Here is a 140,049-nt window from a genome sequence, read left to right on the forward strand (position 1 = left end):
TATCACTCCCTCTTACGCTGGCTCCTGGGCTGGCGGTGTATCCCTTGGGCTGAGGACAGTGCACACCTAGTGAGTAATGACCGGAGTCGGCTGGCAGCCCTATATGAGCGCGCTGGAGCCCGGGCGCAGGGGACGGAGCCCGCCGCGGAGGGGAGCCTCTGACAAAACCATGCTGCTGTTTACCTTGGTCGCTTCTACAAATACGGGGTGCTGCATGCAGATACTAATACATCGTTCGTAGAAAAGGCAGGTTGCTCACCACAGAGGTCTGGCTACCAGGATGGAGGCCTGAGCGCAGGGCCCTCCTGAAGGGAGAGCTGCCAGATCCTCTTCCCACGGTGCCCGAGAAGTACCCACGGTCACACTCCGCCCCAGCCGTCCCCGGCTCCGTACGGCCACTTCCACAGCGCAAACTGCCACGCTGCATCCTGCGTGTGCCCAGCATTCACAGCTACTGATCATACTGATACAAAGTCGGATGCTTAGGTGCCTTGGGCTACTTGGTATTTTATACAGAAGCCAGATAAAGATCCAAGACCACAGTGATAGTAACTAATACGAATTGAGCACTTAGTATTGGCCAGAATTTTTTTCAGAGTTTTATATCTAGTGACTCCTACACTCTTTGAAACCACCCCAGGAGTTATGATCCGTGTCCGCTTCACACATTAGGAAACGGAGGCACAGAGAGGTTAAGTAACTTGCCCAAGATTACACAGTGGTTAAGTGGCAGAACCAGAATTTGAGCCCAGGCCGTCTTGCTGGAGGATCCCAGCCCCTAGCCACAAGCCTCGGCTACCGTGTCAAATGGAGAGACTGGGACATCATCTTTTCTAAACGTTCAGCTCCCTGTTGTGGACGAGCATACTCTAAAGTGAGATGCAACACTTTGCACGTAGTGAGAATTAAATTATTTGCTGATTAGATCTCTCTCTTTATCTGGGTAAGAAAAACCAGCCAGATCGCAAAGCTAGAGGGAGCGTAGAGAAGTGGCTTAGGGATATGTATCTTTATAATGTCCGGTACAAAAGGAGTCAATTAACAAAAAACCGGGGCTGAAGGGCCACGTGACGTCTGAGGCAGCCAGTGTCGGGGCTGAGGGCATCGCCCCAGCGCGGGGCCTCACGGAATCACGATGCCGCCTCACTGCTCAGCTCGTCTCTGCTCGGGAGGAGCAGTGCTCGTAGGAAAATCCACGCAGAAATGGAAGCTCTCTCATTTTTAACTCCCTCAGCTTACTTTTAAAAATTTCAGGGACACCTGGGTGGCTCAGTCGGTGAAGCGTCTGCCTTCGGCTCAGGTCATGATCCCGGGGTCCTGGGATCGAGCCCCGCATCGGGCTCCCTGCTCGGCGGGAAGCCTGCTTCTCCCTCTCCCTCTGCCTGCCTGCCACTCCCCCTGCTTGTGCTCTCTCTGTCAAATAAATAAAATCTTAAAAATAAATAAATCAAAAAATAGAAACTTCAAATCTACAGAATAACCCATATAGACTTCACTAGATTCACCGATTTTGGTATATTTGCTCTACCTACCTACCTATCATCTATTGATCAACTGACCGATTGTTGTGTGGAGACATCATGTTTTCCCCGAAATTCTTCAGAATGCATTTTCTGAGAAGGATGGCCTCTTCACATCACACACTCAATGGTCATCATGCTTGGGGAGCTGGACATTGAAGCTACCCAGCATCAGACGCTACATTCAGGTCTCCCCAACTGCCCAAGAACATCTTTCACAGGTGGCTTTTCTTTTTTTTTCCCTGCTTGGGGTTCAGGCAAGGTTTCTACATTGCTTTTGTTGTTAATAATAAAATCTGACACTTTCAGAAACAAAACTTTAAAAAAAATTTTTTTTAATTTTGGATAGATCAGAGAAAGACAATTATATGATTCTATTCATACACGGAATCTAAGAAACAAAACAGATGAACATAGGGGAAGGGAAAGGAAAATAAAATAAGATGAAACCGAGAGGGAGACAAACCATGAGCGACTCTTAACTCTAGAAGACAAACTGAGGGTTGCTGGACGGGAGGTGGGTGGGGGGATGGGGTAACTGGGGGATTGGCATTAAGGAGGGCACATGATGTGATGAGCACTGGGTATTATATGCAACTGATGAATCACTGAACTCTATCTCTGAAACTAATAAAAAAAATATAATTTTGGTTAGAAATCTGCTCTCCAAAGAATTGTTTCCAGCCTTCATAGAAGGAATATACTGAACACCCTGGGAATTCTTCTGAAGATTCGGTGAGCATTGTGAATATGAATCCCAGCCCTGTGCTACATGTACTAATATGAGAAACGGCTTTAGGTGGCCTCAGGTCTACTTTTATAGGTTTTCACTCTTTCTGTAACCGGTCCATTTTTTCTGCAAACAACCCGCTTTTGGTCGTGCTTGCCACTATCTCTGGTGTGCAGAGGCCCAGAGAAGCATTTGGGCATTTGAGAATTGCAAGCGGGCACTCAAGGGGTGGGAGGTAGGTGAGGGGGGCGTGTTAGCTGTTAGTGGTCAGTCTGGGGCTCTTGGGGATTGAGCAAAGACCTGAATGCTGAAAAGATGGTGGTGGAGAACCCCAAGAGAGCATTCCAAGGTAGAGCGAATCTGTGCAAACGACCTCGAGGACATGTTTGAGGGACAGAAGGCTGGAGGGAGGCGGGGGTCCCACAGCTGGGTGGGGTATGAGCAGGGTAAAGGTGAGATGATCAAGAGCGGTGTGGGAGGCTGGGGTGCAGACCTACTGTTAAGTGCCACTGGGAAGTCACTGCAGAAGGTTAGGGAGGGCGGACCCATGAGCCCTAGCAGCACGACATGCTCAGCATGCCCCCTCTGCACCTGCTCAACCTTCCACCCTACAGCAGGGCCCCTTCAATGGGTCCTTACTTATTAACCAATTCATACAAGTACGCCTGGCTGTTGAATAAATTCCTGCTCATGGGCCTGCCTGGCCCAAGGCTCTATGCATTTAGAATTCCCATATTAACAAATGGCCCAGATGGGGGCTATACCAAATTATTCTCCCACCAGGAAAAGATGAGAAAGATGAGACAGCTTGTTTTCTATAGTCTCTTCAAAATAATGCTATTAAGCTTAAAAAAAAAAAAAAAAAAAAAAAAACTTTGCTAATGTAACAGGTAAAGACAATTGCACTCCAATTTTGCCTTTTCTCTCATGATGGTATAGTTGAATAGCCTTGCTTATGCTTAAGAACCATTGTATTTTCCTGACTGGGATGTCCATTTTTCTATGGGGTTCTTTATCTTTTTCCTATTGATTCCTAGGAGCTTCCTATGTATGAGGAAAATGAGTCCTTTCTGATACCAATTTCAAATCACTTCCCACCAGTTCATCCCCTCTTGGACTTTACTGGTGGAGCTTTCTGCCAAGCAGAACAAAGAAGACAGTCTTACTGCCCTGCACTGGAGACTAAAAGACCCCTCTAGCCCCTTCTATTTGTGACATTCTGGGGCCACAGGTACATTCCATGCAGGGGGTCAAGAGGCCACGCAGGCCGCTAGGACCTGGGAGTCGGGAGGGGGCAGAAACAGCTCCAGGGAGCAGTCTGGCCTTCAAAGCTACCCTGACCGGGTGGTGCTTTTCCCGAACTTTCCACGTAGCAGCATCGCACTGGTCAAGGTGTGGATTTCAGGAGCCCACTGTGCCGGGCCCGGATGCCCGCCCCTCTCGACTTCCGAGCTTGCTGGGGCAGAGTAAGCGCTCCCATGCGTGTTCCCTGAGTGGATTTGGAGGACCGCGACACCCCATCCGCTGCGTTCAGAAGTAACTATGATCTGGCAGCAAATCTCAGACTGCTTTTAAAGAAAAATTTGACTCTTCCACACGCCCCCCCCCCAAGGAAATTAAGGCTCCAGCAACCACCAGAAGAGACTTAAAGGGGTCCCGGGGCTGCTAACGCCTGTCGCTTCCAGGGTCCCAAGACCGGACACGCGTCCGAGGAAGGGACAGCAGAACCAGCCCCGCTTCTCCCAGGCCGGTCCGGATCCACAGCTCGCCGCTCTCCCGTCTACACCGCCCGCTTTCCGACAACCCGATCCACATCACCCGCTCCCGGTTCCACATCACCCACTCCCGGTCTACACTGCCCGCTCCCTGCCGCTCTCTGTCCACGTCGCCCTTGCCCTCCGCACCCCCAACCACGCCTCGCCGCTCTCCTGTCCGTGCCGCCAGCTCCGGGGTCCGCAGCACCCGCTCTCCCACTCCCCCTTTCGCGCGGCCCGCTTTCCCACTCCCTGTCCACACCGCCTGCGACCTGCTTGCTGCAGGTCCACGCCGCCCGCTCCCGGGTCCACACCACCCGCTCTCCCACTCCCCGGTCCGCGAGGCCTTTCTCACTCCCCGTCCACACTGCCTGCGACCTGCTTGCTGCTGTGGATCCACGCCGCCCGCGCCTCGCCGCTGCCCGTGCACGCCGCCCGCTCCCGGGCCCACACCACCCGCTGTCCCACTCCCCGGTTCGCGCGGTCCGCTTTCCCGCTACCCGTCCACACCGCCCGCGACCTGCTCGCTGCTGTTGGTCCACGCCGTCCGCGCCCCGCCGCTCCCAGTCCGCGCCGCCCGCGCCGGCGCCTCTCCCCCGCGGACTACAACTCCCACAATGCCCCGCCACCGCCCCCCGGCTTCCGGTGCTGCGCAGTTTCCGGAGCGGATCGCAACCCGGAGTCCGGATCCGAGCCCGCTCTGCACATTCCACAGGCAGGTAAAGCCCGGGGCCCCGCGCCCGCCGCCGCCCCCGCGCGCCGCCCCGGCCCGGCCCGGCCCGCGCCCGCGCCCCGCGCCCCGCGCCCGGCCCGCCGCCCCGGCCCCGCCCGCCCGCCGCCCGCCCCGGTCCAGCCGCCATGCCGACTGTTCTTTGTTACATTCGCCGGCTGCGGGCTCCGTGGGCGATCGGAGTCAAAACCCGGCTGGATTTCCCGGAGCCGCTCCGGGATCGCCCTGCGCGCCGCCCGCCCGCCGCCCCGCGGCCCGCGCGCTCCGGGCCCGCGGGGCCGCCCGCCGCCCACCGCCCGGCCAGCGCGGGGCCGCGGGGCCGCGGGGCCGCGCTCGCCCGTGGGTGCGGCGCGGGGGCTCCTCCGCCCCCGGCCCCAGCCCGCGGTCCCCGCCCCCGGGCGCCTCCGCCGCCGACGGCCCGGCGTGATGTCACCGTCCCCCGTCGTCGGGCATGGCCCCCGGGGGAGCTCGGGGAGGGTCCCTGACCTCCGTCCCGGCGGTTAGGAAGGCGGACCCGGCAGTCCGGGCGATGGGGCTCCCTAGCCCCCCCCGCAGGGCACCCCGCCCCCCCTTTTCTGTAAACCCTTGGGCGGCCGAAGGGAAGGGAGTGAAGTCCGTGGACAGGTGACATGGGGTGGGCGGCTGTGCCGGGAAGGGGCTCCCCGGCCGGCCGCACAGGTGAGGCCCGGCCCGGCGGGCCCGACGGGCAGGTGGAGGCGCTGGCCATGTGGCCCCTGGCGAGAGGGACAGGTGTGCGCGGTGAGGGTCGGGTTTGGAAGACAAGAGTAAACTCATTATGGAAAATCGACCTACTTGATAGTTACAGTTATGGGTTCACCTTTATTAAGCTTTTAAAGTAGGGGATGGGATTTTTCCCCCCGGAAATGCTCAGAAATTGCCCCGAACCCCCCCTTCCCCCAAGGGTAAGTTAAAATGGTAGAGACAAGCGTGACATCAGAGACAGACGGACCCGTGTATGTATTTAAGGCTGCCAACACAAAACCACCTTTGCTTAAGCCACTTTCATAAAATCCGGATTCACCAGATAAATTCAGAGAACCCAGCTTGGTTCCCCAAGGTGTTTTTGAGGATGAAAAGTAAGGAAGCGTCTGGTTTTGTGATAAGCCTTAAAAGGCAATGAGGAGAGAACTGTGCCAGAGGGTGCAAGGAGGTAGATGCTGTGGTGACAAGTGAGGCACCCCAACCCCAGGACAGCACACAGTGATACTTTGTTTCAGAACTGCACCTGCTCCCATTGTCCACGTTTTCACTGCTCCACGCAGCTTCCCCGAATTTCCTTGACCATTGCTGCCTTAAGGTGAATGGTTAAGATGTGGAGCTATAGTTTGGATTTTGAAAGGGAAAACCAGCAAAATTTCTCCTTTATAGAGTTTTTCCTGTTGACATCTTTGATTTATACTTTCGCAAAAAAAAGAGTTCCCAACAGAGGATATAACGTTATATTCTATTTTGGAAGCAGAAAGGACGGTTATTTTTTTCCCAGAAGACAAATAAATGAATTAAAAAATCAACCCCAATTACAAGGCTAATACATTTCCTTGGAGTAATTATAGTTGAGAAAGAACTCTGTTTGCCTCAGATAAACCTCTCATTATCATTCTTTTGATATCATTATCTGGGGAGAAAGCCAGGAAAAGAACTCTCCTCCCATTTTGCAGACTTAAGGGAGATTTAGGGTACGTTTCTGATACACGTGATTTCAGAGGGTAAGTTTGTTAGGCAGCGACTTCCGTGCTTTCTCGGTCTCTTTGTCACACTTGTAAGGGGGTAGTACCCGCCCAGCTCACCTCAGACAGCTCATGCTGTGCATTTTCATCCCTGTGGCCATTCGTTCCACGAATATTTATTCGGTGTGGGCCTATCATGTGCTGGGTACTGCAGAGAACAGGAGAGAAGACCCTGTTTCTTGGATCTGATGTGCTGGAGGGAGGGAGGGAGGGAGGCATTGACCAGAAACAGCAGAACTCGGTTAGGTGGCCCGTGGCTAGAGCATGTAGAGGACAGGAGCAGGTGGAGGCCGGGGCGTGGGTAGGGGGGACACACAGGCAGTCTGAGCAGGGGATACTTGGGCTGAGATCAGTGCTGTGAGGCGCTCCTGGAGGCCTGAGGACAGAGTGTCACGGGCAGGGGAGTGGCAGGTGCAGAGGACTGGTGTGGAATAAGCTCACCCAGGGGTGAGCAAGGCAGTGTGAACGAGGGGAGAAAGCACAGGAGGGCCACACAGGCTGTGCACCCTTCAGAGTGTATCCTGAGTGCCCAGTGGATGCCACGTAGGGCTTTGGGCAGGGGTGGGACAAGATCTGTGTCTTTTTAGAGATGACCCCGTGCTTGCCACGTGGGGAATCCGGGCCTGACAAGATTCCATGATAAACAGGGTGGAGGCAGGAGGCAAAGGAGGAACCAGGACCAAGTGTATTTCTAGAGCCAGGAGGCCTTGCTGCAGGTTTGGTTGGGAAATGTGTGGTGGTTAACTGGAGGTGCCATTTACGGAGGTGCAGGTGACGGGTGGGTGGCAACCGGGGAGGAGGGGATGGTGACCGGGGGAATCAGGGCCCTGCAAACAGTGGCGTCTTCAAACCGCCCCTCTGGGGTGGGAGAAACCCTTGCTCGGGGCCTAGAGTCTGGGTCCTCGACTTCCCTCTACACGCTGATCCTGAGGAAGGGCCCTTCCTCTTGGGGTCCATGAGAGAGCAACCCCCATCCCCAGTCTGGGGGTGGGCCAGGGCCCTGGGGTGCAGAAACCTCAGGATCCAACAGATACGTGGGTGTCAGGGGAGTGGCTTCACTGTGAGTAAGAGACCTCAGGCTTTCGGTGGATGGAAGGCATCCTGACGCCGGTGGAGGAGGTGGGGACCCATGGGCGGTCACGGTGGTCGGTGATGCATGGCCGCGGGGGACACTGTGGTGACAGAGCTGCTCACTCCCGGTTACTCGTCTGCGGAACCAGGCTCCCTGCACTCGCAGTGACAGAAACAGAGTAGGAACAGATTTGCATGTGTGTCCGTGACAGGTGGACCGGCTGGGGAAAGGCCTCTCTGCCTCATCAAGCATGGTCTCTATGTCAGATGACTGTTTATCGAAACGTGTGCTGTCATTTTGTTCGGATCGGTGGGGTTCCAGTTATTGCAGTGCTAGCTCAACCCTGAAGAAATGATCCCATGCTCTGGTCATAGAAAATCAAGACTGATTTGATTTATGTGCATAAACCGTGAGCCTATTTGCAGGGTGGGCAGTAGCGTCATCTCAGGCGGGAACATGGAGCAGTGGGGTTAGGGTCCGCAGGGAGGGAGGTGGAGACCCCAAAGACGGGCCGAGAACTTCCTGACAGTTGAGGGAGAGCTCGTGCCTGTGCTCCCTAAACAGATGGCAGTAGCTCTCACACCGATGCTTGATTCCAACAGACACGTTTAGAAGAGTGACCTAACAGTTTTATTTTAAGAAGCCAATATTTATAATATGCTGGAAATTATGTCCCTTGCAGCTGTTAAAACTAGGGACGAGCAGCTTAAGCTGTCAGCTCCCATGCAGGGAAGGTCAGCAAAGAGGTCGGCAGTGCTTGCAGCCAGGCATCAGGTGGGGTCAGGGACCGAGGGCTGGACTGGGGACACGGGCATGGGAGGCGACGTGGGGGCAGGTGCTGGGTCCAGAGGGAGAGAGGACCCAGGGGCAGCCTGGGTTACCCCCCACCACCGCCAGAGGTGGCTTTGGGCAGGAGACAGGAAGGGAGGGGAGCTTAGGAAGGCGCCCCCAGAGAGACTAAGGAAGACTAGGACTTTGCAGAGGGAGGGCGTGAGGGCTCCCTGCAGAGTGCCTCCCCCCTCTGGGTGCCTAGCGCTGATGGAGGGCTGGCTCATCAAGATGGAAGGCGACGTGGCTGATGGGTGCACCTGGGTGGAGCCATGGGGGCAAGTCCTCCCGTTCAAGACGGGGAGGTCAAGAAGCCAACAGAGTTCTTCCCGGGAGTTTTGCAATAGAAAGAAACAGAAATGGGGCTTTAGAGCCATGGGGGAGGTGATGTAAGGAAAACATTTTTGTTTGTTTTAATGAGTGAGCTCTAGTTGAGGCCAGTGTGAACATTGCAGGGCTGTAACTTGCTGCTGAGGAGGGTGCAGGTGGCCTTGGGTCTCCCAGGGGAAAGTGGGCGTGGCGGGCCCGTGTGGGGCAGGACAGGTGTGGCCAGGAGGGGCCATTTGGATGAGGTCCTCAAGATTGGATAGGAGTTTGACAGATGGAGGGAGAGAGTTTCTGTAACAGGAAACAAGAAGAAGGGGTCATGGAGGCTGCAAGCTGGCCATGGATAATTTGGGGTGTTGAGGAACCCTTGGAATGGTGCAGGGGGCACCTCCAGGTCACAGTGGGGGCCTTGCTTAGGCCTCTCATCCTCAAAAAGTCCACAGAAATCCAACTTTGGACCCTCCCCAAGCCTTCCTGAGCCTGCGGGGTCGTAGTTCCACAAAGTCACATAAAATTGAAACTTGGATTTCTCAGAGATGATGCCTTTTTTTGCCTGGTCTGGGCCGTGGGTTACTGGCTTCATTTGGCTCGTTTTTGGTGTTTAGCATGCTCCGTGTCTCCAGCTTACAGCTGTGAGCCTTGATGGATTGCAGGTATCCGCAGAACGCAGCTGTCCAACAGCCTTCGGCCCTCCATGCGGCTGGAGGCACACTCTTCGCGAGTCGGGCATCCTTACGTCATGAGCCGCGCAGGGATGATGCTCGGGATGATGGGTCAGGACTGTCACTTCCCACTCGCGCTCTGGGGAGGAGAGCCTGTACCCGCAGGACAAGCAGTCTTAGAGAAGGAGTGGTCCACACGTTTCGCCTTGTGTAAGGCTAAAAATGAATGTGCTAATCAGTTATAGTATGTTTGCCTTTGATTGTGACGCAAAACATAGGTGTGATTTTAGCACCGCGTCAGTCCAGAGATTGACCGCGTCCTTGCTCTGAGCCGGCCGCTTCCGTCCTGTTAATTGATTCTGTGTTCTCAGTCTCCGCTTGTCTCTCGGGGCCCCTCTCCCTGGCACGCCTGACTTCCCTGGACTCTGTCCTGCGCCACTTCGCGTTCTGTCCACGGAGCTCCCCCACCTTCTGCTGAGGACCCCTGAGGGTCTTTTCCCCCTCAGCCTAGTTTGAAGATGTCAGCCTCCCGTATGGAAACATGTGTGCCCCCAAAGACAGCTGTCAGGTGGGGCTCTGATCGGCGCAAGGAAGGCCGTACTTCCTTGGTTTGCGTTTTTAGGGAGGCAGAGTGGAGACCTCTCTCTCCCTTCATTGCTCAGAAATCCTCTTAAAGAACCGGACGTGCACGTCAGAGATATAGACGTTGTCTCTGATGAAGCGAAGGGGTTCAGGAAAAGAAAACAGGAGAAACTATAAAAGAAGTAACACAAGAAAATCTGCAGGCCGTGGGGGGCCCCCCACCAGCGCCCAGCCCCGAAGCAGGCTGCGACATGTGAGGGCAGTGGAGTGAGACGGAAGGTCTGAAAGCTTCTGGGGGTAGAGGCCGGCCGGCGGGCCCGGTGTCAGCCCTCCCCTGCGACGCTGGACGCGGGAGGACTGTGGCGTCCTGCCTCCCCAGTCTGAGTGAACACGACCGTGGGCCCCGCAAACCAGCTGTCGTCGGAGACGCGAATGAAGACGTCTGCAAACACGGCAAGTCTTCTCCAAAGATGTGGCTCCCAGGCACCCGTCCGAGGAAACCACCGGGAAGCGTGCTCCCAGATTGAGAGAGTGAACCCGAGGGTGGAGGCAAGGGTGCTCAGGAGTCCGGAGCTGCTCACCAGCCGAGTCCGGGCGCGGGGGAAGCACACCCCCAGCCCCAGCCTGTGTCTGGCCTCCAGGGCAGGCTTGGGAGCGCGGTGGGCCCCCTGCACGCAGCATGGGCTTGACCCCGGGGCAGACAGACCGACAGACCGAGGAGGAGCGGTTGCAGGACGCAGGGAGACACAGCCGTGGGCACCTGGCCCCAGCGCTGCCGCCTCCACGAGCAGCAGTGTCTGCACACGCACGCACGCCGTGAAACCGCCGCGTGGCACAGGCCACACGCAACGCGGTCTACACGCGGATGGTACGACGTGGTCTGCACACCAACACGCACAACAAGGTCTGCGCACAACACGGGGCCTACACAGACAGCAGCACAGGACCTACGTGAAACAGTACACCAAATCTACACACAAACGACGTGACCGACACAGAACGACACAACAGAATCTAACATACACGTGCAGCAACAAAGTGCATACAAATAATAAGAACCCAGACAGTAGGAAAAAATAAATCATTACCTTTAAACAGGTCATATTAGAAATGTGTTAAGAATAAATTTGTTTGAGGGCGCCTGGGTGGCTCAGTCGGTTAAGCGTCTGCCTTCAGCTCAGGTCATGATCCCAGGGTCCTGGGATCGAGCCCCGCATCGGGCTCCCTGCTCGGCGGGAAGCCTGCTTCTCCCTCTCCCACTCCCCCTGCTTGTGTTCCCTCTCTCGCTGTGTCTCTCTCTGTCAAATAAATAAATAAAATCTTTAAAATAAATAAATAAATAAATAAATTTATTTGAGAAGCAGTTAATAGTATTTTCAGAGTCATGATATTACATACACTGACGTAACCAAAGCGATGTTGGGGCAGCTGGGAACGGGAGAGGGTAGGCAAGCTCCCTGTTCATCGGCCACTGTGAGAACTAAGGGTGCAGCCCCCAGAGGTGAGCCGTCAGGGGCCTCAGCGGAAGCCCGTTCTTTCCAGACGTGGAAGCAGATGTAGAAGGACAGACTGCAGAGAGGCCCCCCTGGGAGACGGGATAGGAAGCCAGGGTGGTGGAGGGGCTGCCTTTTGGCTTCCTCAGTGCATGTATGGTTTGTAGCCGCTCACCTTTGTTTTTTTTAAAGATTTATTTATTCGAGAGAAAGAGCAAGCGAGCAGGGGGCGGGGTGGGGGAGAGAATGTCTAGCAGATTCCGGCTGAGCACGGAGCCCGACACCGGGCTCAATCCCACGACCCTGAGATCATGACCTGAGCCGAAATCAAGAGTCAGACACCGACTGACTCCACCACCGAGGCGCCCTGTAGCTATTCACTTTAATAGAGGGCAAGTGACCTAGGAGCAGAAAGAGAAAAAGGTGGGAGTAGGAGGTCCTGCTGCTCTGTCATCCAAGGACCCTGCCCTGAGAGGTGACTTGAGCTGGACTGGGGACAGTTTTCATCCTGCGGGTCACGTGGGTATGTGGCACGCCCCCCAGGGGCCCTCCTGTCCCCACATCCCAGGTCCCAGGTCTGGAAACATGGTACCAGCCGGGGAGCAGGGGCCATCCTGAAGTTTGCAAGCTGCTGACGTGGTCCTGTGTGGTCACAGCAGAGGCCCGTGTTCCGAGTCCATCCCATTCAGGCTTCCCACGTCTGCTCTCAAGAGCTGCTATCAGCCTGCGGGGTCTGGAGCGGGGACCAGTGGGGTGGATGAAGTGGTTCTTGGAAATTAGTCTCTAGGCAATGAAATGTTCCCCAGATGGTCACCGAGCCCCAGGCTGGGTGCGGCCGTGCAGTGGCCTGTCACGCTCAAACTCAGTCCTCATGGTGGCCTCACTGTGGCAGGGAGAAAGGGTGCGGGCATGAACAGTGGCAGCCCGGGGCTTTCAAAACGGTGCCCGCACAGAGAGAGCACGCACGCCGCGTGGGAGAGAGGAGGAGATGGCCCCAGATGAGGCAGAGGCAAGGCCAGGAGGCAGTGGGGCTGGTGGGAGGCCGGGTGAGGGAGGCTCAGGGAAGGTCCAGAAATGAAAACTCTGGGCCGTGGGAAATCACTTCATTGGGCTGGAGCAGAGTCATGTATGATGGGAGGTAAGATTAGAAAGAACTGGAGACTATAACCAGTTTACAGAATTGTCAATGCCAAGTTCATGGGTTGGAACTAAGCAACCAGGCGCGATTGCTATATCATGCTGCTTCTCTCTGACACTGAAGGCTTGTTTCTGAAAAATAGACACATGGCAGAGTCATGGGGGGATGAGGGTTGTGCCAGGGAAAGTGCTAGGGAGCCACTGTTTTATGGGGTTGTAACGATGAGCTAGAATTTCAAAACCATACCTGTGCAGGCTGGAAGGGGACTCATTGTGCAAATGAGGCAGCCGAGGCCCACGGAGAGGAAATAACTAATACAGAGGTGTGTAACCTCCAGCACAGGGCAGAGCCAGACGCACACCCTGCTCCCTGGTGCCTGTGCCCTACAGCAGGACCAGGCCCTTCCTTGCACTGACGCACCCAGTCTGTGCTCTGGACTGCAGTTCTCTAGCATGTGAAACTGTGTGCAGAAGTGTTCTTGCCCAAATCAGTTCAGACTCTGCTGGGCTGAACACATTCCAGCAGATTTTTATTGCAGGACTTCTCAGGGCCTTTACTGTGCCCTTGTGAATCAAGACTCCAGAATGGGAATCTGCAATGTCTCACAAATTTACTGGCCACAAAATTCCTCTCTACCCACCTGCTACTTCCCTGGGGTCCACCCCCCCCCCGCCAGACCATCTTTCAGGAACGTTCTGCAGCACACATTTGTCAAGATAGCTCTTGTTTGTTTGCTTTTTCCTTTTTGTCGTTTTTCCCTTAATGCTTTTAATATTTTCATGGTGCATGTGCCCAGTGGGAAAATGTCCTTCTAGCTTAAAAAGAATTCCCCAAGCCCTAGACCAGGGCTGAGCACTTGATATGGCTGATCTGAATGAAGATAGGGTATACGTATGAAAAAATTCATTAATCTTGTATTAATTACATATTGAAATAATAATATCTTGGTTATATACTGTTCACTAAAACGTTAACAAAATTACACGTGTGAATGCCAGCAAGATTTCATGTAGGTAAAGGTAAGATTGTTCTAAAAATTTATACAGAAAGTCAAGGAATGAGTATGGCTTAAAGCATTTTGAAGAAGAATAAAGTGAGAGGCAACACTCCACCATGTTTTAAGACTTACTCCAAAACTCTGGTACTTCCGACAGTATTGACTGCTGTCCACTGAGCGTGGTGCTGGCTGGGGACGGACGCAGCGGGCGTTGGAACAGAAGACAGAACCCAGACGTAGAGCCGCAGGAGTAGGGCCACTGGTTTTGGGCAGAGGTGCAGAAGCATTTCAGTGGTGCTGACCCACTTGCTCATCTGTAGGCAGAATGAACCTTGACCTCACATCTTATACAAACATTAACTCAAATGGGAAAATGCACTTAGCATGTAAAACCGTAAGACTCTCCTAAGAAAGCGAGGAGGAAATTTGGGGAGCCAGGGCTTAGCACACGGGTCGTAGACAGAACACCAAAAACATAATCCACAGAAGGGAAAATCAGTGAGTGGGACTTCATCAAATTAAAAACCTTCGTTCTGCCAGGACTCCATTGGGAGGATGCAACGCAATGCTGTAGGGAGGGAGAAAATGCTCGGGAGCCACGTTTGTGACGAAGGAGCTAGATCTGTGGAAACCCTCAAAATACAACAGGGAAAAAAAAAACCCAGACAGTCTGAGAAAATGGGCAAAGGACGTGAGGGGACACTTTACTGATGAGGATTTACAGATGGCAAAGTGGTACACGCGAAGGTGTCTGGTATCATTAGCCATTAGGGACGTGCGAAATGAAGCCACAGTGAGACACGGTGTCCGTCTGTGAGAGCGGCTAAAATCCAGCTGGGTGACACCCCCAGATGCTGGCCAGGACACAGAGACACCGGGCCTCTCAAACATTGTGGCAGCTTCTCAGTCAACAAAGCGTGCACTTGTGGGAGACGCGGGCTGACCCCTTGCACTTGGGGGCATGTGCCCCAGAGAAGTGACGGCCGTGTCCACAGAAAGCCTGTGCACGGTTGTTGATAGCTGCTTTATGTGCAGAAGCCCCAAGTGGGGTGAAGCCCAGGTGTCCCCTGGCGAGGGGACGGTTATGCTCTCTCACGCTCTCTCTTACGCTCACGCCACAGAGTATCGCTCAGCAGTGGAAAGGGACGCCCTGGATCCGTGTGACAACCTGAATGGACCTCAGGGGCATTTTGCTGAGTGAAAAAAGCCAGTCTCCAAAGGTCCCATCCTGTACGATTCCATCTATACCACGTTCTTGAAACAGCATGTCAGAGATGGAGACTGGCTTCGAGGTGGCCCGGGGTTTGGGGTGGTGGGGCGTGGACGGGGCGCATGGGCGAGGTCTTCTCCAGAACGGAGCAGTCCTGCATCTGGATCCTGGAGGAGGCTCTGCAGATCTGCCGCTGTGACAGCAGGACACAGAGGGCCACGGACACACACCGTGCCGTGGCCACGTGGGAACTGTGGTGTTATGTGTAGTTACATAAGATAGACCGTCAGGGAAGAATGTGTGAAGGGTATTTGGGGCCTCTCTGGGCTCTTTTGGAAATTTCCTGTGATTCTATAATTATTTCAAAATGTAACACAAACAGCCCCCAGAACATTGCGTGTGTGGCTCGCTGGAGCGTTGTGTTGGAGAGCGCTGCCGGAGTAAATCCGGGAAATCATCCCAGCCAGGAAGACTTGCGGGACGCCATCGCCTTGCTCCTGGATCCGTTCCCCTGTCACCTAGATGGTCCCGGGAGGGCAGGGAAGGCCCAGCCAGGCCAGCACACGAGAGATAATCTTCATTTCCCACTTACGTCACCAGCCTCCCTGAAAACGCCTCTCCCTCTGAGTTATTTTTAGCTGCCTGTGTTTTAAGATTGTGATGTGTTCATTTTGCAATGTTTCAACACGGGTTGCTTTTCCTAAATCAGTGCTTTTGCAGGTCACATTAAAAGATCATCTTTTTTCCACCTCCTATTCACTAGGATGGCAACTATAAAAACAAATGAACTGGGGCGCCTGGGTGGCTCAGTCGTTAAGTGTCTGCCTTTAGCTCAGGTCATGATCCCGGGGTCCTGGGATCGAGTCCCACATGGGGCTCCCTGCTCAGTGGGGAGTCTGCTTCTCCCTCGGCCTGCTGCTCCCCTGCCCCCGTCAAATAAATAAATAAAATCTTAAAAAAAAAATGAACAAAATAACGGGTGTTGGGAGGATGCGGGGCGGTTGGAAGCTGCGGGCGCCATCAACAGGAACAGAAGGTGGCCCAGCCACTGTGGATGCAGTGCGGCGGCTCCTCAGACCAGGAAACAGAGCGACCATGCGGTCCAGAGGTCCCCCTCCGGGTCTGCACCCGAAGAAGAGCAGGGACTCGAAGAGACGCTTGTACCGCCACATTCACGGCAGCATCATTCACAATAGCCGAGGGGTGGAAACAGCCCAAGTGTCCGTCGGCGGATGAATGGCTGCGCACTGTGTGGCCTGTCCATGCAGGGGAGGGGCGTCCAGGCTCAGGAGGAAGGGCATTCTGACCCCTGCTGCCCCGCGGGGGAGCCTGGAGGACATCGTGCCGAGTGACACGGGCCAGACACAAAAGGACAGGTTCTGTAGGAGTCCACCTGCACGAGGGGCCTCCGGTAGTCAAACTCACGTGAAATAATCTGTGTAAAAAATGTCCACACGTTCTGCTGAGGTTACGTAGAGGCTCTCACTGCTTTTCTGTCCCGCTCCCAGGCCCCTTTACACAGACCTGTGTTCCTGAGGAAATCTGAGTTGTGTGGTCTGTGCTGCTTCTCTCCTCTCCAGGTTGGTGTTTGACTACGGGTGGGTTGTAGAAACCTCCGGATGGCTTGTGTTCTGTAGAACCATACCATGTTTTTATACAAGTTTCCTGCAAAACTCAGAATAGTCTGATGAGGTGTCTGGGCTTTCTGGACAGAGGGTGGTGGTGGGACGTTTTCCCCGCATCTCAGAGTCCTGGCTGCACATTTGTAGCCGTAGAAATGAACTCTGGTCCCCTCACCACCTGCACAAGGCGGCCAGGCTCGGGCACAGCAGGTGACCCGTGGCCATCGTTGGAGAGGTGTGGATGGCTTGGCGCTCTCCTGCAGCCCTACTTGGGCCCCAAACTGATTGTGACCTTGTGATTGACCCTGGGGGGGTGGACCTGCCTGGTAACCACAGGGGAAGCAGATGCCTCTTGCTCAGACCTTCCCCCCTTTGTACCGAGGAGCGCCTAGGGTTTCCCTGGGGGGCGGGAGCACTCTCCCCGGAAGTGGAGGGCAAGGATCTATTTGTTTGGCCAAATTTGGATCCCACACACCAGCCCTTCCAAGCTTCCTTCCAGCAGGCTCTGGGGTGCCCCTGCCCTGTCGTATTTTGAGGAAGGGGAGAGGGCTTGTACTTGTTCTGCTGCCCCAAATGAAGCAGACCTTCACAATGTGGCACCGGCGGGTGCCTGTGGATACCCGGGCAAGAGACATGCTGCCTTGTGTGAGCCGATGAAATGTTCTCACGGGCGCTGGCCATTTTCCTGAAAAGCTGCTGTTTCCTGTGACAGCATCATCAGTTTGTAAGCTTTCTTCACTAACACAGATTTTCTGTTCAAACTTTCTTTCAAGTACCTGTATCTGGAAACCCTTCAAAAGGCTCAGCGTCCAAGGGAGGGAAGGCAGGAGCCCCGTGAAAGCAAGGCCAGGCCCGTGCCGCTGCCCCGGAGGGCGCACAGGAGAAGGACCTCCCTGGGCCTGGCCTGCGTGGGGGGCCGAGCGGGCGGGCCCTGAGTCCTGGGCTGCGGGTGGGGGAGCCTTGCGCCAAGCAGGTGCTTTGTAAACACTGAGGAAGTGAGATAAGCATTTACAGTCACTTTTTTTTTTTTTTTTAAAGATTTTATTTATTTATTTGAGAGAGAGAATGAGAGAGAGAGAGAGAGCACATGAGAGGGGGGAGGGTCAGAGGGAGAAGCAGACTCCCTGCTGAGCAGGAGCCCGATGTGGGACTCGATCCTGGGACTCCAGGATCATGACCTGAGCCGAAGGCAGTCGCCTAACCAACTGAGCCACCCAGGCGCCCTACAGTCACTTTTGATGGGAGTGTGGGGAGTCTCTACCGGGTCTCACCGCTAATCTACCCAAATTTCTGAAGTTCCTGGCCTAAGTTTGACAAATGAAGCATTTGAAACTTTCCAAACAACTCTTAATTATCTGGAGGTACCAAGGAGTTCAGTGAAAAATATCAAGGCTTACTGTATATGGAGTATGGTGTACAAAGGATGTAAGAATTAAAAAAAGAGTGAGTAGAAAGATCGAGATCAAGCTTCTGTTGGAGATCTAGTTAAAAAAAAACCCAGATATTGTCCATGATTTATGACAACTTGAGGTAACTGTTTAATAGGAAGGGTCCACTTCGTTTTTGGATTTGGGAGGGAGAGCAGTTGACGGGGAGGAAGATGTCTGGAGGGTGAGCCTGGGCTCTGTCTTGAAAGAGCGGGACTTGGGCAGGGCAGGGGGCTCCAGGGGAAGCCAACTGAGGGAGGCAGGCCGAACCCCAGGAGGGGACCTCAGTCCACAGCTGGGGGCTAGGGGGGAGCGCAGGGACGTACACGGAGAAGGGGCCAGCTCTTTTAGCACATGCCACCCCACCCTGTGCCTGGCCCGTGTGGGGCCGGGCAAGGCCGGTGGCTCTTGCCCTGTGGGTCCTTCAGGGTCACTAGATAAATGACACACAGAAGTGATTACAGTGGTCAGAAGTGCGGTGAAGGAAAATTGCACGGTGCTTTTGGAAAGTGTTACAAGGCCTTAATTTGGACAGGTGGACCAGGAAACCCCTCCCCAAAGATGTGCCAATTAAGCCAAGATGTGAAGAATGAGTAGGAGTTAGCCCGAGGCAGAGCTGGGGGAGGTTCCAGGCACAGGGAACAGCATGTGGGAGGCCGGAAGGCAGGAAGGCACTGGGTACTTCTGGGAACTACAAGGAGGCCATTGTGGCCCGAGAGGGTCGGCTAGGGGGAGATGGGCAGAGGAGGCTGGTGGGCTTGGGTTTCATCCCGGGGACAGTGGGAAGCCATCAGCTTTTAGGCTGGCAGGTAATATGATTGGGTTCCAGTTCTAGAAGAAGCCCCGTCTGCGGTGTGGGAAACAGGGTGGCTGGCCAGTGTGGAGCAGGAAAAGCCTTCCGGAGACCCTTGCAGCCTTCTAGGAGGGAGAAGGTGGGGTGTGGTCAGGGGAGGTGGTGGAGGCTGCAGGTAGGGTCCATGGGACCGTGGCCCCGGGGCGGGATGAGCCCGGGTCTCTGACAGCCATGATCTGAGATGTGGGAGGCCCGGGAGGGCCCCGTTTGGCAGGGGAGCCAGGAAGGGTCCAGTGCTCGTTTCTGGCACGTTCAACTGTTTGTGGCCTCCAGGTGAAGGTGTGGGTGGGCAGCTGGATATTCGTGTGGGACTCCTTGGAGCATTACCAGCCCACACATGGTATTCACTTAGGCATAGAATTGGGTGTGGCTGTCTGGGGAGGGGTCCTGCAGAGGAGCCGTGGGAAGGGGTGGGGCTGTGCCCCAGGAGAGCCCAGACTGGGGTGGGCTGGAGGAGGAATCCCCCACAGGAGAGTGGCTGGGGGGGGCAAGAGAGGACAGTGGTTGGCCGCATCCCAGGCGACCAATCAGGTGAGGTGAAGAAAAAGACACCCTGTTCTAAGCCAGCTTGGTGGAAGGACACAAGAGTGAATGGAAGAACAGACACGGGACGAGTGTGTGTTGGCACCATTTACAGATAATTTATTATGAAGACTTTGAGCACACAAAACAGTCGGCAGGCCAGCAGGCGCCAGCCTCCACGGACCCCATCACCTGGCCGATCTGCCCCGTGTGTCCCTGTCTGGGAGTCCCCACCGGTAGTGCGTGGAAGCAAACCCTGGCCCCAGGATTGAGTTTGTGTTTCAGTCCGCATCTCTGCACAAGGAGCCTAACCAGGAACCACGATCCCCAGCCCCCCTGAAACATCTAATGCTAGTTCTTTAATGTGCTCGAACACCAGAGTTTGGCTTTCCAGCTATCCAGTGAAAGTCACACACGCTGTTTCCATCAGGATCCGGGCCACACCGCGCTGTGCTGGAAGTCACTTCAGTGGGGCGCCTGGGTGGCTCAGTCAGCGTCCAACTCTTCGGCTCAGGTCATGATCCCAGCGTCCTGGGATCGAGCCCCGCATCAGGCTCCTTGCTCCGCGGGAAGCCTGCTTCTCCCTCTCCCGCTCCCCCTGCTTGTGTTCCCTCTCTCGCTGTCTCTTTCTCTCTCTCAAATAAATAAATAAAATCTTTAAAAAAAATAAAAAGTGTAAATAATCTACAAAAAATATAAACAATAAAGTTAAAAAACAATCTGGAACCCTACCCTTGAGAAATAACAATGATGAACATGCCACTCAAAATGAAAACAGTACATATAATAGAGGACCTGTATGTGGAAAATCATATCCATGTGTGTTTTTATGTTTAGAGAGAGTGATGAGAGGATGAGTACCAAAATGTTAATGGTGATTTGACTTTTTAAAAAGTTTTTATTGGGGTGCCTGGGTGGCTCGGTTAAGCGTTTGCCTTTGGCTCAGGTCATGATCCCGGGGTCCTGGGATCGAGCCCCGCATCGGGCTCCCTGCTCAGCAGGGAGCCTGCTTCTCCCTCTCCCTCTGCCCTCCACTCTCCCTGCTTGTGCTCTGTTCTCTCTTTCAAATAAATAAAATCATAAAAAAAAAAAAATGTCACTTCAAATCTGTAGATTTTCCCTCCATATCTTAATTGAACTTTTAATTTTGAGATAACTGTGGATTCCCATGCAGCTGTAAGAGAGACTGCAGAGCGATCCCATGTGCCCTCTGCCCAGAGCCCCATCGGTGACACCATGCAGGACTCCAGCGTGGGGTCCCGTCCAGGATGGTGATGGTGATGGTGACACAGTGCAGGTACGGAGCACCCCACCCCCACGGGGGACCCTCCTGCTGCCTCCTTACAGCCTCACCCGCCATCCTTCCCAAACCCGCACCAGCCACGACTCGAGTCCCCATCTCTGTATTTCATCATTTCAGGGAGGTTATATAAATGGGATCAGACAGTATGTGATCTTTGGGACTGGCGTCCGTGGCACCGTTCTGGAGGGTCCCCCAGAGCCTGATGCGTATCAGTGGCTCGCTCCTCTTCATTGCGGACAAGTCTGCAGGTGTGGGTGGACCACAGACCGGGGTCACCGTGGGGGGGGCCGCGGGGCCTGTTTCCAGTCTGGGCTGTTGTGAATAAAGCCGCTGTGAACAGTCATGCGCAGGTTTTTGTGTGGATGGAAGTTTTTATTTCTCTGGGGTAAGTGCCCACGAGCGCAATGGCGGGGTCCCAGGCCAAGTGCATGTTGGTTTCATGAGACACCGCCGGCTGGTCTCCACTCCCGCCCGCCGCCCATGGGTGCCCGGGTTCCCTCATCCTGCGCCGCTCCGACAGGAGCGCCCTGACCTCTCGGTGACCTGTGGAATGTGTCTCTCTGGCGGTCGATGGGGGCGGCCACCATTTCCTGTGCTTGTCACTTACGTATTTTCCTTGCTGAAATGTATTTTGTGTCCTTTGCCCATTTACTGATTGGATCATTTGTGTTTTACTGGTGAGCTTTGAGAGTTCTTGGCACGTTCGAGGTTTGGATGGGTGGTTTGCGAAGATGCCTCCCGGTCTGTAGCTGGTCTTCTTACCCTCCTCACCGTGTCTTTTGTAGAGCAAAATTTTAAATTATGATAAAGTCTAATTAGTTTTCTGTTTATAGACGATTCTTTTGGTGAGAAGTCTAAAAACTGCCTACCCTAGATCTCAATGATTTTCTCCTATATTTTTCTAAAAAATGTTACTATTTTATGTTTTAAGTCTAGGATCGTGATGAGTTAATTTTTGTATGAGATGTGACATCAAGGCTCATTACCCCCGCCCCATCCACTTGCCCCAACACCACTTGCCGAGAAGGCTGTCTGTCCTTCCTTCATGAGTAGCTTTTATGTGCCCACCAAAAACCCACTGAGCCTGTTTGTGTGGGTCTGTTTCTCGGGTTCCATTGACCTTGGGCCTTTCCCTTCACCACCAGTGGCATCCTCATGGAAGTCTTCTTTTTCGAGGCTGATTTTCACAGCTGGTATCCCTGGGGCCTGCCTGGGAGCTCGTCACCAAGGGAACGTTTGTCTGGGATCGCCCCCACCCCCAGTGCCCCCCAGCTGACATGGCTGGTCTGAGCCCATCTGGCATTCATGATAAGTTTGGTTTCCTGATGCTGTTACTGTGGTCTCCCCGTGACCCAGCCGGGGCTCGTTGGTTCTTGTTGCAGTGGTCGTATGGGTACTAGGCAGATGGGAGGGTGGGCAGTGGCGCTCAGAGGCGGGGTGCAGCAGAATGACCTGGGGGTCTGTGAGGGCGGGGTGCGAGGACCCATCCCAGAGAGTCGGCTTCAGCAGGTCTGAGGAGGGCCCGAGAATTTGCATTCCTGAGAAATTCTCAGGTGCTGCTGGTGTTGGTCCACGGACCACTCTTGGAGAATCACTGGCGTAAGGTAACTTTTCCCAGGATGGGGGTTAAAATGGCCAAATCTCACGCTTATGGTCTTTCTGGGTTATTTTCCCTAAAACACTATGTATAATCCGTCATCCTGGAATTTCTTACATGCCGTGAATGTCCAGAGACTGGACTTCCCCGTGTGGAGGGACCATCTGAGCACTAAGGGGATTTTGAGACAACAGTATCCATTCATCAGTTGATGGACACTTGGACTGTTCTAGTATCTTGGCTATTGTAGATAATGCTGCTGTAAACATTGGAGCGTATGTACTCCTTTCAGTTAATGTTTTTGTATTCTTTGGGTAAATACCCAGTAGTGGAATTACTGAATCATAGGTAGCTCTATTTTTAACTTTTTGAGGACCCTCCATACTGTTTTCCAGAGTGGCTGCACCAGTTTGCATTCCCACCAACAGTGTAGGAGGGTTCCCCTTTCTCCTCATCCTCGCCAACACTTGTTTCTTGTGTTATTGATTTTAGCCATTCTGACAGGTGGGAGGTGATTTCCTGGATGATGATGAGTGATGAAGAACATCTTCACATGTGTCTGTTGGCCATCTGGATGTCCTCTTTAGAGAAATGTCTGTTCATGTCTTCTGCCCATTTTTAAGTTAGATTATTTGGTTTTTTGGATGTTGAGTTGTATCAGTTCTTTTGAATAATAACCTTTTATTGGATATGTCATTTGTAAATATCTTCTCCCATTCTGTAGGTTGCCTTTTTGTTTTGTTGACTGTTTCTTTCCCTATGCAGAAGCTTCTCATTATGATGTAGTCCCAATAGTTCATTTTTGCTTTTATTTCCTTTGCTTTAGGAGACCTATCTAGAAAATGTTGCTGCGGCTGATGTCAGAGAAAGTACTGCATGTGCTCTCTTCCAGGGTTTTTATGGTTTCAGGTCCCCCATTTAGGCCTTTAATCCATTTTGAGTTTATTTTTGTGTTTGGTGTAAGAAAGTGGTCCGGTTTCATTCTTTTGCATGTAGCTGACCAGTGTTCGCAACACTATTTGTCTTTTTCCTCTTGCATATTCTTGCCTCCTTTGTTGAAGATTAGTTGACTGTATAATTGTGGATTTATTTCTAGGTTCTCTGTTCTGTTCCATGGATCTATGAGTCTGTTTTTGTGCCAGTACCATACTGTTCTGATTACTACAGCTTTGTAGTATATCTTGAAATCTTGGATCGTGATACCTCCAGTTTAGTTTTTCTTTTTCAAGATTGCTTTGGCTGTTTGGGGTGTTTTGTGGTTCCATACAAATGTTAGGATTGTTTGTTCTAATTCTGTGAAAAATGCTGGTGGTACTTTAATAGGGGTTGCATTAAATATGTAGATTGCTTTGAGTAGTACGGACGCTTTAATGATATTTGTTCTTCCAATCCATGAGCATGGGATGTCTTTCCATTTGTTTGTGTCCTCTTCAGTTTCTTTCATCAGTGTTTTCTAGTTTTCCGAGTACAGGTCTTTCAATTAGGTGAGCATCTTTATTTCCATGTTATAGGTCAAAGAATCTAGGCCCCAGAATTAACATGTCCAGATCATCCCTCAAATAAGTGGGGGGTTCTAACCTCACAGGATCAACAGAAAACAGAATTGACTGATCTGATAGAGTTTTATGTAGTGAGCAGGAGCACTCTCCTCCATGATGCTCTCTCTGGTCCCCAGGAGACATGGGTGTGCACTGGGTGTCAGGCCTGGGGTAGCGGCTGAAGGAAGACCGAGGTCGTACTAGACATGAGTGTCCTTGAGGAGTTCACAGTCCAGTGACGGAGGAAAGAGAAGCAGTGGTGACAGCGTGAAACCGGCTTTTAAAAATGGTGATATGTTTGTTTTACCAGTGGAAACCTTTGGCTAACATGAAAAATGAAAGTCTGAGTTCATAAAGACTTTCTAATCTAGAAGACGTTCAAATCAATTGCTTTTAATAAAAAAAAAAACATTATTTTAGGTGAGAAAACAGCTCAAAGCCCCCAACCTCATCACAATAAAGGGGACCACACTGCTTGGTGCCTTTAAGACCTCCAGGTAAGGTCCCCGCACAGGCTCGAGGAACCTTTAACAGGACTTGTCTTTAAAAATTGCTTGGCAAGGGCGCCTGGGTGGCTCAGTCGTTAAGTGTCTGCCTTCGGCTCAGGTCATGATCTCAGGGTCCTGGGATCGAGTCCCGTGTTGGGTTCCCTGCTCAGTGGGGTGTCTGCTTCTCCCTCTACCCTTCCCCCTGCTCATGATCTCTCTCTCTTTCTCTTTCTCTCTCTCAAATAAAACCTTAAAAAAAAACAAAATCTAATTCTTTTATAAATAAATAAATAAATAAATAAATAAATAAATAAATATTGCTTTGGCAAAAAGCTCATTATTAACGACATGCCCTTGTTCCCTGACAGGTGTCAGAAATGGCTGAAGATGGGAGTGAGGAGATCATGTTCATCTGTAAGTAGCCCCTGGCTTGTCCTCGAGCACGGGCGGGCTTTTACTGTCCCAGCAAAGCCACATCCACGTTTTGTTTTTATATGACAGAAACGCTGCTTCTTTTTAAGTTGAAATGACTTTGCTTGCTTTAAGAAACACGTTTATTGCACGAAAAATGCACTGCAGGGGTGTGGTTTTAAAAGGATCATCTTTCTCAGAATGCTGGGCAAAGGCCACTTTGCAGAGGGTAGCACTAGATTCAGAAAAGTAAGCTGGGGGTTTACAAAGAGATTTATGATACGTTAGATTTATGCCAAACAGGTTAAATAGGTGAGTTTTCGTTTATTCTCATTCCTCGGGAAGATCTCGTTCTTTGTTAGTGTAGAGTCACTACAGACTTTGAAATGTGCCACAGAGGGAAGGCTTTTCCTTGGGGGCCACGTCCTGTGTTTGCACCGTTTTCGTACATGTGGGGAGCACCGTGGGTCACCCCACTGGGCATGGAGCCTGCGATGCCCTGGGGGGCCCCTCCCAGCACCCTGTCTCCACTGATGCTCTCGTTTCTGATGCAGGGTGTGAGGATTGCAGCCAGTACCACGACTCCGAATGTCCTGAGCTGGGCCCCGTGGTCATGGTCAAAGACTCCTTTGTGTTAAGCAGGGCACGGTGAGTGGCTGCCTTGAGCTGGCTTTAGTCCTTCCTGTCAAACGGGACTGTCTGAATGTGGACCCTACATCTGCAGAAAGGGGAGGCCTTTCAGGGTCCCTGGACCCAATTCCAACGTGGGGTTCCCCGTACAGACAGCGGCAGGATTCAGCTCTGACCCTGTCTGCCCAGAGACGGCATTGGACCCCAGAGGATCAGGGCCCAGTCCTACAAGACCGCCCCTCACCCCCATTCTAGATGCCAGCCGCAAGCCCCAGGCTGTCACAGAACTCTAGGAAACACTTTAACCAGTTTATTTATTTATTTATTTATTTTTTTTTTTTAAAGATTTTATTTTATTTATTTGACAGAGAGAGAGAGAGACAGCTAGAGAGGGAACACAAGCAGGGGGAGTGGGAGAGGGAGAAGCAGGCTTCCCGCTGAGCAGGGAGCCCGATGCGGGGCTCGATCCCAGGACCCTGGGATCATGACCTGAGCCGAAGGCAGACGCTTAACGACTGAGCCACCGAGGCGCCCCTAACCAGTTTATTAAAGGATGTGATAAATGATATGACTGAACACCCAGATGAAGACCCCGCACCTCCACATGTTCACCAGCCTAGAAGCTCCCTACCCAGTCCTTTTGGGTTTTCTGGAGCCTTCGTTATGTAGGCATGACTGCCTGAGTCACTGCATTGGCTGACCCAACCTCCAGCCCCTCTCCTGCCCCGGTGGTGGGGGCGGGGGCAGGGACTGGAAGTTCCAGCCCTCTACCCATGTGGCTGGTGGGGTCTAGAAGTCACCTTCATTATGGCTCAGAAGTGTTTTTGGGAACTGTGGATGAAGCACTTAAGTCTGAGAAACGTATTTGGTCATCGGAATGACCAAATGCATATTTCTTATAAATTGTGATATCACAGGAGGAAACTGCAAAAAGAGAAGGCAGGACTTGGAGCATGACTGTCCTCAGGTTGCAGAGGACATCTGTGATTTCCATCCCATGGTGAACGGAGCAGCCTGCCACCAGGATAAGCCAGGACATATTTGGAAGGGTTCAGAGTGAATTTCTTGTTCTAGTTCAGCGTCCCCAGGGGCCAAGCATGGCAGCCGTGGAAGAGCCGATGGGCCGAGGCTGCAGCTCTGCTCATTCCGTTTTCCCCGTGGCCCGAACCTAAGCCTGCCGTCTAACGGACGCCTGCTGTGGGCTGCGTGGGACCCGGGGCAGTGAGGGCAGGTCACAGCTCCTGGAGAAACACCAGCAGATCTAATGAGGAGATTCGGTGGCTCTGCCATTCTCGTTCCGGGCACCTGGGGGGCCGTGGCACCTGGGGGGCCGGAGCCAGGGCTCTGAGGGACAGTCTGTCCACAGTCCGGGTCAGCCACATGGGGGCTGTTTGAACTGAGACAAGGCGTTCTGTTCTCCATCCTGGCCCCCCTGCAGAGGTGTGACCCGTGTTATGTTATACACAGTACCTGCCTCATGGAGACACCGTTATTATCTTGGTGCTCTTTCTAGAAGCTTCCCAACTGGTTTTCCAGTGACTCACCTTCTCAAAACAGGTTACTGTCTTTGCCTGAAGTAGAGACCTCGTCAGCTCTCCCCCAAAACCTTCACTGGTTACCTGTTGCCCACGAAACGCCAGTGGCAGCTATCAGTCCCGTGGCGGGAACCCTCCGTGATTGGGTTCCTCCTCCTCAGCCCGGCCTTCTGCTCGGCCCTGGGAGGGGGCTGCGCTCCAGGCTCCCCAGTGTCCCACCTGCTCGTGGATGTGGGTCAGGCTTGCCCAAGCCTTGGCTCGTGCTGGGGTTCCAGCCCACGGGCCTTCCTCTTTCAGCGCCCCGTCCTCGACACTCTCAGCATTTAGGTAAAAGCATCCTCAACAGGATTGGCCCATTCAGCCTAGTTGGAAACCCTTTGCTGCTCCCTGGGAATGCCGTGGCGCTTTTCCCTTTCTTGTGGTGCTCTGCACTCGGCGCCTCATCGTGGCGCTCCCCCCGCCTCTCTGTGGGCTCTGCGGCTCTGGGGATGAGAGCTCGGTCCCATTCACCTCCCCTGGCCCGTTGCAGCCCACACCCGTGATGTCTCCTGGGGGGGGATGTCAAACACATCCTTTAGTAAGCGGCCCCTCCCTCTGCATGGGCTCTGGGTGAGTTGTGCCAGGGCCCTGGGGCCGGTCTCCTGTGGCTCAGGCCGTTAAGGAGCTGGGTGTGCAATGGCCACTGGGCCATCACCCCCTCTGTCCTCAGTAGGAAGCTCTTTCTCACCCCCGAGGATGGTATTTCAGCAAGAGCGAGCCTGTGGGCCGTCTCACCCATCTGTTCCCGGTGTGAGTAGCTGTCCTCAGCCAGCAGCACTTGGGGGCTGAGGGCCTCCTGTTCCATTTCTAGATCATCTCTCCCTTCCAACCTGGAGATCAGGCGACTGGAAGACGGAGCCGAAGGAGTGTTTGCCGTGACCCAGCTCGTCAAGAGAACACAGTTTGGTCCGTTTGAGTCGAGGAGAGTAGCCAAATGGGAGAAGGAATCTGCGTTCCCGCTGAAGGTACGGGCCGGGGCCAGCTTGGGGAGGGGACGAGCACGACCTGCCCCCCACCCTGTGCGAGGAGAGCCGTGCGTCCCACTGATTGATCGGTGTCTTCTGCGGCTTCAACGGTCCTGGTTCCACTTTCTTCCACGACAGTGGTTCTCCTTTTATTCTAGTTTGTTTTTATGTCAAAAGCATCAAGGTGGAGCTAGTATTTTGCACTTTTCCACTTTGCCAGCCCCTGAAGAGAGGGTATTGAGAACACGTGCAAGAGCAGACCCCCCAGGCCGCCCTCACTTCTCTCACGGCCTGGACTGGCGTGGAGCCTCCGGGCACTGCCTTCTGCGTGTCGTGGGCCGTGTCAGCGCGAGCACGCTCACGCCTGAGTGAGTGACTGAGACTTGGCAGAGCTCCTTCAGAAGGAAGGGGTTTCGTTTAGGCAGTGTTGAGACATGGGTGCAAAGTCGAGCGGCTCTAAAAAGCACATCAGAGAAAAGACAGCTTTTATGTGAAATGGAGCAAAACAGAACGGATGTCAGGTGCAGGGAAGGCTTTGAGTTCTCGAAGGAAGGCGTGTGGACGCGCCAGGGGCCGGGGACTCGGGTTCCGTCCCCACCTCCAGCACGCACCCGGTCCAGGTGCGCCTCCAGAAACGTCTCTTGCCGTGAGCGGTGAGGACCAGGGTGCTGGTCTTGCTGCAGTGACCCACAGAGTGAGCTTTTCCTAAGGCCTGGCAGATAGCCGCGTGTTCAGGACAGGCCTGAGATGGGTAGCCTCGGGGTTTGGCAGTTCTGGGAAAAGTTGAGCTTACAAGGCAGATTTCAGCAAAATGGGAAGGAAGGAAAGGTATTTGATTTGTTTGCCAACAAAAAATGAAAGAAAGAAAGGCTGTTTTATGTGAAGGAATAAAGAAGCCGGAGGCCACGCCCCACGAAGGCCATTGGCTGCCATCCTTCGCGGGACCTGGGGTGCTTGGATGCACATAGTTGCTGTGGGCACATGGTCGGGCTGAGGCCCCTTTGAAAAGTCCTCTGTGCCCATTTTGGCTTCCTTCAGTGACTCGGTTCTCCAGGTCTGTGTCGGATACTGAGTTGTTTTCAGCACGGCCTCGCCGGAGGCCCCCTCTGCCTCCAAGGGCCCCATCCTCAGAGGGGGCCTCTAGCTCCTTAGCAGTGGGGAGCCCCTGTGGGAAAAGCTCAGAGAGGGGAGAGCAGGGAAGCAGCGTTGGCATCAGAAAAGAGGGCCAGACCCTCCTCTACTCGTGTGGTGACTTTGAACTTCAGAATATCAACGATTCTCCCCCGTTGCCATCCATCAGGCGGTGTTAGGGGCCAGGGCGCAGCCTGCGGGACTGACCGGAGTTACTGGACACACCTGTGAGAGCAGGGAGGCGCGCAGGTGTCCCGGGGCCCATGCAGAGCCCCGGGAGAACTTAGGCATCCTCGTTCCCAGCTGGGCCGTGCACGGCGTTCAGGTGTCCGGATGCCACCTGAGCAGGGGGAGCACTCAGGTGTCCCGGTGATCCCTGGACCAGGTGTCATTACGGCCACTTGGAACCGATTAGAGCCTGAGAGTCCAGCCTCTATACCTGGACCAGTAGACCTGAGGTGTCCCAGTTCCCACCTGGGCCGTGCAGAGAACTCCGGTGCCCCGTGAGCCCTGACCCGGCCCCGTCTGGACTGGTTGCCCCCCGCCCCCCCAGACACACACACGCTGACCTGCCGACGGGTGGCTAACCAGCTCCTTCCCTGGCCCCTTGGCGGCCGTGCCCACCCCAGGTGTTCCAGAAGGACGGGCACCCCGTGTGCTTCGACACCTCCAACGAGGACGACTGCAACTGGATGATGCTGGTGCGGCCGGCAGTGGGGCCCGAGCACCAGAACCTGACGGCCTACCAGCACGGCAACGACGTGTACTTCACCACCTCGAGGGACATCCCCCCGGGCGCCGAGCTGCGCGTGTGGTACGCCGCCTTCTACGCCAAGAAGATGGACAAGCCCATGCTGAAGCAGGCCTGCTCCGGAACCCACGGTACACGCGGCCCCGCTGCCTGGCGGCCGAGGGGGTGCTGTGCCGGCGAGCCGCTGCGGCGTGGGGGGCCAGGGGCTGCTCTTGACCCCACGGGCCTGGGTCTGCCGTTCTGCTTGTTCAGGGTCTGGGCTCCCCCTAAGCCGGACGCCGGCTGGGGAGTCGGGGTGCTGGGGCACGACAGGCTGATACTCAGCTCTGCCCTCCGGGCTTTCGATGCGGTAACGCCTCCCCACCCACCGTCCTGCAAGGGCACATGGTCGGGCGACCGTCTCTGTTTTGGGACAGAGGAAACGGAGCACAGAGAGGTTGGGGAACCTGCCCTGAGTCACAGTGCAGGAGATGGAGGAGTCGGGGTTCGGACCTGGAATCTGGCTCCAGGCTGGTGCTGTCCGGCTTGTGGCAGCCTCCTCCAGATCTGGGGGGTTGCGCAGGGGCGTGTGGGTGCGTGCATGCGTGTGTGCTCACGTGTGCATGTGTGTTTGTGCGTATGTGTCCGAAGGACCTGGCGAAGGTCGTATGTGTGATTTGCCCAAATCCAGCTTTCCTGTGGGAAAAGCAGCCCAGAATTAGTGTCCTGCCGCCCCGGGGTGTGGGGCCTCACCGTGTCGAGGGGGCCCTCCGGCCAGGTCGTGAGCCGCCGCACGTGTACCTGGTGCCACCGGGGCAGGCGCACCTGTTGTCACAGTTACTTGCTCGGGGAGAAATAGCCCTTTTTCCTCTGACCCCCGCCCCCCCGCCCCCCACACTGCCGGATTCTGACAGGAAATGGTTTCCTTTCTCTTACGAACACGCTGTGATACAAAGAGGGTCTTAACGTATTTTTAAGGCTCTGGTCTGTCCCGGGTGATCGCGGCTTTGTGACCTGCCCCCCCTCCCCCTCCGTGGAGCCCTCCTGGTTTTCCCCGTGCCGGCAGTGTGAGGAGAGGCGTCCGTGAGGCTGCCCAAACCAAGCAGACCTTAAGCAGGCTCAAACAACAGAAAGGGGCTGCCTCTCAGCCCCGGAGCCTGGGGGCCCTGACCAGGTGTTGGCAGAGCTCGTTCCTTCTAGAGGCCTCTCCCAGCTTCTGGTGCGGCCAGCAGCCCTTGGCATTCCTTGGCTTGTAGATGCGTCACCCTGATCCCTGTCCCTGTCCTCGTGTGGCCTTCTCTCCCCTGTGTCTCTGTGTTCTCTCTTGTAGGGACACCAGTCACTGGATTGAGGGTCCGCCCTCTTAATGACATCTGCAAAGACTCGATCCAGAGATTGCAGGCGGATGTGAATTTCGGGGGGCCACTCTTCCACGCGCTAAAGGCTGGGTGGTGAGCGGGGGGTAGGGTGGAGCCACTGAGGGTGCTCTCGGGGAATGTCGGTGGGGAGCCAGATGGCCAGATGGCCTGCACTCCGGTTCTGGTGGCTGTGGAGGGCTTGCCACCTTCACAGAGATACTTGCAGAGGAAGACTGGGAGCTTTATGGAGTGTACTTTATTTTGGTAGTGAAGGCCACACTAAGAATTTGGAGAGACCCACAGCTTTTCACCCGGCTGCTCCCAAGCCCACCTTTAGGATTTGCACATTAGGAGGCATTGACGTGTCCCGCTGGGCCAGGCATCACTCTGGAGCGTGGTGCGGCCGGGCTCACAGGTGCCGTGCAAGATCTTCAGGATCTTCCCGATCTGACTTTCTCGTGTTCCGGATTCCTTCCGGCCTGGGCAGCTGATGTGCATGCCCTGGGGCCAGCCAGACTGCAGGTCACGGTGTGGGTCATTAGAGGCTGGCCTTGTCCGCTGTGTCCTGCTTGATGTCTCCCCCCCTCACGACTCTCAGGTCAAAGAGCAAGCTTGCTGCCCCCCTCCCAGAGTTGCAGTTCTGCTTGCTTTTACCTACGGGAAAGCTCTCTAATCTGGAGCTGCATCTGAGAAGGGAGATTCTAACGAAATTGGTCTGGTCTGTGTCGACCCGGACAGCTGCCTCCTTATTTGCCCCCAGCCACCCTCCTGGGGGATCCTGAGCTGGCTGTCCTTCGTCCTCCGTGTGTTCCTTCTGAGAACACGGGACACGATGGCTCATCACGTCCCCATCAGCTGGAAGGCACAGTCCCCCAAAATGAGTCTGGAATCAGGAAAGCAAATAAGCAACTTAGGCACTCTGAAATCTTAGAAATACTTTTTATGGTTGTTCACTCTGTTTTGGGAGAAATGGCAGGGAAGTGTTTCATAGAAATGTAGCGGAAGTTCTTGAGTACTGTTACCTGGCTGGTTAGTCGGGTCCCTCATTTCTTACACCTGCTGAGTGATGGCTTAGCTCAGGCGTGCTGGTAGCTCCCCAGGGGACACGCGACATCCGCCACCGTGCACGGTGCCTGTGGTGAAACGGTGACCCGGCAGCCGCCCCCTGCCTCCGCCACCCTGTCCTCCCGCCCAGCCCCTTCCCAAAGCCCTGCCGCCCAGCGGAGCTTCTAGAGCCCTGCTCCAGCCCTGCCTGCCCTGAGTGCCTGGGGCCCCGCCGAGCAGTCTTGGGTGCTCCCCCAGCTGAAACATTTTGTTGGGAGCCCACCATGCCCGCTTCTTAGACACTAGAGTAGGTGCCAAGACCTGTGAAGAGGGGCCTGGACCAGCCAGAAAGCTGGTCATCTGCATGACTCTGATTACCCAGATCCGACAGGTCGGGAGAGGGCCTCCCCTCCCCTTCCCAGCGACGAGGCCTCTGGTCTGCACGCCCTCGAGACCCCTGCAGTGGAGTGGAGGGAAGGGGGCCTTTGTGGCCATCACTGCGCCTCGGGCCCAGTGGAGGAGGGGCGCAGCAAGGCGGATGGGCCTTAGGGACCACCGCCACGTGCTAGAAGAATCGTGCTGGGGGCCAGTGGACAAGGAGCTGTCTGCCCATAAATCATTCAGACTTTCTTGGTGAGCATCAGAAGTGTGGAGACTCATTAATTTCATTCGGCCTCTTTTTCAAATTTGCTGCAAAATGCATCTCGGTTATAGAAATCAGCCAATTTGCAGATGGCAGAGCTGACTTCTCAACACAGCAAAGTCAGAGGATCAGACACGTCCTTGAAAAAAAATAACTTCTACTATATTTTTTTCCGGGTAGGAGATTTACTTTTCACATTTTTTCTTGGGCTGACATTGAAGTTGGTTTCCTTGCTTTGCCCAGATGGGCCTGTTGACAGGTGAAGGAAGGACATGGGTCTAAATGGGCAGGCGCGAGGGCGCACATCGGCTGCGGTCCTCAGATATTGTCATCTGATCTTCAAAAGTACTTTTCTAGTGAAAAAGATAAAATGTACACACATCTATAACATGTGGAAAACTATTTTCAATCACCATTTTAATGACTCTTGGCATTTTTGACTAGCAGTTCGCGGTATTTGTTAAAAATCAGCCCGGCTGATGTACAGTTTGCGCATGAGAAGACTTGGCAGTTTTCGGTGCGCAGCTCAGGGGGTTTTGACAGAGGCGTCCGGTTGTGTCAGCTGCGCCACAGCCGAGGTCGAGAACATCGTCACCAGCCCGGAGGGGTCTCTCGGTTCCCTCGTGCGGCTTTGCGCTCGGGCCCCTGGCGCCCAGCAAGCTGCCTTCCGTCCCTGCAGCTGAGCTGTGTCCCTCCTGGTCTCCAACAGAGCCCCGCGTTGTCCCACAGGCGAGGTCTCGCTTCGCGCGTTCCCAGGCATACTTGTAACTCGTCCACCTTCAGTATCGGCCCTCCTGTCGCTCCCTGTGCCGCATCGCTTGTCACCGGGCGGTGTTTCTGTTGCTTTGACACGTCTCTTTTGTTGGACGTTTAAGTGATGGGCCATCGAGAACTGCCTTCTGATTGTTGGCTCGTTTTTGTTCTTTTTTTTTTTAAAGATTTTATTTATTTATTTGAGAGAGAGAGAGAGAGAGAGAGCATGAGAGGAGAGAGGGTCAGAGGGAGAAGTAGACTCCCCACTGAGCGGGGAGCCCGATGTGGGACTCGATCCCGGGACTCCAGGATCACGACCTGAGCTGAAGGCAGACGCTTAACCGACTGAGCCACCCAGGCGCCCCGGCTCGTTTTTGTTCTTAAAAATTCTGATCTTTTAGCGATAATTTTTGGAAAATAGAGTTCTTCCCTTGATGGGGGGGTGGGGGGGACAGAGGTCACGACAGGTCCTTCTAATTGGTCCTTTTGACTGACCTCAGTGCAGGTTGAAGAGAAGGGCTTCTCGTGTCACGTTAGTTTGAATCCCATTTGTGGGGGTGGGGACCGTCCCACTGGAGATGGCAGCCCCTGGGGGCCAGAAGAAATGACCTGGATTCACAGGTGTCCTTCCATCTTACCCACTCCTCATCCCTTCCTGAACCCGTCACATGCAAATGTCTCCTCCCCTCTTTTGAGCCACATGTGTTTGAGAAGGTGAGCGAGAAGCGGGAATTCGGCTCTGGCTCCCATTCATCCGTGGTCTTGTCCTGACAGTCTTTGTGCGGTGGATCCGCGGGGGGCGAGGGAGAGCAGAGGGCTGGCTGGCCTGGAGCGTCCCCTAGACCGCGGGTCTCCCGTGGCACCTGCTCCGGACCCCTCCTGCTCTGCCGGTGTTCGTATAACCGAGCATTTCACATCACACGTTTTCCCCTTATTATCTGAGGAGGACTCAGGAAATGGACACCAACAGTTAGGGCCGTGGCCTGCATCTCTTGCTTCCTGTCTTTGCAACCTTGTTGCTGGTTTGGATACAGAAAGAGGGGTGCTTTGTCCCCGCTCCGAATGCATGTGCAGCTGCAATTCTGGGTGATTTTTGTTTAAGGACGCAGGAGTTTGCTGAATGGGTGGCCCCCCGGAGTGTTGCGTGTGATGGGTCATGCGGTGGCCGAGTGGGAGTGGTGGTGAGGGCGCCTGGGGCCGCCCGACAGGGCCTGGAGAGACGGGGCCGGGCCAGGGGATCACGGCCGGAGGCTCGCTGAGAATGTCCCCGGTTTTTAGGTCCACGGAGTAGTATAGTTGACAAGGGAGCTGCGGTTCCCCTCTGCAGAGCCGTGTCTCCCCCATTCCCTGAGCCCTGCCCACGCGTCTCTGGGGTGCGAGGAAGAGGGGCTGAGGGCCCTGCACAGCGGCTGCCTGCCCGCTCTTCAATTCTAATGCAAATTAGACAGAATTAAAACCTCGGTTCCTCAGGGGCAGGAGCCCCAAGCGCCTGCCACCTCAGAGGCGAGGCGTATTCAGAGCGATCGGCGCAGAAAGTTCTGCGGAGCCCCCGCCACACCGGGCCCAGGGCACACTGACGGCCGGTCTCTCGTACGAGCCAGAGAGAGACTGAGGAATTCAGTTTGATCTGAAGGGTTTTTTTCTCGAAGTCGTGCAGAGGGATGCATCTGGTCCCACTGGCCCGGCTTCGGGAGGAGTCACGTTTCTGTGACTGGCGACAGACCCCGCGCCGTGCCGCTCCAGCACCACCTGCCTGTGCTCAGTCTCCTCACCTGGGAAATGGGGGCGTCCCTGGGGACCGCAGGAGTCCACGCGTGTGAAGCCCGGGGAGCGGGGCCGAGAGGGGAGCCGTGCTGACCGCCTCCACAGCGCCGGCCCCGGGCGACAGGCGCGCCCCCTGCGGCGCTGGGCTTGGGGGGGACGCGCTGCTCTGCATCACCCTTCCCTCTGCTCTTTCGAAGCTGCGGGCACACCAGAAAGCAGCGCCGCGGTGGAGTCCGAGCCCAGCCCATGGGTGTGTAAAGTGTGTTCCGCCACCTTCCTGGAGCTGCAGCTTCTGAACGGTAAGCGCCGGTGTGCACGCTGGTGGCTGCCACGGGGAAGTCTGGGTGGAACGGCTCCAGGTTGTGCTCTTCCTGCCACGCCGTCCCTTTGGACAGGTGGCCGGCAGGACGTTCGCTGGCCTTGTGTGAGCAGCGCACTCCCGGGCCGCTGTGTAGACCCCAGCCGTGTCCCCCAGAGCTGCACGCGCTCATGCTCGGACACTTGGCCTGGAACAAGGCTCCCACAAAGTGCCTGGCCCCAGGGCGCTCTCTTTGCCTCAGGCTCTGTGACGTCTCGCAGCTGGGGGCGGTTAGGCTCTGTGTTTTCTCCAGTCTTTCCAGGTGCGTTCAGCCAGGCGGGCTCATCGTTGGCTTGTTCTGCCGTGTGGCCAAACTGCCAAGCCCTTCCTGTGACACACATCACATTCTGTTGTGTTTGCTTTTTAATTTTCTTTCCCTCCCTGGACCCAGCTCCTCGAGGGCACTCACCCAGCACGATGGCCCTAAGTGTGGAACAAACAGAGAAGTAACAGCCCCTTCATGCAGAAGGCCTGTGCTGAGCCAGTGGAGATTTGCGCTGGGGAGGATAGGTCCCCGGCCCTGATGTGCGCACAGGCGCCATCTGTCATTTGCGTGTGGGTCCCCACCTGTGTCGTGGGTTGTCTCCCTCCTCCTCCTTGCCACGGCGCTGTGGTCCAGCCGGTCTGGGCCTTCACTGAGGGGAGTTTGTCTGTTCTTGAACTCTGTACCCATCCCTGCCTGCCTGGTTCCTGGGGTTCTGTAGTTGTCTTTTCTTGGGAGGTCTCGAAGGGCTTTCTTCAGTTGAAAGTAAAGCAAAGATTATTTGCTTCTGTGCAGTGTTTTTCAAGATAATATCGTTTATCGTGAGTTGAGTATTTCTCAGTATTTCTCTTTAGAGGCTACATTCTTAAGTAATTGTAGTATGAATTCATCATAAACATTGGAAAACATAAGTGAGTATAAAAAAGAAAAGGAACATTGCCCGTGGTGTCAGCATCCGGAGAGAGCCACAGTACCGTGCTGGAACACCCTTCCGCACTTCTTCCTTGCACGTACATGTGCATGCATGCTTGTGCTTTCTATAAAACTGTGCGCATGGTGAACCTGCCCTGGTTTCATCACCTAATTTAGCTTTTAAAATAGTCCTGTTTGGTGCGGTGAAAATGCTTTTATTTTCAAAAGCAGTGGAAATAAAGTTTATTTGGCTATGAAAGGGCACACACTCAACAAATGAAGGTAAAAACAAACAAAAATGGTGGTAGGGGGTGGGCGTACTGACAGGCCGCCTCACTGTCCTTGTGTGTTTTCTTCCCTCTTCTGCAGAGCATCTGTTGGGTCACTTGGAACAAGCCAAAAGCCTTCCCCCAGCCAGCCAGCATGAAGCAGCTCCTGAGAAGGAACCGGATGTGCCCCGGGGGGAGCCTCCTGCAGTTCTCAAGAGTGCCGGTGCCACCAAAGAGCAGAAGAAAAAGCCTCGAAGGGGGAGAAAACCCAAAGCATCAAAACCTGAGCAGCCACTAGACATCATAGAAGGCAAGGAGCCAGCAGGTGAGGGTGGTCCTGGGGGAGGAGCCAGCAGGTGGGGGCTGGTCCTGGGGGAGGAGCCAGCAGGGGGGCTGGTCCTGGGGGAGGAGCCAGCAGGTGGGGGCTGGTCCTGGGGGAGGAGCCAGCAGGGGGGCTGGTCCTGGGGGAGGGGCCAGCAGGTGAGGGTGGTCCTGTGGGAGGAGACAGCAGGGGGGCTGTCCTGGGGGAGGGGCCACAGGTGGGGGTCCTGGGGAAGGGGCCAGCAGGTGGGGGCTGGTCCTGGGGGAGGAGCCAGCAGGGGGGGCTGTCCTGGGGGAGGGACCAGCAGGTGAGGGCTGGTCCTAGGGGAGGAGCCAGCAGGTGGGGGCTGGTCCTGGGGGAGGGGCCAGCAGGTGAGGGTGGTCCTGTGGGAGGAGACAGCAGGGGGGCTGGTCCTGGGGGAGGGGCCAGCAGGTGAGGGTGGTCCTGTGGGAGGAGACAGCAGGGGGGCTGTCCTGGGGGAGGGGCCACAGGTGGGGGTCCTGGGGAAGGGGCCAGCAGGTGGGGGCTGGTCCTGGGGGAGGAGTCAGCAGGTGGGGGCTGGTCCTGGGGGAGGAGCCAGCAGGTGAGGGCTGGTCCTGGGGGAGGAGCCAGCAGGGGGGCTGATCCTGGGGGAGGAGCCAGCAGGTGAGGGCTGGTCCTGGGGGAGGAGCCAGCAGGGGGGCTGGTCCTGGGGGAGGGGCCAGCAGTGAGGGTGGTCCTGTGGGAGGAGACAGCAGGGGGGCTGTCCTGGGGGAGGGGCCACAGGTGGGGGTCCTGGGGGAGGGGCCAGCAGGTGGGAGCTGGTCCTGGGGGAGGAGTCAGCAGGTGGGAGCTGGTCCTGGGGGAGGAGCCAGCAGGGGGGCTGTCCTGGGGGAGGAGCCAGCAGGGGGGCTGGTCCTGGGGGAGGGACCAGCAGGGGGGCTGTCCTGGGGGAGGGACCAGCAGGTGAGGGCTGGTCCTGGGGGAGGAGCCAGCAGGTGGGGGCTGGTCCTGGGGGAGGAACCAGCAGGGGGGCTGTCCTGGGGGAGGGACCAGCAGGTGAGGGCTGTCCTGGGGGAGGGGCCAGCAGGTGGGGGCTGGTCCTGGGGGAGGAGCCAGCAGGTGGGGGCTGGTCCTGGGGGAGGAACCAGCAGGGGGGCTGTCCTGGGGGAGGGACCAGCAGGTGAGGGCTGTCCTGGGGGAGGGGCCAGCAGGTGGGGGCTGGTCCTGGGGGAGGAGCCAGCAGGTGGGGGCTGGTCCTGGGGGAGGAGCCAGCAGGTGGGGGTTGGTCCTGGGGGAGGAGCCAGCAGGTGGGGGCTGGTCCTGGGGGAGGAGCCAGCAGGTGGGGGCTGGTCCTGGGGGAGGAGCCAGCAGGTGGGAGCTGGTCCTGGGGGAGGAGCCAGCAGGTGGGAGCTGGTCCTGGGGGGAGGAGCCAGCAGGTGAGGGTGGTCCTGGGGGAGGAGCCAGCAGGTGGGAGCTGGTCCTGGGGGAGGAGCCAGCAGGTGAGGGTGGTCCTGGGAAAAATCAGTGTAGAGAGAACAGGTGGAGGTGGGACCTAGCCTTCCCTTTCGCCCTGACTCAGCTCTTCATAGCACAGTTCCCATGTAACACAGCGGGCGCTGCAAAGCGTGCAGGTTGTGAATACTGACCAGGGTTCCACCTGGGTCACCACACCCTGTCAGGACAGAGAACATGGCCATCTCCCCAGACTTTCCTCCTTGGCTTTGCGTGAATCAGTCTTGCCCCTCCTGGGGTTTCACGTGCATCCCTCTTTCCGTGCCCAGCGTCTTGCTCGTGGCACATGGAGCGAGATTCTCCCACGCTGGGTTTTTGGCTGCTCCTTGTCCTTGGCTGCCAAGCGGCGTCGTTGCCCATGTGAATGCCCACGGTCCGCTCACACAGCACCTGTGCACGGGCTTGTAGCTTGCTTCCAGGCCGCGGCCGGGCCCATTCTCTGTGATGGTTTCCTCAGTTGAGTTTGGAGGGACTCTGACCCACTTTCTTGGGTGTGCAGGGCCCACGGCCCCTCGGTCCTCCTGTGACCTCTGCCGGCAGCGCCTGGTACCAGCAGACTCCCGGGGGCTCTCACGTATCGGGACCAGATGGGACGCTGAGGCCTGGGTCCCCTCGCTGTCTTCGTACCGGCCACTGGGCGCTTGGCTGTCTGGTAGAGCCCTTGTTTCCTTTTCTGAGAGTGAGAAGAAATGCGTATTCTTTCCCAGAGTGAAAAAGTATTCAGAGGAGCAGCATTCATGTAATACTCTGGGATGGTCTGGGCCTTTCTGGCTCCTGCAGCCAGCTCCAAGTTTGTGTTCTGCTCAGAATTGATAGACAAGTGATTTAAACCTCCCCTCCCCTGAGCAGCCCCCCTACTTCTCTCTACACAGGTAGAGAAGATGTGAGGGGCGCCGAAAGCTTATTAAGTGCTTATTTCCCTAATTATTAGTTGCATATGACAACATAGAGCAGATGAGGTGGTAGAAACCAGGGGCTAAAATTTTTGTGTTATTGTCCCATATTTCACTTGTCCAGGGGTTCAGGCCAGGATACCTGTTACTGCAATTATTTGCTATCTGACTCTCGTACAAAATGATTATCTGCTTTTGAACATACTCACGATGACTTGTCTGATTTTAAAAGCTAATATTTGTAAATCTCTGTCAGGACTAATTTAATAAGTGAAAAGGTCCCACTGTGTATCAGAATGTTTAGATTTTAGTTGGTAGGAAAAGGGACTGAAACAGTGTTTTAACTGCTGTGGTTTTAGAAAAGAATCACAAATTATAATTTCAGCCTGGAGTTAGGAATAACTTTTTGCTTTTCTAAACAGGTAAATGCGTGGATTCCAAAATATCGCTAGTTTTTCTTTCTTCTTTCTTCCCGTGTGTATCTTGCGATCCGTGTCTACGACTTTGTCCTGGTCCTCTCGGGCGTGTCCTCCTGGGTGGGTTGTGATCTGTCCCCTACCCTGGCGATGGCGCTGACATGGCCTGTCCCGTCCCCTTCACACAGAGCCAGTGGCAGAGATCATTACCGAGGTCCCGCCGGACGAGCCCGTGGCCGCGGCGCCGGACGAGCGCATCATGGAGCTGGTTCTGGGGAAGCTGGCCACCAGCACTGGTGACGCCGGTTCAGTGCCAAAGTGAGTCCCTGTCGCGGCCCTCAGGGCGCTGGTGCGGTCGGCACGCCATCCGGGCAGGAAGACGCCTCCAGCAGGGAGGCTGGCTCACTCCGGGTGCGGGGACATGGGTGAGCTTGGGGAGCAGCGGGACCGTTCTGGAACTCAGGACCAGTCATACATTGTCTGTGAAAATGGTTAAAAACAAATTTTTTTTTATTTTAGTGAAACCTACATCACCTAAAATTTACCATCTTAACCACTTTTAAGTGCCCAGTCCTGCAGCATTAAGTCCTTGCACGTTGCTGTGCGACCTTCACCCCAGTCCATCTGCGGAGCATTTTCATCTTCCCAAACTGAAACTCTGTGCTCCTTAAACGCTAACTTCTCCGACACCCCCCTCCTACCTCTGTCTCTGTGAAGATGGAGGTACCTGGTAGGCGGTCGCTATGTCTCTAGGGTCCTCGTATGAGGGCAGCCGCACGGTGTTTGTCCTTTTGTGACTGGCTGTGTCAGATTGACCCCCCCCCCCGCCGTGTGAAGGCCGGACGTTGTTTCATCATATGGATATACATAGACCCTATTTTGTTATCCATTCCTACATCAGTGGACACTTGGGCTGCTTCCACCTGTTGGCTATTATGAGTACTGCTGCTATTATAAGACAGTGTTATATTTGAATTTCCGTGACTTTAACACCTTGTCTGTGTTTTTCTTTTCTTTTTTGCGAACACGGAAAATATTTTGTATTTCAGTGTTCATTTTTGGGTACGTCTTTGCTGTGACGCTGAATAAGCTGGTGGTAATTTTGGGGGGCCTTTTTTGGAGTGCCTCTTACATTTCTCACAATGTGCCTGGTCCTGTTGTTCCTGGAACCCGTGCAGATACTGACAGCGAGGACCAACGTGTCATCCAAAACAGGGTCACTTGGTTCTCTGTCTACCCTGTCTTCTTGCCCAGAGGATTTCTGTGGCTTATCATCGGAAATACCTTTCGTAGGGAGAAGAAATTTCAAAATCAGGGTCAGAGAAAGTATAAAGCAGAGTAGAGGCCAGACCACGCGAGAAAAACCGCACAGCCAGGGTTATTCTCTGCACAGACTGAGCCGCGAGCTTCCTGGCGGCCAGAGTGAAGATGCACTCAGCCGTGTGGCCACACAGAAAACACGGTGCCATTGTACGTTCATGGTGTCTGTGCCGTCCAGATGCCCCGGAGGCGGGGGCCAGGCCCGCGTGCCTTCCCTCCTGTCTCCCATGGTGCTAGGAAGGTTTGGAAGGAGCTCTTTCCAAGATGATCGTGACCTTGGACTTCTTCTCCAGCGCTGCAGTCTGCCCTGCCCCGCCCCGTCTCACCGTTCTGTCTGACCTGGCAGGTTCCCACATCATCAGAGCACCACCATCGCCCTCAAGAGGAGCCTAATTCTGTCGAGCCGGCACGGCGTCCGGAGGAAGCTTGTCAGGCAGCTGGGGGAGCACAGGCGGGTCTATCAGTGCAGTATCTGCAGCAAGGTCTTCCAGAACAGCAGCAACCTGAGCAGGCATGTGCGCTCACACGGTGAGTCCCTGCACGCCGCCCGCCACGGGGCCGGGGCCGGGGAGCACCGCTGGAGTCCCTGCACGGCCGCCCGCCACGGGGCCGGGGCCGGGGAGCACCGCTGGAGTCCCTGCACGGCCGCACGCCACGGGGCCGGGGCCGGGGAGCACCGCTGGAGTCCCTGCACGGCCGCCCGCCACGGGGCCGGGGCCGGGGAGCACCACTGGAGTCCCTGCACGGCCGCCCGCCACGGGGCCGGGGCCGGGGAGCTCCGCTGGAGTCCCTGCACGGCTGCCCGCCACGGGGACGGGGACGGGGAGCACCGCTGGAGTCCCTGCACGGCCGCCCGCCACGGGGACAGGGCCGGGGAGCACCGCTGGCCAGGGCCCCCCCCCCCCCGCCGGCGGTCCTGGGGGGGGGAGGTTGCCCCGGGGATGTGGGGAGAGGTTGCTGAGGGCCTCACAAACACACCGGCCGTGGACCCGCTCCAGAGGCGGCGTGTGCAGCCCTGGTCCACGCCCGGAGTCGTGGACCGGCTGCTTATTGGTTGGCTCGTAGGCGACAAGCTATTTAAATGTGAGGAATGTGCCAAGTTGTTCAGCCGCAAGGAGAGTCTGAAGCAGCATGTCTCCTACAAGCACAGCAGGAACGAGGTGGGTGGGACCCGGCTTCGGCTCCGCGGGCTGGCGTGGGCTGGTGTGCAGGCGGGGCGGGCAGGCGGCAGGCCAGGCTGCCGGGAGGGAAGGTGCAGTCGCGAGGGAGGAGGAGGAGGAGGAGGGGAGGCCGTGGGTGCGGGGGCGGGCGACGGGCTGCGGAGGAGGCTGCAGGGTCCCCTGGGCTGGCGTTTGCCCTGCGGTCCCTGAATGGGGCATTCTTCGGGGGCACCTGGATGGCGAGAGTGGAAATGGGCTCGTGTTCCTAAAGCGCGTGGGAGAGGAGCAGACAGCGGTGTAGACCGCACGCTCTTGGAAGATGCCAGAGCGCTGGTCAGGGGAGGTGTGCTGCGGTGGCGCGCCCCCGCCCCTCCCGCAGTAACGGTGCCCCCTGTCGCCAGGTGGACGGCGAGTACAGGTACCGCTGCGGCACTTGTGAGAAGACCTTCCGCATCGAGAGCGCCCTGGAATTCCACAACTGCAGGACAGGTGAGCAGACGCCGCGCCACGCGGGTTCTCCTGCGGCCGCGTGCACACCATGGCACGCTAGGACACACCAGCTCACGTCTGTCATCTCCCTCTATTCGACTAGCTTCTGAGCAGCTGTTCCTTATCCCGAAGGAGACACGGGTGGAAACTTCCCGTGTGAAGGGGAACGTACCTTCTGCCGTCCTCTTAGTCTTCCAGGGAAGCCGTGCCCCCCCATCCGAGGCTGTCGTGAAGCGGGGGGTGAGCAGGGGTGTGGGAGTGCTCTAGGACCACGGGAGAAGCACCTGCAGGAGGGGGTGACGGTTTAGGAGGAGCGCTCTGCCTCACTGATGGAAGGGCCCCCTTCGCTGTCCGCCCTGCGTAGACCAGTTTTGCTCTGTCCACCAGATGGAACCTCGCTCACTCGTGTGCTTGCACAGGCCTGTGGCCGACGGGGCCTCCGTGGGCCCGGGCGAGCGTGTCAGGCCCCGTCCGGCTGAGGTCCCGCTCCCCCCAGCAGGGAGCAGATGCCGTGGTGGGTGGGGGAGGGTCGGGGAATCCTAGCACGCCCAGAGAGGCCGGGCCCAGTGGCCGTGGGCTTGGAGACCTACCAGGTTGGCCCTTGGTTCCGAACTCCTGTCCTGTTGAGCCGTGTGTGTTGGTTCTTGCCCCCCGCCTCTCAGAGGCCCCTTAACCAGCATTCGCTAAGCCTCCGCTGCCCGTCCCCACGGTGGCTAGCACCTCCTCCCCGGCATCCGCTGGCTGCCCCTGTGTGTTCGGGCCTGGCGGCTCCTGTTTGCTCCACGGCTTGTCTTCTCACGGTGCCTTGGTCCCATCGCGGGGCTGCTCCATGTGGCAGGCGAGTCTCGTTTCTCCTGAGCTCCCTGCTTCGCAGCATCCGTGGCTATGGCATGAAGTGGTGGCCTCGGAAGCTTCCAGGTGAACTGGCAGGTGTCTGAGGTGCTGCACCCCTACATTCCGGGCTCTGCACCCCAAGAGCCCCCTCAAATCTGGGGGAGATCCCCCGCCGTTTCCACTGGTGCAGGGTCTGTCTGCCGCGCTGGCTGTGTGTGGCCAGAGTCGGGACGGCGCCCCGGGTGGCCGCCTGCGGTTCTGCAGGAGTGCCCGTGCCGTGCCGTGCCGTGCCCGGGCCCTCGGCTGCTGGGGGTGCTAGACTCCGCGAGTCCTCTTTTATCTCAGCTTCTCTGGACGCAAGTGAAGCAGAAAGTAATAAAAGAAGTCAGAGCAGCTACTTGTGCCCATCGGCTTATGGTCCTGTTAAACCAGGCGTGTATTTCTTTTCATCACATAGAAATAACACAGCCGCAGTGAATTAATTTCCAAGGTTAGAAGTTTCAGATGGAAAACAAACAATAAACCCGGAAACTGAGGTCTTTTGTGTAATATATTATTTGCATCTTCTTATACTTTTCCACAGCATTCACGTTAAGGGAATGTGTCTTCCGTAGACCTTTAAACCAAGATTTCTGCGACGCAGGGAGAAGCTTTTTGAGATGTGTAGACTGATGGGTTCTGCTCAAGCGTTTGCTGAGCGGGACCTGTCCTGGTAGCTCATCTGAGCGGTCCTCGTGGTGTCCTTGACCATCGAGGCAGAGCTAGAGACGAGCACAGGCTCATGCCCAAGCCCTCGAGCAAAGCATGGTCCGTCAGCCTCCCGTGCAGCCCGGCTCCCCCAGAAACCCACCACCCCTCTCCCGGTGTCCCTGCACCTCCACTGGGTCCCGAGTAACAGGCGTTTGCTCTTAGTTGCTGCATTTTATGGAAACGTAAATGTAGACTCTGAGGGCAGGAGGATTGTTGGTGGCAGGTTACCGTTGGGACCAGGCGCCTGTCTGGCTTCCTGAGCTGGTGACGTGCATGTGCGGCGTCAGGGAAGGCCACCTGTGCTGTGGCAGACTGGTCCAGGACAGCGGAGCCCTCGGGAGCGGCGGGAAGTGGGTTCTCTGCCTGCACCACTGGCACTCGTGACAGAGAAGGCTGGAGCCCAAGGACGGCACTGCGCCTTCCACCGCTCTTAGGCCCCAGGATGCGGGCCACCTGCCCGGGAGGGAGGCTCACCCGTGCGCGTTAGTGCAGCCCGGGATTGGTGGGAGTGGGGGTGGGGTGTGAGTGTGGGGTGTGTGTGTGTGGGGGGGGAGTGTGGGGTGTGTGAGTGTGAGGTGTGTGTGCGAGAGTGTGGGGGGGAGTGTGGGGTGTGTGTGAGTGTGGGGTGAGTGTGGGGTGGGGGGTGTGCAAGAGTGTGGGGTGTGTGTGCGAGTGTGGGGGGTGGGAGTGTGGGGTGTGTGTGCGAGTGGGGGGTGTGAGTGTGGGGTGTGAGTGTGGGGGTGTGGGGGTATGTGAGAGTATGTGGGGTGTGTGTGTGAGTGTGGAGTGTGTGTGTGAGGGTGTGGGGGGTGTGGGGGGTGTGTGAGGGTGGGGTGTGTGTGAGGGTGGGGGTGTGTGGGGGGCGTGAGTGTGGGGTGTGAGTGTGGGGGCGTGGGGGTATGTGAGAGTATGTGGGGTGTGTGTGTGAGTGTGGAGTGTGTGTGTGAGGGTGTGGGGGGTGTGAGTGTGGTGTGTGAGTGTGGGGTGTGTGTGAGGGTGGGGGTGTGTGGGGGGGGTGAGGGTGGGGGGTGTGAGCGTGGGGGGTGTGTGTGAGGCTGTGGGAGGTGTGAGGGTGCGGGGTACGTGTCTGTTACAGAGGGACTTGGAAGAAGACAGCTCTGCGAACGGTGGGAGAACCTGGGCATCTGTGTGTGGGCCGGGACAGGTGGCAGAGAAGGGACAGGTGGCAGGTGGGGACGGAGCCCAGGGCAGCGGGGGAAGGACACAGCTTCCTCTGAGACCAGGGGTCGGGGCTGCAGTCAGGTTGGGTGCAGGGTGAGGGCCCAGACCGGTGGTAGTTGAGGCAGGGGTGAGGCAGGGGAGCCAGCGTTTGCCTCCCCCGGCGAGGACCAGCTGGCTCGGCCCCGGCACGCCACGCTGCGGTCCCGTGCCGGTCGGGGGCGGCCCCCTCCCCCCTGCCGCAGCTCTGCCTCCCCGCCCCTGCCGGGCCTCGCCGCCGCTCCCACGGCCAGGATGCCGATCCTGTCTTCAGTGCCGTTTACCTAAAAGTCGCTGTGTGTCTGCTTGCTCTCTGGACAGATGACAAGACGTTCCAATGTGAGATGTGTTTCAGATTCTTCTCCACCAACAGTAACCTTTCCAAGCACAAGAAGAAGCACGGGGACAAGAAGTTTGCTTGCGAGGTCTGCAACAAAATGTTCTACCGCAAGGACGTCATGCTCGACCACCAGAGGAGGCACCTGGAAGGTGAGCGCGGCCACCCTGGGTGCGAGCTCCCGGAGCGGGTCAGCGGGGCCGGGGGGCGGGGCCCGCGCAGGTGGTGGCGGGGCCTCAGGATGCGGTCTGGGGACGCCACCGTCCGATGGAGTTCGACTCAGGCACAGAGAGGTACCGGCCGGGCTTAACAGCGTCTTAGCGGGAACACCTGCAAACATCCCGAATGTTCCACGGTGGGGAAGAGTTAAGAAAACCGGACTCTTTATGGGATCGAAGGCTATCCAGTCCTTAAAAGTGTTTTTCCTGAGTCTTTTACTATCTTGAGAAAATGCTTTTGATATGACAGAAAGTAGGGAAAGAAACAGCATATGAAATTGGGCTTGGGGTATGCTCTCAGCCTCATGCAAGCAGCAGAATGTTCTGGGCAGACGCTGTGGGCGGGGCCATAAGTAATTTCTCCCTCATTCCTCACGCTGTCTGCGGCCCGGATGGCCCATGCCGTCCGCAGCAGGGGTGCCGGGGAGCTTCCTGTCCACGTGGGAGGACGACGGGGGCCAGTGGGCTTAGCGCGGGCTGGGATGAGGGTGCAGCACGATGAGGGGCTGAAGTAGGATGGAAATGGGGGCGTGGCCGTGCAGGGCCAACAGGAGTCCCCAGTGGGAAGGCACCTGGGCCTCTTGTGTGTGCTGAGCGCCCCCGCCCGGACTTTCTTAAAGGAGCAGCTCACACAGACCCTCTTTAAACGGGCATTTTCCTTGTGATCATCCTGATTATTCCCCTAAAAGCCACTTCTCCCTTGCTGACCAGCCCTCAGTAAGTGGCACTTACTGACCAGAGCACCTTTTTTTATAAAAGTTTGAAAAGAATCATTTGATAAAGAATTACAGATGAAGCACAAGCTTGTTGAAAAAGAAAGCAGAGTTGCATGTGAAGTGTAACTGAGGCACCCACATGTGCATATACACACATCATCAGCCTTTTCCAAATAAGACGAGTCCTGTCCTGTGTGAGTTTTGCAGCCCACTTTTCTGCCCAGCTGCTGTTCACGTGGCTTCAGGAAATCCACCACTTTTTTTCCCTGTGACCCATTGGGTGGTGCACTCGGGCCTCTCCAGCTACACCTGGTGCCCAGATGGCCCTGGGCAAGCCCCTGTGCCTCAGTCTCCCCCCCTAGGCTGGTGGATGGCCGAGCCAGCCCCTGCTGGTAGAGCCCCAAGCCCCATGTACCCGCTGCCGACGGTCCTGCCAGAATCAGTGTCTCCTGACGGGCAGGCACCTGGGCTGCGTTTGACAACTTGATTTCACCACGTTTTACAGCCGACACACGAGTCAGATCGTTTTCTGCGGGAACGAACTGACGTGTCCCATGGTTTTCCCCTTTACGTTGGAGCACATTCTCCATGACCGCTTCAGCTCTGGTGTGCTTTGTGCCGCTGCAAGCCTTTGGAGAATGATGTACTTTCATGTCCCGTTGGCTGGGCGTTCTTAAGTCCGGCCCTGCATCCACTCCGTGAGATGCAGGAATGTTCCAGAACAGGTCAGCTGTGGGGAAAGGGACTGAGAGTGAATTTATCTTTTATTGAAAGATTCCCTGTCTCCTGCAAACTTCTAAAAATCCGATTTGATCCCGGTTATGAACAGTTAGGTTTTAAAACCAGAAGGAGTTCATTGTCACTTGATTTTTCTCCCTGATCCTGATTGACCGATTTAATTTACAAGGACGAGTATTGGTATCTTTTTTAACAAAAAATGTCATCCCCAAGAATCCTACAAGAATCCTACCTTTGCCTTGAGCCCGTGGATTGAATGAAACTCCCTTCTTCAGCGTTAGCTCAGTGTAGCTCTCCGACGCTGTAAAACCCCAAAGCCCCGCTGCCCATGTATTTTCCAGGCTCCAGAGGCACGGACTGTGTCCTGTTCCCCGTGGGCACGCACGGCCGCTCTTTCCCCAGAGCCGTAGGAGCAGAGGCTCGCGCAGCTGCGTCCCGTGCTGGGGGCGCCACTCACGCACGCATGGTGCTGCCCAGGCAGCCAGGCTGGCTGAGCGGCGGGTGCCCGGCACACGCCTGCCCCGGTGTACTCACTCTCTCGCTTGGGGGGCGGCCATTCCAGGAGTGCGGCGGGTCAAGAGAGAAGACCTGGACACCGGCGGCGAGAACCTGGTCCGCTATAAGAAGGAGCCCTCAGGATGCCCCGTGTGTGGCAAGGTAAGGCGCCGCGCTCCTTTCTGGAATCCGACCTGGGAGCCCCACCCTGCCCTGCAGTAACGCTCAGAGCTCTCCCCACGGAGCGTCAAGGGAGGGGTCTCTTAGGGAGAAAACAGATGCTCGGGTCATCGGGAGCGCCAGTGTCCACTCGTGTCGTGCCCCTGTCATTGTCCTCCCGTGCTGTTGAGACGCGTCTCCCGTGAACGAGCTGAGAAGTGCTTTCTCCTCCACTGCTGGTTTTCCCTTTGCCGCGATTTCCCCCCGAGCCCCTCCCGGTGCTCGCCGTCTCCTCCGTAGCGTCCCTGACACGTGTCCTTGTGGTGGAGGACCAGAGTGCAGTGTGCCCAGGAGGTGGGGAGTCCCGGGCCTTCACCTTGTCCCATCAGAGCTGGCCCCTGCACTTCGGTGAGGGACAGCGCTGACCCGCCCCTGGCCATGGGCGCTCTGGGGCTCTTGGCTGCTTCCAGTGACTTCTTGTCTTTACCCTGTCTGCCTTGAGAAGACGGGTGTTGGCTGACACCTGCTGCCCCTGCCCCTCCCCAGGAGGCATGCCTCCCCTACCTGGCCAGTCGTCCTCCCACCCAGCACCCCAGAGCAGTGGTCACAGGGTGGTTGGCCCCAAGTCCCCTGAAAATCTGGAAGAGAGATGTCCCATAAAAACACCAGCCTCCCATTCCTCGTGAGTCCTTTCCCTTCATTCATCTCTCGTGTTCTTCTCGTGGAGCACGTGGGGTCGGGCAGGCTGGAGGAGACCTGCTCTCTGGGTTATGTGGCCTTGGGACTGGCCATCCAGACGGACGCTGTCAGATCAGTGGGGCCCTGCAGGTGGTCTCTGTTGCTGTCTCGTCCCCGGAGCTCCGTGCCAGAGGGCACAGGGCCCCAGCATCCCAGCCCGGCTCTAGCAGATGAGTATGGGGCCACGCATGAGCCTCCACGCCCGTCGCACTAGACCAGCAACAGGAGATGGGGGAGTGGGCGTGAATTGTGCCTGAAACCCGGTGCCCAGACTAAGGGTGGCACTCTCCTTTGGTACCGACTCTCAGAAGATCGCAGCCATTTCTGTGATATACTGGCTTCTTGAAACGCCCCATCCTAGTGAAATATTTAAGTGAGCGAATAAAATGGAGCCGGATCCCACTGGTAGTGGACACGAGAGGACAGCTGCTTCTCTGGGATAACGTAGGCTCATATTTAGATGATCGCTGGCTCACATTTCGCTCATGACTCTGGCCCCGAGGTGGGCACCGGGCAGGCGTCTGGTGTTTCTCTGCCTGGTACGGTTTGTCAGGTCCTGCCCCTCTGCCCGTAGGTGTTCTCCTGCAGAAGCAATATGAACAAGCACCTGCTGACCCATGGCGACAAGAAGTACACCTGCGAGATCTGCGGCCGCAAGTTCTTCCGTGTGGACGTGCTCAGGGATCACATCCACGTCCACTTCAAGGTGCCACCCAGCGCCGCCCTTGCCCAGGGAGCTCACGTGGAGGCATGGCAGGCCCTCGCACTCAGCACCCTAAAACACTTGTCCGCTTGGCCACATTGCGCCTCTTCCGATGGGCTCTTGTGACCCTCTGCCGCATCTCGGGCCCCAGCTGCAGGGCTCACATGACAGTTCTTCCATTCCGGGTGCTTCCTGGCGAGGATAGTGAGGAGGTGGGAGCGGGGTGGGTGGGCAGCGAGGATTCGGGGTCATTGTTAAGGGCAGAAGGGCCGATCCAGGGAGCAAAGGAGGAAATCGTAGGTGATGCCAAGGCCAGATGAAGATGGTGAGCACGCGCCCTGGAGATGCCCGTCCACCCACCCGCGGCACAGTGTCTGTCCCTAGTAGTTCCGGCCCTGGGTGCGGGTTGGAGTTTTGCTGGGCAGGTGGGAATCAAAGGCAGGGGGGCGAGGCAGGAGTGTGGGAGGCCCCCCAGTGCAGGGGCTGAGCCACATGGACGAAGCTGGGGGGGAGGAAGGGCCCAAGAGCATCCGGGAGCCTCAGCCGGGGTTGGAGGGACTTAGACCTCAGTCTGCCGCCGCCGGAGCCACGGAAATTGGGGCCCGGAGACCTGCCACGGAAGGACGGTTTCCTGAGGATTAAATTAGACTCAGCGGAGGCAAAGGGCCTGGCCGGTGTGAGCGCCGTGGCGGCATGGCGCCCGTCAGGTGCTGGTCCTCGGGCAGCTGGCCCTTCTTGAGTAAGAAACGGAACAGTAGGCTTGTGAAAACGTCCCCTCTGCTCCAGGAGGGATAGGGGAGAGACAGGATAGTGAACTTTCCAGAGGACACCTGTCCACCCTCCTCAGAGTCCTAGGTTTCGTTTAAGAAGGAAGCTTGGCCAGCTGCGGTGCGCCATCCTGGCGGCCTCCACTGGGAAGTGGGCAGCGGCAAGGACGGTGGGCCACAGGTCCGCTGCGGCCGTCGGGGGGAGCAGCTGGGACGGGGAGCCAAGTCCCCCACAAGCAAGGCCTCCTCTGCTCCGCACCTGGCCACGGACCCACTGCAGGGCCCCCTCTCAGCTGCTCACCTGGGGCTTCTCCAGCCCGTGACGTGACTAGTGAAGTGTTTCTCGTGGTCTTTTTCAGAGAAGTAAGCGGAACTTTAGGGCGATCCTTGCCAGGCTACATGGAAAGAGGCCTTAGAGACGACCAATCCCATCCCAGGGGGTAGACGCCACCATCACGGTCGGGGACACTAGTGTTCCCAAGTCCAGGCAGCCCCAGGCCAGGCTGCACCCCAGGGATGCAGGGCAGAGGCTTGGTCAGCTTGGCTGCCCCGGGCCGGGCAGAACCGTGTGAATGCAGGCAGGAGCCTGGCGGGCTTCCCGCCGGGATGTGGGGTGCACGCAGGGGCCCGGGGATCCCCAGGGGAGGCAGCAAGCAGGACCCGGGTGGGACTTGCGTGCGGTCTGCCTTCTCCGCGTGGGGCAGTCGTTACTGCTGGGGCGCGACTAAGCCGTCAACGCCGCGGCCACCCTGTGCCGCAGGACATCGCGCTGATGGACGACCACCAGAGGGAGGAGTTTATCGGCAAGATCGGCATCTCCTCGGAAGAGAACGACGACAACTCAGACACGAGCGCAGACTCGGAGCCTCACAAGTACAGCTGCAAACGGTGCCAGGTATGCGCCCGCGCCCCGCTGTCGTCCCGCAGACGGGCCTGGGGGCGGCTCCGCGGGGTGGTGGGGGTGGTTCTCCGCCCGACCGCGGTCTCAGACTGGGGGCTGGCGTGCACGCGGCCGAGGGGCCGACCGGTCAGGGGAGCCGTGCCACACGTTTGCAGCGGCTGGCCGGGTGAGCGCTGGTCCCCGCGTGAGGCTTCAGTGCTCGGGACAAGGGAGCTCGCTCCGGGCGGGTTTGTGTTGTGCTTGAGTGTTGGCAGCCGTGCGCCCATCAGGGCCGGTGGGCGGGGGTGAGAGAGCGGAGGTCAGGTGGGTGGGGAGCAGGAGGGGCCCAGGGGCAGGCTGGTCTGGAGGGCAGATCGGCAGGCATCCGCCTCTGCACCCCCCCCACTCTGCACTTTTGAGGCGTCCCTTTCTGTCCGGCCGGGGCGCCTCCATGCGCGGCGGGGCCGTCCTGCTGGACGACGGGAGGCCGGGTGCCGGGCGTGAACGCTGTGCCCGTTGGCAGCTCACCTTCGGCCGGGGGAAGGAGTACCTGAAGCACATCATGGAGGTGCACAAGGAGAAGGGCTACGGGTGTAGCATCTGCAACCGGCGCTTCGCCCTGAAGGCCACCTACCACGCGCACATGGTCATCCACCGCGAGAACCTGCCGGACCCCAACGTGCAGAAGTGAGGAGGCCTCCCGGGGCTGGGGGCTCCGGGGTCGGGCCTGATGCCACGGGGGGCGCGTTCCCTGTGGGGAGGCAGGTGCTCTGACGGGTGAGTCCGTCTCCTCGGGGAGCCCCGCGGCCGGGTCTAGAGGGAAGCATGCTCCCCTCGTTCATCCTGTCCGTCGTCGGTCCTGTCTCCCTCACCCTCCTGGCCTCACAGCACAAGTCGGCCGCATCACAGAATAACGGTGTGATTCTCGGTCTGGCTGCAAAACCACCAGAAGCCCCTTTTCCCCACCATAGTTAGGCTCCAGGGATGCCAGCCCCGCATCTGCTGGAGCCCGCAGTCGGTGCTGGGTTCAAGAGCGGCGAGGGGGCCGTCCCCGGTAGAGGCTGGAGTAGCGGCTCGGGCTGCCTGACACAGGGCCACTGGGCAGCCCCGACAATGAAGTGTACTGTCTCAGTTCCGGAGGCCGGGGCCCCTAGGTCGAGGGGTTGGCGGGGCTGGTTCCTTCCGGAGGGAGCAGCTGTTCTGGGCCTCCCTCCTTGGCGGGTAGACGCTGCTTACCCCGTGTCCTCACATGGTCTTCCATCTGTGCACGTCCGTGTCCTAATTTCTCCTCCTCATAAGGACACTCGTCATACTACCCTACCCACCCGATGACCTTGTGTCTCTCCTAACGACCTCTGTAAAGACCCTGTTTGCACACGCGGTCAGAGCGTCAGGACGGCAGCCTGTGGACTTTGAGGGGCACGGTTCAGCCCTATTGGAAGTTAAAACCCTCGTGTGTCCACCTAGCCGCTCTCTTGCCTCCACTTTAAGGAGGAAAGGCTCGGGGTGCGTGTACCCTGTTGTGGCCAGGCCCGCCTGAGGCTCCCGTCCGCCCACAGGTACATCCACCCGTGCGAGATCTGCGGCCGCATCTTCAACAGCATCGGGAACTTGGAGCGGCACAAACTCATCCACACAGGTAGCGCCCTGCCACGGGGACCGGGACGGGACCGGGTGTCCCCGTGCTCCCTGCTCCGGCAGTCACACGCTCCTCCTCCATGCCTTTCTCTGGCTTCTCCCATCCTTGGGCCCTTGCCACCGCTTCCGTCCCCAGCACGGCCCCCTGCCCCGTGGCCCCGGGTCCTGGGGACCTTCCCACTGCCGAGGAGCCGGCGGTAAGCTCCTGTGGAGGCCGGGGGCGCGCTGGTGCAGCGTGCCATGTACCTGCTGCCACGCTTCTCCGTCACTGCTCTTGTGCTGGGACCGCGGACGTGGACCTGCGGGTTGACGTTCTGACGTGCTTGCTCAGGTGTGAAGAGCCACGCCTGCGAGCAGTGTGGGAAGTCCTTCGCCCGGAAGGATATGCTGAAGGAGCACATGCGCGTGCACGACAACATCCGGGAGTACCTGTGTGCCGAGTGCGGGAAAGGTGCGGGGGCGCAGGGCTGGGTGGGCATGTGGCCCGGTGGGCATGGGGCCAGGCAGGCGCGGGAAAGGTACAGGGGCACAGGGCCAGGCGGGCACGGGGCGGGGCGGGCGCAGGAAAGGTATGGGGGTGTGCGGCCCGTTGGGCACAGGGCTCGGTGGGTACGGGCTATCACCTGCAGGCACAAAGCTGGATGGGCACAGGGCTGGGTGGGCGCAGGAAAGGTATTGGGGCTCAGGGCTGGGTGGGCGCAGGAAATGTATGGGGGCACAGGGCTGGGTGAGCGTGGGGCAGGCGCGGGACGGGCACGGGAAAGGCGTGGGGGCACAGGGCTGGGTGGGCGCAGGAAAGGTATGGGGGCACAGGGCTGGGTGGGCGTGGGGCGGGCGCAGGAAAGGCATGGGGGCACAGGGCTGGGTGAGCGTGGGGCGGGCGCGGGACGGGCACAGGAAAGGCATGGGGGCACAGGGCTGGGTGGGCGCAGGAAAGGCATGGGGGCACAGGGCTGGGTGGGCATGGGGCGGGCGCGGGAAAGGTACGGGGGCACATGGGCATGGGGCTGGGCAGGCGTGGGGCCGTGCGGATACGGGAAAGGTACAGGGGCACAGGGCCAGACAGGCACGGGCTGTCACCTGCGGGCGCAGCGGACACATGGGAGCCGGGGAGCGCCTGCCAGGCCGCTGAGGGGGAGCCCAGACTTGACTCACTTGTGTCACAGAGAAACAAGATGCAAGGGCAAGTGTTTAAATGAGAGGTTAGGGGGAAAATAGGGTGGTCTGCAAGGCAGAGGACGTGATGAGTTCAAGGCACAAATAAATCGTTTTTAAAGTGGGGAAGCAGCCCAGCCAAGGGTTGTCTGCAGCACCAGACAATTCTAAGAACCGCTGTGTGTTCTGCACACACATGCAGAATCCCTGGCTCTTACCGCCTGCTGACTGGAACCAGGGACGCGTTAAACGGTGGTTTATTGTGACCAGTGATGACCATGGCCTTCATGGTAGGCAGGTGAAATTAGTTGAATAATAATAAACCTCTTAACAAAATATTTCACATCCGTAAGTAAAATGAGGAGGAAAAAAAAGTCATCTCAGTGGTAAATTTTTAACCCATTTCTGTTTAAACAAAACGAAACTGTGTAGAAGAGGGGGAGCACGGAGCTTCTCGGGCTGTCACCAGGGCAGCAGGACCGTCCCCATGCAGACACAGGGCACATCAGGGCTGTCGGCTTTGCCGTTAGATCTTTTTTAAAACTGTGTATTTTTATGAAGTCTTTGTTTTTCCTTTACTTGGTTTTTTAAATTAAACAAAGAGTGAAGACAATACCAATGTCTCATCGTGCCACTCATTGGATAGCCCGTTAGCACACGTAAAATAAGATGACATGTAAAAGCCTGGAAGAGTGACCCACAGGGAAAGCAAAACGTGACCCTTTCCCCTCCCCCGCCCTCGACCCCCGTCTGTCTCCCCAGAGGTGACGGTTTCTTGTCCGTCCCCCGAGTCTCTTTGTGCAAAGACAGCGTGCAGACTCCTTCACTGGAAAAGTAATGCAGGCGCCTAACCAAAAACAAATCTTTTTTTCTCACGGTAACGCAAGGTGGCACGCAAGGTAAAGTTGTCGCTTCTGCCTCAGACCTGTTACACTCTTCAAAAGAACCACTCTCACCATTCTGTAGGAACATTCTAGAGGTTTCTGTGCTTGTCTTAGTGATGTCCTGGCTCTCCCAGCCCCTTCCCCACTTGCGGGAGGGGATGGTGTTGAGCAGCACAGAGATGGGGAGGGTCAGAGGTAGACCTGGTAGGGATGTCCCCCCCCCCGCCCCGGGGGGTCAGACAGAAGCCATACCTGGGTTCCCTGGCAGGGCAGGGGCAGGTGCCCACGGAGGGCACTGATGTCAGAACCACGTCGTACAATTTATGTAGCTGGTCACATTAGAAGTATGTTTAATATTTAGCTTCGTGATTTTTTCCATGAATTCTGAATTGTTTCATAAATGCTGGTGTTAGTACTTGGGCTAACACGTTATTTCACACACACTAAATTATTGGTGTGGTCATTTTGCTTTCAGATTACAGTCATTATCACGTACAAGCAAATGCTTGTGTTTATCTGGGTTTTTTATTTTCCCGTATTTTGCTTTTTATGTACTTGGAAATTCATCTTAGAGAGTTTTCATGTCAGAATAGGTAAAATTGCCTTAATTTAGCTCTCAAAACCGTGATAGGGTTCTATCCTGCAGAGTCCTGTAACCAGACCCTTTTACTTCTGTATTGAGGGCTTTTTCGTGTGTGGTCTTTTCATTACAAGCAATGTTGCAGGAAACACCCTCGCGTACTGTTACTTCACATTTTTTCCTAGACATTCTAGGCCTGACTGGGATTTACTCAGGGGCGAAACTGTTCGGAGTGACGTGAGTCCCGGCCCCAGCAGCAGTTTCGGTGAGGAGCAGGATGGGGCAGGATACCCAGGAAAATACCTTGTTCAGAATCACTCGGCGCGCCGTGAAGTACCTGGGACAGGCCCTGGGGAGGCAGTGTGTGGCCTGCATGAGGAAAGCCACCGTGCATTTAAAGATGTAAAGAGGGCCGGCCCCGGTCCAGGCTTGGGAATTCTACTCGTTAAAAAAACCAGTCGCTGGCCCAGAGTAAATTGCAAATGTGATGCAGAGTGAATCCAAGTCCCAACAGAGAGAGGCTTAAAATTTCCACTGTGTGGCAGTCCTGTGTATTGTAAAGCTGTTCTCAGATCTTTCTTTAAAATGGAAAGAGAAGCATAGTTTGTCACCAACACGGGCTGCGATGGGGGCTCAGAATGGGGAGGTGAACTTTGTTGTGCCTTTCCTTCTGTGCATTTTCTTTTTATGACCATGCGTCATTTTGTGACATAGAATCCGTTCATTTTAGATGCATGTGGGAGAGGAGTGCTGGTGTGAGACAAGACAACAGGGACTGGTTCTCTTCCATGCATCTCCTCTGCCATGGTCCCAACAGGGCCAGAGCAAAGATGCCACTGTGCCCGGCTCAGCCTGGGGGCGGCCGGTGCTGGTGAAGGGAAGGAGGCAGGCAGACTCGTGGACTTGGGGTGGGAGTGTACATCGGTACAGTTGGGGTGGGCTGTTGGGCGCTGTTAGCTGCAGTTAGAAATGTGGCTTATTTTTGGTACAAAGATCTATTTGCAGCTTAAACATAACGTAGCCCGGTTTGTGAGAGAGAACAGCGTGACACCCTGAGCGACTCCTTCCGTTGGCCTCAGGGCCCTTGCACTGGCTCTTCCCTTCACCAGGAATGCCGTTTTCCCAAGTAGCTCTCGGCCCCTCCCACACTCCTTCCGGATCACTGTTTAGATGCATCCTCTGAGGGGACCCCCTTCCATCCCACAGGATAAGCCAGCTTCTGGGCCACTTCCATTCCTTCCATTCCTGTCCCTGCTTTATCCTGCTTCTCTTCATCCCTTCCCACATGGCGCTTGCCCTTTGTTTGGCCCCCTCCCTGTGTAGCTTGGCGCACAGCCCAGCCTCTGGCAGCTGGAGCAGACTGGTCCCATGGCAGGCGCTGGCGTGCGGGTGTCTGTTAAGGGACAGCTACCAGCTGGGAGTGGTACTTCGTGCTGAGAGCAGCCTGGTGGTAGGTTTGTACCAGCCGGGCCAGATGTGGAGGCGAGTATCAAATGGCAGCACAGACAGAGGGGACTGCACTGGGGAGGGGCCGTTCTGCGTGACCGAACGCGCTCAGCAGTGTCCCCGGGTGCCCGTGTGACCTGGCAGGGCTGCTGAGCGCCATCCTCGGGGCTGACCTCTGATCACCGGTAGCTTTTTCACTGAGTGTGTGGGATTTTTTTGATCAAAAAGTTAAAAATAATTTTTTAAGGGGAAAACACTCTTCTGAAGTCAGCACTGGGCCCACCCGTGTCTTCCCATCCTGTAGCCTTGGAAGCCTTTTCTGGTGGCCGGTCACTTCAGAGACTTCTGCTCCTTCTGCTGGCTCAGGCAGGGCTGTTCTCATGGCTTCTCACAGCATAGCCAGGCCCAGGATTTCATGCAGCCCTGGGGTTCATGCAGGCCTAGTTCAGCCAGGCCTGGGGTTTATGCAGGCCTAGGGTTCATGCAGGCCCAGTTCAGCCAGGCCTGGGGTTCATGCAGGCCTAGTTCAGCCAGGCCTGGGCTTCATGCAGCCCTGGGGTTCATGCAGGCCTAGTTCAGCCAGGCCTGGGCTTCATGCAAGCTTAGTTCAGCCAGGTCTGGGTTCCTGCAGGCTTGGGGTTGAGCCAGGCCCAGGTTCATGCAGGCCTGGGGATCAAGTAGGCCTGTTTCAACCAGGCCCAGGGTTCCTGCAGGCCAGGTTCAGCCAGGCCTGGGGTTCATGCAGCCCTGGGGTTCATGCAGGCTCAGCGTTCCTGCAGGCCTGAGTTCGGCCAGGCCTGGGTTTAGTAGGGGCCAGAGCTGGCTGAGACCCTCCTCCACATTCACCAGGATGGGGAGTTTTCCAGGTAACCTGGTGGGGACTCTGTTCAGCACTACAGTTCTTTGGTTGCTGTTACCGAGGGCAGTACTAGCCGTGGTCTGTGTCTGCCCCGCTCCGGAGCCCCTCCAGGAGGTCACTTTCTGTGTGGTTCTGAGTTAGCTGTCCACTATCTCTTGGCTGGTTCAGTTTGTGGCCTGCAGGATGGGACCCATTCTGCTTTGTGTGTGTGAGCCACCACCCACCTGCTCTTCAGTGCCCCTCGCCCACCCCGCGACCCCATTAGCCCTTCCCACGCAGCATTGCCCACCTCGTGGGCCTCCTGTACTGGGACCCCCCCCTGCCGCTGACCCCCGGCCCGTATCGGGACCCCCGCCGCTGACTCACACTCTGTACAGGGACCCCCCCACCGCTGACCCCCACCCCATACCGGGACCCCTGTCGCTGACCCCCGCCCCATACCAGGGTCGTCCCTTCTCCACTGGCCCAAGTTCGTGAGGTTGTAGTTTATTTCACGTCCTTTAGCAAAGGTACATTTCCTTAAAGGCAGATTGGAGGTCCACGCCTGCGCCTCGCAGCACCCAGCATCCGGAGGACTTACTCCTCACCTCAGTGTGCCCGCCGTCTGGAGCCCCAGCAGCTCAGGCAGGTGGCCCCCTCTCAGCAGATGACTCGGCTCTGTGTCACAGTGGTCACATCCGCCCCTGTTGCTCCGAGCACTGACCCTCAGGTCTGGGCAGGCCCCTGACAAGGTGAGCTGTCTAGACATGGACAGTAAACCCCTAAGAGCCTCTGAGGGCATAAGTGCCCATCTTGCCACTGGTGGAGGGGGCTCTCTAGGAGATTCACCCCCACGCCCTGACCCCCCCCGTTCTCTTGTTCTGCACCCACCAAGACCTGTGCCTGCCCGAGCGTCCAGGTCACGGCCCCTGTGGGGGGTTGAGGCACCGGGTGGGGGGGCTGTGGGTACTGTGGGGGGGTGATCTAGGTATGGGGGTGCTGTGGGTACTGTGGGGGAGTGTCCTGGCCCAGGGTGGGGGATCAGGCACTGTTGCAGGTCTGGGTCGTGGGCACTTTGGGGTGTTAGGGTACAGGCACTGTGGAGGGTCCAGGATGCAGGCACTGTGGTGGGTGTCCTTGGGTCCAGGCACCATGGGGGTTCCTGGATGCAGGTATTGTGGGTGTATTGGGGTGCAAGCACTGTGGAGGGTCCTGGGTGCAGGCGCCATTGGGGTATTGGGGTGTAGGCACTTCAGAGGGTCCTGGATGCAGGACGTATTGGGGTACGGGTACCATGGAGTATTGGGGTGCAGGCACCATGGAGGTGTGTGGGGTGCTGGCACCGTGGGGTGTTGGGGTGTGGGCACCATGGGGGTGTGCGGGGCACGGGCACCGTGGGGGTGTGTGGGGCATGGGCACCGTGGGGGTGTGTGGGGCGCATGGGCACCGTGGGGATATCGGGGCACGGGCACCATGGGGTATTGGGACATGGGCACCGTGGGGGTGTGCGGGGCGCGGGCACCGGGGGGGTGTGCGGGGCGCGGGCACCGGGGGGTGTGCGGGGCGGGGGCACCGTGGGCGTGTGCGGGGGGGGGCACCGGGGGGGTGTGTGGGGCGCGGGCACCGTGGGGGTGTGCGGGGCGCGGGCACCGGGGGGTGTGCGGGGCGGGGGCACCATGGGCGTGTGCGGGGGGGGGCACCGTGGGGGGTGTGCGGGGCGGGGGCACCGTGGGGGTGTGAGGGGCGGGGGCACCGGGGGGGTGTGTGGGGCGGGGGCACCGGGGGGTGTGCGGGGCGGGGGCACAGGGTGGCGGGCGGGCTGGCTCACGTGCGTTGTCGGCAGGCATGAAGACCAAGCACGCGCTGCGTCACCACATGAAGCTGCACAAGGGCATCAAGGAGTACGAGTGCAAGGAGTGCCACCGCAAGTTCGCGCAGAAGGTCAACATGCTCAAGCACTTCAAGCGGCACACGGGTGAGCCGGCGGCACAGGAAGCCGGGGGACGGGCGGGGACAGAGCTGCCTGTGGCTTCCCGCTTCCTGTCGCTTGGCTCTCGGGAGCCGCCTCTGTCAGAGACCGTCCCCTCCCTGCGAGCACCCGTCCCCGCGTCGCCGCCCACGCACGCAGGAGCCCAGGTCCCCGCTCGGCTCACCACCGAGGCACCTGCTGAGCTCCCCCAGGTCTGCAGGGCCCGTGCCTTGCACCCAGCCGCGTGCCCGAGCGTGTGCCCACGAACTGATCACCCGAGAGCCGGCTGTCCGTCGCGGCTTTGTCTGGGGCAGGAGACGCTGGAACGTCTTACGTGTCTGTGTGTCCGCGGAAAACAGCGCACCCGCTAAAAGTGATGATGTGTGTTAATTTACAGAGAAGTTTGTGATGCAGCAGGGAAAAAACAGCCTCTGTAGCAACAGCTATGAACTTTCTCATAAAAGACGCGTGTGTGGATAAACGCGTGTGAGAGTGAGAACCAGGGGACGCGGGAACTGAGGGGAGGTTACCCCTGCTGACCGGCTGTGTCTGTGTGAAACTTCTTTCCTGTGGTTCCCTGTGTCCCCACCCCCCATAACTGGGTTTTGAGAGCTGCACCACGTGGTCCAGCTTCCTGCGCGCCCACCTCCCTCGCTGTCCCCCCCCCCGGTCCCCTCTGCGTGCCGGTGCCCCGTCACTGGCTGACCACGGGTGTCTTCCTGGGGAAGCTCTTCCAAGACTCACGCCGCCTTTTCTGGGAAGCGTCCTCACTCCCCAGGACTGGGTCCTGAGCCACCTCCCGTCCCACTCCGCACTCCACAGCCACACAGGCCGCTGGGGTGTGGTCACCTCTGTCCCTGCCTGTCCCTCCACGAGCCACGGTGAGCCCAGGGCCCCGTGCACGTGGGGCTTCACACACGCTCCCAGGACCGAGCGCCGTGGGCCTCTGAAGTCACTCCTCGTTTCCATTTCTGGGGAAACCCTTGTTTATGAGGCATGCTGGGGGTCCTCTTCTTGTCTGTACGGGGGGGTGCTCCACGCGTGCTTGCCAGGCCACAGGCGAGTGGGATGACCCCCCCCCCCCAGACTGAGAGACGGAGGAGCTCTGGGCAGCTGCAGAAATGCAGGTGCCGGGCGGGGCTGACCACACCGGTTCTGCCCGTGCGCAGTGGACGGAGGGCCCGGGGCCCGTGGCCTCGCCAGTGCCACCGCGGGAGGCGCTCGCCAAGCCGCCCGATGCTCCGGTTGCGTGTGGGAGCCAGCGCTTGCTCTCTGGGGTCCCCTGGCCATTCCCTTCCCTGTGGCTTCTGCACACACGGAGACCCTCGGCCGAGGGAGCCCCTGAGGTTAGCGCACCCTCTCCTGCAGGGATTAAAGATTTCATGTGTGAGCTGTGCGGGAAGACCTTCAGCGAGAGGAACACGATGGAGACCCACAAGCTCATCCACACAGGTAAGCGGGGCGCCGGGCGAGGCGCTCGGCCCCCTCCGCAGTCCCTGGCGCGGCAGCCCGCGTGTGCAGGGGTGGGACAGCTGTCCCTCTGCTCCGCGGTGCGGGCTTCTTCAGGGCATTTGTCTGCCCTGCCTCCACGGGTGGCCCCTTGCCCCTTAAAAATCAGCCCACCAGGACTTTCAAACGTCCACTCCCGAATTTTCAAATGCTGGAGCAGCGTCACGCTCTGTGAGGGAGAGGCCGCCGTCCTGCTCATCTCGCCCGCTCGTCCCCACCCCGCCTGACTGGGCAGACGGCCCTCGCAGCGCGGCCCGAGGGCGAAGCTCCCGCTCGCCTGTCCTGTGGGCCACGGGATGGCCCCGCTCGTGACCTGTGCTTGTGTCTTCCTCCCCGTGTGTGCGGGAAGTGGGCAAGCAGTGGACGTGCTCCGTGTGCGACAAGAAGTACGTCACCGAGTACATGCTGCAGAAGCACGTGCAGCTCACCCACGACAAGGTGGAGGCCCAGAGCTGTCAGCTGTGCGGGACCAAGGTGTCCACCAGGGCCTCCATGAGCAGGCACATCCGGCGCAAGCACCCGGAGGTGAGCCTGGGGCGCACGCGCGGCCCCTCCCTGCCCCCGCCCCCCCTGCCTCGGAGCTGAGCCTGGGGCGGGCACGTGCGGCCCCTCCCTGCCCCCGCCCCCCCTGCCTCGGAGGTGAGCCTGGGGCGGGCACGTGCGGCCCCTCCCTCCCCCCCCCCCCCCCCCCCCCGCCTCGGAGGTGAGCCTGGGGCGCACGCGCGGCCCCTCCCTGCCCCTCCCCCCGCCCCGGAGCTGAGCCTGGGGCGGGCACGTGCGGCCCCTCCCTGCCCCCCCCCCCCGCCCCGGAGGTGAGCCTGGGGCGGGCACGTGCGGCCCCTCCCTGCCCCCCCCCCCCCCCCCCCCCCCGCCTCGGAGGTGAGCCTGGGGCGCACGCGCGGCCCCTCCCTGCCCCTCCCCCCGCCCCGGAGCTGAGCCTGGGGCGGGCACGTGCGGCCCCTCCCTGCCCCCCCACCCCCCACCCCCCCCACCCCCCGCCCCGGAGCTGAGCCTGGGGCAGGCACGTGCGGCCCCTCCCTGCCCCCCGCCCCGCCGCTCGGAGACCCGACCGCACTGGCTCGTGGACCCCTCTCTGCAGACCCAGGCTTCCTAGAAGCGGGGCCGGGCGGTACATTCCCCCTGCCCCTGGGAGGCGACGAGCAAATGAATGAGCGAGTGAATGAATGAATGAATGAAGAGCTTCAAACGTATTTTTTGCTGAAGTTACAGGTTCTCACTGGAATTACAGCAAGACAGAAGCACAGCCCTGGTCCCTTCCCTCCGTCCTTCCCATTGGGGTGGATGACCCGGGGCGCAGAACGGGGGCCTCCCAGTGCCGTGGGGGCCGAGGCTGGTCTGAGCCCCCGGGGGAGCAGTTGCCCAGGGGCAGGCCGACCCTGCCCGCCTGGGCGTGTGTTCCAGAGGAAGGTCCGGGGCATTAAATAATTCACGTACTTTAAAGAGAGGCAAAGTGAAAAACACAAGTAGAAAAACACGCGGGTCCGTAGCTATCAGATCGCTTTGGGGGCAGAAGTCACGGACAAAAGCATCCCTTGGTCTGCCTGGCAGAGAGTACCCCACTCGGGACCCTGTAGTCCCGGCGGGTGAGTAGAGGAAGCCCAGACGCAGGTGTCGGCCTTCCTGTTGGCAGCCGATCTGAGCTGCTGGGAGGAAGGGTGACAGCCGTTCGAGGAGGAGACTCGAGCAACCCAGCGTGCACACACGTGCAGAGGAAACATACAAGGTTAAAACCCAAAAAAAGCCTTCAGCCTCGCCGACGCCCGGAAACGCGAGTGCCAACCAAGGATGCCACCCGTCGTCTGGTGGATCGGACTGACGGTGCTGGCCGGCTGGGGGCGGCGCGCTGGTCCCTGACGTCCTCCTGGGGGCAGCGCGGCCGTGTTGGGCCCCTCCCTGCAGCAGGAGCAGTGTGGCTACGGCGTAGCGTGTGCTCGGGGTGTGAGACACACGTGTGAGTGGCGGTGGGAGCGCGTCCTACACGCTGCACGTGCGCATGCGACGCTCCCCGCTGTGGAGTAAGTGGTCGCGCAGGGAACAAGACAGCGTCGTGTGGTGGCCGGTGTTGAAATGACCCGCGCCGAGCCGCCAGCCAGGCCTCCCACTGTGTCGGCTGGCCGCGACACCGGGGCTCGGGGCCCAGGGCAGGCGCTGCAGGCCCCGTGTGCGGAGTCTGCAGTTTGTGCGAGTTCTCTGTCGCTGTTTAAGCTTCGGTAGTTACCGGTATTCACGAGGAGCGTGTAAGCCGGGCCCTGCAGCCCGGATGCGTGATACGCGTGGCTGGGTGCAGAGAGGGGCCTCGGCCGGCACAGAGGTGCTCAGCGAGCGCGTCTGTCCAGCGAGTCCTGTCAGCAGGGTCGGAGAGCACTCCCTAAGGGGTTGATCACTCTGCAAGGTGAGCTTCCTGTGCCTGCTGCTCAAGTGGGGGCGGCGTGCGCTGCGAGCCCCCTGAGCATGCCCGCAGCGGGCAGAACAGGCGTGCTGGCAGGGGAGGGCTCGCGGACGAAGGGCAGAGGACGCGCGGCCGTGGCCCTCCTCCGCTCTTGTTTCCCCAGGCTCCGGCCTCTTCTCCTGGGGCCGTTCCTTTGGATCCTTTCACCCTCGTTTCATTCTGTGTTGTTCAGACACACACGTAGGAAGCCGCCGCTGGTGGTGAGCCCGGGGGAGCCAGCCGTAGAGGACGCGTCTCACCCTCCCGGACCTGACGGTCGGGGGTGGGAGACGGGGGAGAATAGGAGGTAGATGAGAGCTGAGAGTAGTTACGAGGAACACATGACGTGTCACAGAGGTGACCCCGGGCAGCTGAGAAGGTGGCGGTGGGGGGCGGGGAGGGATACCTGGGCGGGCTCTGCCGCGGTTGCTCACGAGGCCTGGCTGTGTGAGTGTGCGTGTGGCCGGGAGGGGGCAGGGATGGAGGTGGTGGTGCCGCTTGTGTTTATTGTGGCATTGGTGATCCTGGTTGTGCTGGTAGGCTTGCCGATGGTTGTCACGGTGACGATGCGGGGGTGCTGGTGGTTACGGTTGTCGTGGTGATGATGGAGGTGGAAGTGAGGTGCTGGTGACGGGGTGAGATCACATCAGTGGCGCCTGGCCACTTTCACTCCGCGTCCTTTGCGAGCATCACAGCGTAGGTCCCGAGCTGAGCCGGGTCGGGAACCCGGGGTGCCCATGAGCGATAACAAGAGTCAGTTGCCGGCGCAGCATCCTGGGCTCATCACCTGTGCTCACCCACAGGTCCTGGCCGTGCGGATTGATGACCTGGACCACCTCCCAGAGACCACCACCATCGATGCCTCCTCCATTGGCATCGTCCAGGTACGCACCGAGCAGGCCCATGGCCTGGGGCAGGGAGGCTCGGACAGGTGTTGTGCGGAGCTGGAAGCAGAATTCCCTCTTCTTCAGGGACCTCGGGCTTTCTTATTAAGGCTTTCAATTGATTGGATGAGGCCCACCCACAATATGGAGGGTGATCTGCTTTGATTAGAGTCCACGATACAATGTTAATCTCATCTAAAAAAATACCTTCACAGCATCTCTGCTGGACAGGCAAACACGTGGGCACCCTAGCCCAGCCATGTTAACACGTAAAATTAACTATCACAGGTGATTTCCATAAAAGGCCAGCATAACTAGATTGTTATAACTAAAATAACTTTATTAGATGAACTTAGTTTTTAAAGAACTTTTAAGCCAATGCCTTCATAAAAATGGTGTTTTATTGTAAAGGGACTATGCCATGCTCTCGATTACTGTAAAATCACGGTCACACCTCTGTATTTGAAGCAGTGCTTTGAGCAAGTGCTCAGGTGCTGGGTTGTAGTGAGTGAGCACGAGAAGGCCTGTTCCCCTCCTCTCTGTAGTGCCCCAGACGCCCACGGCCCACGTCCTGCCCCTACGAGGGCAGTCCCATGATGGCCTCGCCCTGGCAGGCTTCCTCTGGGTCTGTCTGCTGCTGGGTGGGATCTCACCGTGTGGGATGGCACGAGAGGCCCAGAGGCGTGGTTGGTGACCAGGATGGCCTCTGACACCCAGCCCAGGCGTGGCATCGGCCTGGTTCTGGAAATTTGGTCACGCTGCAGCAGTGTGCCCTGGACAGGCAGAGAAGCGTGCAGGGCACCTGTCTGGGGTTGCCGTATGGCTGGGCACGGTAGTCGTCCCCAAAGGAGATGATGGAATGTTCTTGTAGTCAAACCCGTTCTGATCCAAGGCCGTTTCTCTCGTGAATTTGCTTCAGCCTGGGGACGAGAGCACAGGCATGAATGGATTTTCAGCCTCAGGCTGAGCTCACGAGAGCTGAAATGGGCGTCAAAACTGTGTCTTTAGAGATGTTCACATTCCAGCACAAAATGTGGCTTTTAAAAATATGACTTATATGTAATTTCCTTCACTTTTTGAAAGAAAGTGAATCCAACAGGAACATGCCCCATCTCTGGAAGCACATGTGAGCAGACTTGCTGTGGTCACTCCGATTCCTAGGGCCATGTCCGGGGACCGTGCTGGGACCTCTGTGGCCACCATGGGGACACAGCCCAGTGACCCGGATGTTGCAAAAACTTGTGTTCCTGCAGCCTGAACTGAGTCTGAAGCAGGAAGATCTGGCCGAGGGGAAGCACGTGAAAGCCGCCAGAAGGGCCCACAAGAGGAAGCAGAAGCCGGAGGTGGAGGCGGCGGGAGCCCCGGGGCCGGAGGAGGCCGCCTTCAGCGAGTACTCGGAGAAGGAGCCCGTGCTGTCGGGAGTGGGGGACGAAACCGACTCCGCGGTGCAGAGCATCCAGCAGGTGGTCCCCTTCCTGCGGGGGCGGGGCATCCGGGGGAGCAGCTGGGGGGCGCGGGGACCTCACCCGTACCCCTGCGGACACGCTGATGCTGGCCGGGGCCCCGCGGTGGCGGGCGCTCCACGGGGCACTTCTCCCATAAGCCAGCGTCAGCGACGCACTTCCCAGCTCAGATCTAGAGGTCACACTTGTCACTGTGAATCGCGGCTTGACCGTGGCGCCTGGGCGGGACAGCCGCCCCCGCCCGCGTGGGAACCGGGTGGTTTCTGGGGTTATAAGAGGCCCACGTGTGTCCCCTTAGCGTGGGAGTGGGGCCCGCTGCATCTGCCCCTGGTGAGGTCACACCCGAGGTCCCTGGAGGGTCGGCGGAAGCAGAGATGCACGTGGCCAGCCCGTCTGCTGCTTTTAACGGAAGCCTCCGATTCGCTCTCTTTGGTTTTGAGGCTCGCGATTCTCTCACCGACGTGTGTCTCGTACTTGGTTTGGGGCGCTAATCGTAACCGCAGACATTCTTTCACTTATTTGGCTGTTCGTTCCTCTCCGTGGAGAAGATGCTGCTTCTCCTGGATTTTCTCACTCCTGGTGCCGCAGATGTGGGGGTTGCTCTTTGTAGCTTGATCGCTGGGGTTTTCGTTCGCCAGCGACAAGGTGCGGCAGAGGAGCGACCGGAAAACGCAGAGCGCGCCTTCTTCTGCCTTTCTCGTCGTTACTTTCCTCTGTTTTTGCCCTGGCCCGTGAGATCTTTTGTTTTTCGGTTCAGCGAGCGGCTCCGTGGTCCTGTCTGTATCTTACTGCTCTGCTTCACTAGAATTATTTTTCTGGGACAAAACTAACTTGGTTTAATCCTTCACCAAAAGACGTTTTCCTGTCTTCCTTCGGGCCAGGCGGGGGGCCAGGCATGGGGTTCCTGCAGCGGAAGGCTCTGCCGCTGGCCGTTCTGCAGACTGTTAATGGTCCTGCATTGTGTGTGACCCTTGCAGGTGGTAGTGACCCTGGGTGACCCCAACGTGACCACTCCGTCGAGCTCAGTGGGCCTGACCAACATCACCGTGACCCCTATCACCACCGCCGCTGGCACTCAGTTTACCAGTCTCCAGCCCGTGGCCGTTGGGCACCTAAGCACCCCGGAGCGCCAGCTGCAGCTGGACAACTCCATCCTGACCGTGACCTTTGACACGGTCAGCGGCTCCGCCATGCTGCACAACCGCCCGAACGACATCCACATCCACCCCCAGCCCGAAGCCTCGAACCCGCAGTCCGTCGCCCACTTCATCAATCTGACCACGCTGGTCAACTCCATCACGCCCCTGGGGAACCAGCTCGGCGACCAGCACCCGCTCACGTGGCGCGCGGTGCCGCAGACGGACGTCCTGCCGCCCGCCCCGCCGCAGGCGCCCCCCCCGCCGCAGGCGCCCCCCCCGCCGCAGGCGCAGGCCGAGCCCCAGCAGCAGATGTACAGCTACTGAGTCGCGCGCCCCGGAACTCAGACAGAGACCGACACACGGCTGTTCTTTTTTATTTTTGAGATTCGTTTGCTGGATACCAAACCGAGAAAAAAAAATCATTATGGCAATGTGAGGTTGACTTAGCTTTGCAGAGCTCTCCCCGGATCCCCCGCCCGGCATCACAGTCTGTCGGCGCGCCTCGAGTGACCCCCGGCAGGTGGCCGCACGTGCCAGCCGCGCGGCCCGTGCCCAGCAAGGTGGCGCGTCACTGGCCCGGCCTTGTCGCGGCGGCCGCCCCCAGCAGAACTCAGTCTGGGGGACGCGGGCTCTGGGAAAGTGGGGCAAGCGGGAGCAGAGAGGCGAGTGATATGTCAGGAGGAACACAGTGGCTCGCCTGCCTCCTTCAGGGCGTAGTTACCGCAGCGGGGGACGCAGTGAGGATCCCCACGGGGCAGCGCGCCGCGAGGAAACTCCCGATTTCTCGCTTCTGGGTGTTTTTGGCGAATGAGCAGTTAGACGTTAAAGTGACATTTATTTTCTTTGAAATTTGAGTTGAGTCAAATTTGTTATACAACTTTGGGCCGAAGATGTGTGAGAAGGCACCCTGTGGCCGCGGACGACCCTCTGGGCGCAGTCGGTCCGGGCGAGGGGTCCCTGGGGTCGCTGACTCGGGCCTCAGAGGTGTCTTTGTAACATAACGTGGATCGATGTTTTGTATCTTTTTTTTTTTTTTTTACTTTATTTCAAGCTTATGTATTCAAGACTGTCGTGGCCACGTTGTTTTTGATTTTTAACATGCTGAAGTCGTTTGCACTGTAGGAATGTTGGTCCGCGTGCAGCTCTGCATGGCTTCTCAAGCACAAGGGACACAGCACCGCGTGTGACAAGTCCCTTCTGGTGGCTCCTGCAGAGCTGCCTGGGGATCCTCTGCCAGCCAAATATATTTATTACGGCTGAGACTCAGCCAAACCCACCGAAGAACAGGGAAGAAATTCGTGTTTTCTTTCTGTCACAACTGAATTCCAAAGGTTGACGTGTTTTAAGACCAGTGTTCTAGAAGAATGTTGAACGAGCTTGGCTCTTCACAGCAGGAAAATAGAGGTTTTTCTGAAGTACAGAGGTACTGCCGTTTCCTGCCGGGCAGCAATGAAAGCAGAAGAGGTTAGTTCACGAGGAGAAGCGTGAACAGCCTTCGTGGACGAACGTGCCGAGTAACAGCCACGTCTCCGTCCCTGGGACATGCGCTTTCACGCATGTGAGCACCTGTCAGAGGCGCTGGGCCAGGCTCACGCCCTCCTGCTGCTCAGCCAGGGACACAGGGGCTCAGTGTTTACCCTCCTGATACCTTGTAACGCTGTCCACAATGACATCATAACATTTGCCTTATTCTGGCCTCCTCACTCTTTATCGTGCATCCTATATTCCTTGGGAGATCCACGTGGAGGAAAGAACGACAAGGAGTCAAGAAGTGGATACATAGGCCGGAGGAATCTTGTGTTGCCGGTGAGGCTAAGGATGATTCGTTCTGCAAAATGCAAGTTTCCCAGCACTTCACTTTATTCCGAGTAGCAAGATTCTGAGGCTAGGGCTAGAATTTGTTTCGTGCAATGCATGCCTTCAGAACTACGGAGATGCTCACACATGCAGTACGTAAGAGGGTCTCCAGACACAGCTCAGTCACACTTCTGTCTCCTACCTGGCGGTCGAATTCATAGTGGGAGATTATTTGACTTTTTAATTTATGATAATTATTTTTATGTTATTTATGTATATAATTAACTGCTTTATACACAATAGTTTCATCAAATGAACTTGGGCTAGGAGTGATATATTTTCTAAAATATTGTCTTCATTCTCCAAATATAAATGGTCTGGGTACCCACGGGATCATCAAGAGCACCAAGGTTCCTAACGTATTTTTTTAAAAAATCACTGACAATTTTTTTTTTTTTTTTGCTCTTGCAGCATAGAAAGGGTGAATGACCAACTAAAAATACAAACACGATTAATCCTCTGTTAGCCTTTATCTCTTACTCCTCGTCCCGGTGTAATAAAGGCCTTTTAAATCACAATTTTATTTTTTTAAAGACATTGTTTTCGTGCCTGGAGTAAGGATGCATCAGATGTTTTTAAAGCACCTCGTGTAGGCTGTGTGGCCCTGGTGCCCTCCCACTGTTCCTTCACACACACCAGTGGAACGATCCTTCGTGTAACCATCAGTTAGAACTCTGAATAAAAATCGGATTCGCTCCTGAGTTTTCTGTAGACACACTTGGTCTTAATAGGGTCACTATGGGAGGCAAAATAGGTCCCTGTCGTCTTAAAACCATTGCTATGAATTTGCATACAAGGGACTGGGGAGCAAAAAAAAAAAAAAAAAGTGCCACTCAGCGAAGAGAGTCCCCGACTGTAGATTGTTCTGCACATACATCCCTGTGTACTGATGGGAAGTGTTTAAATTTTCGACCGATCCCAGGTGGACAGCTATGTTCATAGGAGCGGCCACCAAGCTCTGTGAGTCCGTGTTGGTTATTCTAAGATATCTCGGGAACTTACTCGTGACCTGTGGATTTGTAAAGTTGTGTAGTTCCGTGTCACTTTCACGGTGTGAATCTCGCGGAGCTGGATCCAAGGCCACGGTGGCGAGGAGGGGACTGGGTCTCCGGAGCGGCGCTCGCGGGGGACGCGTGGCCTGTGCCGGGCGCCACCTCACCGTGCCCGACAGGAGCCCGCCTTGGAGAATCCCGGGTGTGGGGGGCAGAGTCACGGACCTTACGCGTTCTTTCCGGCCACGGCGTCCGAAGGCGTAGAGCTCATGGCTTCTCAGCCCAAGACGGCATCGTCGGTGACGTCCCGTGGGATTTTGAAAGGCATTGAGACTGTTTTGAGAAGTTGAGTGTGTTTTGTGTCCCATCAGTTTGTATAATGACAAATAAAAGGTGCAGTGACCTGTGTTTTTCACTTGCTGGCCCTCTGCCCAAACTGCCCGTCCCGTGTCATCACACACTGGGCGTCATTTGAGGACGGTTGTGGCTCCCCTGCCCATTGTGTCGTGTTTCCTGCCCAGCCCGGAACCCATACAGTCTTCGGGGCATTTGAAATGTTCCCGGACATACTGAGCTGTCAGAAGCTTTCACAGGGGGTTAAAAAAAGGCAATGAAGAAGGTGCATGTGGGCATTTTTTGCAAAGCTTAGATCAGGGGAGAATGGACAGGGAAAGCTGGAGCAGCCAGAGAGGGGAGAACCGAAAAGCAGGGCATTTCTTTGGCCAGGGGCCCTGGAACGATCCCTTACGTTATCGGACAAACATTTAATTATATGTTCCGATTTGTTAGGAGCGGTCATGGTAAAGTTATGAAACGCCTAAGGTGCCATCTGCCGTTTAGGGAGTTGAGCAATGAGAGCCTGTCTTAGATCCATTAATCGTATTTTCGGGAGCTTCGGGGGGCAGCTCTCATCTGCCCTCCGGCCCAGGGGGAGCCCCTTGCTGTGTGTGCCAGACCCCGTGGCTGTCTGTGCAGCCTTTCAGAACACTTCAAAGGAAGAGGGATTGCTGCTCAGACACATGGGACTTCTCTGTGAAGTATGGATACCGAGAAGCAATTTGCTCCGCTAACCGCCGCGTGGTGGGACCGAAACTAACAACAGCAATCTGTGAATAGTCTTTCCACGCACACGGGAAACCAACTCCCGTACGACGGGGGGACCTGAGCGCAGCGACATTCAGGGGCCCTGGTTCTGGAACGACGGCGGGGGAACGAGCTTGTGTGGTGGTGCGGCAGGTGCAGCAGGTAGAATAATCCAGCAGTGGCCCTAGGTGGCCCGGACAGAGAGCCGGCCCCGTGGTCCCTGGGCGCAGACCACACCCCAAGCCTGGCACTGCGCGTCCTGCTGCTCTGAGCCGAGCAGCCTCCTCTTTCCCCACCGACAGGTTTGCCTGCCCACATCCGCTCCGTACAGACGGATCCCCTTCGGTGGGACGTAGACCCACCCCGTGTCCTCACAGAGAGCCCAGCCCCGCACACTTCCTGTCTCTAGATTAGCAGGGCCACAGTAGGAGCTTATCCCACCTATGCTGTGGGGGTTGCGGAGGGGCGACGCTGGCTGCATCCTTCGCTGAAGCAAAGTGCACCAGCTCCTCTCCACGTCTCTGGACATCTCAGCACCAAGCTCGGCGCGTCTAACCTGTGGGATTTATGACCCCAAAGCTGGCCCTCTCCCACTGCGCCCACGTAAGCCAACAGCCCCGTCATCCATCTCATCACCCAGAGCCAACCTGGACGTGTCCCTGTGTCCCACATTTACGTCTGAGTGCTTAGGGACCCGTCAGGTTTCACCACATCCTTGACTGTTCCCCACCCCAACTTTCCCCCGACAGCCCCTCCACCCCACTCCCGTCCCCAGGAGTCTGTTCTCCATGCACCTCGATGGTCCTCTAAGGGTGCCCTTCTTTGTGTCATCCATGCACCAAGTCCAGTGTCCTCCAGTGGATTCTGAGTGCTCTCTGGACACAACCAGGTCCTTTCTGTGGCTCGAGGCTCCCTCCAGCCGCGCCCCTCCTGGGGTCCCTGCACCTGGTTAATGCCTGCTTGTCCTTCAGATCCCGGCTCAAATGTCCCTTCCTCAGAGAAGCCTTCCTGCGTCCTCCAGAAGCTAGCGTTTCCCACTATGTGAGCAAGCTGTATGTTTTCGGCACAGCACTCACCAGTTGGGGATGACATTGAGTGCTCACCAAGGAGCGTTATTTGTCCCAATCCTCGCTTCCCTGCTATTCAATCAGCTCCAGAAGGAAGGAACTGTACTGTTTTCTTCATCGTGTTGTCGTTTTCCCGAGTCCACCCAGCGCAGTGAAGCCAGATGCGAGCCAAGGTTACGGACGCTTGGAGTGAAGGGCCGTCCCTTGCCGGTGAAGTCTCACATTCGAGGTTACGAACGCTTGGAGTGAAGGGCCGTCCCTTGCGGTGTAGTCTCACATTCGGTTTGTGTGGTTTCGTAGGACTTACTGTGGACTGAGCACTGTGCCTCATTCTTCCTATGCTCTGTATCCGTCACATACGATGTTCTCTTCATATATTCTGTCTCGTGTAGTACTCAGAAAACCCTGTTTGGTCAGAATGGGCTATTTCATGATGCAGTAACAAACAACCCTAAAATCTTAGCAGCTTGAAACAGCAAATATCCTTATTGCTAAAGCTATCGGACTCCTGAGTGACTTCTTCAGTCGCTCAGAGAACAGCCCCCCACCACCCTGGCCCATGTGCCGCTGGTTGTCCTGCCAAAGGGAAAAAAAAACTCTGGGGTCTTGAACATGCAATTCCCCGATCAGAGCACTCCTGCTTCTGGCCAAGGGGGACTAGGGACTGGGTTTACCCTCCTGTATTGAAACTAAAAGCCAAGCGAAACACATGACACCTGGGAACTCGAGCCCTTGGCATCAGAAGTGAAGGACAGGGCTCCCTGAGAGATCAAAAACCAGCAAGGCAAGCCCTGTGACTGCCCAGCTTTTAGCTGGGAGAGTTTCCAGGCTGCAGCGAGAGGGAGCCCAGGCAGAGGACAGCAGTCTCTGAACCGATGGGATGGACCTGGCGGTCCAGGAAGGCCAAAGCAGCTAGTTTCCTAGGCGGAGACAAGAGAGCTGTACAGAGAGAAAAGTACTCCAGAGATCAGCAGAGCATCCCCCTCACATGTTCAGCTGAGCACTGTCAGGGCACGCATGTGAAGAAGGTAACTATTCCCACTGTGCAGAGTGAGAAGCCTCAACTTGGGGCCCTTGGGGCAGAGTTCTCAGAAACATTCTGTGTAAATGCCATGGGAAATCGCACTAAGCTCTGCCCTGGTCCCACCTAACAAAGCTTAAAAGCAAAACATGAAAGCTTAAAAGCAAAACAAAGCTTAAAAACAAAACCAAACTGTTTCCAAGATCCTTACCTGACTCCCAGAACAAAGCCGAAGCACTTTTTTTAAGCTTTTATTTATTTGAGAGAAAGAGAGGGAGAGGGAGCACGAGTAGGGGGAGGGGCAGAAGGAGAGGAAGAGGGGCAAGCAGATTCCCCACTGAGCGTGGAGCCCGACACGGGGCTTGATCCTGGGACCCTGAGACCATGACCTAAGCCAAAGTCAGATGCTTAATGGACTGAGCCACCTAGGCGCTCCTGAAGCATATTTTTAGAGGAACATAAAAATATCCATCCCCCAGCCATGTAACATTCATGAGGGCAGCTGATCAAAAATTACCAGACCATGAAGAATCAGGAAAATAGGACCCATGATGAGGAGCAAAATTAACTAATAAAACCCAGCTCAGAAATGATAGAATTACTAGACAGGGACATTAAAAGAGTAAATTTAACTGTTTTCCATATGTTCAAAAAGCTAGAGGGAGAATTACTCATGTTAGAGGCATGGAGGGTGTGTTTTTAAAAACAGATCTGATTGAACTCCTAGAGGGAAAACTTCAGTGATGACATGAAAAGTATGCCAGATGGTGTTAACGGAAGGTCAGACTCGGCAGAAGAAAGGATCAGTGAACTGACAGCAATAAAATCTATCCAAAATGAAATATGCAGAAAAGGCGCTTGGGGGAAAACTGAGCAAGCATCAGTGAGCTGTGGGACAACTTCAAGCAGCCCAGTATATGGGATATTCAAGTCCCTGAAGAGTCCTCAGAGCGGGGAGGGGAGAGACTGGAAAAATATCTGAAGAAATCATGACCCTAATTTTTCCAAATTGGAGGAAAACTATAAACCCACAGATTCAAGAAGCTCAATGAATCCCAAGCACAAGATCATGAAGAAAAGCATGTAAAGGCATATGATAACAAAATTGCTTAAGACCAATGATAAGGAAAAAACCTAAGAGCTTCCAGAGGAAAAAGACACATGACTCCAGGGAACAAAGACAATGTTGACCGACGACTCAGCAACATAGTGCCAACCAGAAGTGAGGCAAGCAGCATCCTTGAAGTATTGAAGGAAATGCTCAACATAAATTCTGTTTTTTTAAGATTGATTTATTTATTTTAGAGAGAGAGAGAGAGCTAGACCATGAGCGTGGTGGGGGGAAGCAGAGGAGGGGGAGAAGCAGACTCCCCTCTGAGCACGGAGCCCAACATGGGCCTTAATCTCACGACCCTGAGATCAGAACCTGAGCCAGAAAAACCAAGAGTTGGCTGCTTAACCAACAGAGCCACCCAGGCGCCCCCAGTCAACATAAATTTTATACCCAGCAAAAATATCTTCCAAAAGAAAGAAAAGGTAGCTAAAGAAAGACTTTTTCAAATGCAGAGAGGATGGAAGAGTGAGGCGCCGCAGATCAGCACTCCAGCAATCCCAGAGGAAGCCCTTTGGGCAGCGGGAAGACTCCAGCGGACAAGAGAGCTTCGTTATGGTAAATGATCACACAATGGAAATGCAAAAAAATAAAGATATTTATGTGACACAACCATATAAGTCTAATGCCTAAAGTTTCAATACATTTTTGAAGACCCTGGGGTACATATCAGTGTTCAAATATATAAGCTGGTGAAGGATTTGGTTTAAAAAAAGTCCTATTCCCTGGACTGCCTCCACCCATCCTGATCACTGCCTTCCAGCTTTCTAGCATCCTCCCTGTCACAGGCTATTGGAGACTCCTGATGGATGAAATGAAAGATAGTGGAAGTTTCCCATAAAGACCATAGTAAAAAAAATACCCATGTCTCATGTTCTTAGTCTCTTGGGATCCCAAGTAAAAATCTGTCTCTGCAGCAGGTTATCTTTTTGGTAGCCCGCACATGGATTTTTCTACTTCTTTAGAAATAGCTGAAACGTGTGTACTAGATTTTTAGTTTTTATGTACATCTTGTAAGCATCAATAAAAATATGTAAATGAAATGAATTGTATTTCAGTATCCAGCAGACCAGTTTAGGACAAGAGTAGTAGTAGCCTGTTGTACTGACCCTTGCTTGGGCAGGGGCTCTGTGGACACGAGCTCACTTAACGCCCTTAACCTTCTGAGATGGCTGTCATCTCATCATGGGGTGATGTGGGGTTTCTCAGCCACAAGGTTCACCTCCTTGCCAGTGAAATATCATTAGACCATTTTCTTAATGTATCTGTAATGCCATATTTGTGGAATCAGGTTTCTTCCCCTGTATTTAGAACAGTGTCGGTACTTTTGGCGAAATTGTGGTATGAGAAGCTGCTAGCCCCCTACTTGGGCCAAATAATTCCTTTTAAGAAAAGAACACTGTTGGTGGAGATAACACGCACTAGACAGACATTCCTTGGCTCCTGACTGAGAGCATCCCACCAGGATTTATCAGAATGCTCCCGAAATAACCAGCATCTGAATGTGATACCTAATAGTACAGAGACTTTTCTTTTTTAAACTAGGACCCATTTTTTTTTCCTTTTTAATTTAAAAGGCTACAACAACAAAAATATTAAATGACTTCACTGGCTCCTGTTGGTTATGGCTCCCGTAAGCGAGCTTTCCCACTCTGGCTATAATTAACCGCCGACCCCACCCCTGCCTCCAAGTGGAGTCAAAGCCTAAATATTTCAACTGATTCCTCACCAGCCACAGGCAGACTTCTGACTCTCCAGGGCTCGCAGCACCTCCCGTGTACAATGCAAATGTGAGAACTTCTGTTTGGTGGACAGCTCATCCCTGGCTCCAGTGACTCAGGGCTGAGCCAAGCGTCTTTCTCCTCAACTTGGGACCAGCTCAAGTTTTATAGCCCTTAGCTGCGATTTGGCACCACGATTTCCAACCAAGAACAGAAATCTGGCTAAACTACCCTGGACATGATTTATTTTTATTAATGAAGCAAGTGGAAGAGATTTCACAATGTCACACAACCATGTGAGTGTTCCTGTCCCCAAACACCTTCATGTTGGATAATGGAGGGTACGTCTTCTTCTGTCCCCACTAAAGGTCAAGAAGAGCGAGGAGAGTTAATGTCTCAAAACCTCTCACTTTGTAAACCCACCAACGAACTCCCTAACCGGTCCTTGTCCTTCTGCGTTTTCTCCAGACATGCTCTCCTCTCTGACTCGACTCTGAACCTTCAGGGGTTCCCAATATTGACTGTAAACTCTAAATTTTACTTATTGTAGTTAAGGGTCTTCCTGACGAGGGCTGTGTGCGTGTTGTTGAAGTCTGGCGACTTAAAAACTCTGAATCATTTCACTTAAGTTAAATGTGACAAGTGCATAGAGAGCTTCTAGAATATATTGAGTAGCGTCCTGTCTCCGGCAGTAAAGATCACAGAACATCTCCGAGAGGATAATGTTTTTAAAATCCTCACTTTCCCAGGGGTGATAAAACCACGATGAGTCTGCACCACCTGCCTGTGTTCCAACGAAGGGAAACTGAGCATGTCTGAACCACTGTGGAGGCAGGAGTCTGCGTGTGGGCACCGGCAAGAGGCACAACGGCCCCGACACATCTGAACAAAGAACATTGCTCAGATGTAGAGTCCTTACCCACACCTTCATGCCCGATGTGACTGCAAGGCTGGGGGGAAACTACCTGTTACTCACCGCAGGTTCTATCTTTAATCCTGTGCACCAATAATAAGCTCGTTTTTGCACAGGCTAAACGCCATCTCTTGTTCTTGCAAACAAACGGTTCATCATTGTGCGTTTCTGTGGCTTGCTTTTCTTTCTAGGCATGTTACTCCCTCCATACATCTTTGAACTTGATTTCTTGACTGATCAGTTTCCCAGGGGAATTTAAATTTTTGACCAATCCGGCATCCAAAGCATTGTGCTTACATCAAAGCTGAATGCGTTTTACAAACTTCAGATATTAAGTTTGTGAAGAGACTAAGTTCATTACTGTCCCATGACGCTGGGGGGGACACGAAGCTTCCCGGGCTCTCTAGCTTGTGTGGTGCTCTGTCTTCCCTTCCCCTTGCCGTGCACGTGTAAACACTGCTTACGTTACCAATCTTTCCTTCGCTTTTAGAATGCCTTGCAAAGAGTAATGGTACCTCACTCACAGCCAGGAAATCATCACCCAGTTGAAGGAGCTCTTTTTATAATACACAGGACGTGTCTTTAGGGTGGGAAACACGCCCTCAGGAGAACGTTCGGCTTGTCCCTCTTGTCCAGGAATGTTTTCAAAAATGGTTAAGTTTTTGATCTCGAGAAACAATAGATTCCAGAACACGGTAAAATCAATTGCTTTTTTTTTTTTTTTTCTTGTTAACAAATGAAATACCCTTGCAAAATATTTTTTCTGTGGTCCGGATTTAATTAGGACATTCGAAGTCTGACGTTTTGAAGGTTCCTGAGTCACGGTGCTGTGCTGCAAATCGGCACTCCCTTTCGAATCTGAAGGCAGGGCATGACTGGGTGTAGAGCACGCACAGCTGCTCTGGACAGACTGGCAGGTAATTCCTAATTAACCGTGGAGGTGCAGTAGGCCTTGAGTAACTTCTGAACTGAATGGGCAAGGCTGTGACGTCAGCATCACGTCATCACTCTACAGGGAAGGGTCAGCCTGGGAAGGCAGAGGAGGCGGGGGTGAGGGGAGGAGATGGGGCGCTGGTGCTAGGGGGAGCCCCAGTAGGCCACATTCACAGACTTGCCTTCCTCCCAGCTGCCCCTGGGAAAACACTGTGTGCCAGTCTGGTAGGAGTTCTTTTCCACGTTAATTATATTTTGATTTGAAGTTCTCTTAAGAAAGGTCTAGAAAATGCATTACTTGCTGTTAAGATTCCGGGGGTGGGGGGAATGGAAGCTCAGAAATGGGAAGTTTTAGAAATGTTTAGAGTTTTTAAGAGAGAATGGCATATTTTATTGTAGTTACTGTTTTTATTCGTTTAAAGGAATTGGTCTTCTTTTTTTCTCGAGAAGTCAAGTGCATGTACTTTTGGATATCCATCCAACAAATAGCTTCGTTGGGTGCAAGCTTAAGGAAAGCCATTGACCAGAAAGCTAAAGTACCTTTAAAGGTATTCGTCTTCCTAGCTTATAATTTTGGGTGACACAGACTTTTTTGGGCTTGACAGATTCGGGACGCCCTCAGACGATGTGCGGAATCGGGGTGATCCTGCTGTCCGGGGACAGGAGCAAGGGGAGAATTTCACCCTCTTCTAATTTCTAGGAACCTCCCTAATTTTGTACTGATGTGGGGAGCCAAAGGCCCCCGCCTCGTGCACTTACAAACCACTTAGGTCCCGGACGTCTGTGATGAATTAAAATGGTCAGAAGGTGCTTGATCCTTGACCACTCCACTTCCAAATGGGAAGCACGCATGTTGGCGCATTCTAAGATCAGGCAGCACCCGGCTGGGCTCGCATGACCCATGATAAAATCTGCTGTTGGCCTAATGATGCTTTCCAAATTCGAGGCCCTGTTCACAGCAGCTTTTCTCGTGGGAAATGTCAGTTGAAATAAAACATTTTCTTCCATGCAGTCTCTCAAACACACACACACACACATTCACAAATTCAACTCAAGTTCCAAGATTTTTGGCTAGCATTTTTTTTTCCAAAACTTATTTTATTCATTTATGTACTTTAAGTATCTCCATGCCCAATGTGGGGCTTGAACTCATGACCCCGAGATGAAGAGTCCCGTCCTCTATGGACTGAGCCAGCCCCTCGATGAGCATTTTAAAATAGATTTGTAAATATTCATTGAGTTTGTCTTTGCAAATGAGTGTTAAACATGAGTAAATTAGAGTACAGGTAGAAACGCCTTCTGAAATATTTAGGTCTGCTGATTTATTATTGCAAATCTATATTCAAACAAATTTTTAATTGTTATTTTTAATTGTAATGTTATTTTATTTTTTTAAAGCTAGTGTAAGTTTGTTGGTCTATTATTATTTTTTAAAGTTTATTTATTTATTTATTTATTTTTGAAAGCTCTACACCCAGCGCGGGGCTCGAGCTCACGACCCCGAGATCTAGTCACAAGTTCTAGTGACAAAGCCCCTGCAGCGCTATTTTATCTGAATCTGAATCTGCAGCATTTCTATCTGTGCTAAACCTCCTGGTTCTATGTGACCCTCACTGATACTTCCATGTCATGTCGATTTTCAGGGAAACGTGTGAATGCTAGCCTTTTTAAAATCTTTTGTTAAGTTATACTTCCGTGATGCGTTCAGGTGGAATTTTAGAGTGTGTGTTTGTGGAGCGAACACTTTGCCAGGGAAGGACCCCGGGGAGCCAGGAGAGAACACATGGTGAGATAGGGTTCTTTGTACTTTTCCTAGAAGCACAGATCAGCTTTGTGGGGATTTTCAGACTGAATACAACGAGACTAGAATAGTCCACTCTGAAGATGCTAAGAAGTCAGATTTTAAAATATGATTAATTAGAGTCTGCCCAAGCCATGGAAAGAATTACTAAGATGAATCCCCAGAGAAAGTGAACACTTAATTTTTTAAAACAACGACAGTGACTCTCTATCCTGAATTTCCCTGTAATGAGGGTTTTTATTGTGCTGTTCCTTGGCTCGCAGCCCATGATTGGATGCTGAGTAGTTCAGCGTAGAAACATGTATGGTTTGCACAGCAATTACTCTCTCTCTCTCTCTCTCAATTCCTATGTCTGCCCAATGGCTGTTTGCAATGCTTTGTGCCCATCTGCTATGTGGGGCGCTCTGTTCTCCCTGTGCTGGGGACTTGCCTGGGAGAGCCCCTTCCGTTCTGCTTCTGGCCTTCCCTCGGTCCACGGAAGGAAGGAATGAGGAACCCTCCAGAGGGGCCACATCACTCACCCCTGCATATTGTTGGAGAGTCAGTCCTGGAAGTACAGGCCCATCTGGGCTGGAGGCTAAAATATTTAAAAGAACGGCTTTAAAATATGCCAGAAGTACCCGGCAAGTAATTAGAGTTTATTGGAAACAGGATACGTACATTTATTCAAGACAGTAGACATTACTTTAAAAATCTTTGATGCTAAAGTAGGCTTTTTAATTTTTTTTAAGATTTTTTAAAAGATTTTATTTATTCATTTGACAGAGAGCACAAGCAGGGGGAGCGGCAGTCAGAAGTAGAAGGAGAAGTAGGCTCCCCGCTGAGCAGGGAGGCCGACGTGGGGCTCAGTCCCAGGACCCCAGGGTCATGACCCGAGCTGAAGGCAGATGCTTAACCAACTGAGCCATCCAGGAGCCCCTAAAGTGGGCTTTTTAAAAAAATATTTTAGGGGCGCTTGGGTGGTTCAGTCGTTAAGCGTCTGCCTTCGGCTCAGGTCATGATCCCAGGGTTCTGGGATTGAGCCCCGCATCGGGCTCCCTGCTCAGTGGGAAGCCTGCTTCTCCCTCTCCCACTCCCCCTGCTTGTGTTCCTGCTCTCGCTGTCTCTCTCTGTCAAATAAATAAATAAATAGGAGAGGGAGCATGGGCGGGGGTGGGGGGGGGAGGAGCAGAGGGAGAAGGTCAAACAGACTCCATGCTGAGCACAGAGCCCAAGGCGGGGCTCGATCCCATGACGCTGAGGTCATGACTTGAGCCGAAACCAAGAGAAGGACACTTAACCCCACTGAGCTCCCCAGGCACCGTTAAAGTAGGCTTTTTAAATACAAATGTCATAGTGGTTGCTTACAGAGCTTTTGTTTTGCAAATCAAAGTTAGAAAAACTGTACTGTTTTAATGCTTCCCTTGATTTCTTTTTCATTCGTGGTTGGAGCCCGGTGCCCAGCGTGCGGTATGGTTTGTGCGTCTCGTCTCTGAGATGAGCGGCCCTTCAGCTATGGTTTCTGTGATAACCGGGGAGCGTCAAGGGCAGGTCAGAAGACAGGGCACCTGCCAGGCTGTGGTTCAGGAGACTGGTGGCCAGGCTGCGGAGTGCCCATGTGGGACGAGTCTTCTCACTATCGTGCAGGAAAGTAAATAGGTGGGTTTTTACGTAACAGAGCCCAGAGAATCTGCAAGCAGGGCCTGAGGACAGGGCCCACGTCCTGGGTCTCTACCTCGGGCCCGTGTCCCAGCTCCCAGGCTCGTGTTCACCTGGCCGCCCAGCTCCCCGGGCGCCGGCCCCGGCAGTGGGGACCAAGCCTCCCTCTCCTAGGTGCGCCTCTCCCCTTTCCTGCACTTGCCCGTGGACACTTGCTAGTTGCAGGAAAATTCTCTCCTCAGAAAGTGAAAGTATTTCAACATTGATCTACAAGTGTGGAAAAATGAGAGCCTTTTAAAAAGTCAATCACATATTTAAAATGTTTAGTTAAGGGGCACCTGGGTGGCTCAGTCGGTTGAGCGTCTGCCTTCGGCTCAGGTCATGATCCCGGGTCCTGGGATCGAGTCCTACATCGGGCTCCCTGCTCAGTGGGAAGCCTGCTTCTCCCTCTCCCTCTGCCTCTCTCTCTCTGTCAAATAAATAAAATCTTTAAAAATAAATAAATAAAATGTTTAGCTAAACATTCATTAAAAATTATTAGTTAACGATCATTTATCAATATTGCTTCATAAATGGTAATAAAGTACTACATTAACACCAGATGCCAGTAATGAAGGAAGCTGGGGGGGGAGGCGGGTAGGGAGGCAGGGACAGAGGGTACATGGGAATTCTGTGCTTTCTGTGTGATTTTTCTTTTTTTTTTTTTAAAGATTTTATTTATTTATTTGACAGAGACACAGCAAGAGAGGGAACACAAGCAGGGGGAGTGGGAGAGGGAGAAGCAGGCTTCCTGCGCAGCAGGGAGCCCGATGCAGGGCTCGATCCCAGGACCCTGGGATCATGACCTGAGCCGAAGGCAGACGCTTAACGACTGAGCCACCCAGGCACTCCTCTGTGTGATTTTTCTAAAACATCAAAACAAAAACCTAAAATTGCTCTGAAAATGAAGTGTGTTAATTTTGTTAAAAGGCAATTATTTTATATGTATACGTATGTATGTATATATACACACATGCATGCATGTACCTGTGTGTATGCATGTGGGTGGGTGTGCGCCGGTGTGTGTGTGTGTGTATGTGTGTGTGTGTGCGCGCACGTGTGGGTGGGTGTGCGCCAGTGTGTGTGTGTACATGTGTGTGCATGTGTGGGTGGGTGTGCGCCGGTGTGTGTATATGTGTGTGCGTGGGTGTGTGCACGTGTGGGTGGGTGTGCGCCGGTGTGTGTATGTGTGTGCGTCTGTGTGTGCACGTGGGGGTGGGTGTGCACCCGTGTGTACATGTATACACGTGTGTGCGTAGATCTACGTCAAGCATCCCTGGGAGATCAGAAAGCCTGGGCTTGCGTGACTGTCTCGGGGTGACTTGTGCATGCCCCCTGCAGTTTAGCACCGTGGCTCGGTGTTTGCCCGAGGGAGATGCAAGCACATCATCGGGGTGCCCGAGAGCGGGCGCCCCAGGGTGTGTGGGAGGCGAGGGCATGGGAAGACGGGGTGCTGTGCCGCCTCATCTTCCCCATCTCCTCTCTCTGGTCCTCACTCTACAGACGGACACACACACCGTGGGTCCTGAGGGGCTCGGGACCCTGTCGGTCAGGAACCGCCGGGCGCTCTTCCCTTGACGGTTCCCCGTGTCCATCTTCCTTGCTCGCCCTCTGGGGTTCCTCCTAGTTGGGTGTCGGACTTGTGCTGACCTACTCTGCGTCTCCTTCACGGCTTACCCCTTGGCCTCTTGCTGTACTCTCCAGAATACTGCCTTGGCCTTGAAAATGTTTTAGTTCGAGTTCTTTCTGGCGTTTGGGTCCTCTTTCTTCCCACCACTGTGTTCGAACTCCCCTGGGGTCGCCGGTCTCCTGTCGTCAGCACCCCCGCCCTCCGGCCTGGACCTGCACTGTGTCCTCCAGCTTCCGCTGTCCTCGTGGCTTTCTCCGTCCCACACTGGACCTGCTCCCCAAATCTCTGGCAGTCCCGAAGGTTCTTTGGGAACAGGAAAGCTAGAGGCCCCATGTGCTTCGGCAGTCACTTCCCCAGAGGACCCCAGATGCTGGATGTGGACCGTGAGGGGCTTCTATGTGTGGGGTTCTCCTGGCTGCATTCTGGGCTGGGGGTCTGGTGTGGCTGAGTGGGGAGACTCTGGCTCAGGCTTGCACACACACGCACACATGTACACACTTACACACACACGCTCACGTGCACACGCACACATGCACACACGCGTGTGCACACACAGGGTAAAGTCCATCCGACCTTAAGAGGGAGGCTGTCCACAGATAAAGTTTTACGAAAGTTAGTTTTTTTCATGCATTCTACAGTCGTTCCTTTGATCTCCTCCTGCTTCCGACGAGATAGGTTTCACATTTGAGCCATTTTCATGAAAAATCAATCTTGACTTTTCTCTCAACAAATTCAAAAATGAGCATTTAATTTATGCACCATTTGTTTACGCTTTAAAGTACCCATGAAATCAGTCATCATAAAGCAGGGCTGTGTTTGAAAATAATTTAAAGATTCCATAATTCAAGGCGCTTTCTTCTGAGCTCCGTCCAGCTGCAGAACCTCGCGTGCTTCCATCAGAGAGCATGTCTGGACGTCGCACGGCCCGTCTCCTGGGACGGGAGGGGTGTGTTTGTGCCGCCCACACCTTCCAGACCTTCCGACCCGGAGTCAGAACGGGAACCGGCTACAGAGGGCAGGCAAACCTTGATTTCCGCAGATTTAACACTCCACATAGTTGCACAAGTAACTCGGACCCACTGCTGCCTCGTAACTTTTAAATGACAGATTATTATAGAAACGTGAATATGTTTTCTCTGAGCTCTAAAATTAATAGGGAAAAATAAAATACAACAATCCCCCCATTGCTTCTGGATGGAAGTAACTGAGCAGGTGGGCAGAAATGGTAAGGGAACCCTGAATAACCTCTTTCACCTTTTGTTCTTAGAAGGGCCTAAAGGCTCACTCCACGAAACACAATGCAGCTCATTTTGGTAGGAATGGGAGTTTCCTGTTTATATAAAATGAGTTGGCAGGAGGTGCAGAGGAGGAAGAGAGAACAGTTCTGCTGGGGGAACCACCCCCCCAGAAACATAACTCCCATTACGATGGATAATTGGCCCAATTCAAAGCATATTGGCATGATCATTTTTTTTTATTAATTTTGCTTATTATTCTGTGCTATTTCCCTTGCAAACTCAGGGCTCCTTAACATCTCCGTTCCCCATGACACAGGTGATGATAGAGTTTAGGCATCACGTTTGCTTTCTCCCTTGACACACCAGCCCCGACTAATAACACCCACAGCATGACTACTGGGAAAGGTCCAAGGTGGTTCTTTCTTTTTCGGAGTTCTTTTGTCTTTGTCGTGCTTTTTCTTCGAAGAACTTTCTCATCCCCACACCTCACCCGACTTGGAGCAGCTCCGTCCAGCTGGTCAGGCCACCCACCGCATGGATACACACTTGGTTCCTCTTATCTTATTTTTGATATATCTTGATATGCCTTTGACATATCTGGTATATTTTTGCTTTTTAAAAGTTAATTTTGTTTCATAAGCATGGGAGCTATTTATTGGGTCCCAAGTCCAATCTGTAAGACGAGGTGTATACAAAGAAGTTGTGTCTCCATCCCACGCCCTCCAAAAATGGGCATCCTCCGAAAATGCTTATGGATTCTCCCCCTGCTTATTTTTTAAAATAGAAGCAGATTAAGAGGTGATAGATTCATAGACAGAAGATAGATGAGAGAGAGTAAATAGATAGTTGATAGGTAGGTAGATATATATATAGAGAGAGAGAGATGATAGATGGCTGGCTGTCTTTCTGTTTCGCGCCAGTCTTGGATCAACGGTAATGCACATCTCACGCTTCCCTCCGCTTGCTCTGTTCACAGAGATCTCTGCCATCACTCCAGAGCCGGGTACCGAGACTGCCCTGCCCCCTCTTGGAGACGGCGCAGTACTTCCCCGTGTGGATGAGGGAACATCACCCACTGATGGGGCTCTGGGTGGCTTCTGATCTTTTGCTTTTACAAAGTGTATGATATTTTAACAGAAATGGGTCTCATTATGGAAATGGCTGCAACTTGCTCTTTCCTTGACTATAATTTGATGTTATTCTATGTGCCCACTTTTATGGGATGAGTGGAAGGTGGCGCGGTTGCAGGGCATCCCCGAAAGCCCATCCAGGAGGGAAGAGGTCAGAGGCCACAGTGGTGCAGGGCACAGGACATGCCCTATTCTGGGGACACATTCATTTATTAATCCCCCAGTTCTGTGAGGGAGGGACCCTGGTGTCATCTTCTCATTCTACAGAGGGAGAAACTGAGGCAAGAGAGCCTGGGGCGCCGCTGGGAGGTGGCGGGGCGGGGCTGGAAGGCCACGGTTAGCTCACATTGCTGCCTCCTTCAGGCTGGATGCCTGGGATTTCACTGAGACCTGGACTGAGAGACCAGGAGGGCAGAGGCAGCCCACGGCCCCCTCATCCCGACAGCAGCGCCCGGCCCACAGCAGGTGCACCACAAATATTTGTTGACTGAATGAAAGAGCGTGTGCCTGGGAGTCGGGCTGGCTCCCCGGTGGGGCCCTCCTGATTCCCCCGCCCCACAGCTGCAGTTCCCACGCTCGGTCCACAGATGGCAGATGGCCACCTTGTGGAAACGCTCCCTTGAGAATTTGGCAAAGCCACCAGGGTGTGTGTGAGAAACAGTACCCGAGGAGCATTCCTTTCCAAATAGATGTCTTGGGGAGAAGAGTCTTGGCTGGGGATGTCTGATCAGCAGCCGCGATAGGAGAGACCCCATTGGCAGAGGCACACGTGCAGGGCTCGCGGCCCTGGGGTGGGCGTGACTCACGGTGGACGAGGAGGGGGCGCAGCCCCAGCCTGGGCCCGGGCGGTGGGCAAGCTCAGCCCTCCGCAGTGGCGAGCGGAGCCAGGAGGCCAGCCGACCTTCAGACGCCTGTTTTAGGATCCTTTCAATACAGCCGGCTCAGCTGCAGAAAGAGAGCACCTGACTTCTCTACCTCTTTTTGTCGGAGGACCTGTCCGGACAAGTGAAGTCTCCTGCCCTGACTGCTCATTTCACTGACCTTGAACAGTAGCATCAAGCTTCCCCGCAGTGGCTTAGAAATGGCTTTAAAAAAAAAAAAAAATAGGGAGCACCTGGGTGGCTCAGTCCATTAAGCGTCTGACTCTTGCTTTTGACTCAGGTCGTGATCTCAGAGTCATGAGATTGAGCCCCGCATCGGGCTCCACACTCGGCCAGGAGTCTGCTTGGGCTCCTGCCTCTCCCTCTGCCCCTGCCCCTGCTCTCTCTCTCTAATAAATAAATCTTTAAAAAAAAAAAAAGAAAATACGACACAGTCTGCAAAAACGTGAGTCTACCGTTTGTGCCAAGAAGAAGACGGGCCTGGCTTTAGCAAACAGGATTGTTAAACAAGAACCTTTAAGGCCCTGCCTGAGGAGCAGAAACCATGGGTCCTGTCTTACACATACAGAGATTTATCTTCAGGAACGGGCTGACACGATTTGGGAGGTTCACAAGCCCCAAGATCTGCAGGTGATTAGGCAAGCTCGAGCCCCTGGGAGAGCTGATGTTTCAGTTCAAAGGCCATCAGGCAGGAGGAAGGCTCTTACTTCCATTCAGGCCTTCAACTGATTGGACGAGGCTCACCCACATTACTGGGGACGGTAATCTGCTCTCCTCCGTCCACTGATTCCAATGTTAGTCTTATTTAAAACACCTCACAGACACACCCAGAACGTCTGGCCAAATATCTGGGCACCCTGCGGGCCAGTCAAGTTGACATGTAAAATTAACCATCACAGACCACCCCCCAGACGACTTATTGACCAGCTACAGTCAGCCCAGAGTGCACACAGGGAAATTTAGTCTAATCTCCTGTTTTTGGACAAAATAAGGATCCTTAGGGGCGCCTGGGTGGCTCAGTCAGTTAAGCGTCTGCCTTTGGCTCACGTCATGATCCCGGGGTCCTGGGACTGAGCCCCATGTTGGGCTCCCTGCTCAGCCGGGAGTCTGCTTCTCCCTCTGCCCCTCCCCCTCCCCTCTCCCGCTCATGCCTTCTCTCTCTCAAATAAATAAACAAAATCTTAAAAAAAAAACCCATAATGTCACCTCCATAGGTACTGGAGTTTAGAAATACAACATGTCTTCGGGGGCGGGGGGACACAGTTCAGCCCCAAAGAGTGGGTCTCACCAGGTCCTGTGGGCACCCAGCCCCCAAGTTCTGCCCCTGCCACTCCCGGGGGTTGTGGGAGAGTCTTGGGGTTTGGGCCATGCACCTGACAAGGCATTTTCCTTACCTCTGTGGTCGGGTCTCTCCAGACTTGTCTGCTTGGTTGGGCTGCCAAGATCCCTGATACAGCTCTGAAGACCCCACGGGCAACTCACAGCTTTAAGAGGTCCTGACAAAATGTGGAGTGCTCCCCTCAAGGAGTGAGTGAAACGTTCTGGTCATTGTTGCTGCCCCATTTTTTTCAGTTGTCTGTCCCCTGTCCCCTGGGTCCAGGAATTGGTCTGGGGGCCACTGGGGGCCCAGTCTCTGTGCTTGATTCCCCACGGGCCCCACCACCTAGAGCCTTGGGCCCCACAGGTAGGCCCTGTCCAGCTGCACCCTTCCCTCCAGGTCCGCCTGGTTTATCTCCGTGACCACCTCACCCCCAGGGCTGTGAGTTCAGCAAGGGAGGCCCACCAGCTCTTCCCGGCCGTGGTTTAACTGGACAGGTCTCCCCTACATGTTGGCTGCGGGTCACTTTCCGATCCCACTCTGTTGCTGGGGTCTGCTGACCTGCTTTTTGAAGTCAGCCCTGCCTTTGGGCAACTGCTCAAAATAGGCATTCAGCTGCTGGAAAGGACCATTTGGCTGGGTTTCTGGACTCCCCTGGGCCTCTCGCCAGCCGTTGATAAGATGGGTCCGGTCCCCGGGGCGCCTGGGTGGCTCAGTCGGTTAAGCGTCTGCCTTCGGCTCAGGTCATGATCCCAGGGTCCTGGGATCGAGTCCCGCATCGGGCTCCCTGCTTAGCGGGGAGCCTGCTACTCCCTCTCCTCCCAGCTCGTTTCTCTCTCTAGCTATCTCTGTCTCTCTCTCTCTCAAGTAAATAAATTAAAAAAACATTAAAAAAAAAGATGGGTCCAGTCCCTGCTTTGCCACTAAGATCACCATTACTGACACGAGATCTGGTCCTGATCTTTATAGCCCAGAGCAGAGCTTTATCTCCAGCTATCAGCTCCAGGCTGTGCTCACCTGGGAAATAAAAGGCTTTGAGGGACACACCCATGCACTTGAGGGTGACAGCCCCCTTCCTCCCACTGTGTGTGTTTACCACATGCTCTCACCCATTTGTCCACTGAGGGACACTTGGGCTGTTTCAACCTTTAGCTCTTGTGAATAATGCTGCTAGGAACGCTTGTGTACATATTTTTGTTTGAATTCCTGTTTTCACTTCTTCTGGGTAGACACCTAAGTGAAATTGCTGGGTCATGTGGCCATTTTATGCTTCACTTTTTAAGAAAGTGCCACACTGTTTTCCCATAAATACTTTTCAGGTTGTTTGATCCTAATGAGCTAATAAACGGAAGTGCCGGGCATTTCTTTGTCCCCGGGGTCACTGTAGAAAGATTACGGAGGGACAAAGGGTTCTGCCTGCAGAGGAAGCTTGAGAGCCTCGGGCTCAGGGAGCACATCCTGTGGGGCCCAGGCGCTGGGGGCGCTCTCTGGGCAAGCATGCAGGACTCACCCCTGAGTCATGAGCCGCCATGCATTTCAGGAGGAGTGTTAACAGAGAGATCCTAACCCCCCCAGCCTCCCGAGCGGCTCCCAGGGGGTGGCATCAACCTGGGCTGGATGGGTGCTGTTTTAGATGGGTCGCCCGGGAAGGCCTGGGGAGGTGGTGACATTGATGTTGAAGCAGGTGAGGCCCACTGGGGGTGAGCACGAGCGCATTCCAAGAGAGGAGCCGCACCTGCCGAGGCTCAAGAAAGGCGCTCAAGTTGTGGAAGAACAGAAAGGCCAGTGTGGCCAGGACAGAGAAGCGTGGTGGTGAGTGATGAACCTGGACAGGGGCGAAGGGGGGCAGGGGGGCCTGCCAGAGGAGCGGCCCAGAGTGGAGGAGTCAGGTACTCATCAGCAGGCCCTAATGAACAGGCTGATGCGCCTAGCTGTGTGCCCCATGAGCTGGTCACAGAGGGATCTGAGTCTGGGACTCGGTGAAAGACAGAGAGGCGGGCCCCGAATGGGTTTAAAGCAGGCATCAGCTGAACTTTCCTGACCGATTGGACAGCTGGTGCAAAGGCCCTGTGGAGCCTCAGTCAGAGGACTTGGGGTGGGGGTGCAGCGGGAGGACCAAGAGCAGCAGAGACTGGAGGGTGAAGCTGGAGGGGCGTGCCCATTTCCATCCTAAGGCAATGAAGTCGGATTTGCATTTTCACAACCTCCCTGAAGAATGGCTGGGTGGGGGTGGGGGTCTCTCTAGGATCCAGACAGGAAGTGACCCTGATGACAGGCCCGGGGGCTGGGGTGGGGGCCAGAGTTCCATCAAGATCAAGACATGCTTTGTAGGGCAGAGCTGGTGTTTTGGTGATCAGACTGTGATGGCCGTTTTTGTCGGAGGGAGGGTACACATTGAGGCCAACACACCGTGTGTCCAAATGGTGGAAAACTATAAATCAAGCAGGCAAAATGTTAAATAAAATGTGTTCGGTCTTCCTGCTTTGACAAATACACTCTCACAACAACTTGGAAGGCCAGATTTGAACTGCAAACTCAGACTCCTGGCCCTCTTCCTCTCCACCCCCAGCTTCATAGCAAACAGAGAGAGGCCTTGCTGCCCCCGCCCCGCCCCGTGGATATGCCAACCCCGTGCAGCAGCCCCAGCCACGCCCCCTGCACAGAGCTTCCGCTGGCTGTGCCTTGGGCAGGGGGGTGCTCACACCAGCAGTGGGCTCATCCTATGGAGGATGGACTTGGGGGGTGGTCTTGGGGACATTTAGGCTGGGGTCACAGCTATCTAGAGTTTGATCTAGGTGGGTGGGCATCTCCTGGCCCCGAGTAGATGGGCAGGCCCAATGAGGGCCGGACCAGGGCCCTGTGCAGCTTGGGCCAGGCAGACGTCTTGTCCAAGTCTCGGGTGGGACTGTTGATGGTGATTGGAATCTTGTGGGACGGAGGAGGCATGAGGTTCTGCAGATACTTCTTGGTTCCTGGCCTTCAGAAGAGAAGGCAGTTTATTCATGGAAATGGGGCACTCTGGAAAGAACCAGTTTGGGGGTGAAAATCACAGGCTCATCTCAGACATGTGGAGGTACCTTAGAGATATCCTAGTACGTGTGCCATGCTGAATTTTGGGATCTAGTGCTCAGAGGATAGGTCGGGCCTGGAGATGCACATGTAGGAGTCTTGGCTGAATCGATGAAACTGAGCTGGTGGGTCTGGATGAGATCAGCTTGGGATAAAGAGGAGAGCATCCAGTCAGGGAGGAGAGGGCCTGGATTGGGCTTTAAGAAGCCCCAACAGTTAAAGACCAGGGAGTGAGTAGGAGGGTGCACAGGAGATGTAGAGAGGTATTATAGGAGATTCAACAAGCATCTTCGTAATGCTGTTCTTGTGCAGGAGTCTGTGAGCCTGAGATGGTGTGTCCGCGGGGATCACTGGAGTCAGAGAAGACGATTCTGGAAAGGGAGGTTTGTGTATAAGAAAATATTTGCTAAATATTAAAATTAATAAAATAGTAAAATTTGTATGGAACCACAAAACCCCCCAAATAACCAAAGCAATCTTGAGAAAGAAACAAAGTTGGAGGTAACACAATCCCAGATTTCAAGATATACTACAAAGCTGTCATCATCAAACAGTATGGTACTGGCACAAAAACAGACACATAGATCCATGGAACGGAATAGAGAGCCCAGAAATGGACCCGCAACTCTATGGTCAACTCCCTAACAAAGGAGGCAAGAATACACAACAGGAAAAGGACAATCTCTTCAACAAATGGTGTTGGGAACACTGGTCAGCCACATGCAGAAAAATGACACTGGACCACTTTCTTACATCATACACAAAAATAAACTCAAGGGGTGCCTGGGTGGCTCAGTCGGTTAAGGGTCTGACTCTTGATTTCAGCTTGGGTCATGATTTCAGGGTCGTGAGATCCAGCCCCATGACAGGCTCCATGCTGGGCACAGAGCCTGCTTAAGATTCTCTCTCCCTCTGCCCCCCCTCCCCCCCGCCACCGTATTCCCTTATGTACTGTCTCTCTCTCTCAAAACCAAAAACAAAAACACCCAGAAGAAACACAACCAAACCTCAAAATGGATTAAAGACCTAAATGTGAGACCTAAAAAAATCCTAGAAAAGAGCACAGGTAGTAATGTCTCTGACATCAGCCAGCAACAATTTTCTAGATATGTCTCCTGAGGCAAGGGAAACAGGCGGAAAGGAACTATTGGGACTTCATCAAGATAAAAAGCTTCTGCACAATCAACAAAACAAAAAGGCAACCTACGGAATGGGAGAAGATATTTGCAAATGACATATCCAATAAAGGGTTAGTATCCAAAATATATAAAGAACTGATACAACTCAACACCAAAAAACCCAAATAATCCAATTTAAAAATGGGCAGAAACATGAACAGACATTTCTCCAAAGAAGACATCCCGATGGCCAACAGACACATGAAAAGATGCTCAACATCACTCATCATCAGTTGGCGAGGATGTGGAGAAAAAGGAACCCTCATGCACTGTTGGTGGGAATGCAAACTGGTGCAGCCACTGTGGAAAACAATAGGGAGGTTCCTCAAAAAGTTAAAAATAGAATTATCATATGATCCAGTAATTCCACTACTGGGTATTTACCCCCCAAATACGAAAACACCAATTTGAAGGGATATATGTGCCCCTATGTTTACGGCAGCATTATTTACAATAGGCAAGGTATGGAAGCAGCCCAAGTGTCCATCAGTAGACGAATGGATAAAGAAGTGGTATATATGCACAATGAAATATTATTCAGCCGTAAAAAAGAATGAGATCTTGCCCATTTGTGACATGACAGACCTAGAGAGTATTAAGTCAGACACAGAAAGACAAATATCGTATGATTTCACTTATATGTGGGATCTAAAAAAAAACAACAAATGAACAAACAAGCAAACCGAAAGCAGAAAAAGGCCCCTAAACACAGAGAATAAACTGGTGGTTGTAGGGGTGGGGGAGGCATTGGGGGGGGATGGACACAAATGGGGTGGAGGGAGTGGGAGGCAGGCTTCCAGGTACGGAGGGAGTGAGTCAGAGCGTGAAAGGCACCGCACAGGGAACAGAGCTAATGGGACTGAAATGGCGGGGTAAGGTGACAGACGGCGGTGGCACTTGTTCCGAGCGCAGCATGACATATAGAGATGCTGAATCACTGTGTTGTACACCTGAAACCACTATAACGTGTGTGTCACTATACTTCAGTGAAAAGAAAGGAAAATACTTGCTGGATAGGAGCTAGGAGTTAGAAGTCAGCCCCTCTCCCCTTCTCTCCCCCCAAACCCCGGGGTGGCTGTGGAAATCCGGCGGCAGAACCTTGCTCCGGGTGCCCTTCAGCACTTAGGGAGGCAGACTCGCAGCGGTGAACAAGTTATGCTCTTCAGCAAATAACATTCAAATCATGCAGGGAAATTCTCAGAAACAGCCGAGCAAGTTGCGGCAGGAGGAGAGCAAAGCCACCTTCCTGGGGCGGAGCCTGCACTGCGGGAGGGGGCTGGACCTGGGGGAGCCTCCCCGGGGGGGGGGGGGGGACGGGAGGGGGCGGGCGAGGGCTGGGGGAGGGGAAAGGGGAGGACCCGGCGCTCCGCTGCCCCTCTCCCGTGGGCGGTCCCGCAGGGGACCCTGGTGGCGCTGGGTCATCCTGGGCCCTGGGCTCGGTGGCCCCAGGCTCGCCCCGGGACTAAGGGAGCCGGTGGCCCAGGAGGGCCGTGTCAGGGCGGCGCGCCGCTCCGGGGACCTCGAGGAGGACCAGCTCACCGGGCAGACGCACACGGCCGAAGTGACACCCACCCGGCACTGTTTATCCAGCACCCGGCCCCCTGGAGCCCCGCGGCCATCCTGAGGCAGGGACCCCTCTCCCCGGGCTCCAGGGCCGGCCAAGTCACCCTGCCGCAGGAGGGACCCGCGCCTGCCGGCTCCCCGGCCGCCGGCTCGGTCGGTTCCCCGCGGCGGGACGCGGGGGCGGCGCGCGGAGAAAGGGACATCCCCGCCGAGCCGGGCACACCGGGGCCCCTGCGCTGGGGAGGCAGGGGGCGTCGGTCGAGCTGCGCTGGCCAGGCGCCCGAGGAGGAGGACGCGGACTTGGCACTTCTTCCGAGAAGGGGGACAGAGTCCCCGGGGGCTTGCCCTTCCCTCCGCGGTGCCCTGCCCTCCTCACCCGAGCTCCCGGACAGGTCGACTGTCACTTCGCTGAGCGTCTTGCCCTCGGGGCTCACCTCTCCCAATTGCGTCCGCCTCGAGCCCCTGGGGGGTGCCCACCTGCTGCGCTGAGCTCCTCGCGCGCGGGGTCCACCCCGGGGCCGTGCACAGACGTGGTCGCTAATCCTCACGATGGCCACTTCCCGAGGCTGGGATGCAAAACTTGCGCTAGTATTTTTCTTTAAGTCAGTCCACTTTTATTTTTACCTAAAATATATTAAACGTGAAACTTCATGCTTTGATGAAAGGTTTTCATTGACATAAATTACTGACACTGTAGTGGCTTCAATCATTTCAGAGAATATGAGTGCTTATAAAATTATGGATGAGGTTTCTCTGTTTATTAAGAAAATTGCTGCAGCTCATTAAGATGGAAAATTCAATATATTTTGCCTTATTTAATATTCTGATAACTTACTGTATTTTAAAGCTAACATTAAAAGCTTTAAATTTCAATTTGTATATGCTTAATCTCATACATAAAATGACACGCAGTATTAATTTTTTTTAAAGCTTACAAGTGATAAAACATCTACAGGTAAAAAATGACCATCTTTCTGTTTTGTGTCCTTTCAGTGATTTAAAACGTTTCAGCTAATTGATTTGCTGTGTTCATCTTAAATCTTTTCACCTGTCACTTGTACTTGCTATGTATTTATGTTAAATATTTGCACAAGAAAAACCCTGTAAATATTTTATACATACCTCAATATAATATCAAGTTTTGTTTTTTTTTTTTCTGTCAAAAAGGGTAAGATATCTTCTACATCTTAACTATCTTTGGGGTTTCTTGGATGGCCCCAGAGTAGCCACAAAGGCTTATCACCTCACATTATAAAATAAACAACAGGAAAAAAATCACTAAATTATTGAAACTGTGAGTTACTTTTATACTTAGAAATGCCAGCCTTACCTACCTAGGGCCAGTGACCATTAACATAAAGAACAGTTACTATCCTGTATCTCACAGGGTCTAGAACCTGGGCTCTGTTCACAATTCCTGCAAGGGACTTTGTTTTCCTTTTACAGATTAAAAAACTGAACTTCAGAGTGGGTTGAGTGGCCTGCGTGAGGAACACAGCCAAGTCCAAGGAAGAGCCGTGCCAGTCTCTCCAACCCTGGCCTTGATCTTTGCCCCAATGCGCTTGCTGTTGGGGACTATCGAGGCGGCTGTGGGCTCTGCTTGTGGGCTCAGGAACCCAGTGCTGAGGCTGCAGCAGACACTCCATAAATATTTGTTGAGTGAAGCACCAGATGATTAAATAAATGAAATTGCTGTATTTTATTACTAGCCCAGTGTGAGCTGTTAGTCACTTAGGCTGCTGGGCCTCATACAGTAGGATTCTGGAGCATAGGAAGTCTGGAGAAAGGTGTCTCTTATCTGCGTCCTGGAAACATGAGTCCCGAAAGTGACTCATTTTCTAGTCGATTGATTGTTTTTCACCAGCAAAACAACCACTGTGTTTACTTTCAAGTTATCTTTGTATCTTTAAAATCCCAATTATTTTTAAAATGTTCATGTAAATGTTACATTTGCTACAATCAATAACCATTTGTCACTCCAGTCTCCAGGAGATCAATTCTGAGTTCAAGATTATGTGGAGAAGGACGAGTCCGCCTCGTCTTCCTAAGAGGCCCACGGGGAGGGGTGGTTGGGGGGGGTGGGGTCTGGAAGTGAGCACCGGCCAAAGAGAAGCCCTGTGGGGGAGGGGACAGTAGGCCGTTTCCAAAGCAGCACTAGGGCTCCATTACTGGGGATAATACATAATTATCATATGCCCAGTGGAAGGTAAAGCCTATAGAAGCTAAGTCTGAGGCTTCCACATGCCAGCTAGGATCAGCATCTCCTTCCTTGGGTAACACAAAAATACAGTTAGTGTCGTTAAAATGCTCCCTCCTTGATCCTCTCCCCCCATCCTACCTCCATTTTTAATCTCATTAGACCCAGAAGAAACCTTCCTTCACTGTACAGTCCCGCAGGAGTGAGTGGTTTTTAGGCGTGGAAGTTTGCAATCACACTTCTCGACCTCTGACTCAGATATCTTTCCAAGATCCAAGCTCATTCAAGGCTGGGAATTTTTTTCGCCCAAAGGTGGAAAACCATCTTTTCTCCCCAATTCGTTCTACGTGTACAAAAGATACTGTTCTTTAGAAAAGGATGGAGGTACCTGCTGTCTTTAAACTGCACTTTAGATTTGCTGTTGGGGTGATTAAAAAAAAAAGTTACTTTCAAAGTGTAGAAACGAGACACTAATTTCCAGGGAATTATGCTTAGTGAAAAAAAAGCCAATTCCAAAAGATCCCACACGATGTCATTCCTGTGTGCAAACATAACATATTTTGAAAAAACACAATTTTAGAAATAGAGGTAAGACTCGTGACGGCCAGGGTTTGGGGGTTCAGTTCTAAAAAGGGGCGCAGGAGGGGTCATTTCCTGATGGTTTGTTCTAGATCTTGACAAGCAGCGGTAGATACACGAACTTACACAGGTGATAACATTGTACAGAACTTAATGCACGCTAACGAGGACAAGTAAAATCGGGGAAATCTGAGTAAGATCCGTGCTTTGTATGAAAGTCAATCTCCTGGTGGCTGGATACTTTTTTCCTTTTTTGGCCAAGTTCTGCCAAGTGATAGCACCGGGACAACTCAGCAGAGTCGCTCGTTTCCTACAACCTCGCAGAAAATCGGATCGACTCTGCTCCAACACACGCACCCAGCCTCTCAGGCCAGCCGCCGCGCGCCCGGCGGAGAACGCAGGGACCCTACACGCCCCTCGGCGGGGCTGCGGGGCCCCGGCGCCAGGCGGGAGGCGGGGCCGGCGGGCGGCGGAAGTGACGTCAGCGGGCGGGGCGCACACCTGGGCACCTGGGCGGCCGCGGCGGCGCGGGGTGGCTGCGAGACGCGCGCGATGGAGGGCGAGAGCGGGAGCCCGTGGGCCCTGGGTCTGCTGCGCACCTTCGACGCGGGCGAGTTCGCGGGCTGGGAGAAGGTCGGCTCGGGCGGCTTCGGGCAGGTGTACAAGGTGCGCCATGTCCACTGGAAGACGTGGCTCGCCATCAAGTGCTCGCCCAGCCTGCACGTCGACGACAGGTCAGCCGCCCGGGCGGGGGCGCTGGGGCGGGCGACGCGGCCGGGATCCGGGTGCCTGGATTCCGGGGGTTCTCCTCTCCACCTGGGTCGTCTCCGGAGCGCTCGGAGGGACAACCGAGCGCCCGGCGAGGCTGTGAGCTCCCGGCGGTGTCCGCGCCGCTCGCCGGGCCCGAGGGACGCGGAGGCCAGAGTGGCGAGCTACCACCGGCCTCATTGAGCACTCGGGGTCCCCGGCTGCGGCTCCTCCAGGGGACTTCGAGGGGCCGCGTTTGCTGGAAACGTTGTGAGGCGCCCAATGGTGTCACCTGGCTTCGCGTGAAGCCTCGGATTTTCTGGGCTTTGGACCCGCGCCCCTCGGAGGCGCGTCCGGCCCGCCGGGGACCCGCCTGGGCGCTGCGGTCTGCGCCCGGCTTAGAAAAATTGCCGTGTGGGGATCTGGGCTTTGTGAGTTAGTTAGACTCCGTTCGACTTACTTAGTAATTTACGGTGGAGCACAAATTGGTGTAAGACGGTAATTATTTCGGTCGGAAGTATTGGTTTGGCTTGGCCAGGCTTCCTCGGCGCTACGGGGCTCGGGCTTGGCCTTGGGGTCCGGCAGGCGGCCCAGCGGGTCGTGTTCCGCCCAGCGCCTCCTCGCCACACACTCTAGTTTTAGCTGACTTTATTTCGACACGCAGCCTCTGGGGAGGGGTCTTTACATTGACCTGCTTTGTGGTCGAGCCAGAGCGCCCTGCCTCCTGCACCCCAACCCCCACCCCCAGCTCCAGTCCAAAAGCCAACACAGAACCTGCCTGTCCCGGCCTAACAGGGGTGCTCAAGTTAATGACGATTGGAAAGGACGCAAAGCCACCCCTTAAACTCAGTCGCTGGATTGTGATCTACACATCATTTTGGGGGTGGAAGTGGGAGAGGGGGGTGTCGAGAAGCAGCTCTTTTTTTTTTGATTCCACCTTTTACATTTGCGTTTTAGGAGTTTATAGGTAAGCTTCGGTTGAGCACATTTAAATGATCATTTGGTGAAAGTTTGCATTCTACCTGGAAGTTGTGTTGTATTCTGTGTGGAGATCTCCCTTACAGAGTCAGTCCCGGACACACAGACTAAAGAAAGCAACTCCTTTTAAACCGCACACGGCCCCTGCTGTCTCAAACACCTAGTTTTTAATCCTTGGCTTACGGAGTGTTGGCGCCTCCAAACCAGTGGGATGGTGGCGATGCCCTTCTCAGGGGCGGGCTGAGTCTCCAGGCCTAGGATGGGAGGATTGCTGTGCTTCTGCTGAGGCCGCATGCAGTAGAAAATCGGCCCCGTGTGCTTGCCGCCTCGTATTTTTATCCCGGCCTGAGAGATGACACAGTACGGCTCTTGGAGGCTCCTTGCTATAAGCCTCAAACCCAGCGTTTTGTGGAAACCTCCGTAGAGTGGTGACAAGTGTCATAAAAATAGCACCAACAAAGGTGAAGTGCTGTGCACAACCCCCCCCCCCCGCCCCCCTCAGCTGCTGCAGATCCTGGGAACTTCTCTGGCGGGGAGGGGCGCTGTGGTTATTTTGATAAAATCCAAACCGCTTTGAATACCAGCTAGTGGTTAGATCCCGAAAGGCAAGACCCTGGCCCTAGCGGCCTTTTTGGGCTCTTGGGGACATGTGTCGGATGGAGTCTTCTGGTCAAAGTGAGCTTTATTCATCAGCAACATTTTTCACGCCACTTCTTGTGTTGGAAGAGCAAACAAAGTAGGCAAGCTCGTCCCGGGGCTGTCGCATCAGCCTGCATCCACAGACTCTGTGATTTCCAGCCACCAGGCCCTTGTTTCTTGGGTGGCCCAGATGGAGGTAGGGTTTCTCCACTTGGAGGCGGATCACTGAGGATATTGCATAGCCTGGGTGAAAAGTGTTTTGTCCTTTAACTGGAAGCCTTTCCTGCCCTGCCCAAACCAGGCAGGTGGTGGCATGTCCTGGGCGGCCAGGCCGAGGTCAGCATCGCCCAACAGGAAGAGATTCACCTCTTGCACTTTGTGGGCCCGGTAGGGCAGGCTGGAGTTCTGCATTTGCAGCGGTGGCTGATTTCTCTGCTCTTGGTGGGGCCGGCTCCCCTCGGTTAAGGACTGACGTATTCAGCTCGGGGTTCTGGAAGGCATGTGTCGGCACTTCTGGTTGCCCTGCAGGCCTGCAGAGTTCCGTCTAGACCTCGAAATGGTGGTTTTGCTACCTGTCCTGCCACATTTTGGCAGGTCGACCCCGACGGTGCTCTTTTGACGAGCTGCCTCCTGTCCCCACCCCGCTATTTGCAAGATGTTCCCTGAAGTGGGGAATAGGATTTTCGTGGGGTTCTGGGAGCAGCCCCCACCCCCGCTGCGGCCCTGGCCCCAGCCTTTATGCCCCCTCTTTGGCCAGATCCCCAGGACCCGCCCCAGGCCCCTCAGAGCTGCAGGCCACCCTCGGGCCTGTGAGCATGTGCAGGGGAGGTCAGGGACTGCACCCTCGAGGATCCCCGGGGGCAGGGGCCAGGGAAGCACCTGCCAAAGGAGCTTCCAAGGGGATCTTCAGGGATTTCACAAGTGATACACTATCGATCTGTGTTTCCCACTCCCTATGGGCATGTCTGGTAGCTTTGGGGAGACGTGTGACCTCCCTGGCGAACCCTGGTGAGGGGGTCATGAGGGCCAGGGTGGAGTCTAGGGATGGGCATGTTACCATTTCAGCAAGCACAGTGACCCCACAGGCCCCATTCCTCCAGCCCCCGCCCCTCCCTTGGGCTCAGACGAAGCCCTGAACAACAGAGCGCCTGCCCCGGCAGCGCCGCCATTGGCCCCGGCTAGTCCGGACGAGCCCGAGCAAACCCCAGGTTTGCAGCTGCAGAGCTGACAATCTGACAAGCCCGTTTCTTGTCGGTTTTAAAAATAGCAGTGTGGGAACCCTCGGAGGCTCCCTGGGAGCATACTCGGGCGGGTGCGAGGTGAGAAGGCCTAGCCCAGAGGCACCAGCTAACACATGATCAAACCACCCATTTTCCCTGCCGTCTTTCCCAAAGCTGGTTCCCGGTCCCCCCTCTCAGGAGCTCTTTGTTCCTGGCCCCCTTTCTCTCCCCCTGCAGTGTACTGCCCCTCACCACCACCATTTCATCCCATTCTTTCCCCTTTTCCATGGCAAATGCTCCAGAGAGGGAAGCCTTGGTGTCCCTCACCATCGGCCTGTCTTTGGAATTTCTGACTGAGCGTGAGGCTAGCCTGTGGCTTCTTAGAAACTATCTTTAAGAGATGGTCTGTCTAATGATATTTCTGCTATTTTCCCCTGCCGCGATGCTCTCCCTGGGAGGGAGAGAATACCCTTCGGCCAGCCCTAAGTGAGCAACAAATTGAATTAACGTAAGTGCTATTGAAAAAGAATATTGGACAAATTGAACCCCACCTTGGTCCTGTTAATGCTCAGATATTTTCCATCTGGGACCAAGAGAGGAGGTCCTGGCGTGGGGGGGAGGTGCTTTGTCCATTCCTCCTGGGAAACAGAATTAAAAAAGCCTTCCCCAAAGGCTGAAGAAAAGGAGCCCCTTTTGAAACAATCCCAGGAGAGAAATGTGACGCCCGTCCTGCCGAATTGTGCCTGATTTTAGATACTCTGTTCGCGCATCACAGTTTTTAGGGTGCTTTAACTAAGACTGATGTCAGTGGAATCAGGTGGCCTCAAGCTTGACTCCTAACAGCGAAGAAAGGGATTTGATGGTGCAGATCGTGACCCGTGAGCCGTGGCCTAGGTGGAGGCTGGAGTTCCGTGCGCTGGGGGCCTCCGGGAGCTCTGGATCTGTAGTTTCTTCTCTGTTGTCTACCTAAACCAGAAACACAGCTTGGAGGGAAAGTATATTTAAACTAAATAATTGCTGTTGACAACAAAACAATTGGTGGTTTCTTTCTGTGTGAGGAGCACTCTCAGTCCTGTCTGGTGGCTCCCTGAGAGGGCTCATTCCAAGCTCATTGAATTGCAGATGCCGCCCAGGTTATCCGCCTGGGCTGGGGGGGTAGCTTCCCTAAGCCCATGGCTCCTGCTGGGGTGTAGGTGGGGGGCGGGGTCCCTGGGGCAATTAAAGAAAAGCTGAGAGGTTGGGGTCATTTGGATTTGGGCTGGGTGCTCACTAGATAGTGAACGGGTTGCAAAATTTTCGTGCCAACCCTTCTGAACAAAACCAATGCTAGCGCTTAGGGGGCCCCGGTCAACCCCACTCCCCAGGCCTGTGTGAGGCGTCTCCTCTCTGTGTCCCCTCAAGCCTCCCCGAGAAGGTTTGTCCTGCAACCCCCCTTCCTTGCCCCAGGGAGGTGTGGTGATGGGTAGGGTCCTCTCTGCTTGAAGGCATGCTGATGGCGTCGTCCGAAGACCATTTTCCAGGCTAGCTGGTTTTCCTGGATGAAATGTCCTTACATGTGTGGTCAGTTGCGCAAAGCCTGCCTGGCATTCTTCCGGAGAGGGCACGGGGCTCTTAGAACACTCAAGCTGTGATCGGCATTTGGGAGCAAACCAGCACCGGGGGCCCTTTCTGAGTTTTTGAACTAAGGTACGTGGGGTGGGGTCTCTGTTGGGGGAAAGGGCCTGGGGATCAGGGGGGAGCCGCGCACCTGCTGAACTCGGCTGGTGGGGAAGCAGGGGTGAGTGATGTGCTGCCAGCTGGCTCTTAAGTCGCTAATGAGCTCAACAATCAGAAGTCACCCTGGTTTTAGGTATTACACCCTTTGGGCAAATGGAAGAAAACACTTTATTTGCAGAGTAGCTCAGAGCTTCCAGTAAATGAGAAATTCCACCTTGATGTAATTGACTTTGTTCTCAGAATCCGTACTGGTTATCAGTCAGGCTTGGGTGGAGGGCTCATCTCTGGGTGTCTCACTTGGGAAGATGACCCTCCCTCGTCACTGTCCAGCCGCTAACACCGAAGCCTGTGGGCCAGGAGGGGAGCCTCGCACCGCTTTCCTGTGCATCCCCGGGGTGGGGGTGGGGGTGGCGGGCAGGACACAGGCCCGTGCTACAAGGATGCGGTGCCCCATAGACACACACCGGGAGGGGAGGGCGGCAAGCCAGCCACTTTAAAAGAAAATAAAAGGAATAGGAACAGACAAGTTCTAACACTGATTCTTAACCAACTAGGAAACAGAAGTGGCTGCTGGTTATTACGTCCACTTGCCGCTTGGGCGCGAGTGCTGTTAGAAGTGGTAGTTAGTGGGGCACCTGGGTGGCTCAGTTGGTTGAGCGTCTGCCTCCGGCTCAGGTCATGATCTCAGGGTCCTGGGATCGAGCCCTGCATCGGGCTCCCTGCTCAGTGGGGAGCCTGCTTCTCCCTCTCCCTCTGCCGCTACCCACTGCTTGTGCTCTCTTTCTCTCTCTCTCTCTGTCAAATAAATAAATAAAATCTTTAAAAAAAAAAAAAAGTGGTAGTTAGTGGGAGTAGTGAGTGTTAGAACCTGTGGCTTCAGAGTTTCCACCAGAGGGAGGGAGCGGCTCTGCAGCCCCGTGCAGGGACCCCCCCCCCCCAACGCAGCATTGCACTTTTGTGGGCATTTGGCTTTCCACTGATTGGCCATTTAACCAGAGTGCGAAGAAAGCAAGCCATGCTAAACTCAGTTTTGTTTTATAGTAATGGCATCTTCGTTCCTGATATGTGTTTCACTGGTTCCTAAGGCCACTGGGATTCTTTGCTCCTTGAGTGTGTTCGAAACCAAATTCTCCACCTTCTCCGGGGTGCTCCCCCGAGCATAGATGAGAAGCCACCCACTGACCCCCGGGAGAGATCCAGGGCGTCCTTGCTAACTCTCTCCTCCATACCCATCAATCGTCCAGTCTCATTGATTCTCCTTCAAAACATGCCCTGTGTCTGCCCCGTTCTCTCTCTCTCAGGCCGAGCTTGGGTGCTACTGTCTTTGACGAACAGGGTAACCCGGGGCTCCTCCTTGCCAGCCGGCACTCCTGCCTGGGAAATGTTTTCTAGGTGTATGGGATGCCTGGCAGCATGTAGTCTCAGAGAGGAGGTCAGTCAGAAATGGACTCATTGGGTTGGTACAGTGCTGGACTCGCCCTCAGGCTAGCACGTGAGAGCAGGTGCGGGTGTGGGGAGGGTGGGCAGGAGCCGGTGCATCCAGGCTCTGGACGATCCCCTGCGGCGGGTTCTGGGCTGCTTGTGCTGGAACCTGCATTTTGGGGAGTCCCTGAGGCCACCCCAGCCTGCGGCATGCAAGGCAGTGTGCAGAGGCTGGACCTGCTCAGTAGGGTGCATCTGCCTGTGGTTCTGGACCTTTCCTTTAGGAGTTTATTAGAAAGCATGTTCCCCAGCACGCACCTGGGACCTACTCTCCAGGAAAAACAGATTAACTTTTTTTTATTGGATAAATTTGACATTGTGTAAATTTAAGGTGAATCCTGTGTAATGTTGATACCTTTATATAATGCAATATGGTTGTCCTTGGAACGATATTTGTCATGTTACATACTTACTGTGTGGAATAAACTATGTTTATTCAACCATATGTGGCTATTTTCGCACTCGTGACAGGTTTGTACCCTTAAACGCTGTCAATCTTATCCCCCCACCCTCTTTCTCCTGGTCACCACCATTTTATTCTTTTTCAGATTCCACATATAAGTGATATCACATAGTACTTTCTCCATCTGGCTTACTTCGCTGAACATAAGGTGCTCAAGGTCCATCTCTGTTGTTGCAAATGCCAGGATATCCTCATTTCTCATGGCTGAGTAATTGTCCATTGTGTGTGAACCACACCTTTTTTTATCCATTTATCCGTTGATGGGCATTTGGTTGTTTCCATATCTTGGCTATTGTGGATAATGCTGTGATAAACATGGGTGTGCAGATCTCTTGTGGAAATCTTGTTTTCATTGCCTTTGGATATCCTCCCAGATGCAGAATCGCTGCATTGTATGACAGTTCTACTTGAACTGTTTTGAGGAACATTCATTTTGTTTTCCACAGTGGTTGAATCCATTTACATTCCCACCAAGAGTGTTTAAGGATTTCCCTTTCCTCCACATCCTCACCCACCTGTTTCACTTGTGTTCTTGATGTTAGCGGTCGGTTCGGTCAGGTGTAAAGTGATAGCTCCTTGTGGTTTTGATTTGCATTTCCCTGATGATTAGCGATATTCGGCATCTTTTCATGGGCCTGTTGGTCATTATGATGTCCTCTTTGGACAGATGTCTCTTTAGTTCTTCTGCCCATTTTTAAATCAGATTTTTTTCTTTAATTAAGTTGTGTTTATTTGTTATCTATTTCGGATATTAACCTCTTATCCATATATGTGGTTTGCAAAGTTTTTCTCCCGTTTTGTTCCTTGTTTCAAAAGCAGAAGCTTTTGAGTTGGATGTAGTCCCATTTTGCTGATTTTTGCTTTTGCTTGTGTTTTGGTATCATGTCCAAAAGATCATTGCCAGGACAGATATTAATGAGCTTCTTCCAATGTTTTCTTCTAATTTTATTGTGGCAGGTCTTATTTTTAGGATTTTGATCCATGGTGAGTTAATTTTTGTGAGTGGTGTGAAATAGGGGTACAACATCATTATTCTGCATGTGTTTTTCCAGTTTTCTGAGCACCCCGTGTCAAGAAGATTATCTTGTCCTTATTGGGTGTTCGTGGCTCCCTTATTAAATAGTAGTTGACCATAGAAACAGAGTAAAATTAAAATAAAGGCTGGGAGTACTTATGCGGGAAATTCCAGACTATAGTGGTTTATTTTAAATTTGGCCGAGATGCGCTTAGCTTGGTCTATACCGGGGGTTCTCAGACTTGGCACTGTTCTCATTAGGGCTGGATAATTCTTTGCCTTGGGAGCTCTCTTATGCATTGTGGGATGTCGAGCAGCATCTCTGGCCTCTACCAGTGGCAGGCCTGAGCTGTGACGCCCAAAACGTCCCAGCCCTTGCTCAGTGTCCCTGGGGGCAAAGCTGTCCGTACGTGAGCATCACTGATCAATACTCAGGGATCCTCTCCCCGAGGCACCCATGTACAGCTTCTTGGCAGATGCTCACATGAGACCCCCGACCGCAGTGGTTGGATGTGTGGGCCAATGTCCTGCAGCACCCGGTGCCCACATGGGAGCGGGGCCTGGGCGTCTTCATCTCAGCCAGCTTTCTGGGTGCGTTCGACCTTGTCCCATTTTGACAACCACTGATCTAGATGGCACATGATCAAGCCCCGTCCTCCTGTGATTCAGCCCTTTTACCTGCATGCACTCTGGGACTTTTGCCCCATAACGCTAACACAGACCAGGATACGGGGACTCCAACCTGTGAGTCCCTGGCCGCACCAGACGAGACCTTAGACCGGGGGCTGGCACACTCTGTGGAGGGCTCGGGAGCAAACGTTTGGAGCTCTGCAGCCCATCGACTCCGTGCCACAGCCGCTGGTCTCTGCCTCGAGTGGGAAAACAGGCACAGCCGTGTGGCGTGAACAGGTGAGACTGTCTTCCCGTCAGAACCGAGGGCAGGCTGTGCACAGATGCTTGGGGGGCTCTGAAAAGGTTGGACATGGAGCTGCCCCGTGACCCAGCCGTCCTGCCCAAAGGGTTGAAAACAGGGACGCGAACAGGTATTTGTACACCAGCGTGTCCAGACATACAGCTTCATTCGTCTGATGACTGGGTACATAAAGTGTGACGTGGTCCCACAACGGAATATTATTCAGCCACGAGAAGGAATGAGGTTTGGACACACGCTACAACACTGCTGAACCATGAGCACATCAGGCTGAGATGCCGAGTGGAAGAAGGCGAGACACCGCGTGCTGCGCTTCTGGGAGATGCGTAGACAAGTTCGTACAGGCAGGAGGCAGCCTGGGGCGAGCGGGGCCGGGAGGACGGGGCTCCTGCTGAATGGACCCAGAGTTCTTGTTGGGCCGATGAACACGGTGTGGGCGTAGAGCGTGGGATGGTGCACAGCCCTGTGAGTGTACTTGATGCCTTCCAATTGTACACTTACGCATGGTTAAAATAAAAACCCTGTTATGTATATTTTACTACAACTAAAACAACGGTTTTAGAAAAAGTTGGCTTCCCCGGCTGACATGCCACTGACATAAGTGTGGGGCTGGATTCAGGGACACTGGGCCAGATGGAGTGTTGGCTTCACAAAGGAGGTGACTAGGGGTCTTCGGACGATGCTTTGTCTCACGGGAACCTCTCTTCCCTCGTCCCAGGAGAAGGGATTGCCAGCCTCAGCCGCCTCGCTCGGTGACCCCAGCGCACAGTGGCTCAGTGCTGCTCCCGGGTTTTCCAATGAGAATTAGCATTTCCTCCTCCTCATGCACAATCACCCCCAGAGCACAGAAGCGTCTGGATAGCCGTAGGACTAATGACCTCGGGAGGCCCCGAATGGGATCATGCGACGTGCGTGTGGGTCATTTTCTCCACCCATGGAGCTGGTGGCCTCTGGGCCGTGGTGCTGTGTGTCAGTGGGTGGGTGAGGACCACGCACGTCTCACGTCTTCCAACTTTTTCAGGGAGCGCGGGGAGCTTCTGGAAGAAGCCAAGAAGATGGAGATGGCCAAGTTCCGTTACATCCTGCCCGTGTACGGCATATGCCAGGAGCCTGTGGGCCTGGTCATGGAGTACATGGAGACGGGCTCGCTGGAGAAGCTGCTGGCCTCCGAGCCACTGCCGTGGGATCTGCGCTTCCGCATCATCCACGAGACGGCCGTGGGCATGAACTTCCTGCACTGCATGGCCCCGCCTCTCCTCCACCTGGACCTCAAGCCCGCAAACATCTTGCTGGACGCCCACTACCACGTCAAGGTAGGACTCGCCCGGCACCGTGTGCGGGGCCCAGGCGGCCAGGGCGATACAGGGTGGAGAGGGCATGGTGCTTGGGGGAAGGCACTTGAAGCAAAGGCCTCTGTCAGCGTAAGGACTCCAGCGACTCCCAGTCTTGTCGTGGTCACCGTAAGCCCCACAGAATGCGTAGCTGGGAAATGGACCCTTATGCACCTGCTAGATCCTGGAGCAGGAGTCTAAATTCTGGGCACTCTGGAAAAAAGAGCTTACAGGGTTGCAGATTCGGGTCTTACTGGATGTCTATTGAAATCCAGTTAGGAGTCAGACTGTGGGTGGGCTGTGGGTGGACTGTCTCCATGGGACCGCGGGCTCTGTGGTGACGGCTGCATCCCTTTCGGTGGTCTCAGGGATGGTGGTGGTGGGAGATGCGAGTGTTCCAAAATGGAGGCTCCACGGAAAGAGGCTCTGAAGGGGGCTCATTCTGTCCTCATCACGTGAGACCTCTGAGGTCTGGTTTTGTTCTTGTTTTTGGATAAGTTTATAAACCACAGAAAAGCATGAGGGATAATAGAGCTAAAAACCAGGTACCAGCCACCTGGAATCACAGTGAATAACGTTGTCAGGTTTGTATTTCTTTGAATATGTCTCTCCTTTGGAGTGCCTTTGTGTCCCGGGTCCTGTGGTGGACACCAGGGCGGGACACGTGTCATGGGTTTTCTCCTTGTGGTGATGCACGCCCGCTCGGGAGGCCCGGGGCCGTGTGCTGGCCTATGGGATGCACCTGCCGCTGCGCTTTCCCTGCACCTGGCCCGAGAGTGCATGAGAAGGATCCCAGAGCAGTGGCCTGAATCCCTTCCTCTTCCCTGTGGGAACCGGTCAGGGAAGGGACTCACCTGTTCAGACACTAGCTCTTCCTGGCTGGTCACACGGCACTTGCAGGGTCCCCTCCTTTGCTGGCCCGGAGGGACCGGGTGAGACCAGGTGGCACGCACCTGCGGGCAGCTCCCCGGGCCCCAACTTAGCTGCAGGCCCGGCCAACCCGAGGCCGACAGGGAGACCGCTGTCCACTGCGAACTGTCCCTTGAATGGATGTCGCCCAGAGATCAGATCGTAGCGGGCAGATGGAAAGGCTCTCCTGCTAACAGATGGTCTGGGGTGAACGGGTGCCACGGGGGCTCCCAGGCTTTGCTGGAGCCCCGTTTCCTTCTGGCTGGCATGCTGGCTTCCCGTGTGGACCTTCTGCCCCCGCTGACATTACACGGTTGTTTCAAGGAGTGTGCGGTCCCCTGGGCACCCAGGGAAGCATGCAGCTTTTGAGCTCGGGCTTGAACACACACAGGACTAAGGAGCAGTGGCAGACCATGTGGTGTGCCGAGGTCCCGCCCCCGACAAGGTGCCCTGGGTGGTGGCCTGCTTCCTGCTCAAGCTGCGGCGCGGGGGGTCACACCAGAGGCCAGGGTGGCCGGCCATCGGTCACCCATCTGCGGGGACAGTGGGTTCTGTGCCGCGCGGGAGATGCGCACAGACCGAGCGTGCGGCACGGGGGTGTCACACGAGGCTGGAACAGGTCTGGGGCCGCAGGGGTGCGGGAGGGGTTATTCACAGAACTCCAGCCGGGGGTGGGGGTGCCACGGGGCGGGGGTGCGGGGTCTTCAGAGAGGATCAGGCTTTGCTGCTGGCAGGAGGTGGGGCACAGGCAGAAAGGTCATGGAAAATTGTAGGCTTCTTAGCGGGAGGGAAAGCAGGAGGCTAAGTTAGATTAGGGGAGGGGGTGCTGAAGGGCGGAAGTGGGGGTCTGCCGGGAGGCCACACCAGGTGTGCAGCTCTGTCACCTGGTGGGTGGGGTCATCCTCTGTGTTGTGAGGGGTCAGAGGGGATGAAGTGCTGACAGCTCAGTGCCTGGCCCGCGGACGTGCTTGCTGAGGGCGGTGATCTTGGCGCCATTGGTGTTGGTGGCCAGATGGTCATTTTTTGCTCCCTGGGGATGCTGACCTTCGTCCAGGGAGGTCTCCAGTGCTGGGTCCGCGGTAGACACCTGATACTTGCTGTTCCCTGCGTGACACGCTGGGGGCTTGCTTTCCTGGTAGGTCATCCTGCTTTGGCTCTGAGCTTCCTCCGTTTGAACACTTTTTTCTCCCTCTCCTTGTGTGCACGCTGTCTTGGCAGCCTGGCGCTGATGGCCGTTTTAGTAAACGGGTGAAGTTTCTGGAAGAACCCAGTGCCAGTGGGTCCCAAGGAGCCTGGGGCGACGGGCGGAGCAGAAGCCAGGCGGGAGCGGGTGGAAGCCAGGCCCCGTCTCCGCTGGTGGGAAGCGCAGTGACCCTGGGGCTTCCCCAGAGCCCTGAGAGGCCCCCAGGGAGGGGGGCCTGCTCTTCTGTGACCACTGCTCAGCAGCCAACAGACAGATGACATGTTTCCATCACACATTTCCTGACTCTGAGAAATATGGCGCGGAGGGCAGTGTTTGAGCTGCCATGTTGACTGGAAGCTCTGTATTGATCGATCGGCCCCCGGATTTCGGGGCAGTTTGCAGTCTGCGATTATCCGGAGCGATAAGACTTGAATCTGAATCTTGAAATGAGATCATAAGTTGTCAGCCTCCCCCCTCCCCTTTGGGCCCCTCAAGACTGCCTTTCTGTACCCAGCAAGGATGATTGGAGCTCAACCAACCACCTACTTTGCAAAATGCATTAGAGACTTAATATTGAATTAATACTTGATGTTAGTATTAACTAAGTGAAATACCAAGGGAGCAAGCCCATTTCAAGTAGAAAACGAAATAGCTTAGTCTCTTGTTTTTTTTTTTTTTTAAATAGGCTCCACACCCAACGTGGGGCTTGAACTCATGACCGAGATCAAGAGTCACATGCTGCACCCACTCAGCCAGCCAGGCGCCCCCTGAAATGGTTTAGTTTAAAATCTCCGGCTCCTTCAGGTCCAGTTTGCCCAGACCAGACCATATCCAGAGGGACCCTGAGGGTCCTGTTCTCCTGTGGTCCGACAGGCCTTTCTCTCTAAGCCAGCACAGCCCTGACCAGCCCCTTCCCTGGTCTCGTCCGGCTGGGCCCGGACGGTGAAGGGCCCATGTCCTGGGGGCACCTGTGAGCACTGAGCAGTACTGAGGTGGACGCTGAATGTGAAAGTGTGTTTGCAGATTATGGGGCCTTTGCTGTATACACGATAGATGCTGGGATGGCCTGGGCCCCGGTGTCGAGGATCAGGGCAGACAGTCAGGCCCTGGGCAGGACAGGCGGGAAAGGGCCAGAGGAGAAACCCGGTGCGGAGGGGGTGGGGCGCGGAGGTCAGCGGCCACCAGAGAATTCGGATTTCTGATTTGCATTTTGATGCCATAGCTTTTACAGGGAATTTATGCTTATTTTCTTACACCAAGGACGTTTTGAGGGGCCTGGCTGTACCTGCAAACAACTCGAAAGGCCTTGAGCCGGGTGGGGGGCACAGGGTGAGGCCCCCATACCCCAGTCGGTCTCCACTTACGAACTTAAAAGGTTGAAGCGGCTGAGAGTTTGAACTGAAACATTGGCACTCGTCCACTTGGAGAGGCACAATGCCCGACTCTTTCGGCCCTGAGCTGCTTTGTGGATCTGCCGGGCAAGGCGGTGGGCGGGGAGTTTCTTGAAGGCCCACACGGAGGCAGCGAGCGGCCAGGGGCCCAGGAACCGCCAGGCTGCACATGGAGAGCCAGGCCCCGTCCTGCCCCCGTTCTGTCCCATCCACTCCCCACAGGTGTGGTCAGGGAGCCCTTGCAGGACCGGGGGACCGGGTGTAAATTCTCCCTGTGTTCAGCGGTGCTGACTCCAGGCTGTGGGCTCCCCTCGAGGGCACGGCGAGCCCAGAAGTCAGGCCCGACTCAGCCCCATTCCCTATCCCTCCATCCGTGCATTTGAGGAGGGGCCCTGGAGTTCATTAGAAGGCTTCACAATAATTCATAAGCCTTGGAAGAGACTTTAAAGGGGCAGTTTTCCATGTGGGTCCCGAGTCCCTTTGTGCCAGTGAGTGTGACCTAAGCCCACACACAGCGCTTCAGCTGCCGTCCAAGGGTCCTGATTTACACAAGAGGGGGGAGCTGTGGGGAGATGGTGACGCCCCCCTCACTGTGGGGTCCCCTGAGCTTTCTGAGCTTTCCGGACACCTTGGCCCAAAGGAGAGGAGGAGACAGAGGTGTGGGGGGGCCTCTATAGCTGGGGTCCGGGGCTCCTTCAGGTGGGTGGGCCCCGCACAAGGAGATGTGCGTCACACCTTTTATGTGGATGCCTTGTGTTGGGTGAAGGAGCCAGCAGGTGTCCGTTGATGACATGCCGTTCCAGGTGGAGGCATGCCCCCTCGAGGTTGCATGGTGTGTGTTTTGTTTGCTTCAAGGGGCATCTGAAGGCATATTTCCCTTTAAAGAGCGTGCTGCCACCTGCCCACCTCCCCAGCGGGGCCGTGGCCTAACCAGTGGCCCCAGCAGCGGGCCTTGCTTGTCACGTGTCATCTGAAAACCCGAAAACTCGAAGGATTGCTTTTCTCCTGTAGGCCGATTCGGGCTGTCCCCAGTGGCAGGCGTTAAGATTGTAATCTTCTTGAGTTCTGTCTCCCAGTGAATTCCTTCCTTAAAGCGTAATCTTTCCCCTGCCCGTCAGGCTCCCCCTGGCCGGGACTCGGTTCTTCCGAAGCCGGCTCTGCCTTCCTGTCTCCCCCGGAGGAGCACAAGGCTGGCCCTCCGCTGCGGGTTCCCGAACGCACCTGCACGGCCTCGCTGGGACGGGGCCATGCGACACTGCAGGGGGGAGGGGTTGATCAAGCCCCCAGACGGCAGCCCTCGGTGCCTCCCCCGCGCGGCCCAGCAAAGCCTGCTGAGCCCGTCTCATTGCTGTGTTGCAGATTTCCGATTTTGGGCTGGCCAAGTGCAACGGGCTGTCGCACTCCCATGACCTCAGCATGGACGGCCTGTTCGGCACCATCGCCTACCTCCCTCCGGAGCGCATCCGGGAGAAGAGCCGGCTCTTCGACACCGAGCACGATGTGTACAGGTATGTGACGGTGTGCGCGGGGCCAGCCGGGGCTCTGCACCTTGCTTCTTCGTGCCCCGAGTGCCGGCTTTCCTAGGCGCTGCTCCCTAGGCGTGCTGAGATCCGAGGTGCGGTCCAAATGAAAGGGTTCGGGGTTTTTAGCTGGTAGGTCCAGGCTGCCCCCGGTGTGCGAGAGCGCCGTCTCCTGCGGGTGCTGCCGGCCGGCTTGGTGCCGGTTAGAGACAGTTACGGAACCAGACCGGCGGCTCCTGCCCTGTGAGAGCTCCGGGGTTTCCATAAAGTGGGGTTTTTATAGCTCGTCCGCTGCTCTCAGTGCTCTGTGTCTCCATGTGCGTGGATTTGGATGCCTGAGCCGGGCCCCTCTGGCCCAGCAGCTTATGCTCCTAACGTCACTTACCTTTGACAGAGGAGCGCAGACTCGCCGGGGGCCGTCCACAAACTAGCGTCCGTGGGATTTAGGTACTCGAGAATAATCCCCACGTCACTGGAGCCGTCCTTTTCCCAATTGCAAAGGTCTTACTCACCCAGACCTGTTGGAGGAGAAAAGAGGGAGGGAGGGTGGGTGCACCTCAGCCCCTCATTGTGGCTCTTGGCTTACGCATGGTGACTGTGACCCTGAGCCCCAGAGCACGAAGCTTCGCCTTTGTGACGTCGCCCACGCCCGGAGTGCTGGCAGCCGGTTGGACAGTCAGCCTTGTGCGTGTGCTGGGCTGGGCTCTGAGCTGTCCATCCACTGTCAGTGGTACCGGGCGGCGGGGGGGGCGGGGCAGTCCCAGCTGGTAGAATTTGGGGAGAATAAGGTTCTGTGTTTGTTTTGGAGTTGAGAGTTTCAGCTTTTGTACTTGCAGCCTTCAGTTACTTTTCCATGGAGAATTCTTGGCGTCTCTATCAACAGCCACTCAGCTCAGTGCAGCGTGCTGGTGCGGTGTTCGGGCTCCTGGTTTTGTTTTGTTTTTTAAAAATGTATTAGACTGTGCTTTTTTGGGGGGGTATATTCAGAGTAATTTTATACACTATATAGATATATATAGAGAGAGAGAGAGAGAGAAAGTGTATGTATAATTTCTACCAACCAAGAAAGGGCCCCCGGAAGGTCAGCCGGCCCGGCTCTCGTGTTCTCTGCCCAGCCTTGTGTGACATCTCGGCGAGCCAGCTCCTCGCACCGCCCAGAGCTGGCGTCAGCGCCTTGCGCCCTGTGCCTGCCGGAAGACGGGGAGAATTAAGCAGACACAGGCCCTTCTGCCCGTGAGCCGTCGGTCCAGCCGCAGAGCGCCGTTCCTTTCCCTCTGCCCCCCCCGCCCTGCGCGTTTGAGCCGGCACGAGGCTGCCTGGCAGGGTCGTGTCTGTTGGGTGGCATCTGAGCTGCCACGCTGCTCCGCGGGCAGAGCGCCCGTGTACCAAGCCCGTGAAAAACATCTGGGTGTCCTCTCTCCCTCCCTCTCCCACTCCCTCACGTTTGAAGCCTCCGGAGTGGTTTCCTTCCAGCCTGCTGCCGTGTGGGTGGGCCTCTGGCTCACAGCTACTGACCTGGCTGATTTTCCTTCCAGCTTTGCCATTGTGATCTGGGGTGTGCTCACACAGAAGAAGCCGTTTGCAGGTGAGTGGCCTTGTCCTTGGGGGCAGCGCGTCCGTCCGTCCTGGGACAGTGCGGGTGTGCCGTGCGCGGTCCCGTCTCTGTGTGAGCTGTGCCTGCAGTCGCCTTCCTGCAGGGATGGGGGCTTGCTCTGGGCCGTGAAGCCGGCGGGACCCTCCTGGGGGGCCGTGGGGCTGCTGCTCCATCCCGCCCAGCACGTCCTCACAGAGCCACGGCCCACACGGCAGGCCTGTCTGTCCGGAGACCAGCAGTCCTGCAGCGTAAGGCTGCTGTCCGAAGGGGTCTGTTCAGTGCGTTTCTTTTTTTAGGTGCCTGGTGATTCTTCTGTGTGTGTGTGTGATGTAATATACGTGCATAAAACTTACCCTTTTATCCATTTGAAGTGTCTAATTCGGGGGCATCAAGTGCATTTGCTGGTGTATAGTCACCCCCACTGCGTACTCCCAGAACATTCCCACCCCCCCCGAAGGAAACCCCCTGCCCATGCAGCAGCCCCTCCCCACCCCCCCTGCCCCGCCGCCCCCCAGCCCCTGACGACTGCCTAGCTGCTTTCTGTCTCTCTGGATTTGCCAGCTGTGGATATTTCCAGCCAAGTCTTTCTTTTTTAATTTAAATATGATAAAATACATATAAAATGTACCATCTTATCTGCCTTTAAGTGTGCGGTTTTGTGGTATGAGGCACATTCACCCTGCTGGGCAGCCAGTCGCTAGGATGGCTGGGTGGGTTTGGCAGCGATGTGTCCCCAGCGCCCCCCTCGAGGGCCGCGACGTCTCATCCCCCTTCAGGCGACCGCTGTTCCGATGTCTGTCCTCAAAGTGCTAATACCTTGACATGCTATAGAAACCAAGGACTTTTTACCCTCATCGTTTTCCTCTACGGGCATATGTGGGTGTTTTGCAGTTTGACCAGAAAGATCTGAAAATTCAGAGCAGAGTCCGTGTGTGGCCCCAGGTCTGGGAGTCCCGTCCTACCTAGTGTGCGTGTGTCTGCCTATTGTCTGCCTCCCTGACTCCTCCTCCTCCGTGGAGGCCGTGGTCTGAGATTGTCTGACAGACACGACGCCCAAGGCCAGGCGCATGACATGAACGTCCAGAGCCAAGGCCTGAGTGTTTTATCGCTTGGGACGTAGGGGAGTTCAAGGTACGGGAGCAAAAGGTGTTTCTTGAACCTTTTCCATCTGTTTGGCAGCAGAAAGTCTTCCAGGTGTTTACTTCACTTTCATTTTACTCAGAGGGCCTGCTAGGCTTTGGAAGTGTGTGTTAGGGAAATAACGTGTAGCTGCCCAAGACAGCTATTGCACAAGATTCAACGGGAAGGCGGCATGGAGCGGCAGAGTAGGATCCTGGCAGGTGGCGCTGGGGACTTGGGGCCAGTTTTCCACACCTGCTGACACGGGTCTGCTGCCGCGGCAGAGCTCCCGTGCTGTGGGCGTACTGGGAACTGCGGGGGGGTGGGGGGCACTGGGAACAGGAAGCTTGGGGTCCAACCTGATGGACGTTGTGGTTTTAGGCTGAGCAGAGAAAAAAGTCTGGCTCACTGAGGGTCACCTTGGGCCCCTAGGTCTGTGACCAAGGTTATGATGATAGTAGTGAGTCCATCATGCTCATGAAGGTCGCAGAGGGGGACAGGTGGGGCCCCACATTATGAACTGCAGGGGAAAAGGCCCCCGTTTACGCACCCCAGACCTGAGCACGCTTTGAGGAGGCCAGGCGTCCTGGCCAGCGTCGCTGTGGCCAGCTCCCTGCACAGGCCCCCCAACCCCGCCGGGGCTGCGCCTTGGTGTAGAAATCAGAGTTTGGGAAGAGTTCTGCGTCATCACAGGGAGATTTGGGTTCACTTGGAGGCTGGACCATGTGACTTCATGATTTATAAGTGTTGCCTCCCTTTGGCACGCACGGGCCACTTTGGAACATGTCTCATCAGTTTTCTTCTTTGAACCCCGCTTTCCTTTGAGTTGGATGCCCAGAAAGATCTGCCCTGTGATACAGCACCCTGGTTCCATTTGGTACATCGTAGGGAGTTTCTAAAACCTGGAAAAGGGAGCACAGACGTGCCCTGGAAGATCCAGGATTAGAGAGTGCTCCGTGCTTTGCCAAGGAAGTGGAGTGGTCTCCCGGGTAACGTTTGGGGATGGCGTTGGTGACACACCGCCCTCCTCCGGAAGGTGAAACGGCCTCCAGCCCCGTGGAGCTGCCCTGACTTGAGTGCTTCTCCCTGGCAGATGAGAAGAACATCCTGCACATCATGGTGAAAGTGGTCAAGGGCCACCGCCCAGAGCTGCCGCCCGTGTGCAGAGCCCGGCCGCGAGCCTGCGGGACCCTCCTGCGCCTCATGCAGCGGTGCTGGCACGGGGACCCACGTGAAAGGCCCACCTTCCAGGGTGAGTGCGCGGGGGCCCCCTGGGACCTGCCGCTTGACTGCTGTGCTGGTGACGCGGGAGAGAGTAGATGGGCAGGAGTGGGACGGAGAGCAGACGCAGGTGCACGGACAGGCTGCCCGCTGGCCCGGGGCCTGCCGGCGCCTGGGGCTGGGGCGGGGCGGCTGGCACGCGGGGGACAGTCGCAGCCTGCTGCCCAGAGTGGCCCGTGCTTGCTGCTGCGAGTTCAGATACGGCGGTGCATCTTTAGGGGACTGATGGGACCACTCCCCTGAGGCTTTCTTTGCATTTCTCTTGGGGTCTTGTGCCCCTGGAATGGATGTATCCTCGTGGTAGGAAAGCGATTCTGATGAAGTTAGGATTGGTCGTTACATTGAAAACACACTGGGGAGACTATAGGGGCCTCACCTGCCAGGAGCCGGCCACCCCACCACCGTGGGCACACGCGCTGGCGGCGAAACCAGACGCCGTGGGTCCTCCTTGGAGTTCGGGCAGACCCTGCTAGCGGTGGCTGACAGGAGGCCCTGGAGTGGCCCGTGATGTCCGCTGGGCCAGCGGCCTGGGAGGCCGCGGTGCCGGCCAGCCCCCTGGGGTGCGGCGCCCCAGCTGCTGCCTCTTCGGTCCCCACCCAAGGTCGCATGTTTACGTAGTGAATGTGGAAGTCATTGTCCGAGTGACGTGCCCTGTTTTGTTGTCGCCCCAAAAAGAAATTACTTGTGAAACCGAGGACCTGTGTGAGAAGCCTGATGGTGACGTGAAGGAGACGGCCCAGGATCTGGACGCGAAGCAGCCCCTGGAGCCCAAGAGCCCGGTAACAGCCACCTTCTTGGACGTCATTTCTCGGGGGCCACTCTCCTTTCTGCAGGCTCCCCTGCCGGCCCGGCCCGGCCCCTCGGGTCATCTGGCACGTGGAGCCCTGTCCCAGGCCAGTTGGCCTCGTGCTCGGGAGCCAGCCCTGGGGTCCCACATGCAGGAGCAGGAGGGCAGGTCGCATGGCCGGCCTGGCGACCCTGGGTGCCTTTCCTGCCCAACTGCATGCCGTCTCCACCTCCGGTCTGTGGTTCAGAATGGACAGTGTGGGCCCACACTTGACTTTGGAGGGCCAGTGGTCGGATGCTCTTTGAGCCAGGGGAACCGATGGCCCTCGTGGGAGGGGGTCTGGGCTCTGCTGATCTGGCTCTCTCTGCTCCCCTGACTTGGACATCTGGCCACTTTGTAACTGCCGCTCATAAATGGTTTGCTCTAGGAGAACCACATAGTTCCGTGAGGTATGACAACTAACCCCAAAGGCTAGGGCTCAGTAGGCCCCGGGGGTGGCGAGGCCGCGGCAGACTCGTAACGGGAAGCCTGACATGTTATCTGATATTGGGTGATGTATCCCAGGCCGTCCGTGCAAGGCCGGGAGATAAGTACGCGTTCAAGGCGTGCCCACTGTCTGAACATAAAGGGGCATGTGTGTGAGGTTGGGGAGCAAAGGTGCCTGGGGGAGGCGACCTGGCCACTGATAAGGAAGAGCAAGGCGCCCAGTTCGAGGGTGTGACTGCACCGAGCCACCAGGTCAGAGCAGATCTGCAGTTCCCAAGGACACGGAGGACTGGGGACAAGTGGGCTTTAATTGGGGCGAGTCCACAGCCGCCCTCGGGCTTAATCCCTCACTGGAAATCTGCCTTTCTGGAAGCCCGGTAGGGACACCCTCGAAAAGGCCCTCTCGGTGCATACGGATTGGATTGGCCCTGTTGTCGCTGTAGCCGGGCCCGCCCCTTGCACTTGCCCCCATGCCGCAGCCCCTGTCCCGTGTCCTTCCTTTCTTACCAATGCTGGCCTGCCGGGGTGGACACGGCCCAGCGCTCAGGCTTCACATGCTCCCAGCGCCGTCATGTCCCACCCCGCTCGACGGGCTTCCCGTGTCTCTCCAGTCCGTCTTTGCTCACAGTGTGTCTGCGCCCGGTGGACTCTGGGCTCCCTGCTGCCGTGCATGTCGCGAGGGGCCGAGCACCCTGTGTGGCTGCCTGGGGACCCAGTGCCCCCCACCCTCCTCCTGCACAGTCCTGGGTGGGGCTCATCCACCCCCCCCCGCTTGGTTTGCAGAAGCCCGTGTGCACGCCTCTCAAGCGGGCATCCGCGCCAACCTTCGACAGCGACTACAGCCTCTCTGAGCTCCTGTCCCAGCTGGACTCCGGCACCTCTCAGACCCTCGACGGCCCGGAGGAGCTCAGCCGCAGCTGCTCTGAATCCAGGCTGCCATCGACCAGCAGCGGCAAGAGGCTCTCGGGGGTGTCTTCTGTCGACTCTGCCTTCTCCTCCAGAGGGTCACTGTCCTTGTCATTTGAGCGGGAGCCTTCAACGGGCGGTAAGCGAGGACTCCATATCCTGGGAAGTGACGTGCTTAATGATGGGGCTGGGGGCAGGCGGTGTGTGTAGGAGTCCGCGTGCAGCTAACAGGACCGGGCACCCAGCTTCTGGACCCAGTCCGTCATTTCTGTATCCGGGAACTAATTGGTCTGGGGCGTCAGCGCATAGCTAGCTCACCGAGCACACATCCAGAGACGTGCTGGCTGAGTGGCGGGCTGAGTGGCTCTGTGGGGTGTCACTTCAGAGTAAGGGGAACGGGCCATGCCCCCCGCGGCCGTGCAGGAGGTCTAACCTGTGCCAACCCCAGGTGCCAACCTCCGGCCTCAGGTCTGCACAACCCTGGGTTCTGTCAGGTGATTCCAGCAGGTGAATCAAACCCCACACTCTCGAGATCTCTCTCGTAGAGGCCAGCCCTGTACCCCCTTTTTCTGAAACCCCTTTACTTTCTTATTTGTGAGCTCCCCGTTTATTTTAGCCATGCATTATAATGGGTGAGTTGTCCCTAGAGGTTTTAACATATTGGTCCCGTCATCTACCCTCTGTTGGGATGGGGTCCTTCTCAGATGATCTTATATTTTTATGTTAATTTTGATGGGTTTTCCTTCAGAAGGGGGTTTTCCCTGCCCCTGGCCCAAATGCTGGTCCCTGGGCACAGGGCTGGTGCTTGCTGGAGCTCCCTTGCAGCCCTCCCTCCTTCCCCCTGCCCCCACCCTGGGAGGGTAAGATGCGGTCCTGTCCTGCGCTCAGGGTGCCGCAGCCCCACAAGGCAAATACGGATGTCCACACTCAGGGCGGTGGTGGCATAGGGGTGGCCGAGTGCCCGAGGGCCGTGGACAGAGTGCGGACCCCAGCAGGAGGGGAAGTTTGTTTTTCCTGGGGGATCAGGGAATTCTTCCTGGAAGGGAGGGCTTTTCCTGCATGGTGTAAGCTTCCTGGGATTTTTAGAGTGGAATATTTGGGGCAAAAGAGGGCATTCTGGGTTGAGGAAGTGTCTTACAAAGACAGCTCGCTGGGCAGGGCCCAGCTGGACAGCTTGACTGGGTGATGAGACTGAACAGGAAAGAGATTCCCCATCTCTGGGGGAGAAGTATGTCGTAGAACTCTCTCTGGGTCTGATACTCTCAGAGGATCAGTTCCTGGCTCCTCTCCAAAGCCCGTGTAAACACACTAACCCAGACTGGGCGGACTGGGTGGGTTGGATTTTCTTGAATTCCATCCTGTACCCCCCACCCCCAAGCAAGTCCCCTGGAGGGAGTTTCACGGAGGGAGGGGTTCTTGCTCCACGCGAATCAGAACCCAGACACTGTAGTAGGACTAACCTTTCCATCATGAATAACGGTTCTTCTGAAACGGGAGAATTCAGTCCTTTGAGGATTGTTTTAGGAAACCTTCACGATGTCTCCAGGACAAGAGGCTGCATTTGGAGGCCGGGGCAGGGAGCAGCCGGTGGCCCGGGAAGGGCGCCCCTGGCCTGGGGACTGGGGGCGCCTGCCTGGCCTGTGCGTCTCTTTCCCGTTTCTCTTCTTGATGAAGGACCGTCGGCAATCACTGCCGTTTCTGAGCACACATGGCCAAGGTTTTCATCCTGATCTGATGACGACCCTACAGGACAGTAGGATGACTTTCCCTTTGCCCGAGGTCTCCCCGCTGCATCTGAAACCTAATAACATGGCACAGATGGCTCCTGAGTGATTTCAGGCACATGGCGACCCGGAGGCCGCGGGGGAGGCGTGGGCCACGTCGGGGCTCCAGCCAGGCCCTGGGAGCGGCCCGTGGCCTGAGCCTCGCATCCCTCTCCCCACAGATCTCGGCACAACAGACGTCCAGAAGAAGAAGCTCGTGGATGCCGTCGTGAACGGCGACACCAGCAGACTGATGAAGATCCTGCAGCCCCAGGACGTCGACCTGGTGCTGGACGGGGGCGCCAGCCTCCTGCACCTGGCCGTGGAAGCCGGGCAGGAGGAGTGCGTCAAGTGGCTTCTCCTCAACAACGCCAACCCCAACCTGACCAACGGGAAGGGCTCCACCCCCCTCCACGTGGCCGTGGAGAAGAGGGTGCGGGGTGTCGTGGAGCTCTTGCTGGCTCGGAAGATCAGCGTCAACGCCACGGACGAGGACCAGTGGACGGCCCTGCACTTCGCGGCCCAGAACGGGGACGAGTGCAGCACTCGGCTGCTGTTGGAGAAGAACGCCTCCATCCACGAGGTGGACTGCGAGGGCCGCACGCCCATGCACGTGGCCTGCCAGCACGGCCAGGAGAGCATCGTGCGCATCCTGCTCCGCCGAGGCGTCGACGTGAGTCTGCAGGGGAAGGATGCCTGGGTGCCGCTGCACTACGCCGCCTGGCAGGGGCACCTGCCCATCGTCAAGCTGCTGGCCAAGCAGCCCGGGGTGAGCGTGAACGCGCAGACGCTGGACGGGAGGACGCCGCTGCACCTGGCCGCCCAGCGAGGGCACTACCGCGTGGCCCGCATCCTCATCGACCTGCGCTCCGACGTCAACATGTGCAACCTGCTGTCGCAGACGCCCCTGCACGTCGCTGCAGAGACGGGCCACACGAGCACCGCCAGGCTGCTCCTCCACCGGGGTGCCAGCAAGGAGGCGGTGACAGCGGAGGGCTGCACCGCCCTGCACCTGGCTTCCCGGAACGGGCACCTGGCCACCGTCAAGCTGCTTGTGGAGGAGAAGGCGGACGTGCTTGCCCGGGGGCCCCGCAGCCAGACGGCGCTGCACCTGGCCGCCGCTGGCGGGCACTCGGAGGTCGTGGAGGAGTTGGTCAGTGCCGACGTGCTCAACCTGTCTGACGAGCAGGGGCTCAGCGCGCTGCACCTGGCTGCCCAGGGCAGGCATGCCAAGACGGTGGAGACACTGCTGAAACACGGGGCGCTGGTCAACCTGCAGAGCCTCAAGTTCCAGGGTGGCCACGGCCCCGCTGCCACACTCCTCCGGCGAAGCAAGACCTAGCCTGCTGCGCCCGGAGACCGGGGCCCCCGTGGGCTTCCTGTCCCATTGCTGTGTTCCACTGTGGGGACAGAAGGATGCTGTGCCGGCCGGTGCCGCTCGCCTTGTCTGTGGCCTGGCGGAACATTGACCGAGCGGGCCAGCGAGAGGCAGGTGGCTGCTGACTCCGGGTTCACGTGGGGCGTCTGCTCGGGCGTGTCACCCTCCGAAGGCAGTTGGTTAGAACGCGCTCGGCTGTCGACCCATTCACCGATCGGCACGCCCGCCGTCAGACGGACGATGGGTCGGAATCATTTCGTTGTGCTCCTTGCTCCTCGCGTGGGCCCCTGGGTGCTCAAGCTGTGACTAGGAGTGAGTGCGTGCTGTCCTGAGCCGAGCCACCTGTGATGGCCTGGAGCTCAGCAGTCTGGGGAAGCAGGGGCAGGAGGAGCTGTGTCTTTTATCTTCCTACCCAGCAGTAGGCAAAAGAGCCTGTTTCAGAAAGTTTTAGTGGAATTCTTGTTTTGTAGAATATCTTTAATAGACGAACATGGTATTAACTGTTGCTTTAAATTTGTTAAAAACGTTCACGTCCTTGGGTTGTCTGGTCCGTGAAGAACTGAATGTAAAGTAATAAGGTTGGTTTTTAAAAGCAAGGCAACAGTCATCCGACCTGCTCTTTTATGTCCAAATTTGGCAGTCCTCGTGGGTGGCCGCGCACGTACCCTGACGGTGCAATTTGCTCTTGCGCATTGCTGGTCGCCTCCAGTGTTCTTTGAGCTCTAGAGCGCCATTTTGGTTTCGGACTGCCATCAGTGTTACCAGCTAGATGGGCCACCTTGCTTGGTGGTTTTCTTCCAGCTCTGAAGTTGGTGAGGTGGTGGTTTGGACGGAGTGCTACCGTCTTGGGGCCTCGCGGGTTGTCTGAGCCGCAGACGAACGCCTACACCGCGTGGGAGCCTTGGCTTTTAGGGCGTAACTCCCGGGGGCGGCTCCAGGACACAGCGGCGCACTCTTGGATGCGAAAGACTGGTTTCTAGTCCCATGCCTTCCTTGGCTCCTGTGTCCCGCGTGGCAGCCCCCAAATGCTGTTCTTTGAGTAGGTTCGCTGTGGGACGCGGCCGTGTGCTCAGACGTGCCCTGTGGCCTGGTGTACAATACAGAGATTGATGTTAATGTACCGTGTATGTTAATATGAATCTGTGCGCAGGATACTTCTTTTCTATGACAGGAAATATCCACTCTGCTTAGAACTGGCTATGTTTTAATACGCCTTGCTCTTTCACGACGTTGCGCTACGGTTGTATATAGGATGTGTGGAAGACAAATCGTTCTGTCTGATGTCAATAAAATGAAGCAGTCTTCTACTTTTTTGGTGTCGTTGATACTACTTCTTCTAAAAGAGCGTAAATAATTTGATTTCTGAAAACCAGAAATTTGAGGCAGTCATGTGCTTGGAGATGCCCTTCTAGAAGGGTACTCTGGGTGCACTGAATTAACCTGTGATGGGAGGGGACAAAGGAAGGGGGAGGGTGGCTCCAGGCTTCCTGCCTCCTTAGCTAGGCCCTTCCCCATGTGTGAACCAGCAGAGACATGATCTAACCTTAGTAGAGGAAGCTCCTCACACCAATGTTTTGATGTCTTTTTAAGTGTTTACAATTCTTATTTTTGTTAAACTTAATTTTGAAATAGTTTCAAGTTATAGGAAAGTTAGAACACATAGAACTCTGGTGTATCTGTTACCCAGAGTCCCCTGTTCGTTTACATTTACCTCATTAGCCTGATCATTCTCTTTTCTTTGTCACCCACCCGTTCACCTACCCATGCACCTATTTATCCATCCACCTTCCCATTTACCCATCCATCCATCCATCCATCCATCCATCCATCCATCCATCCACCTGCCCATCCATCCATTCATCCATCCATCCATTGACTTGCCCATCCATCCATCTGTTCACCTTCCCATTTACCCATCCATCCATCCATCTATCCATCCATCCATCCATCCATCCATCCGCCCATCCATCCATTGACTTGCCCATCCATCCATCTGTTCACCTTCCCATTTACCCATCCATCCATCCATCCATCCATCCATCCATCCATCCATCCGCCCATCCATCCATCCATCCATTGACTTGCCCCTCCATCTGTTCACCTGCCCATTTACCCATCCATCCATCGACTTGCCCACGCATCCATCCATCTATCCATCCAACCATCCTATACGTGTCCTTCCATCCATCTGAGTAGGTTGCAGAGAGTGTGCCCCATCATCCCTAAATACTTCAATATGTATTTCCTAAAAATAAGGACTTTCTACTATATACCCACAGTGTACCCATCAAAATCAGGAAATTAACATTGATACAATACTATCATCTAATCCACAAATCCCTTTCAAGTTTTGTTGACTGTCTCAAAAATAGTCTTTATAGAAAAAACGACCAATGGGAGCAACCAGCGAATCTTTCTTCCCCCTTTCTGGTTCAGGACCCCACCATACTTTGTTGTCCCGACTCCTGAGTCTTTAGTCCTCTGTTCCTCAGTCTTCTCTTTTACAACTTTGCCTTTTTGGGGGCAGTACAGTCAATTATTTTGTAGAATGTCCTCAATATAGGTTTATCTTAATTCTCACAATTTGCTTTTCTTTGTATTTTGGCACAAATACCACCGATGTGATATAGGGTATAAAGCATAGCTTTCCCTTCTCCCTTTTTAATATTTATTTATATCAGTATGCAGTTAGGGGTTCCCATTTAATCAGTGGGCTTTACTCCATTATTGTCATTTATTTTCACGTTCAAAGTATCCCCAATTTGGTCAATTCCAGTGCCTTCGTGCTGGTTCTCATGTCCCTTTGATGCATCCCTGTCATTCTTTGAGCACTTCTCGCTTTCTGACACAAGGGGCATTCAGACTGATCTTGTCCTTCCTCCACCCCAGCCTCAGATACCATCAGGTCTCCAAGGAAAGTGGTTTCTTTTAGTGAAGAATGGTATTTAGACACCAAGATCGGGGGCTTAGATGTGCTCACTGTTCCAGGGGTGTCATTCCCTCTAGGCTTCAGCAGACAGATCTGCAAAAGATTGATATAACCGACATATATATATATATATGCATACAGATCTCTATCATATTAGGAAGCATAGTTTCACATCAGTGCCTTCATTTACAATCCAACACCCCGAGGTTTCATCCCACCTGTCCATATTTGTGTCCACTTTCTCTGATGGTGAGGAGGTTAGTCCCTATCGTCCTGAACGTAAGTGTACCTTTGTTCAGCCCCTGCGTGTGTGACAAATCTCCCTGCCACGTTCGTTGGCTGCTGACTCAGCCTATGTGCCTTCACACGGGCTGAGCAAGCCAGGGTTCGCTCAGCCTTGTGCTCCGTAGTGCACCAGCAAGTTCCCCACCCCTGCAGAATGAAGATTCCTTTAAAAAGCATTTTATACCCGGGGGGCACCTGGGTGGCTCAGTTGATTAAGCATCTGCCTTCGGCTCAGGTCATGTTCCCGGGGTCCTGGGATCGAGCCCCGCATCGGGCTCCCTGCTCAGCATCAAGACTTATGAATCTTTTCTTACTAAGACTCTGCCACTCGGCTTAACTTTAATTTTTTTTTACACGAGGTACCCACATCATTTCAGTTCCTGTCTTGAGGTAATGATAGTTTAACATTACATTTTTTCCCTCTTCACATCTCAGAAAATGGGCATTTTCCCCTCTTTTCCCTCTGATCCCTATCCCATGCTTTTTTATTTAGGAGCATCTTTTAGTTTGAGGATTGCATGACCTTTTCTCTTAGACCCTCTGCTCTTTGACCCTTTGTTCCTGGGAGGAAACTAAAGTGAGTCTTGTATTTCATGTGTTCTGCTGTTGCTCTAGGGCTGAGGGTCCCTTAGGACACCCCCAGCTAGTCCCTCCTGGCCCGTACCCCTGAGCAGCATCAGAGAGGCATACCAACCTTTCTTCAGCAGCTCTGGGATGTGGAGATGGTAGGTTCTAGAAAAGAAGTGGTTCATTCCTGGCTGGAGCAGGTACAGAGCAGCACCCTCATACACTGACATTTAGGTTCATAGACTCCCGCTCACAGCAGCCTGGGATGATGTCAGAACCAGGGGGGACACGGCACCAAACATTTTCTTGTTACTGACCAGGATATGCAGGTTGGGGACCACCTGGCAAGTAGTGGTAGCAAAGGTCTCAACCCCAGCCTCTGGTTCAGATCTGCCATGGCTCACACTCCACAGAGCCAGGCATGGAGGACCCAAGTATGAGTACCACTTTCTTCCTATGCCCATCCCTGCACACTTCCAACCAAATGAGAGATGCGGGCCCCTGGGCTCAGGTGCATCTCAACTTTACTGGCAGCATATCTGCTTTCCAGATGTGTACCTGAAGCCAGAGAGAGGTTGGATACCTGGCTTCCTTAGCAAACAACTGGTTCACCACTTGACTGCCCACTCCCAGCTCTGATTAGCTAAGAGTCACCATCTTTATCCAGGTCAGTGAACCTCAATCCAGTTCTCCAGGGACTCTGCCAGAGGCATCTCACGGTGCTCAGCTCTAGCTGCTTATTTCAAAAGCGCGGGTGTGGTGGGCAGCGTTATTAAGGCCTCCTGTTGACACTGCAGCAGAAGGGAACAGGTGTTTGTAGAAGTTGACGTTTAGAGGAGAGAATCCCTGCCCCTAAGCTCACACTTTGGTGGCCATGTTCTTGGAAACAGAGACTCTTAACCCTGGATGAGTTTTCCTTCCCTCCCCCTCCTTCCTTCCTTCCTCCCTACCCCCCCCCATCATTATTAATTATCGTGTGAAGTCAGGAGTTCAGAAAGCTGCCACATGGGCCCTGTGCTGGACACGCTCAGGGGAGAGCACCAGTCCTTCTGCCGTGTCTGTGTCCTAACATCTGAGACCAGGCAGATGCCGGCATCGATAGCGATTATTACACGAGGCGAGGCAGCGGATGGGCCATCTCTTCCATGAAATGGTGCTGGTCACTGATTTAGGCGCACTACCTCATGAAATGCCAGTGTCAGGAATGGCTGGATCCAGATGTCCACAGTGTCACCTTTCCTTGATGTTGGCTTTGCTAATGAGCAGAAAATGGCCTGACATCTCCAAGCTTGAACAATCTTGGCCCAAGGATTCCAATAGTATTAAGAGCTTTTTCTCCCAGTGGTTTTCCTTTCCCAAACCCCAAGTTAAACATAATTCACAGATTCTTAGACACCCTTCCCCCACCACCCTCACAGCTGTGAGAGAGTTGATGGCATCTTACAATTGAAATTGGCAGCATATTTTCTCCTTTGGAGGTGCTGAAGATAATGGTACATTTTACAATTCATGGTATCTCAGAAGTTTTGCAGTATGGTGGCCTCTGTGCCTGGCTGTCCCGTCCCTAAAGCCCATCATGGCAGCCAGGGGAAGAGAGTGTTCTGGTCAACCAAGCTGGGTCAGGCTGGTTGATCTCACCCATGAATGTGGGGTTGGTAATTTCCTAAAGGAAAATCAGGATGTTCTTACTGGAAAAGGGGGCCTAGGGGCTGGGTAGTGACAGCCACATGTGTCCTCCCACGGGGGACCCTCTGTGGAGAGCCCACAGAACACCTGGAGCCACCTGTGAGTGGCTTGGAGTTGTGTGGAGGGTGTTTCTTTGCATTTTCTCAGGAAAACAGATAGTAGGCTCCCCGATCCAGAGCGCCCCCTCTCAGGACCCCAGGAGAAGGGCCGCGCATGTTCTAGAAAGGTGTTGCTAGAAGCCCAACAGCAGAGATGCTGCCCAGTGGCTTTGAAGACACAGCAGGTGGGGCAGAGAGACAATCTGGGGACCACCTGCTAGATGCATCAGAAGCGGGGGAGAAGACCCAGGTGCCAGTGCTCACTGGAGCCCCCACATGACGTCTAGAATGAGGAAGAGCGTTACCTTCAGCCACTGAGCTCCCTCAGGAAGTAGAGGCATCCTGCTGAGGGGATGGGGTGGGGGCCGTGTTCCTAGCCCCAGCGGCACCTGAAAGACCGCCCACCTAATTGAAGGGACGAAGCCATGGAAAAAGAGGGAAAGGCTTGTAGGAGCAGTCCCCTTGCTCAGGGTAGCCACTCTGCTGAGCACAGGAGGGAAAGAGCATTCTGGAACCTCCCAGGTAGGTAGCTCTGTGGGCCATGATGATGAAGAGACTAACAAAGAGTAAGTTGTCTCCCTGGCCAATGGAAAGTGCTAACATCTATATTAAAAATGTTTGCACTAAAAGAAGGAAGCTCCGATTTTAAGAGTGTGTTTAGATGCTGGGCGAGGAAGAGAGAAGAATGCCCTGGGGACAGGAGGAAGCAGGCTGCGGGACAGGGGGTTCTCCCTGCTCATTGCTCCCCCACACAAGGGTAGGCACGGTTAAAACAATACATGTGGGGTTGTGTGTCGTTCTTCTCCAAGTGTGAGTGGTGCTGCCCCAGAGACTGGGAACCCAGGTGCTGGGAGGCCCCCCCGTTTTTATATGACAGCTTCGGGGTCAGACCCTGCCACTTGGAACAGGGCCTGGAGGTTGCATCAAGCCTCGGTCCCTCTGTGGCAACCAAGAAGAATGAGGTCTCCCTGCGGGCGACTTTCTTCCTCCTCCCCGCCTGGACCAGCTGTGCTACTGGAAAAGCGAGACCAGGGGAGGCGGCACCTGGAGGGGACTGAGTGGGGTCGGCGGGGAGGTGGCCCTTGGGCAGAGAGTGGATCACAGGGGTGGCTGTGGCCACGGGACCTCATTTTTCTCTTTCTTGGGTGGCTGTGGGGCAAGAGGCTGGCACACGGTGAAAGGCCAGCCAGCTCCCCAGGGGAGAATTTCCCCTGCCTCTGCCCCTCTTATGCCTCCCAGGAACAAAGCCAGGTGAGGAGGAGGGCCATGCTTTGTGAGGGCTGCCCTGCTTGGTCCTTGGGAGGGCGCAGAGCAGCGGGGAGACCCCCTTCCCCCTACCCCCGCCTACAGGGTAGTAGCGATTTAGTGGGACGGGGAGAGGCGAGGGACGTGGGCTGATGCAGAGCCATGGAAGGCAGTGTGGCCCCCACACTCTGGCTCTGTGAGCCCAGAGGGGGGAGCTGGTCTTTCCAGGGTGGACGGGAAGGCGGCAGACAGAAGAGCAGAACCATTGCTTCTGAAGGAAGGATCTGGGGGAGGGATCTGGGGGTGCATCGATGGATGCATCTCAAGAAAGGAGCTTGCAAACTCCACATGTGTTTTCAAGACCAAACCGACACATGTGTGTCTCGAGGAGCCCACCTGGTCCACCTGGGGAAGCGTATTCCAGCTTGTGTCTGGACCGCCACGGGCCGGATGACACCGCGTGGAGACGGCGTGAGGCAGGCTGCCGGCTGCGTTGTCTGGGAACTCTTCCCGCCCAGTCCACAAAGACAGAAGCCCAGAGCCTGAGAACGAGCATTTCGAAAATGTAGGGCCATCTGCCAGAGTCACGTCATGACCGCTGAATCTGGCAAGAATACTGTCAGTCTTCAGGGCTGAAGGCAGTAGCCTCTGGAGGGCGAGGAGAAGCACGGGGCCGAGGTGGGGACCGCCGACTGTCTTTCCCAGAGCAGCGAGACCAGGCCTCTCCCCACCCTGCCCTGCACCCCCGCCGGCTCTCTCCCCGCCCCGCTCCAAAGATGGGACCAGCTTGAACTGGACGTGCCTGGGCCCAATGACTCTGGCACAGGAGGGGTGGGTCTGGGGAAGGGGCTCCGCGGAGGAGATCAGGTCGAGTCCATGTCCTTGAAGGTGAGGACTGGGCCAGCCTGCTCTCCAGCCCTCACCCCTGTCTCAGCACCCAGCTCCTTAGCGGGGAGGAGATCCACAGCTTGACAGGCAGAGGCCCCCCACCCCCATCATCCTGCAGAGACCCTTCCCCACTGATCAGCTCCCCCGGGCACACAGGGTCTCCAAACATCAGTTACTAACTCCTGTCTGGAAAGGAAGCAGGGAGCCCACGAGACGCAGAGAACGCCCCTCACAGGAGGACAGAGACACCACCCCAACCCATCAACAAGCAGGGAACAAAGAGAAAGCGGGGACAAAGGATCAGGAGAAAAGTTTTTAAAATCTACAATTCTTTCAGAGAGAAGACAGGACATTTGAAATAAATGGCAAGCAGAATGGGAGTGTGTGTGTGTGTGTACGTGTGTGTGTAAACATCTAGAGAACAGAAATCGAAAATTTTGTAAATGTGATGAGAAGAATAAAACTCTTAAAAGAAGGAGGGTCAGAGACAATCCAGGTGGCCCGGCATCCCCATGACGGGAGCCCCAGCAACAGAGGGAGAAGGAAGCATCCCCGAGTTGAAGGACAGGGGCCCGCGGCACCCTGGAACAGCAGGATGGGGCTCAGAGGCCGTCCTGAGAGCTCCCGGGGGAGTAATCCACAGCGTCAGACTTGTACACAGCAAAGGGGAAGCCAGAGGACAGACAACAGCGCTGTGGACATTCTGAGAAAAGTGCTCTAATTTTCTCCTCAAATCTCAGCGTCCCGCCCACATTCCCATCTCCCTGGGCTACTCTCTGCACCTGCTGAGTGGAGCCGCCTTGGCCACGAGGAGCCTGCATCTCATCTGTAGTTAGCCTGTCCACGCCCATGTTTCTCTCAGTCGCTGTGTGTTTCATTTCTGAAAGTTCTACTTCATTCTTTCCAAATCTGCCTTGCTTTTCTCAGCAGGGTCTTGTGTTCAGCTCCGTGTTTTACATCTATAATAACTGTACACGTGTTTGCTCAAAGCCGTCATCTGAGCATCTTAACTACCTGAGATTCTCAGGAATTTCATTTCTCTCTTTGTCAGATCTGCCGGTGGATTGTCTTCCTTGCGCGTCATCATTTCAGATTGCGAGCTCACGTTCAGCGGGGCTGTGCCCATGGGAATCTGCTATGCTCGGGCTGAAGATTTGTGGTGGTCAGACTCGGGGTTGTCCTGCCAGTCTATGATCAACCCTATGCTGATTTCAGGGCTGGGAAGGGGCCAGGCCCAACACTACCAATTCTCAAGGGGGATTTTTTTTCCCCATCCATGGCTCAGGCTGAGACCCATATGCTTTTGGGTGTTCTCCCTTTGCTGGTAGGTGGGCATGTTCCCTTGTGTGCCCTTCAAGGGTATCACGCAAGCCCCCTGGTGTGGACATGCTGCTGGTCTTTATGTCTCTCTTCTCTTTTGGCCTCTGGAGGTTTCACTCCCTTATGTTTAGCTGGTCATTTAAGAGGAGTCCCACATTTTATCCAACCTTCTTAGCTGTGTGGTAGGAAAGTTCTCATTTGAGCCCATACAGGCAAGGGGCGGGTCTCACCATATTGACCATCACAGTGATGTAGAAACAGTGAATTTTGATTTCATTATAAGTGGTGGCGTGACTCACTAAGTGGCTGTGGGCGTGGGCAGCGTTGTTGCAAACAAGCTAAATCTTCATCTTCCATAGTCGGAAATTAATACCTAAAATATCAGACAGAAGAAGCAAACCAATGGCAGGGTAAGCGTGTGATGGGCAAGCGCTAGAAGAGAGGGTGGCAAGATTTGGCTGTGGCCGCCTGCATGGGAGAGTTGGCCCAGGGTGGGCCAGCCGTGAGCAGGGGACACCTTCTCCCTGTGGGGTCCTGCTGTACTGGAGTCAAGGGGATCTGCTTTCACTTTTTAGGGCAGCTGCCGTGACTTTCACCATCCACACAACAAACTTTCTTCCGCATCTCCCAGTGCCAATGACTGGGGCAGGTGTGGAGCATTTCAGGGCTCTCCTGCCGTAGAAGGGAGGGTGCATACCAGTGACGTCCCCTTTGATGTGCATTCCGATTGACCCCAAGACCTGCCCCATTGATTTAGACCTGGTCGCCTGGCTTTGTAATTAATCCACAGCGGCTTTCCCTCTCCATGCAGATAAACCTCAAAGGCTCATGGTGGCTTCTTGGGAAGGCAGCATGACCAGGGAACTTTCCTTCTCGTCCCTTTAGCCCCGAGTGGGAATCACAGATGTTTACTTGGCTCTGAGTAACTGGGTGGGGCTTCCCTCATGAGCTAGTTCCTCCTGCTCTCCTCCCTCCACCCAGACTCCGGATTAGCCTCCCAAGGAAGCAAAGACCTTTGCCTCGGACCGTGGGATCCTGCTCTCAGGCCCCAACCAGGGCTCCTCCACTTGCCCTGGTGTGTGGGCAAACCCGGCTACTTCGCGTGGCCTTGGTGGGCGCTGGAAGGCCATGGGGCCCACCTTTCACAACAGTGCCCGTGGCCCGCCTGGTGGGTGTTAGCCCAACCTACTAAGGCGAGTAAAACACACCTTCATTGCCTTGCACGGGGACGCTTATCATGATGGCGGCTGCCACAGAAAGAGAGAGCACGGCACTCGGTCAGGACACTTCAGTCCCTGTCCTGGCCCTACCAGTCCTGACCTAGTGCCCTTGGTCAAGTCGTGATGCCTGAAAACAGAGCAGATCGGAAGTTTTGTGAACGGTGAAACACCACTGGTGGTACGTACCTCAAAAGAATTGTAAATAGGGACTCAAGTAAGTTCACGTACATCGTGTTCATGGCACCAAAGGGGGAAACAACCAAACGCCCATTGGTGGATGAATGGATAGACCAAAGTGCTCTATCCAGACGCCGGTGTATTAGCAGCTATAAAAAGAGCAGAGTCCTATCAGGGAAATCCAAATCAAAACCTCAGTGAGATACCACCTCACACCAGTCAGAATGGCTAAAATTAACAAGTCAGAAAATGACAGATGTTGGCGGGGATGCGGAGAAAGGGGAACCCTTCTACACTGTTGGTGGGAATGCAAGCTGGTGCAGCCACTCTGGAAAACAGTATGGAGGTTCCTCAAAAAGTTGAAAATAGAGCTACCATATGATCCAGCAATTGCACTCCTGGGTATTTACCCCAAAGATACAAAAGTAGGGACCCGAAAGGGTACGTGCACCCCGATGTTTATAGCAGCAATGTCCACAATAGCCAAACTGTGGAAAGAGCCTAGATGTCCATCAACAGATGAATGGATAAAGAAGGTGTGGTATATATATACAATGGAATATTATGCAGCCATCAAAAGGAATGAGATCTTGCCATTTGCAACGACGTGGATGGAACTGGAGGGTATTATGCTGAGCGAAATAAGTCAAACAGAGAAAGACATGTATCATATGACCTCACTGATATGAGGAAGTCTTAATCTCAGGAAACAAACTGAGGGTTGCTGGAGTGGGGGGTGGGGTGGGAGGGATGGGGTGACTGGGTGATGGACACTGGGGAGGGTATGTGCTCTGGTAAGCGCTGTGAATTGTGCAAGACTGTTGAATCTCAGATCTGTACCTCTGAAACAAATAATGCAATATATGTTAAGAAAGAAAAAAAGAAGAAGAAGAATGTAGCAGAAGGGGAAGAATGAAGGGGGGGAATCGGAGGGGGAGAAGAACCATGAGAGACGATGGACTCTGAAAAACAAACTGAGGGTTCTAGAGGGGAGAGGGTTGGGAGGATGGGTTAGCCTGGTGATAGGTATTGAGGAGGGCACGTTCTGCATGGAGCACTGGGTGTTATGCACAAACAATGAATCATGGAACAATATATCTAAAACTAATGATGTAATGTATGGGGATTAACATAACAATAAAAAAATTTTTAAAAAAATTAAAAAAAAAATAAAAAGAGCAGAGTCCTGATGAAAGGACGCATATTATACAATTCGATGTACATGAAATGTCCAGAACGGGCAGATCCGTGAGACAGATGGGTGGTTGGCAGGCCCCAGAGGAGGGGGAAGGAGGAGAAATGGCTGGATGGGTCAAGGGGGTCACGTTGGAGGATGAAGATGCGGCAGCTCGAAGAGCCGTGGTTGCGCAACGTTGTGAATGTGCTGCCACCGATTTTCAGTTGGTAAAGGCTACTTGTATGTCGTGTGAATTTCACCTCAATAAATTAAACCAATGTATGTTGGCTCCTCAAGGGAAGTAAGTCCGAGGACAGCCAGAACCTGAAGGAGCACAAGCCGACAGCCGTGGTTCACGTCCCTCTTGCGAACAAGGTGGATGGTGAAGCGGCTCACCGGGAACCGAGCCCGGGTGCTCCCATTTCTTGCATCGACTTTCTTCTTGTTTTATGATTTGCCCAGTTGCTTTTATAGGTGCATTAAAGTCATGGAACCCAGCGATGCAGGATGAAGAAGCCAGACTAAAGCGTTCACTCATTCATGCATTTCCTCTGTCCTTGGATAGATGTTTATCGCACAGGACCGTGTTCCTGCCAAGCACCGTGGTCATTCCCTCTCCTCTGGTTTATAAAGAGCCCACTGCCTTCCCCGTCCCTCTGTTCACCTTCTGAAGGACAGTGGGTGATAGACAGAGCCAGCCTCGGGGAGAGCGAAGGGAGGAAGCCCAGAGATCCCCAGCCTGGGGAGTGAGCCTTCATGTGGCTCCTGGGTGATGGTCGTGGAGACCGGCATGCTGGGGTGTGTCAGGGCTGGGCCACTGGGACTCACCGGGATGCTGGTGGGAAATAGGCATAGTGGAAACACAGGGAGCAGCCTGGGGTCACCCCCAGAGTGAATTCTGGACCCTTTTTGGAGCGAGATGGGCAGTGGCTTAGGACACCATCCCCTCCTGTGGCCCCAGCATGTGAATGAGGTGCTAATGAGGCATGAGCCTCCTGGCCCTTTCTGGACTCTCCCCAGCAGGTCGACAAGCTCTTGGGGCCCAGACTCTCTGGGTTCCCACCAAGGTGGCTGTTCAGCTCTCCCCATCCCCACCCTGTGCTCTTGCTGTCTCCTCCCTGCCTGCAAGCGTTCCTCCCCAGGCAAACTCCATGATGGGACTTTTGTCTTTGTGGGAAAGGGGCAGCTCAGGCAGTGGACTTCAAACCACAGCTTTTGTGGGAGTGCTTCTAAAACAACAAGAATACTCCCAAGAACGCAGAGGAGATAGGCGCAAAGCCCCCGGGGGTGTGAAGTGCTGTGTGGCCCCAAGGGGCTTGGTGATTATTAGCAGTGACAGTCATGGTCACCACACTCTGGCCGTGGAGATGTTGAGGATGGAGAGGTGAGGCTGGCATATTCGGGGCGGGGGGGTCTTCCAGGTCATTTGGCCCAAATCTGACCCTTTCAAAAGGCTGAAAGGTCATCCCTGGCCAAGCCTGGGGAGCCAGGTGTCTGATGTTTGTCACCAACACTGCCAGGGGCTTGGCCTTCTTCCTGGTCGTGGAGGAAGGAGCAGCTCAGCTGGCCTGATACTCCCTGTTTGTCAGGGCTTTCCGGAGAGACACAAGAAGACGAGATGAATGTATAAATATTAAGAAGTTTAGTTTAAGGCATCGGCTCACACAATTATGGTGGCTGGCATGTCCCCAAGCTACAGGGTGAACCAGCAGGCTGGAGACCCAAGCAAGAGCCAATGTCGCAGTTCGGGTCTGAAGGTCATCTGCTGGCAGCATGCCCTGGGCTTCAGGGGAAGTCAGTTTTTTGTTCTATTAAGTCCTTCAACTGATTGGATGAGGCCCTCCCACATTATGGAGGGCGATCTGCTTGACTCAAAGTCCATCAGTTTAAACGTTAATCTCATTCTAAAGCACCCTCACAGTAACATCCAGCATGATGTTTGACCAAATGTTTGGGCACTCTGGCCCAGCCAAGCTGACACACAAAATTAACGGTCACATTCCCCTGACCCTTACAAGCAGCCCTGGATGCTGAGGGTGGCCCGGGATTGCTAAATATTCAACCCAGGCTCCTACTGGGCGCCCCCTGCCACTGGATGAGTGTCACAGTCCTCGCTTGGCATCCAGGTGAGCTCAGGGGACCGAGGGGACCGGTTTCCCCCAGGACACGGGGTGGCCTGGTGGCCCCACTTGGTGCTGGGCCACATTTCCCATCTGCAGAGGAGCATCAGGAGGGAAGGGTTGACCGATAACCACACAGCTGCTGGGGATGCAAGTCACCAGAACCGCTTCTACTTATCTGGGCACATTTTTCTCTCGTTTATCAAAGCTGGCGGTGGCCTGTTGGGACCTGCCACAGGAAGCTGGCATTAGACCTGCCCCAGCAAGGCCTTCCTGGGGCGGGCCGGCCTCAACCTCCTGGTGGCCTCCCCAGTGTCCTCACGGCCATTCTCTCTGCACTGCCCACCCAGGGGAAGGGCTCCCTCGGGGCCCACCGCCCCTTGGAGGGAAGCTTCCATGGGCCTGCCGGAGTCCGGGCATCACAGCCAGGAGCCAGCTTGCCGGGACCTTGTTCGTTAAAATTGAAGCCGATGCCTGGGGAACTGGGTGTCTGAGGCTTGTCACCAACACTGGGGGACGAGGAGGGGGTGGGCCTCCTGTCTGTCCCCACCGAGGAGCCTGAGTGTGTTTCAGGGACCGAGTGCAGCGGTGGGAGCCTCGGCCTTGGCTGCTCACACACGGAGAGAACTGTGGTCAAGGGCATGAGGTCTGGGTGTCGGGGAGACCTGGGGCCGACTCCCAGGCGCGTGCAGTGGCCGGCACACAGGACCCCTCGAGGGCTGTCAGCTGTGCGGTTAGGCTCCCCGCCTCCCTTTCCCCCACACCTGCCTTGTCTTTCCCTGCCTCTACAGCGGGTGCCAGTGTGCTCCCCCCGCCCAGGCTAGGACTTCTGCGGTCTCCCTCCTGCCTCTCTGGCGCTTAGCTTCTTCTAGAACTAGCCCTCTGCTTTCCGCCAGGCCTCAGCCTGCAGTCTAGAGCAGTTCCTGGGACGCCACCAGGGAGTGCCACGTCCTCCAGGGGATGAGGGAGACCTCAGCAGACTCAGGGCCTCGTGCTCCAGCCCAGCTGGCCTTCCAGCCTCCAGCCCCCGGGGAGGGGGCACGCCTGCTCCCGAGGGGGTATCTTCCTCCCTGCCTCCCCGCTTTGCTCTTGCAATTCCCTCTTGGGGCGCCCTTCACTGCCTCTCTGCCACAAACAAAGCAAGGCTGCCTGCCCCTCAGGCCCCCTCCCATGTCCTCCAAGAAATGGCCCCAGCCCCTGTGTCCAGGCAGAAGGCGCCCTCTTCTCTCAGATTAGCAGCATTCTGCCAGCACTTCTCTATGGCGTGGAATTTCCTTCCGCTTCGTTCTTGCTGTGCTTACTTTCAGAAGGAAAGAAAGGAAAAAAAGAGAAAGGAAGAAAAGAAGCAAAGAAGGGATGGAGGCAGAGGGGAGGGAAGGGGAGAGGAGGGGGAGGGGGAGGAAGGGGGAAAAGTAAGGGGCTCAGACCACCTGCACGGCCATTTCATTCCACACATTTTAGGGCATTGATGTTATTCCATCATCACAGCGGGTCTGCCTGGCTCCCAGCTCTGCTCCCAGGCGGGTGCCCTTCAGCATCTGGGGAAGGGAGCGATCTCTCTGGGGAGGCCCAGACCGGACCCTGCAGAGCAGCCTGCTTCTGGGTGGCATGGAGACGGGGAGGTGGGGAGGGAGGCCCACAGAGGCCTGAGCCCCAGATGCCAAGTGTGCTAGCCTAGAGGCCCCTGGCTATGAGAACGTACACCCCCCTTCTCGTCCTCCATGATGCCTCTGACTTGGCCAGTTCAATGCAGGCTTTTAGGGAAACTGAGAAGAGCAATTCTGAGCTCCAGAACCCTCCGGAAAGGAGACCAGCATGCATCACGAAGAAGGGTGCTTGGTTGGAAAACAGATTCAGACTGGCTGTGAGCCACGGCCGGGATGCTAGATCTGCGTTCACAGAAGGAAGTGCCCCAAAGGGACAGGATCACTGGCGTCTCCCCAACATCAAGGCTGGGCACATCGGGGCTGCAACCCTCTGGGGCGCACGGCTTCACCTCAGACCCTTCTCCCAGTGGAATAGAGCCTGACTGATCTGCATGTGAGAAATGCAGATGGGAGTGTGGGGAGCTAGCCTGGGAGGGACCTGGTGCCCCCACTTTGGAGGTGATAAGACTAAGGCCAGAGAGGGGTGGGGCCCAAGCCCAAGATTCCAGAGCTGTTTCGTGGCAGACCTGGGGGCAGAGCTCAGGCCACCTGCCCCCTGGCACCCCTCACTCTCAGATGGCGTCGTGCAGTGTGTGGACATGGGTTTGTCTTGTGCGGCCCATGGGAATGTGTGAGCGGCGGGTGGCCAGACACACCATCCTTACAGAGGGCAGGCCCATCCCCAAGCACCGCGGGCTTGTTAAAGCTCCTTGCAGGCTTAGCAAATAAGAACACAGGACGAGAAAGAATACAGGGTGCCCAGTTACATCTGAACTTCAGATAAACAATGGATCATTTTTTAGTGTAAGTGTGTCCCAAATATTGAATAAGACAATATTAAAAAGTCATGAATTAATACAGTTTATTAATTTTTATTAAAACTTAAAACTCTCATTTTTACTAACATTTCATTTGAAATTTGTACTAAAAATTATTCATAATTTGAAGCATATCTCAAATATTGCATGGGACTTATAAAAGTTTATAAATAGTTTATGAATATTTATAATTTATACTTGCACATTTTTATGAACGCTTATGCTAAAATATTTTTTATCTGAAATTCACATGGCTTGTATTGTACCTGGCAATCTTACTTACATAACATGTTCCTAACAACGCTTGGTTGTTTGAAAAGTATAAAACTTTTCTCTCAAATGCTCCAGAATTTGGATTTCTCCCGAGTAAGTTTATTCTATAGGCTTCGCTGTAACCCCCACATACCACACCTCTGTTAGCAAAGAGGTAACATTACCTACATTACAAAGAATATGTTCTTTGTTATTTGCAAAAGTGGACATAAAATGAGGGGATCAGGATTCTCTTCACAATGTTAAGTCCCACGGTGCCTGGGTGGCTCAGTCGTTAAGCGTCCGCCTTCAGCTCAGGTCATGATCCCGGGGTCCTGGGATCGAGCCCCGTGTCGGGCTTCTTGCTCAGTGGGAAGCCTGCTTCTACCTCTCCCTCTGCGCCTCCCCCGACTTGCATGTGTGTGTGCTCTCTCTCTCTCGCTCTCTCGCTCTCTCAAACAAATAAGTAAATAAAATCTTTTTAAAAAATGGTAAGTCCCTTAGTGGCTTGTTCCTGTCTTTGGCCACCACGGGCCAAGGGCTTTGGGGGTGCTGTCCATGTGAGGGGGTCCAAGGAGATGGGGCCCCAGTGTGTAGAGGCCGCCAGCCCCGCGGCGAGCGCTGGGAGCGCTGGGACAGGGACACCAGGGGCCAAGCCCGACCACACGGCCGACGGGCTGAGAGAGGTCAGGAGGGGGTCAGGATGGGGCAGACCACACAAGGGTGTCAGCAGGACTCCACGGGTTCTGGGTGCAAAGTGTGAAGGACAACATCAGCTTGCAGTGAGCACTCAGCTCCTGCTAGCCCCTGGCCAAGGGCGTCTGCTTCGGGTCCTGCAGGAACTTCGGTCTCTTCCTTCCCGTTAGCACGAATCGGCTCCTGAGGTTAAGTCAGGACACGGCCAGGACGGTCCCTCTGAGAGTCTCAAGGGCTCCAGGCATCCTTCCATCTCGCTCCTCTGGGCCTGTCCCCCAACAGGGAACTAAGTAAGGGAACTGGACTCTCACTCCCAGGGCTGAGGCCGCCGGAAGTCCTTCAGCAGCCTCTTTGCTCCATGAAGGCCCCCTCCCCTCTAACCAGTCCCCAGCCCCACCACTGGTCACCATCCCAGACCTCCATCCCAGCCCTTGGGGGTGCAGCCGCCTGGCTCCCACACCCGTCCTTCCTCCTGGTACATCCAGCCCGGCCCGAGCCCCGCCCACCTTCCTCCTGGACCGGCACGGCCACTTTCTCCAGGAAGCCTCCCCACCCCACACCCAGGTGTGTCATGTCCCCACCTTGGACCCTGTAGGAGGATGCACTTCGTCACCTGATCGTACTTTCCCACATGTGTGCACTGAAGGAACCAATGAGGGCGTCTTCCTGGACATCTCTCCCCCAAAGCACCAAAGAATCCCATAAAGGGGGCACCTGCCATCAGGAGACAAGTCTTTCTTTCTGGCAGGTGCCAGACAGATGTACTAAGTGGCAGGAGCTTGGGGGTGGCAAGGACAAGGAGAGGGTGGTGGCCCGGGGCGGGCGCTGGGCAGGAGCTAGGGCGAGGGATTTTCATGCAGATTGCTCTGAGTAGGCATTCGGATAATAACTTTCACGTTCATTGAGAAGTGGGAAGGAAGGATGGCATATGCGCGCACGTGTAGGTGTGGGTTTGGGGCTTCCTGAAAGTCTAACCCTCGGAACTTGAAGCACAAACCAAATTTATCTGGAATTGACTTTTTACCCTGCGTGGTGTCTTGTCTCCATGGGACGTGGAGTGTAGGCCGGAGCAGCGGCTACCTTTCTACCATCTTACGATGTGCGTGGCGCTGGAGCGAGCCCAGCCCGCTGCGCCTTCTCGGGACTGACCTGAGGGACGAGGCTGAGTGGAAGGCGTGCTGGGCAGAGTTCTGAGATGGGCCCCTGTGGCTTCTGGCCCTGGTGCACACACCTTCTCCAGCTATGCCAACAACAAACTAACCTCGGTGCTGCTGTGAGGGGCTTTGCAGGTGTAATTAAGGTCTCAATCAGTGGGCCCTACAATGAGGTTACCCAGGTGGCCTGACGTAATCACGTGAGCCCTCTGGGTCCGGGTCCGGGGTCAGAAGAAGAGAAGTCAGAGATTTGAAGTGTGAGACGGATCGACACGAGGGGGGCATTCCCACTGCTGGCCATGAAGATGGAGGGACTGGGGGCATGGAATGTGGGTGGCCGCCAGGAGCCGAGAGTGGCCCTCAGCACGGCCAGCAAGGACACGGGGACCTCAGTCCTGCAACTGCAGGGTCTGGGTGAGCTTGGAGGTGGATTCTCCTCCAGAGCTGGCAGATGACAGCCTGGCCAGGCTGATGCCAAATTGTGCCCGCCTGGCTGGGGGAGGGGAGAGGAGCCACATTGGGCTGCAGAGCTGTGTGCAAGTGGGGGGTGCCGTCCTGAGCTGCTGGTCGGTGCTGGTCTGTCACGCGGCAACACAAGGTCTCTGATCTCGGTGTCCTTCGGGAGCAAATCGAGCAGTTGCTCAAAACTCAGGACACAAACATGCTCACCATCAGCTCTCCCAGCCCTCGTTTGCTTCATAATAAT

The 140,049-nt window shown here is 55.4% G+C and overlaps 2 protein-coding genes across 3 annotated transcripts; both read left to right on the top strand.

The window, feature by feature from the left end:
- Positions 1-4,671: 4,671 nt before the first annotated feature.
- On the top strand, positions 4,672-70,531 carry PRDM15 (PR/SET domain 15). Of its 2 annotated transcripts, XM_036097269.2 has the most exons (25): positions 23,795-23,942; positions 24,074-24,150; positions 24,510-24,555; positions 25,107-25,200; positions 27,568-27,721; positions 29,482-29,734; positions 35,342-35,443; positions 36,767-36,991; positions 39,980-40,109; positions 41,458-41,639; positions 42,177-42,271; positions 42,673-42,760; positions 45,884-46,051; positions 48,134-48,228; positions 49,538-49,669; positions 51,194-51,328; positions 51,837-52,000; positions 52,873-52,952; positions 53,283-53,402; positions 59,698-59,829; positions 61,192-61,275; positions 61,682-61,857; positions 64,585-64,665; positions 65,919-66,128; positions 67,106-70,531. In XM_036097269.2, the coding sequence occupies exons 3-25, from the start codon at positions 24,519-24,521 to the stop codon at positions 67,589-67,591; spliced, it is 3,423 nt and encodes a 1,140-aa protein (XP_035953162.2). In that variant the 5' UTR covers positions 23,795-23,942; positions 24,074-24,150; positions 24,510-24,518; the 3' UTR covers positions 67,592-70,531. The 2 variants fall into 2 exon arrangements, with proteins under 2 accessions (XP_035953160.2, XP_035953162.2); XM_036097267.2 differs by lacking the exons at positions 23,795-23,942; positions 24,074-24,150 and adding an exon at positions 4,672-4,723.
- Positions 70,532-96,743: 26,212 nt separating this feature from the next.
- On the top strand, positions 96,744-122,372 carry RIPK4 (receptor interacting serine/threonine kinase 4). Its single transcript, XM_036097265.2, has 8 exons — positions 96,744-96,960; positions 106,439-106,730; positions 111,591-111,739; positions 113,287-113,336; positions 115,558-115,716; positions 116,421-116,524; positions 117,802-118,063; positions 119,870-122,372. The coding sequence occupies exons 1-8, from the start codon at positions 96,779-96,781 to the stop codon at positions 121,027-121,029; spliced, it is 2,358 nt and encodes a 785-aa protein (XP_035953158.1). The 5' UTR covers positions 96,744-96,778; the 3' UTR covers positions 121,030-122,372.
- Positions 122,373-140,049: the final 17,677 nt, after the last annotated feature.

Source organism: Halichoerus grypus, chromosome 1, assembly GCF_964656455.1.
Source record: "Halichoerus grypus chromosome 1, mHalGry1.hap1.1, whole genome shotgun sequence".
Lineage (NCBI taxonomy): Eukaryota > Metazoa > Chordata > Mammalia > Carnivora > Phocidae > Halichoerus > Halichoerus grypus.

Coding starts and splice junctions, on each gene's coding strand:
- PRDM15 (XM_036097267.2), top strand. CDS start 24,519: ATGGCTGAAGATGGGAGTGAGGAGATCATGTTCATCT. Junction 42,272..42,672: donor ACAAGCACAGCAGGAACGAG/GTGGGTGGGACC, acceptor CCCTGTCGCCAG/GTGGACGGCGAGTACAGGTA. Junction 52,001..52,872: donor CCGGACCCCAACGTGCAGAA/GTGAGGAGGCCT, acceptor GTCCGCCCACAG/GTACATCCACCCGTGCGAGA.
- RIPK4 (XM_036097265.2), top strand. CDS start 96,779: ATGGAGGGCGAGAGCGGGAGCCCGTGGGCCCTGGGTCTGCTGCGCACC. Junction 106,731..111,590: donor ACGCCCACTACCACGTCAAG/GTAGGACTCGCC, acceptor GCTGTGTTGCAG/ATTTCCGATTTTGGGCTGGC. Junction 111,740..113,286: donor ACCGAGCACGATGTGTACAG/GTATGTGACGGT, acceptor TTTTCCTTCCAG/CTTTGCCATTGTGATCTGGG.